Source organism: Diceros bicornis, chromosome 11 (genome assembly GCF_020826845.1).
Source record: "Diceros bicornis minor isolate mBicDic1 chromosome 11, mDicBic1.mat.cur, whole genome shotgun sequence".
Classification (NCBI taxonomy): domain Eukaryota; kingdom Metazoa; phylum Chordata; class Mammalia; order Perissodactyla; family Rhinocerotidae; genus Diceros; species Diceros bicornis.
The window spans coordinates 28,799,753-28,943,931 of record NC_080750.1 but is presented as its reverse complement, the minus strand read 5'-3'; the positions used below and the strand labels follow the sequence as shown (position 1 = coordinate 28,943,931).

General features: G+C 35.9%; 1 protein-coding gene across 1 annotated transcript; it reads left to right on the top strand.

Moving 5' to 3' along the window:
- Positions 1-64,501: 64,501 nt before the first annotated feature.
- SLC7A11 (solute carrier family 7 member 11) lies at positions 64,502-143,298 on the top strand. Its single transcript, XM_058550070.1, has 12 exons — positions 64,502-65,097; positions 68,670-68,796; positions 72,351-72,466; positions 79,748-79,873; positions 83,798-83,897; positions 90,638-90,682; positions 117,677-117,800; positions 119,671-119,774; positions 120,589-120,685; positions 122,193-122,342; positions 123,585-123,762; positions 135,169-143,298. The coding sequence occupies exons 1-12, from the start codon at positions 64,821-64,823 to the stop codon at positions 135,234-135,236; spliced, it is 1,512 nt and encodes a 503-aa protein (XP_058406053.1). The 5' UTR covers positions 64,502-64,820; the 3' UTR covers positions 135,237-143,298.
- Positions 143,299-144,179: the final 881 nt, after the last annotated feature.

The window sequence follows — 144,179 nt, the reverse complement described above, 5'->3', positions numbered from 1 at the left end:
TTGCTGAGGGATGAGATTTTGTTTAACGCTGCTACCAAGATTTGATTCAAGAGTTTTAAGCTTTACGAAGGCTTTATAAGGGCTTTTTTTTCCCTATAGAACATGTAGCAAATATGTATTCTATTTATGTTGTATTGTTGGCCATAAACCTTCTTCTCCCAATGTGGTGCACAGATTACCTTGCCATAACCAGATTAACTGAGACCACGTCACTTTTTAATATGAGAAACGATTATATGAATCCTTTTCAGCTCCCAAGAAATATATTCTTCAATATTTATGAAAATTATAAAAATAGACTGTGATATTCGTGACCCATTTTGTTCCATATTTGGACTAAATTCAATGATTTAAAATGTTTGGGTTTTAAAAAATCGTAAAAATTTTTTCTCAAAGAAGTCACATACGAAAAGCTTAAGAATCTTAGATAAAGTCAGATATTTTGTGCTTTATCCTCAATTCAGGGTTCACAGAGGCCTGTGTTTTCATTGGAGGAGGCAATCAGATTTCAACAGTGAGGAAATATTATTTTGCACCTTTTGGTATCTACAGGGAGACATGTTTAGATGGGTTAAGACTGCTGGGAGCTCTACTGTCTTCTCTGCAGATTTCAGATGCCAAAGGGGTGTCTTCTTTGCGGATGGTAATCACTGTGTTTGGATTGGAACAGTATGGCTCATGTCAGTGTCTGTGTGTGTGTGTGTGTGTACTCTAATTTTTATTTACGTCAATAGTTATTATTTGGTTTGGGGTAGGAAGACTTCACATGTCTTTGGAAATATTGGTTAGCAAATATTTTCAAATGACATTGGGTTGATGAAGCTAGGCAAGAACTAGGTCAACTTCTTTTTTGATCTAAAATATCGCTTTTAAAGATAATTCATTCTGTCCCATCAATAGAGTTTCATGTGTTTTCCAGATAATTTCTATAAATGGAAACATCAAAATTTAGTAAATTTTGAAAAGGAGAAACAGGTGTCCTAAAGCAAATCTTTTTCAATAAAACATATTTTTTTAACCTCTTTCTAAAATGCAAACATTCTACTATAACGTGTTTTTGCATGTGCTGTGCAGGTAAATTGGCTCTTTGGGGAACCAGGGGCCCTGACCTCTAGCATTTGCTGATTTCGTGTTGTAGATACTCCCACTGTGGCCAATTTCAAGCTACCAACAATTTAACAACTGGCTTGCAAAATTCCTGAATAGTTAGCAATCAGCTTTAGGGAGTCCATAAGAGTAGGTTCCAGCACACCTACAAAATACTTTTTCTCTTTCTGTGGAAAAATGTGAATATGGAACCTGTTTGAATTTTGTTCTTTCAACTTGTTTTTATTACTTTCCTGATCTTGGTCAGATTTTGTTAACCTAGCAGGGCATTACCCTTCTGACTGTATAGGAACTGAACGAAGTAAAGGAACAGTTGTGACCTTTGGATTGTCCAATAACTTGTTAAATGAGTTGCACTCAGTCTTAAGTGTGTAGTCGTTATCATCCTGATCTTTCCCACAGTTCTTCTCTTGGCTTCCAAACAATTTCCTCTTTCTCTAGAACTAAGCTCATAGCATCAGTGCAGCACAATTTCAACTGAACAGAAAAACCAAACATTAGGTTTGGGACTCGAATGCAGTGTTTTCTCAATTCTAATATGCCATAAGTTGCGAAATATACCTTTGACTTATTAGTGGTTCTCATGGAAAATAAACAGCATTAAATATACTCATTAATTGTAAAAAGCATCCTTTTTCAGATAGGGGTGTGTGTGTGTGTGTGTGTGTGAAAATTAAGAGTGTACATCTTGGAATTAAGGAGACATAGGTGATAATGTTGTATGGATAATTTTGAATGCTTTGGTGTGGTGTGAGTAGGCCTATCCCAGGATGGTGCTTTTTCAATGGGGAAAATAGACTTTTTTCTCCTTCCATAGTTTCAAATCATTGGAACACTTATATCGCAACATTTGTGTGTACTGTGTGGACTCCAAACTTTACTATCTCCTATCAGAAAATGAACTTTGCAATAATTTTTCTTAGCTTCCCTTAAAAATGTCTTGTACTCTCTCAATTTATATTTGTTAAAAAATCTGATGCCCCAACTTAGAATCTCACGAACAGATGACGAATGAAAGTACTGAAGCCACTTTCATTATATCAGCATCTAGGCCAAAACTACATAATTATACGCCAGAAATCGGCATTATTACCTTTAAAGTAAAACAACAAATAAGGAATGTACACTGAAAAATTGTATTTCCCTTTGTTTTTTGTGATTGGATTTTTTGTGTGACGTGTTTTAAATTCCAAGATTCCTTACTATCTCTTTCTCTATCTCTGTTTCTATCTTTTTATCTCTATCTCTCTATCTCTGTCTATCGATTGAGCAATTGATTGATTGATCTATAGTAGTTAATCTATAGTATTTAAGGTAAATGCAAGAACACAATTACAGATTGAAAGTCCAAAGCAGGAAAACAAAATTTTTTCTGTTCTATATGCTGCTGTTACTAATATCATCTTGTCCGTTAATGACGTAATAAAAAGTTACTTCTTCAGTACCCTTTTTTTTTTTTTTGCTGCTCATTTTTTCCTTAGCAGAGAGTCTTATTTTACCTATTCCCTAAGTTTTCTGCGTATTGGGTCAGATGAGGAGTGTATTAGGTACATATAACACTGGCATTGTGGGGATTCATTTAAAGGAAAACAAGGTGAAAATTAGATTAGATTAAACTATTTTTATTGACAAATTTTGAATTTATGAAGGCAAGGGACAGATATTACGTGGTGAACACATTATTAATTAATTTGGTAAGCATGCGAGACCCGGGGTTAAAAAGATCAATAGGAGTGGAAACTTTCCTCTAGGATCTTAATGTGTTGTGGGAAATGTAATAAAAATATAGATCTCAGAGTTCTTCTCAGACCAAGAATATCAGGATCTCCAGAGGTTGAACCTGAACATATATTTTCAATAAAACCACAAATCTGTTTTTAGTGATTTTATTGTACAGTCATGTTTAGAAATCTCTGGTCCGTATCATATATGATCCACAGAATAAGTCAAATTAGCATTAGGGATACCTATTTTCTTTTTATCCAAAAGGCAAATATATTCCCTCCTTTAAAATTGTTTTTCTCCCAGCTACAGGAAAATTCTCCCCATTTTCAACTCCGTTCACAACTATTCTGAACATCCACTCCCTGTCACCCTTCTTACCCCTCCCCAGTCCTAACTGGAGAAGCTGTTTTCAGTTGGGGAAACTCAACTAGACAATAGTAATTTATTTAACCCCCAGCCAATTTCTATATTGTTTCTTACATTGAAGCAAAGACCATCATTTTTCTACAGTCTTCCTGCTGTTTCTGAAATCCTTTTTCTCCTTAATTTAATGCGCCCTTGCTCTACAATACCCTACTAAGCTTGGTACAGGAGAAATATAAAGATAAATATAACATGTGCTTACATTCCACTGGGGCAGGTCAATGTGACTTAAATAAGTACAACGTGAGGCAAAAATCAAATTCATATAATAAGCTGAAAGTTTCCAAGTCCCCAAGGCTTCTTGGATGCTTTTTCTTTTATATCCAAATAAAACAACTTAAGACCCCATCCCACACACTGTGAGTAGTTCAGCGTCATTTCAGGTGTTTCTGAGGATTCCTGCTTGCTGGCACTCACAATCTCCTAGCGGATGCCTGCCTGCATCTTCAACTCCAAACTCTATTCTGCATCATTTCTCATCATCTCCCTCCTGTTTCTTCCTGGTTCTCAGGGCTTTACCCTAGGAATGGATGTTTGTTCTTCATTTCCCAAAAGAATCACTAACATAAGTCTGTTGTGTTGGGTAACCGAAAATCTAGAAACAATGGAAGTTCATCATAGTACAGAATAAGAGACCAACTAACCTTGAATATCAGATGTTATTCTGAGATTCCTCACTTTGGTTAGATGTTGCTGGTGTATGGAAATCACTCAATCATTATGTACTTCCTTGGGTCCCAGGCTTCCCACATATTGCTGGGGTTCACCCTCATAGTAACCGAAATCCACTTTCCATTTCTATTTCCCAGATGTCAGGTAAAAGTTTCCAAGTCACTACATGGAATAAAAAGTTGATGATACTTAGTTATGCAGAATAAATTTACCCCTTTTAAATTCAACCTCTCTCCTCCACACATCCTGAAAGCCAGCCTAGGTACAACAAATGGACCCAGACAAATGTTTTACAAACCAAGCAGTCTTCCTTCCACATCAGTTCTAACAGTAGCAACTTTTCTTTGTTTGTTCATTCTATTATAGAGATGTAAACTAAATGCCATAAGGATGTGTAGCTTGTGGAGTAAGACCTAAAACACATGAGAGAGAAAAGTGAGCCTTCTGAGGTCAGGGACCACCTTTCTTCACTATATTCCTAAATGCTAACATAGTTGGTGACACAAAATTATCATTTGGTATATGCTTGTAGAATGAATAGATAATTGAATGATAAAAAAAGGTATCTGGCTATTCTGGCCATTAAGTATGAATGCCAAATCATTACTGAAGTCTAGGAGACATGGAACACCTGTGTGGGCTGAGAAAGGATATGTGGGGGGTGTGGTCATTTATTTAAGCAGGCAATTAATTTTTCAACATAATTAGTTATTTAATTGACCATTCACGTAATATTAATACATTTGAATTCCTAATTAATCTCCATTTTATTTAAAACATTTTATATCTATACCCCCAATTCTAATTTAACAGTAAGTGGCCTTGACTTTGAAGTGCGTTGACCACTAAGCACATACACATACATTCACACAAAGGACTGGGAAAAGTAGAGAAGTCAAGTCAGCCACTAGACTTGACTTTTAGTCAAGTCTAAAAAGCCAAGTGGCTTTTTAGAAGACAATCATAAAAATTAGATGGATCTCATTTCACAGAATTTAATAAAAAACATGGATGATTCAAATTTTTAACTTCTTTTGCCAGATGAAGGGTCACCAAGCTTTGTCTATAAAGGGCCAGATAGTAACTATTTGAGACTCTGTAGGACACACTGTCTCTGCCCCAACTGCTTGATCCATAAATGAATGGACATCGCTGTGTTCCCCTAAAGCTGGGTTTACAAAAATAGGCAGTGGCATGAATTTTCCCCTTCGGCCACGGTTTGCCAACCCCAGCTCTAGACCTTTTTATGTGATTTAGATTCATCTGTTGCCAAATCATGAGGGCCCTTGCTTTTAACTTTGTCTCCCTCTAGGTAAGAATTCTTCTCTTGTTTTGTATCTTTAAATATATGTAGTCTTTTGATCTTGAAAAAAGTGTTTTGGTGAAAAAAATGCTCTTCTAACTAAGGTATCTTCTTGTCTCCCTCCTTTCGTAGCTGCAACCTTCCTCTTCTTCCACCATCTGATATTCCCTAATAGTTTCAAGTATTAACTGCCTAGAATCCTCTGAAGCCAGCAACCCTGGTTTTATATTCTGCTTGTACCCAGCACAATGAAAATTCCCATAGTTCTTTTTTTTTTTTGGTACATTTTTTTTTTGTTTTTTTTTGTTTTTTTTTGTGAGGAGATCAGCCCTGAGCTAACATCCGCCAATCCTCCTCCTTTTTTTTGCTGAGGAAGACGGCCCTGGGCTAACATCGGTGCCCATCTTCCTCCACTTTATATGGGACGCCGCCACAGCATGGCTTACCAAGCAGTGCGTCGGTGCGCGCCCGGGATCCGAACCAGCGAACCCCGGGCCACCGCAGCGGAGCGCGCGCACTTAACCGCTTGCGCCACCGGGCCAGCCCCCTTTTGGTACATTTTTAAAGTAAACTTTTAAAATTGAAGTATACATGCAGAAATATGCACAAATCATCGGTATATAACTTGCAGAATTTTCACAGAATGTTTTTTGTTTTTAAATCTCCATTACCCAAATACTTGAGAAATGGTGATATTGGTTAAGAGCACAGAGTTAGAAGCCTGATTGCTGGGTTCAAAACCCAGATCTACCACTCACTGAGTCAACGACCCTGGGCAAATTATGTAATCTCTCTGTGCCTTGGTTTTCTCACTTGTAATATGGGAATGGCAACACTATTTCCTAGGGTTTATTCCCCAGCTTTATTGAGATATAATAGACATATAACATTGTGTAAGTTCAAGGTTACAAATCAACAACTTGTTGATTTGATATGCTTATATTTTGGCAAATGATTACCAAAGTAGCGTTAACTAACACATCTATCACACCATATAATTATCATTTCTTTTTTGTGAGGAAACCATTCAAGATCTACTCTCTTAACAACTGTCAAGTATACAATACAGTATTGCTAATTATAATCACCATGCTGTACGTTAGATCCCCAGAACTTATACATCTTATAACTGTAAGTTTGTACCCTTTGACCAATATCTCTCCATTTCCCCCATCCCTTAGCCCCTTGCAACTACCATTCTACTTTCTGTTTCTATGAGTTTGGCTTTTTTAGATTACACATATAAGTGAGATCGTACAGTATTTGTCTTTCTCTATCTAGCTTGTTTCATTTAACGTAATGCCTTCCAGGTTCATCCACGTTGTCACAAATGGCAGAATTTCATTCTTTCTCATGGCTGAATAATATTTCATTATATATATCATTATTATTGTTATATATTATCCATTTTATGTATATGGGTACATTTTATATATATGGATACATATATATATATTTATGTGTGTGTGTATCTATCTATCTATCTATCTATCTATCTATCTATCTATTTCACATCTTCTTTATCTATTCATGGTAAACGGATACTTAGATTGTTTCCACATCTTGGCTATTGTGAATGATGCTGCAATGAACATGGGAGTGCAGATATCTCTTCGAGATTCTGATTTCATTTCCTTTGGATATATACTCAGAAGTGAGACTGTGGAATTACATAGTAGTTCTATTTTTAATTTTCTGAGGAAACTCCATACTGTTTTTCATAGTAGCTGTACTAATTTACATTCCCACCAACAGTGCACAAGGCTACCCTTTTCTTCATATCCTCATCAACACATTATTTGTTGTCTTTTTGATGATAGCCATTCTAACAGGTGTGAGGTGATATCTCATTGTGGTTTTCACTTTCATTCCCTTGATGATTAGTAAAGTTGAGCATCTTTTCATGTACCTGGTGGCCATTTGTATGTCTTCTTTGGAAAAATGTCTATTCAGTTCCTCTGCCCTTTTCTTTTTTTCTTTTTTTGGTGAGGAAGATCGGCCCTGAGCTAACATCTGCCAATCCTCCTCTTTTTGCTGAGGAAGACTGGCCCTGGGCTAACATCCATGCCCATCTTCCTCCGCTTCGTATGGGATGCCGCCACAGTACGGCTTGACAAGCAGTGCGTCAGTGCGCACCCTGGATACGAACCGGCTAACCCCGGGCCGCTGCAGCAGAGCGTGTGCACTTAACCGCTTGTGCCACGGGACCGGTCCCTCCTCTGCCCATTTTTTAATTGGATTTTTTTTTTTGCTATTGAGTTGTATGAGTTCCTAATATATTTTTTTATTAACCACTTATCAGACATGTGATTTGCAAATATTTTCTACCACTCTGTAGATTGCCTTTCCAGTTTGTTGATTGTTTCTTTTGCTGTGCAAAAGCAAAATATTTTTTTTAGTTTGATGTATTCTCATATATTATTTTTGTTTTGTTGCTTGTGCTTTTCTTGTCATATCCAAAAAATCATTTCCAAGGCCAATGTCAGGAGCTTTCCCTTGTGTTTTCTTCTAGAAGTTTTTACTGTTTCAAGTCTTATGTTTAAGCTTTGAATTAATTTCAAATTAATTTTTGTGAGTGGTGTGAGATAGGAGTACAGTTTCATTCTTCTGCATGTGATTATCCAGTTTTCCCAACACCATTTATTGAAGAGATTATTTTTTCCTCAGTGAGTGTTCTTAGCTCCCTTGTCAAATATTAGTTGACTGTATATGTGTAGGTTTATTTCTGGGCTTTCAATTCTGTTCAGTTGGTCTATGTGTCTATTTTTATGCTAGCACCACACTATTTTGATTACTATACCTTTAAAATATAGTTTGAAATCAAGAAGTATGATGACTCCAGCTTTGTTCTTTCTTAAGATTGCTTTGGCTATTTGAGGTCTTTTTGGATTCCATACAAATTCTAGGATTGTTTGTTCTATTTTTGTGAAAAATGCCATTGGAATTTTGATAGAGATTGCATTGAATCTATAGATGGCATTGGGTAGTATGCATTTTAACAATATTAATTCTTTTGATCTGTCAATACAGGGTATCTTTTCATTAATATGCATCTTCTTCATTTTCTTTCATTAAAATCTTACAGTTTTCAGTGTATGACTCTTTTACCTCCTTGGTTAAATTTATTCCTAAGTGTTTTATTGTTTTTGATGCTATTATAAATGAGACTTTTTTCTTTATTTCTCTTTCAGATATTTCATTGTTAGTGTATGGAGAAATATAACTGTTTTCTGTAGGTTGATTTTGTTTCTTGCAACTTTACTGAATTTGTTGATTAGTTCTAACAGTTTTTGGTGGAGTCTGTAGGGTTTTCTAAATATAGATCATATTTGCAATCAAAAACAATTTTACTTCTTTCTTTCTGATTTGGATGTTTTTTGTTTATTTTTCTTGCCTAATTGCTCTGACTAGGACTTCCAGTACCATGTTGACTAGGAGTGGTGAGAATAGGCACTCCTGTCTTGTTCCTGATCTTAGAGGAAAAGCTTTCAACCTCTCACCATTGTGTATGATGTAAGCTGTGGGATTGTCATGTATGGCTTTGATTATGTTGAGGTATGTTCTTCTATACCCACTTTGTTTAAAGTTTCCATCATAAGAGGATGTTGTATTTTGTCAAATGCTTTTTCTGAATCTTTTAAGATGAGAATATGATTTTTATTTTTCATTCTATTAGTGTGGTGTGTCACATTTATTGATTTCCCTATGTTGAACCAGCCTTGCATCCCAGCGATAAATCTCACTTGATCATGGTGTGCTATCCTTTTCATGGGCTGTTGAATTCTGTTTACTAATATTTTGTTGAGAATATTTATCAACACTTAAAGCTGAAGTGAGTCTCTTATAGGTAGCTTATAGTTGGGTCTTGTCTTTTATCCATCCTGCCACTCTATACCTTTTGATTGGAGAATTTAATCCATTTACATCTAGAGTAATTATCGATAGGTAAGAACTTACTAATGCCATCATATTAATTGTTTTCTGGCTGTTTTGTAGTTCCCTTGTTCCTTTCTTCCTTTTGCTGCCTTCCTTTTGAATCAATGATTTTCTATTTGATTCCCTTCTCTTTATTTTTTGTGGATCTACTATAGGATTTTGCTTTATGGTTATGATTAGGTTAATTTTATAGCTATAACAGTCTATTTCATGCTAATATCAACTTAACTTCAATCACATGCAAAGACTCCACTCTTTTACTCTCCCCTATATTTTATATTTTTGATGTCACAATTTACCACTTTGTATATTGTGTATCAATTAAAAAATTATTGTAGCTATTTTTCTTTTTAATACTCTTGTCCTTTTACTCTTATACTAGAGTTAAGGGGTTAACATACCTCTATATTCCAGTATTGGAGTACTCTGAATTTGACTATATACTTACCTTTACCAGTATGTTTCATATTTTAATACATAATTTGTCCATTTGCTTTCTCCTTTTGAAGGAGCTCATTACCAGAATGGCCATTCTAACATGACCATAGTAAGCTACAAGGGAAATGTAGTCCTTTTATTGCATGGCAAGCACACAGCTAAAAATTAGAGTTCTGTTAGTAAAGAAGAAGGAGACAGTGGATTTTGAGAGGCAAATAGCAGTCTCTGCCACAGGCATTATTTACCTGTTCTTCACTTTAAATAACAAAATGGGGAACTAGAGTTAAGGTGTCCTGTTATAATTTAATTTAGGGGTATTTTAGGAATCAGACTACTTTTTAAGGCTCAGTTTAGTTCAACAAGTGTTTATTGAGCATGATATTGTGTAAGATTCTGAGGATATAAACAAGATATTGTTCCTGCCCCTGGGGTGCTTACAGTACAATGGTGGAATAACTAAATAAACAGTTTTAGGATGACGTGATAAATGTAATGATAGAGATACAAATGGATCTCTATGTACCTGCTGATACATGCATTTATTTATGTGAAAAAATTTTACAGTGATGTACATTAAATTTTGTTATTCTTTTGCAAGTTGCCCTCTTTAAAACGATAAAACTACATGAAAAGAAGTTTTAAAAAGGATGCAGAGATTTATAGATCAGTTCTCATAACATTTTTCTTGACATTTCAACATTCATTTATTATTGAAGTTGATAGTTACTGCTTCTCTTACACTTCGTTGAAGAAATGTCTTTTCAGATCTCTCTTGGCAAGTCTCAGTCATCTTTTAGATTATCAACAGTTACTTACAGTTTCTATTATAAATGATTAGATTTCCTGTTCCTAGGAATTTGTTAAACCATGAAATGACCCCTCAATTTTAGCATTCGTACATAAAAATGAGAAGATAATTTCACACATTTGCTTTATGTTTGGCATGCTGATGTTTTCTTGTTAAAATCACTAAATAGTTTCAACTATTTATGATTATATATACTTTCTCCAAGTCTCATTAAAATATGATTTAAGGCCACAGATCTCATCACAAAGATATTTGTACAACAATGATTCGGTGTCAAGCAAGCAATCAGATTTGCTCAGTCAACTTAATCAGATAATTTAACATGGACACCTCCTGTTACTTGCTGCCTTACATCCAAATAAGAATAAATATTGTGGCTAGCAAGTTCCTTCTGCATATCTTACTTAGTATATAGAAGAAAAGCATGATTCTGAAAAAGTAAAGGCATTCACATGCAGCTTTCAGTACTGATATATTCTATCTGACCATTTTGGAAATCAGAAAAATAGAAAATAGAGGAAAATTTATATAAGTACCATCACAAAGTTTCTTTTGCTAAAGTAAGGTGTATTAAACCTCTTTTTTCCGTCATGGGAGTCTTAAATTACAGAAATTATGAAAAAGACAGAAAATTGGAATGATTTGTAGTCTAATAGTTGTATATTTAAAATGTAAATCTTAAAATGTAATTCTTAATTTAAAAGCCATATTCAAGTAATAAATTTCTTTTTGTTTTTGGAATTAATATTTTTCTCTACCATAAGCATATTATAATGATTATTTTTGCTTTATTTTTAAACTTTTATATGAAGTGTAACAGATATACACAAAGTAAGCAAAACATATATGAATTGTTATAAAGTGAATATTCCTGAGTAACCAGCATCAAGGTCAAGAAATAGAACACTGTCAACACTCAGAAACCTGCCCTGTGACTGTCCAATCAATAGTCTCTCCTTCTATCCAAAAGATAACTACTATTCTGACTTCTGACATTATAATATAATTTCACCTGTTTTTGAACTTTATATTATATATACAAATCATATGGTAGGTATTCTTTTGTGTTTGGCTTCCTCACCTCAATATTATTAATCCATATGGTTTTGGTTTGACTGGAACTCATTCATTTTCATTGCTTTACAATGTCCTAATATATGAATATAATGGTTGGAGACTGTAGAAATGTATGACTGTAACAATTCTCAGCTATTTTCTCTTCAAATATTACTTCTGTCCTATTACTGCTCTCCTCTCCAATCACACATGTAACAGACAATTACACTTTTTTGCTGTATTCCTTATGTCTTCTATATGCTCTTCTGTCTATTTAATTCATCTTTCCATGCTTTAGGTTGCTTATTTTCTTTTCACTTGTCTTGTAGTTTACTAATTCTTTCTTCATTTATATCTAATTTGCTGTTAAATCTGTTTACTGTGTTTTCCATTTTAGTTATTGTACTCTTCAGTTAGAGTTTCTAATGGTTATCTTTTTAGCATCTAGCTTTCTGCCAAAATTCTGAGTCATTTCTCTTAGTTTCTTGAACTTAAGCAGCACATTTATTTTAAAGTCTCTTTTGCATGTCTGGATCTCTGAAGATCTGTTTCTACTGATTATTGTTTATCTTATTTTTGATCAAGTTAACCCTTTTCTTCCTGTGCTTCTTTATTTGTGATTGAGTGTTGGATATTAGTGTGAAAATTTGTAGGAACAATTTGAGTCTTAAGGTATAATTATGTTTACTCAGGGAAGCTTTGTTTTGGCTTTTGTCATGTGGATAAGAATTCTCTCAATCCTAGAAGATCTTAACACATTTATTTCATTTGAAGGTAAGCTTCAGCCCCTGTGAGAGCTGGTATATTTCCTATTTACTCTTACTTCTAAGCTGTAGACTTTAGGTTCCCAACCTAAAAACATGAGAGATTTACCAGGACCTTCAACTCGAAAACTTTTCCCCTTTGTCTCACAAGGAGGTCAGCTCTATTCAGCTTCTAGGCCTGATAGATGCGAATTCTGAAATCAGTAGATTCCCCTAGGAGAAAACATAGTGTAAATGCCAGATTCACCTTTCACATCCAGCTCAACTGAATAGGATACAATTGTGTAATGATTTAGTGGTTTTTCAGAACAATGCTAATTCCAAATCTCTCATGTAATGGTGTCAGACTTATAAATAACTTTCTTAGCCAGCCTAAGTTTTCATTTTTTCTCCAGATATTAGCCCTGAAATTCATGACTGCTTTGTTAAGATCTTTGAGCTCTTGAAACAGGTTAAAAGAATAAATGTTTATTCTAAATTTTCTAGTTGTTCTTAGTGGAAGAGTTGACCCCAATTACCTGATCTGCTTTTACTGGAATCAGAACCTGTAAAAACATTTTTGTAACAAAAATATCTTTAAACAAAGCAGAATCCTTTTATTATAAACTTAGATATCCCATTGATGTTTTAATACCAAGAAAAATATTCTAGTCAATTGATATTACAAGCTATTAAATTAAGCATTGACTATATTTTGGAAAAGGGTAATGTTCTTACTTTAATTGTATACTTACACAAGACACTGTAGTATAATGGTGAAGAATATAGGCTCTAGATCCGTATTTCCTTGATTTAAATCCCACATCTGCAACTTACTAGTGTTGTGACCTTAGTATGTAATTTAACCTATTTAGGCCTCAGTTTCTTCATCAGTGGAATGAGGATAACAAATGTTCTTACTTCAAGGTTTGTTGTGAAGGATAAATTAAAAATTCATTTAAAGCACTGAAAACGGTTCCTGCTCTATTATGTACAAAAAGTGTTGGCTATAATTATTTTGACAATTAAGGGATAATTTTATAATCCATTCCTTTTTTTTCTGTTTTTTAAACCTCTGTTTTGTTTTTTTTTTTTTGCTGAGAAAGATTTGCCATGAGCTAACATTTGTTGTCACTCTTCCTCTTTCTCTCTCTGTTTTTTTTTCCTCCCCAAAGCCCCAGTACGTAGTCATATATTCTGGTTGTATGTCCTTCTAGTTTTTCTATGGGAGCCACCACCACAACATGGCTACTAACAGACAAGTGGTGTGGTTCCGTGCCTAGGAAACAAACCTGGGCTGCCGAAGTGGAGCATGCCAAACTTTAAGCTCTAGGCCATCAGGGTTGGCTCTCCATTGCTTTCTTATCAACTCTTTTGTATGATTATTATTCATTAAGGAACAGATAGTGGTTATTGAATAGAAAAAAATCTGATCACTCAATGGTAATATTCAATTGAATGAGGTAGAATGATGTAATAGTTTTTGGAATTATGGCATTTTTATATCTCACATATAATGTCATTCAAATTTTCAAATAACTCTCTTAGCCACTTGATTTAGTCAGGGTGGTTGGCACCTGGATGGTTTCTATACCTCCCACATGCCAGAATTAATGTGATAATCCTGAGGACCTTCCCATCAATTTGCTTGTAAATTTTTCTCCTTGCTAACAATGAGGGTCTTCTTGTGGGATTTATGTTTTACACTTATTTTGGATTTTCATGGAAAAAAATGTTCACTTTAGTTATTATTGACTTTATACCACCATAAAAGGGCAAGATAGGTTTAGGAAGATACAGATAACACAGAATATGACAAAATTTTACACTAAACTGAATTTTTCTCCAACATTAAGTTTCAGATGGTATTATCCCTGCCTCACAATTTACCTGGCTTCCAAACAAGTAATCTATGTCTACATTTATTTATTCATTTACAGGCAAACACACAGACACATACATTTATTTATTTTCTCTTACTTTTTAGGTTCAACATTTCTTATTGATAATGACAGAATATTTTTAATGTTCTAGGGAGCAATTTAGCCAGTGATACCACTATTACATCTGCAAATATCAATGATCAACAATCAAATAAAAATCTACTCTCTAATTTCAAATTCTACAGAAGCATGCAATTTTTAAAATTATTTAGGAATTTTTAGACGTAACTACTATGTTCTGAAAATAATGTTCAGTGAACTATAATGCTAGAGTATTTGGTACTTAGCAAATTTCAGGTTATTTTTAATATTGAATTTAGTGAAGTAAGAAATGAATGAAAAAACAGCAGAACCAATGCAGTGTGCTTGATCGGTATTTTCCTCTCAAGAAAAAATGATAATCGTACCTCAGAGGTAGAAAATGACAAATTTGAGTATATAAAAATTAAAATTTTCTATGTGGCAAAAGGCACCATAAAACATCAAAATATAAAAAATTTGTGTGAGGGGCCCGCCTGAGGCGCAGCGGTAAAGTGCACGTGCTTCGCTTCAGCGGCCCAGGGTTTGCAGGTTTGGATCGCGGGCGCGCACCAACGCACCGCTTGTCAAGCCATGCTGTGGAAGCGTCCCATATAAAGTAGAGGAGGATGGGCACGGATGTTAGCCCAGGGCCAATCTTCCTCAGCAAAAAAGAGGAGGAGGATTTGCTGGATGTTAGCTCAGGGCTAGTCCTCCTCACACACACAAAAGAAATTGTGTGAGAAAATATTTGCAACACATATGGTAGAATAAGTGTAAATAACCCTAAATATAAAGAAGCTCCTACCAGCTAAGAAGGAACTGAAAGGAAAAACTACCCTGTACAAAACCCGAACAAAAGACAGAAGCAGGCCATCCACAGAAATAGAAGTACAAATGGAAAATAAATGTAAGAAAAGATTCTTAATCTGAGAGAAATTCAAACAAAAGATTATTGATATTCCATTTTCACCCATAGGTTGCTTTAGAAGATTGAAACATCTAGTTATTTAGAGGATAGGAAAATGGATGTTTTCATGCATTGCTCTTGTAAGTTAAATTGCCACAACTTTTGGAATGTAATCTGACAGCATCTACTAGAATTGAGAGTACACATTTCATTGAACATAGCAGTACACTTTTGGGAATCTATCTTAAGGATATAAACCAGAAATATGTAAGAATATATATAAAAATATGAATCAGCATTGTGTCCTGTAATAAAAATGGAAACAATCTAAAAGTCATTAATAGAGAAATGTTGAAGAAATCACAGTTTAGTTACTATCCAAACCATAGAATATTATGCAGCTAGTGACAATACTGATACCCATGAGATGTTAGTAAGAGGAAAATAAAGGCAAGAAAAAGACTAATTTGTACAGAAAAGACCACACTTGTAAAAACAACAAAAACAACACATTCTAATACGTAGGAATATATTATTGTTTGTATTAACACAGAGAAAAGTTAGGAAGAACATATGCCAAGCTATTAATATTGGTATCTTAATGGGGAGAATGATAGAAGGCAAGATCTATCATTTTTTTCTTTATCATATTTATTGTTATTCTCTATGTTAAAATGAACATATGTTGCTTTTGTAGTTTGAAAGTAAATTCTAATAAAGCATACCAGGAATAAATACAGCATAAGTGAAGGTGAAAATTCTCAGATAATCAGAGATTTTGTAATATGTAATGAGTATGGTAGTTTTCTCTTATAAGAGTAAGGCTATTCAAATTGTGAGCCATATTTCTTTATTAATAATGATTGACATTCATTATGTATAATACAGATATAGATAAGACTATTTTTCTAAAAAATAAGCACTCATATTTGTATCACATGCTTAAAAGAGTTATTGTATTTCTAGTTTTTGAAAGCTTGCAAATATTCAGACTAATCTTAATCTTATTGCTTAAAGTCTTGAATAAAAACATCATTTTATTAACGTTTCTATGAATATTTATTAGAATCTTCTCAAATCACTTCATCTGATTTATTCATACAATTCTTACTTTTATTGTACCACTCTTTTTATGTTAAAAAACAACAATTAGTCTCAACATGGACTGTAAGTTCTATGAGGACACCTGGGCAGAGAGAACTCAACAAATTCTGAGTGATTGATTAGAATACTTAAATAACTACAATGGTACAGCTTAATTTTATTTTTAAATTTGTAATAAGCAATGCAGAAGTTTGAAAGAAATAATTGTTCCAAAGAATAGAGAATGTGGCTAGGGTAAAATAACATTAGACCATGTTATGTTCCGTGCATACATTACTGCTTCTTTCATGCTTTTTTAGAAGCTGAATTTGTTTGTTGATTTCCTTTTGGAAAGTGTGGCATGAAATTGTTGCGAAGTTAATTTCCAAATTCAATTATTTTTCTTAACTACAACTTATTTAATGTTGTTTGCAAACCTGGGTGTTTTCATATTCCTTTGTCATGTATATTAGTTTTCTATGACTGCTGTAACAAATTATCATACCTGGTAGCTTAAAACAATACAAATTTATTACCTCACAGTCTAATAATTTGGACTTCTGGAGGTCAAAAGTCCAAAATGGGTCTCACTGGACTAAAATCAAGATGAGGGCAGGGCTGCATTCCTTTCTGGAGGCTCTAGGAGAGAATGTGTTTTCTTGCCTTTTCCAGCTTCTAAAGGTTGCCCACATTACTTGGCTCCAGCCCCTTTCCGTCTTTAAAGCCAGCAATGGCCATTCAAGTCTTTCTCACATTGTATAATTCTGACACTGACTACTCTGCCTGCCTCTTCCACATTTAAGTATGCTTGTGATTAATTGGGCCTATCTGGATAATCCAGGATAATCTCCTTATTTTATGGTCAGCTGACTCACAACCTTAATTCCATTTTCACAGTGAATTCCCCTTTACCATGTAAATTAACACGTTCACTGTTTCTGAGGATTAGGACGTAGACATCTCTTGGGGGGCCATTATTCTGCCTACCACATCATTTTTTAGCATAAGGAAATATAGATTGAAATGGATTAGGAAGAATTAGAGATGATAAATTTTTTAAGAAGATCACACTCTAAATCAGCAGTGCGTATATTATTTTTTTAAATTTCGCCTTCAATGGAGAAAAGTGTGTTCCTGATTGTGGAATAAAAATAAGAACTTATTATTTACAAAGATATTAAAAATACTTTGAGATATAGGATTTATAAAATTTGGTTTGAAATTTTGACATCCAAAAATTTATATAGTTCCAAACTCTAGAATTATTCATTTTAGTAATTATTCCTGAATTATTCCTAAATTTTTGCCCCTTTTTTAACAATTTGTATTATAAAGATACATCTTTTCTTTTACTATTTATACTTAAGAAGTGAATATGTTTGTCATTGATATAAAAGGATCATTTAATTCAAAATTAATAATTACTTTTTCTGAAGTGCATTTTGCTGGCAAAGAATTGTTACAGACCTAAGTCTGAGTCCAGAGTCTTACTTATCTTCTTTGATCACTGGTTACTTCCACAGCAAGTTCTAGCCTGGTTCCTCAGGCAACATCACAAGTGTGATTTAGAAGTCGATACATCTACAAATTAACTATGTACTCTCAAAGAAGATGTTAAGCCTCCCAAATTTCTCTCTTGCAAGAAATAAATAGATGAAAACTTCCATTCCATTCATTTAATTCATGAATGGGAAGGCTGCACTTGGACATGATTTACACTCTTCAGAGGTCTTAGGAGTCTTGTTTATACTAAACTTGGGGGTGAAAGGAAGAACAAGGGAGAATGTGCACTAAACTAGTAGTTGTTGAACCTGTTATAGCTGTCCTTAAATCACTTACTTTGTCTCTCCTAATTTGCAAAATAGAGAGATTGATGACATGTGCTTCAAGTTATCTTCCAGCTCCAAAATTTTATGATTTAAAGAGCTCTTTTCTTGAAGACTAAATTCTACTTAGTCTCAAGGAATTGACAGCTACGGTCATAGTTACCTAAATAATTCTTCTCACTATTGACTCTATCATATTTACTAATGGTCAGTGGGAATGACTACCATCTTCTCAAAAACCAGTCATCTAGGAGGTGGTCTTTGCCAAGTAAGAAAATCCTAAGCACCCAGGTTATCCCTTACTACCTGTTTTGAGTGAAGGTCTTGTAGTTTCATGGCAAGAAACGAAAGAGCTTTTCTTTGCACTGGTGCTTTCCCAATGTGGGGGTCATGGAGGGGAGGGTGGGAAATCTCTGTTTCATCAGCTTTCTTGGAAATTCTTACCATGAAGCCCCATATCTATCTCTCACATGTTGTCTTTCCTCAAGACTTTAAATTCTTTCTGTGGGTTCTAGGAATTCATTTTGCTTTTCTTTCCTGTGTAAAACAGCCACTACTCACTTTGTACTCAGAGGATCCTTTCTTCACAAATCTAGCTGATAAGTGGAATGCAAACATCTTTCATAGTAATCACACATTTACTCACTCATTTATTCATTTTCTTTTCAACTTATAACTCACCTCCCTAACTCCCTTGAGCCATGTTCTCTCTCACTCTGCTCCAGCTAAATGGATTTCTATTCAGTACCTCAAACATGCCAAGCTCCTTTCACCTTGAAGCCTTACCACACTGTTCTATCAGTCTGAGCTGCTCTTCGCTTTTGCTGTTTGCAAGGCTGACTCGTTATCTTAAAGGCTGCACTCTCAGAAAGGGCTTCTATGACAACCTTATGCAGGACAATTGATCTCTACAAGTTAGGCCTTCACTATTATTTTTCACTTTCAGGTAGAATCCTATCAGTTCATGAGAAGAAGATCTACCAAGTTGGCATCTGACTCCTGAGTACTCAATCAAGGAAGCAGAGTCTGCCTGTCTGATTTACTGAGTCTCAAGCCTTTGAAGTCATCACTGTACAATGTTCCAAGGAGTAGTCATCTGTTCCACTTAAAGCCCTGCTAGGGATCTTTGTGACTGTAAACAATTTTTGTCTTCTCCTTTCTATCTTCAGGGACTTTGACCTTCCTCTCCAGGGACTTTGACCTTCCTCTCCTCCTTTTCCCAAATTAGCTGCATTAACTTCAGGAGAACAGTAAGCTCGCATCTCAACAACCTATTCTAACTGGGGTTCCAAAGTTTCTTCCCCTGGGACAGGCCCAGAATTACTTGTGTTTTTACGTCTTCCTGGTTACCACAAGAGGCTGGATATCACACTCCTCTGTCCGTTCTGTAAGATGAGCCTGTTTCTCTGATGGCATGCCCCAACACTTTAGGGAGGGGTGTCAGGTCGTAAGACTTGGGCCGTTCTTACACAGTTTTTTCCTCCTTTCATTAGGAAGAGGTTCAGGCTTTTGAAAAAAAATTGAGTGCCTGAGGTAGTGTTTACGTATCAATTTCTACACATTCCTTTTTCACAGGAGTTCCCTGGAGACTGCAGAAAAATCAGCATCCTCAGCAAGCTCTATCAAGGCTGTGTTCATGCTATTCCACTTGAACCTCCAGCCAAGCCCTTTATGTCTGCACAGTGGCTTTAACTAAGAGGCTGGAGAGTCCTCATTTTCATCACTGTCTCAGCTCTCTGGTATTTCCCAAGCTTGCACTGATCTCTGAGAACCTATATCAAAGCTCTTGCACGTGTCCTCAAAGAATGTCATGGTCATTATTCCAAAACCTCAGCGCATCTATCTCTGGGGATGGTAGTAGCTAGTCTGTGTGTAGACAGAAATGCTTCACATTAGAATTAATGACAATCTAGGGTTGTATTTGGACATTTTATCAAGCTCAGGATATTTAATTCTCTTATTGAACAAATCTGAAATTGGTGGGGCACAAAAACATGAACCTGTTTTACTTTTTCTCCTTGTCACCCTTAAAGAGATTTATGACAGATTGTAGGACATTCCTGTCCCTTTTTCATGAAAAAAAGTCCAGTCTGATGTAGAATAGTTTAGAATTTCAATTTCACTTCTGGTCTAAAATTCTCTCTTCTCCTTTCCCTTCACTGATCAGCCTAAAACTGTGTGTGTGGGTAGGGGTGGCGGAAGCTCTAATCCTGAGACATTATCTCTTTCTTAGATTAGGTTGTCAGATTTAGCAACAACAACAAAAAAAGACAAAACCAAAAAGTAAGATGCCCAGTTAAATTTGAATTTCAGATAAACAAATTATTTTTAGTGTAAGTATATTCTAAATCTTGCATAGTACATACTTAGACTAATTTCTTGTTGTTGTTGCTGCTGATCTGAAATTCAAATTTAACTGAGCATCCTGTATTTTATCTGGTAACCCTACTCTTATAGCCTCTGGATCCTCCAGGGTGTTGGAGCTTGGAAAAAGGGAAAAGAAAGAGAAAAATATCTTTTGTTTAACTGAGCACATGATAATAAGCAATTCCCTCTTGATTGATTCTCAGGGTTCTGCTTTGCTGCTCTGGGTGGCAGGAGCTCAAATGGGGGTTCTTTCATGGGGATACATGTGTACTTTTAGGAGGCTCTGCAGGTGACCTCCCAGTGCTCAACTCCCTGACCCAAGGAATGTGTTCCTGTGTGACCTCTTCTGAGTCCCTTCAGCTCCTACCTCTGGCAGGAGGCCCCACTGCAATGAGGGAAGATCAGCAAGTGCACTGAATAAGCAGAATTCCAAACTTATTTGGAGAAGTCCAGACTTATTTGAAAGTCTGTTTCCCCTTTTGGATCACACCTAATCTCTATGAGCGTTTTTTTTTTAAGACACTCCACACACCACCACCACCCACATGATTCTAGTAGACGAATTAGTTTAAGTGACAATGAGAAATAGATATCACATTTGAAATGGGTCAAACGAGGAGAGAGTTAAAATATTTTAAAAACGGGACTATTTACTTCCAATTTAAGACTGAATGCTATTCCGATGTATGTATTTACTACATTTTGTTTATCCATTCATCTGTTTGATGGATATGGGTTGCTTCTATGTTTTAGCTATTGTGAACAATGCTATTATGAACATGGGTATACAAATATCTCTTCAAGACCCTGCTTTCAATTCTCTTGGGTATATACTTAGAAGTGGAATTGGTAAATCATATGGTAATTGTATTTTTATTTTTTCAGGAATTGCCATACTGTTTTCCACAGTGGCTACAACATTTTACAACAGTGCAAAAGGGTTCCAGTTTCTTCACATTGTCACCTGTACTTGTTACTATTGTTTTCTTTAATAGTAGCCATCCTTATAGGCTGTGAGGTGGTATCTCATTGTGACTTTGATTTGCATTTCCCTAATGATGAGTGATGTTGAACATCTTTTCACGTGCTTGTTGGTCATTTGTATATCTTCTTTGGAGAAATGTCTATTCAAGCCTTTTGCTGTTTTTTTTATTTGGATTGTCTGTGCTTTTTGTGAGTGAGTTTTTGTAGTTCTCATATATTCTGGATATTAATCCCTGAAAAGATATATGATTTATAAAGATTTTCTCCCATTCTGTGGGTTGTCTTTTTAGAGACAGAAAGTAGAATGGTGGTTGCCAGGGACTGGGGGGAGGGGGAATGAGGAATTATTGTATAATGAGTGTAGAGTTTCAATTTTGCAAGATCCAAAGAGTTCTGGAGATGGATGGTGGTGATGGTTGTACAATGTGAATGTACTTATACCACTGAAATGTACACTTAAAAGTAGTTAAGATTGTCAATGTTGTGCATTTTCCCCCACACACACAAAAATTGGAAAAAAAAAAACTCACCTGGGAAAGCCTATGGGTGAGAAAGTGAAAATCTAACTTGTTTAAAGTGATCAAAGTAAAACAATAAATTTTATTTACTCATTGAAAAAATTCTATTCAAAAAAGTGTGGGAAAGATATAGGAAAAGCAAAGAGGAGAATTCAATACCCTTGAACTCTTGCAGTCACTACCTCTAAGACTGGAGAACGAGGGAGAAAGTGGTTACTGGAGCTGGAAACAGAGCTGAGTGTACAAGGTCATCCAACAGGAGTTGTGTCCTTCACCTTATGGATACAGCCAGCTCTTGGTAACACTGTAGCTCTCCTTCCTCTCTCCCATCTTCTGTCCGTATTCCCAGGATATCTCCAAGGACAGCCAGAGAACATGAGCACACATTGATGCAGCCCATTACAGGTCAGCCTCTTGGGGCAGAGAAGGGTAGAGAAGAGTTGGAGGGTGGACCTGCAGGGGAGAAGAGCGTATAACATTCTCTCCTTAGGCTAATGACTTGATTCTTACACATTCTCTCTGAATTTTTTAGCCTGCTTTTATATAAGGCTGGAAGGGTGTGTGATGGTTGGGATAGCAGACAGAACATGGAAATGTGTCTGTTGACATTCTCTAGAGTGTGTTTGATATTTAGTACTGATCTTCCTCAACTTTGGGGCTTTAGTAGCAATCTCAAACTATTGGAAGAGTCTTATTCAGCATCCTGATTCAGGTATAAATGAGAGAAAATTATTATTAACACACTACTTAGGGGAAGATATGGGTTTTGTGAAGCCTAAAGCTTATACAATTTTGTAGAAACTCTTTAAGAAAAGAATACGAAAGTATGAATACAAATTTAGGTGTGAAAGAAACTATTGATATAGAGTTAGAAAACCACAACATATTTTAAAAAGTTAACTAATGCTGAGGACATCACAAAATCCCCACAACACTAGGATACTTTTTCCCTCTACTTTTGGGCTGAATACTATTTGAACACTTCATATAAGAAAGATTTTATAATATTTTCTTTAAGTATAGAAAGATAATTTAGTCCTTCCTCTGGGATGGTTGATTAAAATTTGTTTTTACGCGTATTTCACCACTTACTGTTGATACCATTATGTCAATTTTTAGGATTGTAAAATTTAAAAAAATTGCTGTAGTGCATTTATAACTGGGTACACTTATTTATCAAGCATATTCTTGACAGGAGTCTGTTCTTTTTGACTAGATGTCAATGTGAATCAAATTCTCCCCTTGAAATTTTAACTTATCTAATGACTGGAAACATTTTCCACAGTCTAGCTTCTGGCTCAGTACATTTCACATCTCGCTCCTTCTCTTCCCACATGCTCTGGTTCCAGGTGCTGTAGAATTGGCTCACATTGGGATCTGACCTCTGGACCTGTATGTTTGTGTCGTGAAGCTGGGTGTGTCTAAGCAGTAGGTGTTCCTGGAAGCCTCTCCCAGCTGGCAATGAGCTAACGACACATATAAATGACTGAGAACCACAGAAATATTCCTCATTAAACTCAATATGAATGTGTCCCTGACTCAGCTTCTACTTTACTACAGAGGTGATGAAGATCCCAAACATGCCTGCAACCACTCCAATTCCAGAGCAGAGACTGGGATGGAAAGAGTTGTTAGTCTTTAGTGGTCGGGGTTAAAATATTTTATGTTTGCTAAATTTCCAAAAATTCATAACCACACAAACACTTTGTTAGGCCCTCTTAGCACATTGAGGGTCCTTGAAACGTGGTAAACCCATCTCTGCTTCTCGACCCTTTTATCCTGGAGCGCACAAAGTGCTTCCTGTATGGCTGGATGTGGACGGGTTCTCCTGTGATGCTCAGGTCCTCTTATGGAATTCACCATCCTGTGCTATCTCCTTCAGCCTTTATAAAATATACTCTCCCAGGGTATTAGCATCCGTAAATATTGGATCCTTTTGCTCATCCTCTCCCAGTTCCAGAGGTTTTAGCAGATATTTAGAAAGACAAAGTTGTAAGTTTCATTTTTCCTCCAGATGGCATCTCAGCCCTCAGGTAAACCAATAGGTAACGCTTGATACTTGGGGGTGAGATCACTTATATAATACAAATATTTGAGTCCCCGTCTTTTGTTGGCCAGGAAACACAGGCACATGATTAACGTAAGAAATCTCTGGATAACTGGGACCAGGATGCCTTGGAGAGTCTCCTTGCTCACTTGACTACCATCAGTAATGCCTTTAGAATGATATTGGCCAATATTGTTTGTATATTGCACATCTTTATATTCATTTCATTTTTAGTCATCTAGATAAAGACAAATCTTGAAGTCACTTTTGGACTGCTGGCAATTTTATTCAGCACTTACTGAAATGATAATGCTTGTAATTTTCTTTTTTCTTTTTCTTTTCTAATTTTTGTGAGGAAGATCAGCCCTGAGCTAACATCTGATACCAATCCTCCTTTTTTTTTTGCTGAAGAAGACTGGCCCTGAGCTAACATCCGCGCCCATCTTCCTCCACTTTATATGGGACGATGCCACAGCATGGCTCCACAAGTGGTGCATTGGGTGCGCTCCTGGATCCTAACCCTCGAACCCCGGGCCGCAGCAGCGGAGCACACGCACTTAACCGCTTATGCCACCGGGCCGGCCCCAATGCTTGTAATTTTAAATGAGGCCAGCACCTGAGGAACCTCAGATGAAAATTCTCGTTTCTTCATTCTGCCACGTTATGGGTAGAATACCAAAGTCAAAAAGGCATCTCTCCAAGTCTGGGGATAAAATGTTCTTCATCACGCTGAATTCTGCTACTGCTTATTTTGCACTTTTGAATTTGTAATTTAAATAATGATGTCATATATACATATTTGCAGATGTGTGCTGCATATATGATGTGCATATAAAGTGTGTCTATTTTTTTCAGGCATTTTAACAAAAATAATATCATGTCCCTACCAACAGTGAATGGTCTTTCCTTGCAACTGGACAAACTAGAGTTCAGATATTTAAAATAGGGATCAAGGTTAGATTGCTAATACTTCAACTACGATTTGGGACACAGATGCTTGAATTCTTTATGACTCCCCTACCAGGTTAAGTTCGGGCTTTTTTCTTTTATTTTAATAGGAAGAGAACAAAAGGCAATGCTGGATGAAAGCAGGGAGATAAATTAGAGTACAGGGGATGCTTAAGGTGTATAATAATAACTAACTTACCTATGATATAGGGTTGTTGTGACAACTGAGTAAGGTAGAGTGCATTAAAACATTTTGGAAAATGTAAAATGCTATAGCCAAGCATAATTGTGTTTGTGTTTTATGATTATATTTCTCTCTATTTAAATATAAATATTGACCCAATAATCTGTGCATAGCATAAGTTCTTATTTTAAAAATTCACAATTATTTAAATGGATTTTCTAAAAATTTCTGGGAAGCTTCCTGGTTCTAATTATTCCCATTAAGTTGAATGTGGTTTTCTAAAAATCGTTTGCTTTGGAGCAATGCAGATTTTAGCAAATAATATGTTTGAAGACAGTTTTTACTGGGAGAAAAAATTAAGAAGGCCAATAAAGACATATTCCTGGATAGCCTTGAATAAATCCAGTGGAATAAAATGCAAGATAAAGATTTATTTCAACACCGTATTAGCTTATGTCATACTTTCTTTTCCCTACTCTTACCTGCCTGTTTGTTATAATACTGACAATGGTATTTTCCCATAATTTCTATTAAAACTTTTTTCCATCCAATAGAGACAGTGATCACAGACGCTGGTAGTTCTTGGTTCCCTTTTCTCTCCAAACTTTACTTTGATATTCTAAATGAATTCCACAGAATTAACATCAGAAAAAAAGGAGAAAAAAACTTCTCCATTTCTGATGACTGTATATGCCTGTGTGTGGTTTGTAAGCCAACAAATTGTCAAACTTTGTGTTTAGTTTACAAACTTTGAATAAAAATAATTACACGCAATGTATTAATTTTTAGTTGTATGACATAATTAATATATATTCAAATGTGGGTGGATATATATAAATAAAATATATGTACATGTATATATTTTTTAAACATTGGATCATAAAAGACTAGACTTCTGTTTTGGTATTTTATGATGTAATATCCCAGTGTAACAATAAAGTATAGTTTATAAACAAAATAATTTATTTATTAGATTATTTAAATTGTGAGGAAATAATCTCTTCACTTAAAATAATTGAAGTCTCACACCTGTAAATACTTTTTAAACCACAAAAAACATAACACCCAAAGTTGCTTTGACAGCTGAAGATCAAAGGTACATATCAAACTGAAAAACAGACATAACATCTGATTTTTAATTCTAACAAGACACAGCCCATATTTCAGTTTATGTCTTTTCTAATGGATTCGGCAGGCCTCACACTGAACAGCACATAATATCACCAGTTTGATGAGGTGTGACCTATCCTAAGGTCAGTGGGTAACTGTAAAAAAAAAACTCGCACATGTGTTCCCAAGTCTAGGGTTTCAAAGTTGGGCAGTGTTACTCGCAAATATATTCAGAAATGAGGTTTCCAATTGCTATGCACTTTTAAGGTTTACTTTGCTGAAAAGAATGTTCTTTGGAATAAACAGCAATATTAGAGAGAGGATCAGGAGCATTCGTGGTAGAAAATATTGAATTATTGTAGTGCAGCAATGATATTTGCATTTCATTAATGAAACAAAAATTCCTTCATGTTAAAATGAGAAAGTTAGTTAGATAATTCTGTCATTTTCTTTCTAGCTCTAAAAGTCTACAAGTAAACAATAAAGATCAATACCCTGAAAAGAAAAACAGTAGAGCCAAATGGAGGTTTTCTTTTGATACTCCGTAAGTCGGATCTCTGCTCCGGCTTTCCCTTTTAAATCGTGTTTTCCTTCAATATAATAAGTATCCTAAATAGGAATCATCAAACTTACATCAAGCAAAAACTTAGTGATGAGATAAACCAGGACAAATCCAGAAAGGTAGCTGATGTATTTATAGTTATGCCATCCATGTTCATTTTACTTTGAAAATGGAGTTATTTGTGTGTTGCTGGCAAATTCCTTAACAAAACAACTTCTGAATCTGTTTTAAAGTGGTTAGAAGGGAAAAGCAAAAAAATAATGTGATTTCCACTGTCCTTGATATTTTCCCTTTCATTACCAAAATCCATTTGGAAAAAACAACATTTAAAAGCTCTTGTTTCTGACAGCCACTGCAGAGGCAGATATCATGTCGGCATTCTCGCACAGCTGGAGGACATCAGAACCCAGGAGCATCTGGTTGAATAAATCTCTGGTATTATCTGAAATGAGTTATTTATAATAAATTATTACTCCCCCCCTGGCATCCTGGACTTCAGTTTGAATGTCTCTCCTGTCTGAATGTGTTTTCTGAAACGATCGATAAGCAGAGTTGATCTGAGCAGAGACCATATTAAAGAAACATCTAACGTCCATGCTTAGAAAATGGGTGTGATTTACTATGATATATTTGTGTTTGCTTTCTGATATGTCTCCTAGTTCACACAGCATTTCTAAGTTGAGAGTAGAAAATAGAAACCCAGAGCAAAAGAGAGAGAGAGAATTTGGCAGGAAAATTTGCTTCCTAATAATGAAACAAAACACTCATGCCTCTGAAATATATTAAATTTTTGTAATTACTTTAAAGAAATAGTTAATTTTTAAAAAGCACACACTTGAAGAGTTATGTGCATCATTTATACATTATCAGTTTTCTCCCTAAAGTTTTCTTAATATAGACATTATTTTTCTATAAAGATCAAGGAATATTTATTATACATAGAAACATTCTGAGTAGGATAAATTACAAAACTGCTTAGAGCAGCATAGCTTATGATATAATTTTATCAGGAATGTAGCACTGTTACATAAATTTTCAATCATGAAGTATGAACACCATAGATATTGAATAGACAATATGGTAACTAAAGTAAATTATTCTTATAAATAATATTTTACCAATCTTTTGAAAATTAAATGTAATATTTAGGGATTTTTGATGGAATTTAGAAACAAGTCAGGATTGTGTCAACCCACCCATTTTGTAGATGAGAAAATTGAGATGGAGACAAGATAAATTATTTGCCTAATGTCACATTAGTATGGTGTAGAATCGGCAGTGAAGGCTATTCTTAATCTATCACACTCACTTTCTAGTGTAAGAATCCTTCTAGGATGTGAGGCTGCCACAGAAACATGTATCAAATGTAAATCTAGTATCAGGAAAATTTTACATAGCTGCATATTGAAAATCTGTGTAATATTTCACAGTCATTCTGATGTAACATAAGTAAAATATCTTATGATTCTAATAACGGTTTTGATTCATGGCACAATATTTTCTAAATACCCAAGGTGATTTATTATTTGAACACTGTGCACTCCTTGTGTAGTTGTACACTCTATTTCAGTTATTAGACACACAGCATACAATTTCTAAGCGGATAGAGGGTATGCGTTTGCTTTTGAACTTCAGACCTGTGAATTGGAGGAAAAAGAAGTGTTTGAATCTTGAGACTATGCTTCACAATTGTGCAATATTTAGTATATTTAGGAATTTGAATATTGTAATCAAACTTTTAAAATAAGTTTGTTGATAAGAGTATCATTCTTTGGAGCATGTTGGCCAAAGATGCAGCTTCTTGATACAGGCATCCTTAGAAACTTACAATTTATAATAAGTTGGGGCTTTGTAGAGAATAACAATGAGACTTCGGATAAAGTTGCTACTTCCTAAGAATCCAATAAAGAGAATAAAAGATGTGTTTCTAAGCATACTTCTCAACACAAGGAAAAAAATGAAGAATATTAAGAGGTCAGGGATTATATAGGTAAGTTAGAGATTGAAAAGAGATGGAGGGTAAACCCTAGAAAGCCTCAGAAAATAGGTAGACCTTGAAACAAACAATTGGACATAAGATGCAATATACTTTCTTGGAAGTTGTTTCAGAAGTAAGAAACAGCTTGCACAGGAGCTCAAAGGTCACTCTGAAGCAAGGAAACGTTCTATCAGAGAGAGAATGAAATGGAGGCTGGTAAGGCATGAGAACAGAGACTAGAATTGGATGGGATGAGAATCAGACATTAAAGACATGTGTGTCCTCTCATGCACGTGATTTCTAATTTCACACTAAACACAGAATCTCGGACTAAAGCATGGATACTGGCAGCTCTATACTTTAAGGGCTCTCTCTAACTGTAAAACGTAGATGATAATTCTACTTACCAAATGCTTGGCATTTTTTGAATTCTTATCATTAGCTGGGAACTAAACATATATCAACTCATTAGACCTCATGATAACCCCTTGACCTAAGTTCTAATGCTCTTGTTATGAGGATTAAATGGACAAATAAATGCCAAGCATTTAAGTGAACACAGCAAAAAGTTAGTCTCTGAAAAGTTAATCTCCAAAAAGCTAGCAATTAGGATCATCTTAATGAGATGGTCTTCAAATTAAAATGGACGTAAGTTTAATCAAGATGAAGTCATTGTTGGTGGTGATATCACCAATGTCAAGAGAGTAAATGAACAGTTACAGCTGGAATTATTTGTGAATCCAAGCCTCACTGTAGTATCTGAAGATCAGAATAGATCATCCTGTCAATGTTGTGATGCTTCACATTCGTTGGTCAACTATTTTCATTTGTTCGTTGTCTTTAGGAGGTGCCTATTTTTACGACACAAAGATATGCCTCGAGACTGGGTTTCTAATGAACACATTTTTGGTTTTGGCCACCTGGTTCTCGTCAAAATAAATGTAATAATAAAATAAAATCCATGGCTGGTAGTAAAATTTCAGATTCTAGTTGAATTTAGTTGATCCTTTAAGAATTTCCACCCCTTATCCACAGCGGCTTGAATGTCTTTTCTCACTGTGCCAAGGGCTACCAAAAATCTCCTCCTCCATAACAGAGCTTTTCAGAAATAGTTGGGTCAAGGTTCTCCAACATGTTGAAACAGGCACCAATTCTAAGGGAATGGAAGATAATGACATTAGCTGAAGCTGAAACTTGCTTCAACATCTCCCTGGGCTACGACATGGAGCAATTAGAGTGAAGTAAGATTGGTATATTGATTCTACTATAGCATGCAGCCACTGGTGCCTGTATCAATTGCAGGTGAAGCGGGGCAAAAGGTCAACGCTTCTGAATATTCACCTTAGATAATGAGGAAATAGATTGTCTTTCATATTAGATTTTGTGACTTTTGATTAAAGTCTAATTGTTACCTTAGTTTTCAAATATTATATTTGTATATTGCAATTTAGTCAATTAAAACAGTTATCATGCACCAAGTGCAATATGAAGTACACAATAAAGTGATTTGTCAGTGTAGGGGGGCAGAATTTGCCACACCAAAATATGTCTTTTTGGATTGAAGATTATTTTGGGCTCCTTATTTTTAGGAACAAAAACCTCAAGGAGCCGGCCTGGTGGCACAGTGGTTAAGTTTGGCTTGCTCTGCTTCAGTAGCCCAGGTTTACAAGTTTGGATCCTGGGTGCAGACCTACACCACTCATCAGCCATGCTGTGGTTGCGACCCACATACAAAATAGAGGAAGATGGGCACAGATGTTAGCTCAGGGAAAATCTTCCTCTGCAGAAAAAAATTAAAAAAAAAAAAAGACTCGGGAAGAAGCTTTGACCTTCCTACTAACTGCCTAAAAGAATTTAAGATAGAAGGCCTGTTCCAGGAAGGAGCTATTGCCATAGATAATTATAGTATAATATGAAGGAAGTATGGTAGACAAGGAGGAATCTAGCAAGGCTTGTTTGATCAAAGTCCTCTCACGTCCCATTGTCTGTAGATGGCCCAACAAACCTTTGTTTACCAAACATTAGCTCTTTTCATCTTCCTGTCAATTCCCTCCTTTCCTTTTGAAGGCCAAGACACCTGCCCCCTTTTGTTTAGTCCGGAATAACGTATATACCTCATTTTGCCTGACTATCTTTGGAATTCTTCACGCGTCTGTGAATTCCCTTTGTGCATTTATTAAACTTTGTTCGATCTTCTTCTGGTAAACTGCCTTATGTTATTTTAATTATTCCACCTGCCATAAGAACCAAGGGGGAAGGGGGAAATTTTACCCTCCCCCACACTAGTTAGGCATATGATTACTATCCTCAAGAAAACTATAATTGGGAAAATATTAGGGATATATTTTAGGCATAATTTTTTTTTTTTTAAATAGGAGAATGACATGAGTCTCTAGGAACAAAATATCCTCAGAGATTGTTGGAAATTATTTATGCAACGCATTCAACTCAACATGATGGTATTTTTCTGTTATGATTACTTTGCAACTTTTTAGATGTAATTGTTAAAAATAATTTGCTAAACTGAAGAGCATATTGTAAAAGTGGAGAAGTTGAGCTCTGATACTTTTCAGAAAACTGAAAAAGAAAGTAGTGGGAATAAATTTTGGAAAATATTTCTGAGGCTAAAATACTGATCTCAATAAAAATGCAAGAATAAAGCATAGGCTGTGCTCCTGTAAACTGATAACCTCGTTGGCCGGGCTCCAAGTGATCCTCTTTCAGATTGAGCATTTTTTCTTTAGGAAAATGCAATACGCACGTTGATTTGTCAGGAAAATGAGCCCCTCTAGAATCCATTGACGGCAATTTGACTCTAACTCTGAGAGCATTATATATGATCTGATATTACTCATCCAGAACACTTTTTTTTCTCACATGGGATTTTTTTTCTCCATTTTTATTTAAATTTCTTTCTTAGTACAGAGAATCTGTGTTGACTCAAGTGGTTGCTTTTTCCTGCTTCTTTTGTTTTCTATTTTGTCTGTATTATTTCGAAAGTGTCTCACTGCCAGTTGACTCTATTACTTAGTCAATTTTATAAATCAGTTTCTGCTTCAATCCAACTTAAATCTTAAATGGATATCCTGATTATTCTTATGCAATCCCTTTATCAGCAGAAGTGATGACTGCTTTCTACAATGATACAGAGGATGTTTTGCTGCAAAGCTATATTTGGAGTTTGCACATATTATAAAAAACATGAAAAGAAAGCACTTGTCTTTATTGGCAATTGTACAGAGTAGAAATACTTTCACGTATACTTCAAATACTAATTTGTCTCTAAGGATTCGAGAAAAGAATGTGGTTTTAGACTTTAAGACTCTCTGAAAATGATGTCAGATCTTCTAGTTGAAGAGGCAATATAGCAGAGTGCCGAAAATATAGGCTTTGGAGAGAGCCCTCTCTAAGCTCAAATCATTCCTCATGGGACTTACCAACTATGTGTCAGATTCCTTAAACTCTCTGAGACTCTTTCCTTATCTGTAAAACAGGGATTGTAGTATATATGCAACAGAGCTATTTTGAGCATTAAGTGGCATAATGTGTGATTAGCAGAGTAAAACATCAATAGCAAGAGATGACTATTACAAGGGTGCAAAAAATTTTATCAAATTACAGTAAGCAATTTGGAGCTTTTCCCATTAGAGAAGACATTCCAGTCCTTTTTGGTCTTGCTCTGTGAGAATTGAGAGATAAAGTATGTAAGGTAGGTATATGTAAAAATTGTTGGAAGGGAAGCCCCACAAACTACCTGTTTCTGATAGTGGTGAATGATAGAGGGGAGCATGCCATTCAGATGGTGGTAGAAAAAGTTTGCAGTGAATCAGTGGGCCTGGTCTAGTTCTCTCTCAATAGAAAAGAAGTGAAGGCATCAATTTAAATAAGTGTACCAGAATATCTTATATCTCTGCGGCATTGTTCTAGACAAAGGAGGTGGAACAGCGAACAAAATTTCCTGATTTCTCAGAGTTTACGTATGGATGGGAAAGACAAATAAGAGATAAGATAAACAGGTAATTTATAACATATATTAGGAAGTAAGTGCTTTGGAGAAAAATCAAGCAGAAAGTGATTGGGAATGCTGTATGGGATAAAGAGCTGTTTATCCAGGGTGATCAGGGAAGGCCTCCTTGCTCAAGATTTGAAAGAGGGAGGGAGCTAGCAAATTCCTGGGGTTAAAATATTCCAGACAGAGAAAAGAGCAAGGATAAATGCCCCAAGCAAGGCAGGAAGACATGGGCATTCCCAGGGAACAGCAGGAAAGGCGACCTGGGAATGGACTGGATGGGAGGAGGTGTAAATGTTGTCAGAGAAGGACTGCTGAAACTTCTAGGCCATGGTAGGGACTTCTGCTTTCACTTAGCATGAGTTAAAAACCAGAGGAGAGACCTCAGAGGACTTAACATTTTACAAAAATAATCATTCTGGCTTCTGTGTTTCAAGTACTCAGTGATCTGTGAAGGAAATAGGGAAGATAATTTATTTAAAATCTTAAAATGTGAAAAGAGTAAATGATGAGTAGTAGCACGTATTTATTGTAAGCTTTACCCTATGGCTAAGCCCTGCATAAATTTAACATTCTGTAATCTCATTTAATCCTCACAACTAATGTAAGAGGTGGGACATATCTTATCCCCATTTTATAGACAGGAAAATCAGTTTACAGAGTTGAAGCAACTTGTCCAAGATCACCCGGCTAGTGAGTCACATTGTGAAGATCTGATTCTAGATTCTAGACTATATTCAGACTTTAATGTATCCTCCTTCCTAGGACATTAGATGAGATTTTAAAATTTTGTTTGTGTGTGTATTTTAAATTTTATCTTTAAATTCTGTTTTCTTTCTACTATGAAGCCTAATTATTAGTTTTTAATAAAATACATTGCCTTTCATATTAGTGACCATGAGTGAATGAAAATATCTTCACATTTCCACTTCCTGTATTTTGTAGCAGGGACTAAAGGTCAACAAACATTTTTCTGTAAATATATCAGATATTGCTTAAATTAACACATGAATGCTCAGCAGTGGGAGGCTATTTAAAACATTGTTCCATAAATGTATGCTTTTCATGTCTTGACAGTCTTTAGCTAGTGCAGGTGAAAAGTAAATACACTGTTTTTCAATGTACAGTATATTTCTTTTTTTCATTTTGATGAATGATTTGGCATCCTAATTAAGTCTCTCTGGGAAAATAACAGATTTTGAAACAGATTTAAGTGAATAGTATTTGCCTTAACTCTAAACCCTCTTTCTCATCTTTGAAACACCTTCTGTTCTGGTTCCAATAACATAGTTGTTTTCAAAACAATCCAGAGCCCTGAGGAACCTGTATTTTAAGTCCTAGTGGAAATATGAACACAATGACCAATCCCACCTTTATGCAAGTAGAAGGCATATCTTAGTTTGCATTTCATACAGAAAGGCCAGTCTTAGCTTGCTCCCTGTGGTAGGCTGAATAATATCCTCCAAAGGTATCTGTACCTTAATCTCCAAAACTTGTGAATATGTTGTCTTATATTGCAAAAAGAACTTTGAAGGTGTGGTTAAGGATCTTAAAATGGGAAGATCATCCTGGATTACCTAGATGGGCCCAGTGTAATCAAATGGGTCCTTCTAAGAGGGAGGCAGGAGATTAGAGAGAAGAGTAGGAGATCTGACGACAGAAGCAAGAAGAATTGGGAGTGATGCGAGAGGAGCCACGAGTCAAGGAAAGCAGGCGGCCTTTAGAAGCTGAATAGGGGAAGGAAATGGATTGTCCCCTGGAGCCTCCTGAAGGAACCAGCCCTGCTGACACCTTGACTTTAGCCCGGCAAGGCTGATCTTGAACTTCTGACCTCGAGCAGTGTAAGATAATAAATTTGTGTTGCTTGAAGCCATCAAGTCTGTGGTATTTGCTACAGCAGCAACAGGAAACTAACACACTTGCCCATTTCCCTGAGTTTTCTGCTTCAGTGCCATCTTACAGGTGGGGCTTTCCCTGAACTCCCTATATAAAGCAGCGGTGCTCTTTCTACCAACCTGCCCCCTCTGAGGTGCCTTGCCTCTTCATTTTACATCCTGCTCTCAAAGAGTCCCTCTTTTGTGCAGGGCTTCACTGTGGAAGGCAGCTTCATTTGGTTAGTTGCAGGACTCCGTAGGGTCCGGATCACTCCAGCAGTCACCCCTTACCGTGGTCCCTTTGCACTCACCCATGAATTAGAGCCTGCAAAGCCCACTTGCAGTTTTGATGGCTGCTTACGGTTGGCCCTACTAATCTTTTCAATGAGTATCTCTTGGCAATATCTGGCTTCTTCAGCTCCGAGGGCCCTCAGAAGTCCCCTTCTGCTTTCTCCTTAACAGCTGCTGATGCTCTGTAGTTCTTTCCACTTTGGGTGGCTTGTGCCCACTGACTCGTATTTTGCGATTTATAAGGATACTCTGTCACTTCATTTTATTGTAAATATTGTCTGTGGATTTTGGGTCTTTGCTTGCTGTTTAAATGGGGGATTCAGGGAGATCCCAAAACTATGCCTCTACTGTCATTGCTTCCCAGAATCTTTTAATATCATTTTAAATATTCACGAATCTGGCAATGGAGATTTTGTTTGTTTTTGTTTTATTAAAAATAGGTTTTGGAGGAACACAGAAAAGACAAAAATACATTATTTACGGATTTGAAACCCAAATTGTTAATCAACACTAAATAAACTATTGGCCCAGTACAAATTTATATGTAATATTTTCCTATGACAGACTTCTCTTATTTAGAATGGCAGTCAAAGCCATTTTACATACTACATGTTGGACACAGTCATAGCCTTATGAAGATATGTTAGCTCCATGTGGCAGATAAAGAGACTTGGGCTAAGTGAATGTGTTTGGTTTGCTTGAGGTGGTGGATGGGATGTTTACAGAACTCTGGCTCCTGAGAGTGATGAGAAGTCAAGGGCCCACAACAGACATGCAGTCAGGGTAGGGATCTAGTTACAGCAGAAGAAACTATGTGGAGAAACTGAGGCAGAAAATGATTCACATGGGCTAGGCTAGCATGTTGCGGGTTTGGAACAGTAGTAACAGGTTGGATACGTAGGTGCCTAGGAGCTGTCTCATACCTGACCATGGGGGAAATGGTGACGAGACTTCTCCTCACTCCTGAGTAAGTGAGGCTAAATCTTCACTACTTGTCCTCAGGAGCTCCTGGGCTGAATAACAGGGGGAACAGGGCTATGGAATCAAAAGACGCCTTTATGCTAAATTGTCAGTTTGTAGCAAGGGTCAGCGACCTAACAGAAGAACCTATTGAATTATTGTGTAATTATTCTACTAACACACGAAATAAAAGACTACTTTATCAGTGTAAGCAAGAGATGCTTTGAATTCTTCCATGCCAAAACAAACAAAACCCCAAAACAAACAAACAAAACTTTCTACCCATAACATCAACTGATTTTAATTAGAAAATACCCCTTTGGGGTTTGGGCTTATAGCACACTTAATATAAATTTCTCCAATAAAATTTCTTTTTTAATTGTTCTATGTAAAAGAAAGTGCATTTTCGTCAAAAAAAGGATTATTTTATGTTATGAGGCACTTTATTGAAAAGGGATTAGGATTTAGGATTCAGTTGGGGGATTTCAATAGATCAAAAACATAACAAAAATTTTCAGCTGAAAGGAGGGAAAAGGATGAATGAAGGATGTGAGGATCATATTTCCTAATTTACCATTTTCCGAAGTGTGCCACTGAAAATGTTCTCTTTGGAAGACTTTACATGCCATAGATTGCCCGTAATTCATCTTTTAAAACAGCAAAATATTTTGATTCTGTCAAAACCATAAAAATGGTTGACTCCAATTTCTTTCTCTCTTATATTTAAAACGTGTCAGAGAAACATGAGTTATTGTAATTGGATGCTTTTCTCAGATGGCATTCTCAATTAAAATGACCATATAACACCCAGCTGTGTACATTTTTTTGTGTGTGTGTGAGATCAGCCCTGTGGTAACATCTGCCAATCCTCCTCTTTTTTTGCTGAGGAAGACTGGCCCTGGGCTAACGTTGTGCCCATCTTCCTCCACTTTATATGGGACGCCGCCACAGCATGGCTTGACAAGCGGTGCGTTGGTGCGCACCTCGGATCCAAACTGGCAAACCCCAGGACGCCGCAGTGGAGCGCGCGCACTTAACCCACTTAACCGCTGCGCCACCGGGCCGCCCCACCATGTACATATTTTTAAAGAATGACTTCCTTTTTTCCTCTCTCCCTCCCTCCTTCCCTCCTTCTTTCCTTGCTTCCTGCCTTCCTCACTCCCTCCCTTCTTTTCTTCCTCCCTCCCTTCCTTCCTTCTTTCCTTCCTCCCTCCCTCCCTCCCTTCTATCTTTCTTCCCTCCCTCCCTCCTTCTCTCCCTCTCTTTCTTCCTTCCTTTCTTCTTTCCCTTTCTTAAAATGCAAACCAATGTTGACTCAGTTTGCTAGGAAATGATACGTGACAAATAGGTACAGTTTGAACCTTTATTTCACTGGCATGTTGAATACCAAGACTTCAACGCTATAATTGGTCCAATTTCCTACCATCCTTATCAAGAAATCTAAGTCACAAAAATGTCGTCAAATAACTAGTTATGACAAATGCACTGAATGTTGCAGCTGAGTATTTAACTGAAATGGCTGCATTCTCACTCGACGTTAGTGGAAGGAAAAGGCCTCTTTACCAAATTAAACACTCACTTCCAACTTAGAGCTTTGCAGATTTAAGTTATTGTCAGTCAAGTTGTATTTGAGTATGTAATCCCAAAGCATAGCATAACTACCTGCATTATTTCCATATTTTAAACATGCTCTCTCTGCGTCAGCTTTACTTATCATCTTCCCCTTCCTTTCAGTCTTCTTATGAGCACCTGCCAAGTCTCAATACATTTTTCCTTTAATTTTTTTTCAAAAAAATTTTTGTTCCAGATTCGTTGACACTTTTCCAGGACGTGATGTACGTTTTTGGTTAGCTCCAGCCTGGCTTTCCTTTTTGGTTCTTTCACAAGATATTGTGCATTTGATCATTGTAGGGTTGGATGGGATAGACTGCTAGGTTGCAGTTTGCTCATTAACTTGGCAGATTGATCAATTCAGAGATTCAACGGGAGGCGGAACAAATGTACCACCTTGATGTGTTTTGTATGGTTGTCACCTGAGTGGCTGCTTTAGTAGTTCTCATGTTTACTATCCCTGCCTTTCAACCAACACCTCTCTGCCACACACACACACACACACACAGACTTGCACAATCTATTTCACTTTCAGGGATCATAACTATGCCTGTGTTTCTGAGGTTTCTGCTACTGCTTGCCTGTTAGCCAAAGTCTTAACGTTTCTTCTTTATTCTCACGTTGTGTTATGCCATATATTAGACTTTTTATTACTATTTTGGAGACTGATGGATACACACTTACACACACACACACACACACATATATATATACAAGCTAAACGAAACTTGTATTTGTTGGAGAGAATTCCATTATAAATGTTTCAATAAAAGCATTGTTGCTATAAGGCACTAGCCAGGACTTTTAAACATATTTGTTACAGTGTATTTTACTTTTCAGTATTATTCCTTTGAGATAGATTTGTTATGTTTGCTTTTGCTTTATTTTTTATTTTTATTTACAATTATGCTTTCAAAATTGTAATGAGGAGGGAAAAAGAACCTGTTAGTTTAAGAACTAGGAAAGAATTCCTCTTCGGTGAACCAAATGCACTTCTTGAGATAAGTATTGTGACGGGCCATTTGGTTTGTGGAATGATGTCTCTCACTGTAGGAACAGGCTGGGCTAGGAGTGAGGCGAAGGCAAACCAATTGCTCTGAATGGCAAAATAAGAGGTTTGAGTTTCTCTAGGCATCCTGAGAAAGAGAGAGAAGATGAGAGTAGGTGAGGGAAGACAGACGACTAGCAACTTTCCAATGGTTGGCATTCTGTATGGAAGGAGGGCAGCCAGGCAAAAATCTCCAGTGTCATGAATGGCTAAGAGACTTTAAAAACATATATCTAGGGGGCTGGCCCTGTGGCATAGCGGTTAAGTGTGCGCACTCTGCTGCTGGCGGCCCGGGGTTCGGATCCCAGGTGCACACTGCCGCACCGCTTGTCAGGCCATGCTGTGGCGGCGTCCCACATAAAGTGGAGGAAGATGGGCATGGATGTTAGCTCAGGGCCAGTTTTCCTCAGCAAAATGAGGAGCACTGGCATGGATGTTAGCTCAGGGCAGATCTTCCTCAAAAAAAAAAAAAACAACCAGATATATCTAATTTTTAATTTCCAATTGTTTACCGTGTTGCTCTGATATGTAAACTCCCCCTCTCCAACTCCCATTGCACGAGATTTTTGCACTAGTCTGCTGGATACACGTAAACATACAACTGTGAGTGGTTGCTATTTGGGTGTGTGTGAAAGGGTTGGGGCAGTGTCCATTAGAGTAAAGAGGTGAGGAAAATCAAAAGAAGAAGCAAGAAGCTGAGGCAAAGCAGTGATATAAAATCCAGCAGAAGTAAAAACTCGCTGCCAACAGTGGCTGGTAGAAATATAAGTGATGCCCTCTTCTCCCTCCAAATCTGCGGCACACATGAAATGAGAGGTTTGCTCAGCTTTACTTAAGGGACAAGGTGACCTCAATACTGCAAAGCACTTATTGCATCCAGGGGTTGACTTTTGCATTACAGTGTAATCTGCATGAAAGAAGGTTTCTGATTAGATTAATATCACGATATAAGTTTTAACTTGTGCATTTATGTGTATGGATAGCTAAAGGAGAGAAAAAGGAACACAAGGAGAAAGGTAAAAGAATGAAGTGGAAGACAAAAAAAAGGGAGGGAGGAAAAAGCATGTCAAAGTTCTCCTACACTTTCAAAATTGATCATGAACTTTCTGCCAGTGCCCTTCTCTCCTCCTTTCCTTATCTTCCTTTTTTTTTTCTCTTGTTTTTCCCCTTCTTTCATTCTCTCCTCCTTCCTGCCCTCCAGCTTTCATTTTCTTCCTTGCAATGAAAGAGAGCAGATTGAGAGGTGGCAGTGACATGGAAGAATTTGGGGAAAAGGTAGCTATCAATTAGCAATTCCAGCATTCTCTTTGGTTTTACTTGTATGATGCAGGGAAATGACCGTGCATGAGTGCTCATGTGAGTCTTTACATATTCAGTGGGATGGAGTACATTTGCCTAAATATGGAGCTAGAAGCAAGTACGAGCTCATTACTGCAGAGCAGGTCAGGACATGGGAGAGAAAGGGGTAGGAGAGAGGAAAAGGCTGAGTAAGGTCCCTACGGGTACAGTACTGGCTTTCAGAGAAAAGCAATATTGGGCAACTGAGACGGGATAAGGAGGGGTGATTCCTGTGCTTTCTCAGGGACATCATCCCTGATTTTCGGACCATCTCCCTGTCATTTAGACCCTTATAGGTTTCCTTCTTAGCATTTGTCATAACTAATCAATTTATTAGTTGTTTCTTCCCTACAAGATTGTAAACTTCGTGAGGGTAGGAATTATAAAGTGCTATATAATGCCAGGCACATAACACACATTATTATTATTATTACTATTAACTACTAAATATTCCCACCTAGTATAATACCTGGCACATGGTAAATATTCATTAAATGTTTGCCAAAGGAAGGAATAAAAGGACAGGTACACAGCAGAAGAGCATACATTGAAGACGTCAGTTGATGGATTGGTTCTTCCAAAGTGGACGCTCACATCTAGGGCTCTACACAGTTAGGTGTATGACTTTGTGTATCATTTATATGCCTTCAAAGGACATTCAAGTGGAAAGAGAATTTGCTTAGCAAAATTAAATTAAAATATTTACTAACATAAACAAATTTGAAAAATAATCCAATTTTAGCAAAATAATTTTACTTTTTTTGATTTTACAATTTAGTTATAATTCTTTGTGACACTGGCTATACTGAGTTAGCTATTTTATAGAAGTTGTTTTGGTGAATTCTGGCCTTGAATTTCACATTGAGATTTTCATATAACTCTGGACTATATTTGACTAGGTTTGAATTCACAGTTTATTACTTGTTTTATTTAGTAGATAAAATGTGTGGATTTGTTTATGTTACAGGCAAGGATTCAACCCTCCCCTCCTTTCAATAATGCTTTTATTTTATTTGTAACTATCTTCTGGGAAATTTCTTTAATAAACTCTTTCCCAGTACAAAGTATGAAGTACAGGGCCTCTAATAAATTATTCTAGTGAATGTTGACATAAATCATATTGTAGATGTGCTGTTAGTAGTGGTGATGGGTGTATCCTTTTCAGAGATTATAAGATTCCCTGCTTCTTAAAAGAATAAGGAGTGGAAATCCAAGTTGAAACTTGCCTTTTGTTATATTGTGATGACTCAATATCATGATTGAAATCAAGGCACATGATTCTTTTATAGCTTGAATTTTTGAAATGGAAATACCATAAGAATCATGGTATTTCAGCTGTACATATGCCTCATATTCATAATTCCCCTTCATTCCTTCTTCATATTTCCTTTGAAGTTCGCACATTTTCAAAAAAGTCACAGTACAAGAAATTAAAGATTTTAATGACTCTAGGTGTTTTGAAATTGCTCATTTATGAATGATTTTAGTTTGTTTAGGTTTAATGTAACCTCAACCATCTGCTACAAAAGAATACTTTCAGGCATTCTCTGATGATTAATAAAAATTTATATTACAGCAAGCTAAGTACTCTTCTCCAAATCTCTCTTCTCACAATTTAGGCTTAGTTGAGTTAAATAATTACAGGCAAGACTGGACACGTCTTGTGATTCCAAGGATTTCAATGATTCCTTTACTGATGTGTGCTATGAATCCTTACTGGAAGTGATGGTACACACTGGGACTTGAGGTAGAGTTTTAGATGTCAGATTATTTTGTCATACAATTCAATTAAATTTTATTGATGAAATAATTCAAACCTACAGAAAAATATTATAAAATAATATAAAAAACACAAGGTGCACAATTCAGACTTAGGTATTATTTTGCCATGTTTCCTTGAGCTCACAACTTGCTTTTATTTGAAAGAAATAAAACATTAAAGATCTCAGCAAAGCCTCATCTCTGGAACCCTTTCCTCTCCTGCCTCCTCAAAGGTAACCACTCTTCTGGAGTTGGTTATATAATATGGGTTATATCCCCATATGTGTTTTTGTTCTTCTGCTACATATGGAATGGATTCATAAACAATATGCAGAATTGTGCTACGTACTTTTAAACTTTACATAAATGGTATCATGCTGTGTGCATCCTACTGCAACTTGCTTTTTCTCACTTAAGCTTATGTTTTTGAGATGTTAATACACGTAAATTTAGTTCATACATTTTATCGGTTGTATCACATTTTATAGGAGTAAACCACAGTTTATCCATTCCCCTATGATGAATAGTTAGGTGCTTACACACTGTTGCTGTTATGAACATTACTTCAATGAAAGATCCTTATACTTGTCTCCTTTGAGCACTTGTATGCAAATTTCTTTAAGATAGATTTCTGGAAGTGAAATTCATAACTCATAGGGCAAGCCAAATTTAACTTTTCTAAATATTTCTAAATTGCTCTCTAAAGTTGTTGTATAAATTTATACTCAGATCAATAGTTGTTTCTTTTCCTCATATTCTCACCCACATGTGGATGTTATCCATCTTAAATATTTGTCACTCTGAGAAGGGTGAAACGTTAATTTTTCCTTCATCTCTGTGCAAAACAGCTGGTTAAAATTTGTTAATGAGACCAGAAGATACAATTACTTCTTTTTATTTCCTTTAGGATCTCAGGCATAAGAAATCACATTCATTATGTTCCTAGGTTCATGATACAAAATCATTATTAGTCCATTCATGGTCATATTTTTATTTACCTGAATGTTTATAGATAATGTCATGAACACCCATGAACTCTCAAACCCTCTCCCTTTGTGTCCTATAACCCTGAATTGTAAAGTATTTATCATTTCCTTGCCTCTTGGGAACTTAGTGTGTTTGTGTGTTCGCTTTTGCTTGTTTTTGAACTTCATGAAGAGAGTACCATATTGAATAGCTTTTGGGACTTTATTTTTCTTAACATCGGATAGGATTCATCTATATTGTTGCATGCAGCTGTAGTTTCTTAATTTTCACACTCTATTTTCTGAATAAAACATAATTTATTTAACATTCTCCAGTGGACGGGAATTGGGGCTGTGTGTAATTTTTTAGTTTCTGATTGTTCTTGTGGACATCTCCCAGTGCACACGTGTAAGCCTTTCTCTTGGTAAATTGCTGTGAGTAAAACTGGTGGGTTGTAGGGTATGCAAATTTCCAACTGTAGTCATCTTTGAAAATTTTTGTAAGATTCACCTGTAAAACCATTTGGATCTGTGTTACTCTGTTAAGATTTTAAAACTCTTCAATTTCCTTAACTGTTACAATGCCTTTCAGGAGTTCTGTGTCTTCACAGGTTAGTTTTGTTAGGTTAACTTTCTATAAGAATTTGTCCATTTCACCTAGGTTTTCAATTAAATTTGAATAAAGTTGATAATATTCACTTTTCTTAATTTCGGTTGCATCATTAGTATTACGTTTCCTTTATTGTTCATAATTTGTGCATTCTTTGTGTCTTTTTATTTGTCAGTATTACCAGAGGTTTGCTTTTATTTTGTTATCCCTCAAAGATCTGACTTAGAGTTTATTAAACTTCTCTATGTCATCTTCATCTTCTATGTCATTATTTTAATTATTTCCTTTACTTTCTTTGGGTTTTATTGTTTGTTTCTAATTTCTTACATTGGACATTAACTCTTTAATTTTCAGTCTTTCTTCTTTCCTAACATGAGTAGTTAAGGCTGTATATTCCCGTCTCAGCAAGGCCTTAACTACTGTCCATAAATTTAGATATAGTATTTCCATTTTTATTCATCTCTAAGAATTTTTAAATTTCTTACCATTTATTTTTTGACCAATGAGTTTTTAATGAGGATTTTAATTTTCCCATTTCCAACTTCTAACTTCATTGTGTTATGATCAGAGAACTTGATTGTGTGATATCTTTTCTCTGAAAAGTTGGTTTGTTTTATGGCCTAGTATGTGGTCATCTGTAGTAACTGTTCCATTTAAGAAAGTATTTTTTCTTCTGATTTGTCTTGGATGAGACTATATTAGCCTGGGGAGGCTGAGGAGGCTGGATGAGAAGATTGGTTCACATCTAGGCATAACATGGGGTAACTGGTCGTCAAATTGTGAATTGTACACTGCTGAGATTGATGAGATAAACCTGGCTCAGATGAGGGGGTCGTGGCACTTACCCAGATTAGCTTACATGCAGACTTGCTCCAGGATTATTTATGTCAAGCTAGATCTGGATAGCAGATGTCATGCTAACAGAAAGCCAGAGGGACCTCATTCATCTCATTCATATGTTACGGTCTGTGACCGGTGAACTTGAACTTCCATCTGTGCTGAAGAATGTAGCTGAGATCTCTGAGGTATATTTTGAGTGCACTTGCTTCCTTCTCTGTGCTTTAGGTAGGTAAACCCCATTTGATCTTCCCAAGTGGTACTAGTCTGTCAGTCAAATTTATTATTGCAATTTGTCAATAAAGTGGTTGTGTACCTAATGAGGTACACATTTTCATGGGTTTTCTTTTCTGTAAATAGTCTGATTAAATCTTTTTTGCCCTGAATTATTTTTCGTTTCTTATAGGTTTTCATATATAACTTTACATATTCTGAACTTTAAGTCTTTCTCTTATGAGAAATGTAAATATCATCTATTAGATATGGCCTGTTTCTATGTTTATGGTGATTTTTAATGTACAGAAAAATTTCAACTTAATGTGGTAAGTTTATAAATACTTTCTTAAATTTTTTTGGTATTTTTGATAATTCTACAAATGTTATTTAGAAGATACCATGTGCTAGGTACTAGGTCTTGGGGATAGAGAAGTGAACACAATAGACAAACTCCCTACTCCCATCTCAGCAGTGGTAATAATTGCTATGATGAAAAAATGAACAGGGTAATAATGTGGAGACCACCAAGCTTTAGGTATGGGGACTAGTATTTTCTATCTGGTAGTCAAAGAGGGCCTTATGATTAGGTGACATTACAGCAGAGAACTTATTAGGTGAGGAAGCAGGCTGTGTAGATAACTGTTTTGTTTAAGAAATCTCTTATTATTCTGATGATATAAAATTTACTCATACATTCTTGTAAAATATTATTTTAATTTGCTTTTCATTATTTAGGCCTTTAATCTGTCTGAATATTTTTGTGTGTGTGTATGGTGAGAAGCGGGGGTATAATGTCAACTTTTTCTGTCTGGATAGCTATTCCTACACCATGTATGAAACAGGCCACTCTGTTTCTACTGTTTTGTATTGCTACCTGTCATATACCAATAGCTCCACATATAAATGAGTCTTCTTTATAAGCTCTCTATTCTATTCCATTGGTCTATTTATTTGTTTCTGCACCAATATCACACTAATTTAATTACCATGTTTGTGTAATAAGTCATGATTTCCAGCTGGCTGAGTCCTCTTCTTACTAATTTTTTTCTAATTTGTCCTGGATATTCTTGGCTTTTTACCATAACATAAATTTGATGATGAGCTTGCCCAGTTTTAGAAAATGTTAAGTTTTGATTTTAGTTTGCTATATCAATTCATTTAGTGAGAATTGCTATCTTTATATTGAGTTTTGCCATCTAAGAAAGGAGTATGTATCTGTATTATAAATCTTATAATAAGTTCTTCAGTAAAGATTACAATATTCTCTAAACTTTTAATTTATTTTTGGGTACTCTGCAATATTTTTTTTCAATTAATAATGATAACTTTTTTTAGAAGATATAACATGGCATTTCACTTTTACTGATTATTTACTAGGTGTCAAACAATATTCTATATATTTCCAAATATCAGCTTATTTAATCCTCTTTCACAGACCCATCATTTAGCAAATTTCAACTAATGATATTTTTTCATGATACTTTTTAAGATTCTATTTTATAATTGTTGTATGTGTTTAGAAAAATAATTTTTTGTATAATGATCTTATATCTAGCAACCTTATTGAACATTCTTATTATTTTTCATATAGTTATTGATAGGTTTTCTTGGACTTCCTATTTGAATAATAATGTCATCCGTGAATAACAGATTTTTTTTCTAATTAATCTTAGAATTTTATTTTCTTGTCTTTTTGTGTTGGTTAGGAATTATAATAAAATGTTGAATAGAAAATATATGTGTACATTTTTCTATGTATGCATATATAAAAACAGTGTTTATAAATCATAAGAAATTTGTAATTTTTAGCATCTATCAATTAAACAATTAAAAGATTATAATGATTTTTCTATGGTTTAACTTTATATTATTGAGATAGAATGATTTTACCATTATGAATTATTAAATACATTGTTGAATGTAGTTTGCTAATATTTTTAGGATTTATGTTAATAGTTTAGCATACATTTATGTTTCAAGTAAAACTGCACTCTCAGTTTTCTTGTTCTTGCTATCTTTTTCTTTTTTTTCATATCAAGATTACACTAGCTTAATAAAAAGAATTGGGAGTTTTTTCCCTTTTACTACTTTGGGTAACAGTTTGTGTAAGACAAGAATTATGTATTCTTTGAATGTTTGTAGATCTTTTCTGTAAAACTACCTGTATGGTTTTTCTTCATTTGTCATGGATGATTTTTTTTAAACTGCTGATTAATTTCTAACTATTGAAGAATTCAAAATTTCTATTTGTCCTTGAGTCATTTTGATAATACAGATTTTTCCATGAAATTATCCATTTAATCTGATTTTTCAAATAAATTGGCTTGAATTAGTACCACTTAATAATAGTTCTTTTTTTGTCATTTTTATTAAATTTTTATTAATCTGTTCATTTATCACTAAAGACTGTATTATTTATTTATTTATTTATTTTTTTTTTAATTTTTTGTTTATTGCAGTAACATTGGTTTATGACATTGTAGAAATTTCAGGTGTACATCATTGTACTTCTATTTCTGCATAGATTACATCATGTTCACCACCAAAATACTAATTACAACCCATTACCACACACATGTACCGAATTATCCCTTTCACCCTCCTCCCTCCCCCCTTCCCATCTGGTAACCACCCATCCAATCTCTGTCCCTATGTGTTTGTTTATTGTTGTTATTATCTACTACTTAATGAAGGAAATCATACGGTATTTGACCTTCTCCCTCTGACTTATTTCACTTTGCATAATACCCTCAATGTCCATCCATGTTGTCACAAATGGCTGGATTTCATCGTTTCTTATGGCTGACTAGTATTCTATTGTGTATATATACCACAGCTTCTTTATCCATTCGTCCCTTGATGGGCACTTAGGTTGCTTCCAAGTCTTGGCTATTGTGAATAACGCTGCAATGAACACAGGGGTGCATGTACCTTTACAAATTAGTGTTTTCAAGTTCTTTGGATAAATACCCAGCAGTGGAATAGAAGGATCATATGGTAGTTCTATCCTTGATTTTTTGAGGAATCTCCATACTGTTTTCCATAGTGGCTGCACCAGTTTGCACTCCCACCAGCAGTGTATGAGAGTTCCCTTCTCTCCACATCCTCTCCAACACATGTTGTTTCCTGTCTTGTTAATTATAGCCATGCTGATGGGCGTGAGGTGATATCTCATTGCAGTTTTGATTTGCATTTCCCTGATAGTTAGTGATTTTGAACATCTTTTCATGTGTCTGTTGGCCATCTGTATATCTTCTTTGGAGAAATGTCTGTTCAGGTCTTTTGCCCATTTGTTAATTGGGTTGGTAGTTTTTTTGTTGTTGAGATGTATGAGTTTTTTATATATTTTGGAGTTTAAGCCCTTATCAGAAGTATGGTTTGCAAATATCTTCTCCCATTTGTTGTCTTTTCGTTTTGTTGATGGTTTCCTTTGCTGTGCAGAAGCTTTTTAGTTTGATGTAGTCCCATTTGTTTACTTTTTCTATTGTTTCTCTTGCCCGGTCAGACGTGGTGTTTGAAAAGATGTTGCTAAGACAACATCGAAGAGCGTACTGCCTATGATTTCTTCTAGAAGTTTCACAGTTTCAGGTCTTACATTCAAGTCTTTAATCCATCTGGAGTTAATTTTTGTGTATGGTGTAAGGTAAGGGTCTACTTTCATTTTTTTGCATATGGCTATCCAGTTTTCCCAACACCATTTGTTGAAGAGACTTTCTTTTCCCCATTGTATGTTCTTGGCTCCTTTGTCAAAGATTAGCTGTCCATAGATGTTTGGGTTTATTTCTGGGCTTTTGTTTCTATTCCATTGATCTGTGTGTCTGTTTTTGTGCCAGTACCATGCTGTTTTGGTTACTATAGCTTTGTAGTATATTTTGAAATCAGGAAGTGTGATACCTCCAGCTTTGTTCTTTTTTCTCAGGATTCCTTTAGCTATTCGGGGTCTTTTGTTGTTCCATATAAATTTTAGGATTCTTTGTTCTATTTCTGTGAAAAATGCTGTTGGAACTTTGATAGGGTTTGCATTGAATCTATAGATGGCTTTAGGAATTGTGGACATCTTAACTATGTTACTTCTTCCAATGCAAGAGCACGGAATATCTTTCCATTTCTTTGTGTCTTCTTCAATTTCTTTCAGAAATGTTTTATAGTTTTCAGTGTACAGATCTTTCACCTCTTTGGTTAAGTTTATTCCTAGGTATTTTATTCTTTTTGTTGCAATTGTAAATGGGATGCTATTCTTAATTTCTCTTTCTGCTACTTCGTTGTTAGTGTACAGAAATGCAACTGACTTTTGTATGTTGATTTTGTATCCTGCAACTTTACCATATTCGTTTATTACTTCTAAAAGTTTTCTGATGGATTCTTTAGGGTTTTCTATATATAAAATCATGTCATCTGCAAATAGTGACAGTTTCACTTCTTCCTTTCCAATTTGGATCCCTTTTATTTCTTTCTCTTGCCTGATTGCTCTGGCTAGGACTTCCAGTACTATGTTAAATAGGAGTGGTGACAGTGGGCATCCTTGTCTGGTTCCTGTTCTTAGAGGGATGGCTTTCAGTTTTTCACCATTGAGGATGATATTAGCTGTGGGTTTCTCATATATGGTCTTTATTATGTTGAGATACTTTCCTTCGATACCCATTTTATTCAGAGTTTTTATCATAAATGGATGCTGTATCTTGTCAAATGCTTTCTCTGCATCTATTGAGATGATCATGTGATTTTTATTCTTCATTTTATTAATGTGATGTATTACGTTGATTGATTTGCGAATGTTAAACCATCCCTGCATACCTGGAATAAATCCTACTTGATCATGGTGTATAATCTTTTTAACATATTGTTGTATGTGATTTGCTAGTATTTTGTTGGGGATTTTTGCATCCATGTTCATCAGTGATATTGGCCTGTAATTTTCTTTTTTTTGTGTTGTCCTTGCCTGGTTTTGGTATCAGGGTAATGTCGGCTTCGTAGAATGAGTTAGGGAGCTTCCCCCCGACCTCAATTTTTTGGAAGAGTTTGAGAAGGATATGTATTAAGTCTTCTTTGAATGTTTGGTAGAATTCACCAGGGAAGTGGTCTGGTCCTGGACTTTTATTTTTGGGGAGGTTTTTGATTACTGTTTCGATCTCCTTACTGGTGATTGGTCTATTCAAATTCTCTACTTCTTCTTGATCCAGTTTTGGAAGATTGTATGATTCTAAGAATTTATCCATTTCTTCCAGATTGTCGAATTGGTTGGCATATAGCTTTTCATAGTATTCTCTTATAATCTTTTGTATTTCTGAGGTGTCTGTTGTAACCTCTCCTCTTTCATTTCTCATTTTACTTATTTGTGCCCTCTCCCTTTTTCCTTGGTGAGTCTAGCTAAAGATTGTCAATTTTGTTGACCTTTTCAAAGAACCAGCTCTTGGTTTTATTCATTTTTTCTATTGTTTTTTTGGTCTCTATTTCATTTATTTCTGCTCTGATTTTTATTATTTCCCTTCTTCTACTGATTTTGGGCTTGGTTTGTTCTTCTCTTTCCAGTTCCTTTAGGTGCATTGTTAGATTGTTTATTTGAGATTTTTCTTGTTTGTTGAGATAGGCCTGTATCGCTATAAACTTCCCTCTTAGAACCGCTTTTGCTGTATCCCATAAATTCTGGCATGTCGTATTTTCATTTTCATTTGTCTCCAGGTATTTTTTGATTTCTTCTTTGATTTCTTCGTTAACCCAGTCGTTGTTCAGTAGCATTTTGTTTAATCTCCACGTATTTGTGGCTTTTCTGATTTTCTTCCTATAGTTGATTTCTAGTTTCATACATCTGTGGTCAGAAAAGATGCTTGGTATTATTTCAATCTTCTTAAATTTATGGAGACTTGTTTTGTGGCCTAATATGTGATCAATCCTGGAGAATGTTCCATGTGCATTTGAAAAGAACGTGTATTCTTCGGTTTTTGGATGGAATGCTCTGTATATATCTACTAGGTCCATCTGTTCTAGTGTGTCGTTTAAGGCCAATGTTTCCTTATTGATCTTCTGTTTGGATGATCTATCCGTTGGTGTAAGTGGAGTGTTAAACTCCCCTACTGTTATTGTGTTACTGTCTATTTCTGTTTTTATGTCTGATAATAATTGCTTTATATATTTAGGTGCACCTACATTGGGTGTGTAGATATTTACAAGTGTTATAGCCTCTTGTTGGATTGTTCCCTTGATCATTGTGTAATGCCCTTGTCTCTTTTTACAGTTTTTGTTTTAAAGTCTATTTTGTCTGATATGAGTACTGCTACCCCAGCTTTCTTTTCATTGCCATTTGCGTGGAGTATCTTTTTCCATCCCTTCACTTTCAGTTTGTGAGTGCCTTTAGGTCTGAAGTGTGTCTCTTGTATGCAGCATATATATGGGCCTTGTTTTTTTATCCAGTCAGCCACCCTATGCCTTTTAATTGGAGCATTTAGTCCATTGACGTTAAAAGTAGCTATTGATAAGTATGTACTTACTGCCATTTTTTTAACTTTTTTTTTTCCTCAGTGTTTTAGTAGTCCTTCTCTGTTCCTTTCTTCTTCTATACAGAATTGATGGTCACTTTAGTTTGACCTCTGTCTGAAAGCTGTACTCTTAACTCCCCTCCTCCCTCCTTTTATGTTTTTGATATCATATCTAACCTCTTTTTTGTGTATTTGTATCCATTACGTTCTAATCATGGAAATAGATAATTTTTCCTATTTGTGGTCTTCTCTTTTCCCCTTAAATCAGTCCCTTTAACATTTCTTGTAGCACTGGTTTCTTGGTGACAAACTCCTTTAATTTTTGCTTATCTGGGAAAATTTTGATCTCTTCTTCCATTTTGAATGATAACCTTGCTGGGTAGAGTATTCTTGGATGTAAGTTTTTTCCTTTTAGCACTTTAAATATATCATGCCATTCTTTTCGAGCCTGTAAGGTTTCTGCTGAGAAGTCAGCTGATAGCCTTATGCGGTTTCCTTTGTACGTAACTTGACATTCTCTTGCGGCTTTTAGGATTCTCTCTTTATCTTTAATTCTGGACATTTTGATTATGATGTCTTGGTGTGGGCCTCTTTGGCTTTATCTTGTTTGGGGCTCTCTGTGCTTCCTGTACCTGGATGTCTGTTTCCTTCCTTAGGTTAGGGAAGTTTTCATCTATTATTTCTTGAAATAGATTCTCTGCCCCCTTGTCTCACTCTTCTCCTTCCGAGACACCTATAACATGGATGTTAGTGCGCTTGATGTTGTCCCAGAGGTCCCTTAGACTGTCCTCACTCTTTTTAATTCTTTTCTCTTTTACCTGTTCACCTTGGGTAATTTTTTCTAGTCTTTCGTCCAGCTCACAGATCCATTCTTCTGTATCCTCTACTCTGCTTTTGAGTCCCTCTAATGAATTTTTCATTTCCAGTATTGTATTCTTCATTTCTGATTGGTTCTTTTTTATATCTTCCATTTCTTTGTTGACATTCTCACTGAGTTCGTCTATTCTTCTTCCCAGATCAGTAAGCATCCTTAACACTCTTAGTTTGAACTCTCTGTCGGGTAGGTTGCTCATTTCTGTTTCACTTAGTTTCTTTTCTGGGGTTTTGTCCTGTTCCCTTACTTGGAATGTATTCTTTTGCCTCCTCATTTTGCCTCTTTCCCTGTGCTTGTGTCTACGTATTAGGTAGGTCAGCTACGTCTCCTGCTCTTGGATAGGTGACCTTATGTAAGAGATGCCTTAGGAGGCTTCCAGTGTGCTTCCCTCAGTTCTCAATGTTCCAGGGGTGACCCCTATGTGGGCTACGTGTATCCTTCTGTTGTGGCCTGCTTGCTCTCCCTGTAGGCGCCCAGGGAGGCTGAGTTATGCTCCTGGCCAGCTGTTGTAATGCTCAGCTGCTTGTAGTTGTTGTGGGCCCTTCAGTCTCTTTATGAGGTGGGGGGAGCCCCAGCACAGTTGGCTGCAAGTTCTAATACCACATTTGTGTTGCAGTATTTCTTTTAAGTGAGTAGGCCCCCAGCGTGGCAGGTTGTTAGGCTCAGGGCCTTACAATTGCTGTAAGCCTCTAGCCTATTAAGTCTCTTGTCAGCTCTCTGAGGATTGCAGCTGGGTGGGGCTGGCCTCAGGCACAGGAGCACCCAATCGTTTCAGGCTTTGGAAGGTGGGGCAAACCTCCTATGTGGGTCTTTGAGAAGCACAAGTCTTCTGCAGCTGACAAACCCTGCCGCCCACAGGTCCACACCCAGTCAACACAGTCCTGCCCCGTGTGAGTGCCCTGACCTCCCCAAGTGGACCCAGTCTCTCCACGGCGGGAGGCCCACACACTCCGCCACCGCCCCACACTCTCCACCCGCTCCTTGTGCACACCCTGCCCCGCTCAAGTCAGCTCAGTTGCCAGGCTGCAGAGAATCCAGTCACGAATCTATGCAGGCCCACAAGTTGCCTGAGGGCTTGTTGTTGGGTGGGGCCAGTCTCTAGGGTGGGCTGCCTGCCCTGGCTGAGCTGGATTAAATCGGTGCTCTAGCGGGTGGGGCAGACCTGGGCTAACAGGCCTCAGGGAGAACTCCAATAGCGTCTGTGTCAGCACGCCCACACCAGGCCACAACAATGACCAACGTCCCAGTCCCTGGAGAGGTCTCACCCCTCACCGAGATGCACTCAGGGCCTATTAGGTGAGTCTCTTGTCACCACAGCACTGTGCACCTTTCTTTCTGGTGATTTTAGGATGCTTTCTGAAACGGGTGAGTTTGCGCGGGACCTTTAAGAGCCAGTTTTAGTTTCTTTGTGAACCGCGTTTTCTGGGGGTATTCCCCAATGTTTTAGTAGCAGGCCAAGTCAGATATTATGCCGCTGGTCTCGATTGTGCTGGGTCCACAAAATGCCCACAGCGGGGGCGCTCCCCGGCTCAGGGCCCCGCGCCTCCAGGGAGGCTGCGTACCTGTGAGCTGCTCCCGGCGGCAGTGAAGCTGGCGGCTTGTGAAGGCGGCGTTTCTCCTCTCCAGAAGGGAGTCTCTGCCTCTTCCACCTCAGTTAGGATTGTCCGTTGTTGCAGGAGTTCCTCTCATCCAGTTTTCAGTTCTGTCTCAGGGGTAATTTTTCCACGAGTAGTTGTAAATTGGCTGTGTCCACGGGAGGAGGTGAGTTCCGAGTCTGCCTACGCCGCCATCTTGACTCCGCCTCCCAATAATAGTTTTTAAACCTGTATTTTGTTGGTAGTTATGACCTCTATTTTTCTTTTACAAAGACTTACTTCTGCCTTGGCTCTGCTAACTTTGATCCATCCTGCCCAAAGTACCCTTAATTTGTTAGCTTTTCATAGAATCATATGTTGCTTTTGTTATTTCTTAATATCATATTGATATCAATTTCTGTTGTTACCTTATCTTTTCTCTACATTCTTTAGGGCTTTCCCCATTGTTCCTTGTTTCAGTCTTTGTAGCTGTTGTTAAAATAGGTATTCATTTACGATGGTTAAATGTCAAATAGCGTTAAAACAAAGTATGTAGTGAAAAGTTCTCTTCTCCTCTGACCCCATCTGCTAAATTTCCATGCAGTGATTTTATGCAGTCATATTTATACACACACCCACACAATTATTGTCCTTCTGTTACTTAATATCATATACATTATATTATAGTTCAGAAATATATCTATATCAACATTAAGACACTTGAAGTTTCTTTTTAAATAGCTGGTTAGTATTCTATTGTATATTTCGTTAATTATTTAATCATTTCAGTTTTGATGGGCATTGACGTTTCGAAACTTTGCTACTATAGAATACAATGTAATGTTAATATTTTACTGCATTTGACTTATCTCTCTTTCAACGTTTTTGCTGAACCACTTAGAAATAAATTGCATACATCATGACATATATATTTTACACACATCTCTGAAGAATAATGATATTCTCCTATACGATCACAATTTTTTTATCACATCTAAGAAAATTAACAAAAATTCCATACATCATCCAAAATACAATTCTTAATCAAATTTCCTCAGTTGTTCAAAATGTATCATTTATATCCTTCATTAAAAATATGAGGTCCAATCAAGGTTCACAAATAGCATTAGGTTGTAATGCCTCTTTAGTTTCTTTCAATAGAGAACAGGCCGATCCTCTCTTGTTTTTTTATTACACTGAGTGTTTTGCAAATCTTAGCCTAGGTTGTTGAATAGATTTTCTTTTATTATGGATTTTTCTGATTGTTTCCTCATCACTGGATTCAGGTTAAACATTTTTGGTAAGAATTCTACATAGGTGATATTGAGTTATCAATATTGGTTATCTCAACAAGCACTATTGATGATATTTACTTTGATAAGATGATGGTCAGATCTTCATATTATAAAGATATGTTTTCTTCTTTGAAATTTGTGAATAATCTCTGGAGAGATAATTCAAGATTATGTGAATATTCTCTTTTTCAACAAGATTTCACCCAGTGGTTTCGACACTCATTAATGATCCTTGTCTGAATCAATTATTGCTCTGATTTGCAAAATCATTGATTTTCTAATTCTTTCACTCCTTTTACATATATTACCTGTGATTCTTTAAAGAACTTTCCTTTTATTCTCTCTTCCTCTCTTTCCTAAGTAAACTATAATTATAATTTTAAAAAATGTTGTAATTCATTGCAATCATATTTTCTGATGCTCAAATTATCCCAAGTGTGGACAATAGCAACTTCTTCAAGAAAGCTTCTCTTTTTGACCAGCTTTATTTATTATTGAGCACATCCTTGATTTATGAAATTGCATTTCTCTCAATATGAGGAAAGTTGAGCATCTTTTCATATGCATGGAAGCCATTTGTAGTTCCTTTTCTGTGAAGAATTTATTGGTATCCTTTTCTCATTTTCTGTTGGGTTTTTCGTCTTTTTTTATTGATTTGTATCAAATTGTTAAACTTAAAGAGAGTAGATCTTTGGCTGTGATATTAAATATATCATTCCCATTTTATTTTTTGACTTTATGAAATTTTTGTCACATGGATTTTAAAATGTGTATCCTCTTGATATTTTCTTTTTTTTCCCATGGTTTCTGAAGTTTGTGTCAGTTAGATAAACCCTCTGCACTCTGAGATTCTAAAGGAATTCTACCATGTTTCATTATAGGACTTTTATGATTTCATTTTTACATTTATACCTTTGATTTATTAGGATTTTATTCCTATTGTGTGGTGTGTAGAATTGATTCAACTTTATGTTTTTCTAAATGATTATCCAGCTCTCCTCACATCATTACTGAGTAGTCCGTATTTTCCTCTCTAGTTTGACATGACACTTTTATCACTTGATAAAATCCTGAATGTATCTGGGTCAATTTCTAGGCTTTGTATTCTGTTCTATTACTCTGTTTTTAATGTACTGATGCCACAAAATTTTAACTACTGAAGAAATGTAGTATATTTTGATAACCTAATAGTCCCTAGATGCTGTTATTTTTCAGAAATAAGAAAACAATATTCTCATACAACTTCAGAATTACTTAAAAAAATAAAAACAAACTCTTGGCATTTTCATCTGAATCATCTTCTATTTATTAATCAATTTAAGAAATTAACAGCTTTATGATATTAGTCTTCCTATCCAAGAACATGACATACCTTTCCATTTGGTCAAGCTGATTTCTAATATATAAGTTTCACAAATTTCCTGTGAATTTTATTCCTTGGTTTTAAATTTATTATTGTTATTATAAATGGCATAACTGCTTTCATTATTTCATTTAACTTGTTGTTTATATAAAATCTACAGATTTTCTGTATTTATTTCTTTTTATTCATTACCTTACAAATACTTTGATTGTAGTAGGGATTTTTTACTGTTGTTGTTGTTGTTTTTCTCAGATAATTAATCATAAAATAGTGAAAATTTTTATCTCCTCTTTTGCATTTTTTTAAATGCTTAAGTTCTTTTTGTTGTCTAATTGCAGTGGCTTGTATCTCACAGATAATGTTAAATGATAATAGTGAGAATGGATTTCTTTGTCTTATTCTTGACATTAATAAGAATGCTTCTAGTGTTCCCAAATACCAAAGAGCTTGTGCAAGACAGTGCATCCCTTTCCAACTGTGTTTTATTCCAGTTCACCTCAGGTTAAAGTCTTAGTAATTGCAATACAACAGACTGACAGGGGCTATTGACACTCTATTGGGTTCCTTACTGCCGTTTGACAGAGTAGACTGCAGATCCCTTTCTTAGAGTTTGCATTCTAGACTACTTTTATATTAACTGTCTTAGTTAAGATTCTCCAGAAAAAGACTGTGAGATGAGGAATCATATGTAAGTGATTTGCTAAAGAAATACTTTCATGAATACTGGAAAGGGAATGCAGAAAGCAGGGCAGGGAGAGGAAAGAAGACAACCAAAGATACTATTTCAGGTAAAGTCTAAGCCTGATGCCGCAGGGAGAACCCTTGAGGGTAAATTATACCTTAGAGTTTCTCTCAACTCAAGGCAGGGATGTTGGACTTTCATATTATCAGATTAGTGGGTCATTGGCTAACATCCCTTAAATATTGCAAAGTCCCAGGCACTTCTCATTCTATGAATCCATAGTTAATGTGGCTCCAGTAGTCCAAGGGCAGTCCTCTGAGGAGAGTCACAGGTATGTCTTTATGAAGCCAAATCACAAGCCAGGAAATGGGTGCACAGAAACAAGAAAAGTGATATGAGGAAATATGCATAGAACATCAATAATTGGCTACAATTGATAATACTTTTTCTTATTGATTCAACAAATAGTGAAATGAGAATGTTGATATCCCCAACAACAATTGTGTATCAAATTTTCCTTGTAATTGCATTATATTTGCTTCACCTATTTTGTGGCTATACTTTTAGATGCCTAAAGATGTTTTATCTGTGCAATGATTCTCTTCATCCATAATAATTTTTTGTCTTACAGTTATTTTAACTTCATGTGCTCTTTGTAAATAGAACCTAACTGAATGGTGATTTTTTTATAATCCAATCTAAATCTTTGTCTTTTAATGGGTGCTTTTAATATGTTTAAACTTATTTATATTATTGATATATTTGGATATGTTTTTATAACCTAATTTTATGCATTTTTGCTTAGCTTGCCCTTACTTTCCCTTTTTTTTTCTCTTTCCTGATTACAATTTGGAATGAATGAGGTGTTTCTATTTTCTTTTTCCTTTCTTCTGGTTTGGGAGTCATACATTATTTCTTTTTCTTTTCTCTTTCTTTTCCTTCCTTCCCTCCTTCTTTCCTTCTTCCCTTCCTTTTTTATGATTATGCTTAAATTATTCACATGAATACATGACTTTACATAATCCAAATTGTTAATGTCTCTACACTCCTATCCCCAAATAAAATGACCTTAGAAATCTCACTTTAATCACTTCCTATTTTTTGTGTTATTTTATCTAAATTTAGCTCTACTTTGTTTAATTTTAATTTTTTGTTTTATTTTTATCAAAGAACAAGAGCATAGTTTGAAAATTCAAGTAATTTCACAAGACTAATAACATAAACAGGTGTCCTAGTTTTTTAATATCTCTTTCCATTCTTCCCCTACACCGTTTTCTTACTCCCCAGAAGGAACACATTTCCCCTAAATCTGATTTTTCTCCTATTCTTTGCCTCCATCTCTCCAAATAATATGCCTACCCTGTCATTTTATAGTTATAGTTTTGTATGTTACATATCAACTTTCTACTATGAAAGATGACGATTGGCTCTTTTGCTATCTCTCTCTCCCCCTAATCCACCCCTTTCACTATCCCAATAGAGCTATATAATAATATTGTTTATGTTTCTAGGAGTTAATGATTATCAAATATATATCCAGTATTTACTACTCTGTAATAGATAATGGACTAGGCATTTTGATATGTAGAAATAAAAATTCAGTCCAAAATCAGGGAGCTCACAATCTAATGAGGGACAGAGAAAAGTAATACAAACTAACTCTGCAATATAATGATTATTGTAATAGAAGTTAGTACAGGAGGCGAGAGAATGAAACATGTAGATATTAAGGGAATAGAATTTCAGGCAGAGGGAATAGCAATTTCAAATGTCCTAAGGCTGGAGCATGTCCATCTTGTAGGAATAGCAAGCTCTGAATGTGCAAGAAGAGTTACTAGTAAGAGAGAAAATCAAAGAAATGGGTTGTCAGTTCCCGTACATTCTCTTAAGCCAGGGTCAGTAAACTTTTTCTGAAAAACGCCAGATGGTAAACATTTTCCACTTTGTGGGCCATTCAGTCTCTGTTGCAACTACTTACCTCTGCTCTTGTAATGTGAAAGCAGCCAAAGACAATATAAATGAGTGGGCATGGCTGTCTTTTAACAAAACTTTATTTACCAAGACCCTGTCGTAAGCCATTGCAATGACTTTGTATTACCTTATTCTATTTTCAATCAAGATATTACTAGATCAAGAGTTGGCAAACTATACAGGAGCTAAGAATAATTTTTACATTTTTAAAGAGTTGTAAAACACACACACACACACACACAAACATGAAGAACATTGGCCAGACACCACGTGTGGCCATAATGCCGAAAATATTTACTACCTGACCTTTGCCAGCTCCTGCACTGGACTCACAAAAATGAGTTGGATGGTTTTTCTTCTTTTTTCATTCTCTTAAATAACTTCTTTAAGAAAGAGATTATTTGTTTTATGAAAATTTGGTAGGCCTTACCTATAAAACAAGTGAGGCCTAGTTCTATTTTGTTTTTCTGAGTTAAGGATATCCTTGACTACTACCTTAAATGGTTATTCAATTTTTCAGTTTGTTCAATTTTTCTGTTTATTCTAATGCCATTTCAGAATCTATTTGTTTTTTAGAAATACATTCATTTACTCTAGGTTTTCAGGTTATTGGCACAAAGTTGTTCATTGTATTCCTTTATTATTTAAAAACTCTCTCTAGCTCTCTAAAATATTTTCTCCTTTTAATTTTACATTTAATTTCCTAATTTTTTCTTGTTAACTTTTGTCAGACTTTTATCTATATTATTAGTCTTTACAAATAATTAGAATTTGCTGTTGGGTAATTTTCTATGGTCTTTTTGTTCTTACTTTCCTCACTCTTGGAATTATCTTTTTTTCTTCTTTGAATACAGTCTTTTTCTCCCAAATTTTGTGTTGAATATTTAGGATATTTGCTCTGGATCTTTCTAATTTTCTGGTTAATGTAACTGATAGCTTAAAATTTACTTTCATTAATTTTTTACTGAGTCTCACAAACTTGAACATAGAATTTTCATTATTATTCAATTTTAATTCTCACATTTCTTCTTTAATCTAACGATAAGTTGATAGTATGTTTTTTAATTTCCAAACATACAAGATTAATTTTTTAATTTTTTAATCATATTAATTTCTAATTTTATTGCATCATGGTAAGAGTGTATAGTTTACATGTTAATTCTTTGGAACTTATTGGGGTTTCCCTGGTGTCTTAGACATGGCATGTTTGTTACTGCTTTATAATAACATGTATTTTCTATTTGGTGGATAGGAAGTTCTCTATAGAACTCCTGTTCTGAGTTTATTCATCATATTCTTCAAAATTTCTATAGTTTTCATATTTGTCTGCTTAATCTATCTGTTTTTGAGAAGATAGCATAAATTTTCAACTAAAATGCTAATTTTTAAAAAATTGAATTTTAACACAAATACAGTAAAGTACAAAAATATAAGTGTACAGCCCAGTGAACTATCACAAAGTTAAAATACGCAGGTAATTACTACCCAGGTTATAAAATAGTACATTATCAGGATCCTAGAACTGCCTTCGTGCCCACCTCAATCACTAGAATCTACTTATCCCCAAAGATAACTATCAGAGTTTTCATACCATGGAGTTGTTTTGCTGGTTTTTTAAACTTTACGTAAGTCAGATCATATAGTATGTATTTTTTTTGCATCTGTCTTCTAACATTATGTGAGAGTCATTTATTGTTGCACATAGCTATTGTTTAGTGTCTTGTAGTATTTCACTGAATAAATAAAATGACGTATCTATCTAGCCTACTGTTTCTGGACATTTGCATTATTTTCAGTATTGGCTATTGTAAATAAAGCTACTATGAATATTCTCATCCATGTCTTTTGGTACGTGGAAGCCCTGCATTTCTATTGGGCATATTCCTAGAAGTGGGATTTATTAGCGAAAGTGCATGTCTATGTTTAACTTTGCTAGATGCCACCAAACAACTTGGCATAATGGATGCAGCAATTTATACTCCTAGCAGCGGAATATAAGAGTTGTAGTTGCTGCACATTCTTATCACTCTTGATATTGTCAGTCTTTCTCAAGTGAGCCACTATGATGGTGGGAATTAATATACTGTTGTGGTTTTAGTTTTAATTGCCTTAATGGCTAATACTATTGAGTAGTATTGGCCATTTTATCAAGTGTCTGTTCAAATGTCTTGCCCATTTTCTATCCAGTTGTCTGTCTTTTTCCTATTGATTTTTAGAAATTTATTATTTATTCTGGATATAGATCTTTGCCAGTTGCAAATACCTTCTCCTATTTTAAGGTTCACTTTTGCAATCTCTTGATCATGTCTTTTGATTAACTGCAATTCTTAATTTTAATATTTTTCAATGTATTTTTCCTTTATGGTTAGTACTTTGTGTGTTCCTCTTAAGAAATCCCTGCTTACATCAAGCTGAGGAATATAGTCTATGTTTTCTTCTAGATCAGCGCTATCCATTAGAAATGTAATGTGAGCCACAAACTTGAACTACAAATATAATTTTAATTTTAATTTTTAAGTAGCACCATTAAAAATTAGAATGAAATTAAAATGAATAATAAAATTGTTCAGAAGATTTTATTTTAAAATAAGCTTTCTAATTCCGGTGGATGTTTTATATTTACAGCACATCCCAATTTGGACTAGCCACATTTCACGTGCTGATAACCACATGTGTCTAATGGCTATCAAATACAACATCAATGCAGTTTAGAAGCTTTAATGACATGCCATTTACATTGAACTCTATCATCCATATGCAATTGTTTTTTTAATTTTGTTTTTTTTTGCTGAGGAAGATTCGCCATGAGCTACATCTGTGGCCAATCTTCCTCTTTTTTTTTTTTTTTTTTGCCTGAGGAAGATTAGCCCTGAGCTAACATCTGTGCCAATCTTCCTCTATTTTGTATGTGGGTCACTGCCACAGCATGGGTGATGAGTGATGTAGGTCTATGCCTAGGATCTGAACCCACGAACCCGGGACACTGAAGCAGAGCATGACAAATTTAACCACTAGGCCACGGTGCTAGCCCCCCATGTGCAATTGTTTTTTGCATGTGGCATGAAGTAGCACACCTAGCAAGGAAACTAGTAGTTTATAGAATTAAAGGAAGATCTTCAGGATCCAGGGCCAATTTGGGTAGCCTAGGAACTAAAACAGAGCTTGATGATGCTGGAACTTTCTAAGTATCTCTCATCTCTGCATATTCTCTTTTATTTCATGAAAATTTTCTCAAAATTGCAGGGGACATGGGCATTAATTGTTCTGGGGTCACGTCTTTACAACTTCCAACAGATGAGAAAAGATAAATCTAATTCTGTTTAGAAATATCCCAGCTCAGGTCAAATTCCTATACCCTGCAGCCAGGGAAATGATCATTTTTGGTCAGGTCATTATATGCCCATATATATAATCATGGAACAGAAATTATTACCAGAAAAGGGAAGGTACTATGGTGTGTGTATCCTGTCTATTTCTTCCATAAGATGCTTTTACGGACCTGGGGCTATTCCTTGTGCATAGTAAGCACTAAATAAATATTTATAAATAGCATTAGCATAGTCTCCTAATTTGACAGGAATACTTAAAATAAGGCCTAAAGCAGGAGGAAGAATATAAATTCATTTGCTTGGAACTCATTTTTATGAGACACATGTATCTGAAGACCATCCAAATGCTTAGCTTATAAGTTTAGGACTATTGATTATAAGGGTTTGTTAACGTAGAAAGTAACTCAACATTTTCTTTGTAATCTGCATTTTTTGCAAATTTCTGGGTGATCGGAAGAGGTATGCTGGTGTCTTTGGTAACTACGTGCAGCTTTGCAGAAGTTTTCATTGTAACTCTCTTTTAGATGATGGTATAATCCTTTCAGCCATTAGTGTAACTTCATAAATATTTTTTTTAAATATTGCAAAGGAGGAGAATGTTATTTGATATTTAAAGAACATTTTTTCCTTCTTTAGAATTTATCTAACTTTTTTTTTAAGTGCAGTCTATTTCCTGTCTGAGCACAGTCTTAGTCTCAGTTTATGAGTTCAGTCATTTAGCACAAAATTTGAAATTGAAGTGAGCCCTGAGTTAGTTAGAGGTGGGAAATTGTGCCCTGAGATTTCTAGTGTTCTACTTTTAACTCATATTTCTTCAGAGCTAATCAGTTCCCCTTTTGGGGAAACAAAGTCCTTTCCTCTCTCCATTATGTGCATTAATCAGGAGAATTGTGTGAGCAGAAGGACACACAGATGGAGGAGGAGAAATAGGAGAAGAATCTTCCTTTTGCTTCCTCTTTTGGAATTTCAACAAGATTGAATGAGGAAAACTACCCATTTTTATTTTTTGAAAGCATACAGCTGGGATGAAGTGTTCATTTTGGCTTTACGAAAACCCTGAGCTGGTATACCCAAAGCACATTATGTAGGGATAGGGTAGATAATATAAAAAGGAAATGATGTAGCCTCAATTATTTGGATAATAGAGCATTGATGTGGTATAATTTTCTCAGGTGCCAATATAACAGAAAATGGCTCTGACTTTCTTCAGGCTACTTTCCTTGTGGCTATTTCTTTCTTGTATCATCCTGACTGCCACCCCATTCCTACCTCTCACACACAAGCATTTTGTCTGTTGTTTTTGCTCAGACATTCAGAAACACATTTAATGATGTTTGTAAATGTAGCTTCAGGGTAATGAAAACATTCAGTTCTTCTCACTGAATCCAAAACCACCTATAACCACAGCCAAAAGTGATATGTAGGCTTTCTTTTCTTTTGGTATTTGTTTTATGGACACTTGATTAAGAAAGGTAGTACGATTTAAAAATGCTTTGCTTTTTTTTTTTTTTTTTTTTGGTGAGGAAGATTAGCTCTGAGCTAACATCTGTTGCCAATCCTCCTCTTTTTGCCGAGGAAGATTGGCCCTGGGCTAACATCTGTGCCCATCTTCCTCTACTTTATATATAGGACGCCTGCCACAGCATGGCTTAATAAGTGGTATGTAGGTCTGCGCCCAGGATCCGAACCTGCGAACCCCTGGCTGCCAAAGTGGAGCAGGCAAACTTAACCACTATGCCACCAGCCCGGCCCTTGCTTTGCCATTTTTACTGTTTCAAAGTAAACATTTTAATTTTAGCTTATAATTCTAATTCATTTTAAATTTATAATCATAATATAACAATAGTTCTTACACTTTAGAAAAAAATCATATGTAATAGCATCACCTTCCACAATTATTATTCTGTCTATTCATTTTCAAGCTTTTGCTATATGCATGTTTTTATGTCATTGTAATTATTGCTTAATTTTTAAATTAGATTTTTTTTTTGAAATTTAAAGGAACAATATGCTGATGAAGACTATGTACTTTTTACTTAGTTTGGGAGATCAGCTACTGCTAATGAGAAAATCACTATTTTCTAGAGTCACTGTGACTTTTAAATTTGTCATAGTCAGATGGTGATTTTAAAGACTGATTTATTATAATTATCATATTATTATTATAATTTTTATCTGTTAAAGTTGAGTGAGGCTCACAATTGTTATGTGCATGACAGCAGCTATACAGAATCATTCTAGCTTTGTAAATATTAGATTTGACTGTGTCGCTAGGAAACCCAAAATAAAAAAAAATTAAATTAAGCAGCAAACATATTATGAAATCTAAATTGTGTTGTAAAAAACAATGCAGCTCTGGGTTACGTTCTATTATCAAAACTGTTGTGTAAGATGTTTTACACGGAAGTTAAAGAAAAAAGACACTCTTTACAATGCAGTGATCATTTCCTGCTTCATTTTTCATTTTCTTTTCATGTGAAGAGCTTTTGCCCCTCACTAGGAGTTGCTTTAAATCTCTGGGAAGTTCTGTTCCAAATTTACTACTTCTGGTGGGTTAAGATCCCTTTTAAGTCTGTGCTTTGTTCTCTGAAAAGCTTGGGTCAGTTGAGCAACACGCTGCTAATGTGAAAAAAAAAAAAAGAGCTGAGTAATGCTGGCGCCTTCTCATGTGGCTGATGCAAACCTGGAGAATTTGCATCATCATTTAGCCGGAGTAAGTTGGTGTGACAGGCAGGAGCTTAAATACCAGCCCATGAGGAAGCTCGGCTGGTCCGTAATGATAGGGAGGCAGCAGCGGCCGCAGCAGAGGTAGTCCGAGGAGGTGAAGGAGCGGAGAGCACCATGAGCACACACGTGTTTCTGAAGAGTTATTAGACAGCTGTGAAGGAGAAAATACACCTTTAAGTTTTTACCTGTGAACACAATAAGCCTGAGAGAGAGAGTCTGAAAGCAAAGAGGAAGAGATTGGTCAGTCACACCAAGAGACACCAAGGTTGAAAGTTTCGGGGTTTTTTTTCCTCTGTTTCATTTTTCCCCCGTGTGGCACTACAATGGTCAGAAAGCCTGTTGTGTCCACCATCTCCAATGGAGGTTACCTGCAAGGGAACGTTAACGGGAGGCTGCCTTCCCTGGGCAGCAAGGAGCCACCTGGGCGGGAGAAAGTGATGCTGAAGAAGAAAATCACTTTGCTGAGGGGCATCTCCATCATCATTGGCACCATCATTGGAGCAGGAATCTTCATCTCTCCTAAGGGCGTGCTCCAGAACACGGGCAGCGTGGGCATGTCTCTGATTATCTGGACAGCCTGTGGGGTCCTGTCACTGTTTGGTGAGTGCAGCTTCTTCTCTGGGGGTGTGTCTGTGGAGCTGGGCAGTTTGCTTTCTGGGAAAGCAAAGGGTAATTTTTAAGGAGTGAATGAATGGCAAAGGCTACACCAAATTTTCCAATTTCTGTTTAGGTATGTGAACTACCCAAACACAGTGTCCATTGTTGGCAGGGTCCTGAATTCCCTCAAATTGCTTTCTGCAGGCTCTACTCTCTTTTCCTGTAAGACATACTATTTTCTGACTTTCCCCTGTGGTGATGAGAGCAAAAGCTAACTTTGATGACCCAGTAAAATACATTAAAGCTTTCTGTGTGGGGCAGTTGTGCTTAGTAGCATACATTTGGCATACTGGCATACTGGCAGTATACATACTGGCAGCTGACACGCTGAATGAAACACCTGTGAAGTGAAACCCAGTGTGACCTATTTAGACACAGAACTGAGTGTTTACAGAAGTTTTACTGACTTTTTATTGGCAAAACAAACGGGTGGCAGGTCTTTTCCTTTTAATTTTTTTTTAACTTCTTGTGCTTGCCAGTTCCTAATATTCTTTCCAAGGTCCTTGACATGGAAAGACGTGTGACGGCACATAACTGAATCCCGTTGTAAGTGGGAATATTGCTAGGGTCTGAGCATATTTCAAATTGTTTCACCCTTTCATCTCTCCCCAATACCTATAAATTTTTGCAATATAAATTGTAAAACTGGAATTGGGTATTATTTTGCTGTCCTTGCCCAGATCTGTTTTCTTCATTTATAGTTCACTTGGTCTCCAGGGGCACAGATAATTTGTCCACCTGTTCACTGAGTTAATCTGAACAGAACTGGTAGAAGATGTGTGATTATTAATTTTTCTTCAAAATCTAGATCTCTTTCATTGATTTGATAATTAATAGTAAAACAGTAATAAATGCCCTCTCATGAGGTGGGCAAATTGCTAGAAAGCTACCAGAGTTAGTTGTAAAGGTAACAAAAACTGGTGAATGGTTAAAAAAATTATATTTTATTTATACTATGGGGTAAACGTCTAAGATATACTTGCTTCTCTCTGGCAAATAGTGTGTTTTGATTCCAAAAGACACTACTCTTTAAAAGTACTAACTCTTTGTCCTAACTCTAGGACCAAGTCCTCGCTCTTGGTCCTACACCTACCAGTACATTCCTTCTTAAGAGGCCTCGTGATGTTTTAATGCATTGGTTTGGTCATTCAGTTAGAGAACTCAAATTTCCATGATTAGAAAGAACGTTTTTTAAATGGAACTTGTTAAAACAAAGCCTTAGTTTAGAAATATCTATAGAGGGATTATTTTAGGTTTTTAATGAGAGCTGGTGGTATTCTATATGGTTCTGGCATGTACATTTATAAACAAAGAGGAACCTAATTGTTGCTCTTCTTAAATAACTTTGTGCACCCTCAGTCTTTAATCTTCTATAACACTTGGTATATTCAGAATAAATCAAAGTCTAATAGGATAAACCATAACCAGTTTCCTGGACTCTGCATACCTGTGTGCATGCAGCTTCCACTATGTGATTCGATTTTTGTACACAATAAAAAGTTATTCAGATATAACAAAATGATCGCTCTGAGCATTGAACTAACTAAAGTGATGTGACTTGACTATGAAAACACACTTCTGCGTAAGTATATCATCACAAGCAGAAGCTCAAGAAAAATAAGTTAAAGGGACTAGCTAAGGCTACACTTGAGCTGGTACTCTTTGATTACTAATTGCAATGAGGGTGCTCCTGTATTAATCTACTTATCTACAGTTATATTGCATTTGTCACTTAAGTTACTAGGAGCTTTTTGAGTGCCTCCCTAACAGGAAGAAAAGCATCATAAGGAAAAACAATCCTTTCTCTTAAAATTCTAGAACTCTGGGACTGAGAAGAAAGGATCTATATATGTGGTTTACAATTTTTTAAAGCCAGGGTTAATGCATGGATTTTTACATCCTGTTTTGAACTTTTTTCATCTGGGTAAAATGATTATGGAGCTTGCGACGTTTCAATGAAAATCTCATTCCTCCAGAACTCAATTTAAACCTAGGGCAACCATTCTGGAGTTTCAGCAAAGCATCACAAGTTCGGGTATTGATTCCCTGGCAATAAATTCTGAAGTACTTAAAACTCTTTCTAGTAACATTTTATATTGGATGCTTTTCTGTACAGCCCACCAACATGGCGACTGGTTTCCAACAAAGAGTGAATTGCAACTTCGGTTAGTTATAAATAGGCAAACTCTCAGTGATCCCCCAATATCAATCTGCAGACTAGTTACTTTAGAATCATGTGTGCGAATTTGAAAATAATCGATTTTCTTGGGTCCCTCTATTGGAGAGTCTGGACTCTCTTAGTTAGAGAGTAGTTCTGGGATATGGCCTTAGAGTCTGTTTTCTGTTTGTTTTTAAATAAAAAATTCTTCCCAGTGACTCTGATACAGTGCTAGGTTCAAGAATACGTTAAGTGATACTAAGATTTCACTGAATATCCAGATTATATTCATGTTGGACAGTCTACCTGAAGCTTTACTGTTTAGTAATAATTTCCCACACTTAGTCTCTGAAGTAGCCCAGGCAAAAATTGTGTGTTACATTTGAGTACTTAGCATTATGGATAGAACTTTTCATATAATATCAAGATTATATTTTTCATTTTCTTGATAATCAATTGCTCAAATTAATAGGTATAACTATATTTCATGAAGTGCTTTCCATGTGTCAGGTCCAATTCTGTCCTTGGTATTCATTATCACATTTATATGCACAATCCCCTTATTGGGTGAGACTTGAGATCTGCATTTTACAGAGGATGAGACTGAGGTTTTGAGAGGTTACAAACTTGCTCAAGTCCATGTGAATTGTATTGCTAGATATTAAAATTTGGTTTATAATTAATTTTACCTAATGTATTTAGATATAAATTATAGCAGCTCTTTTTTAAAAGTATGCTTACATCAACCACCCAGAAGTATACAGTTCAACAACATCCAAGAAAATCTTTTCTAGAAATAGAATATCTGAGTTGAAATTCATTTTGTTGACAAACAAAACGTACCTTACAAATTAAATGAAGTCTTGCAAGGCTTAGAGTCCACAGTTTTTGAAGTACAGCTAAATCTTGTTTATTTTGATGTACCACAGAAATAAATTTATTAAAAGGATTCTTGTTATAATGAGGTCAATTTGGATTAATTCCTTGTCTTGGTGTGAAGTTATATTCTTCTAAAAAATAGGTTAATTATTGACATCTATCTTCTCTTTTTCTCTTGTTCTCAGGTTTGAGATTCAAAATTCTTAACAGTATGTTATTGTGTTAGAAGTTTGTCTTTACCATTTCAAGTAAAATTACATTGTTTGAATAGAATGAACTAGATCTCAAGTATGAGAAAGTTACAAGAGGAATTTGTGCTCTTATCAGATGACCGTTATCTGTCTTGAAATAAGGATGTTATTCAGACCAAATAGTGTAGTAACATCTCACGCAACATAAACATTGTTATACAAATTCTACTGCGGGATGACTTGGTAATATTTTAATTTTGTGCCTTTTTATTATAAATATTTCATAGGAGCCTTGTCCTATGCTGAACTGGGAACAACTATCAAGAAATCTGGTGGTCATTATACATATATTCTGGAAGTCTTTGGCCCTTTACCAGCTTTTGTACGAGTCTGGGTGGAACTGCTTATAATACGGTAAGAGCATAGATAGAAAAATTAGGGAAAAATAAACCTATTCATTATGCCCTTCTTTGAATCACTTTGATTATTTTTAACTAATTAGAAATACACATGTCATGTGACTATGTTGTAAATATGTCTACATAAAATCTGTGATGAAATACCTCAATTAATGTTTTTAATGTAGTTTTGCCTCTGGCTGTAGTTCGCCAACCATGCCAAACTTGTAAAGTATTTGCCTTTCTTTAATATTCGGTTATTCTCTATGACTTTATAGGAAAGATATTGACCTAAAAGGATATGAAGCATCAAAATCCACCTTGATAAATCATAACTTTTGACTGGCCAGAAAAAATTAAATATTATGCTAGGAACTGGAGTTTTCCTTTCTGTAGATTATACCATTAAGTCATTTAACCTCACTTAATTTTCATGATTAGGAAACGTCTGTGGCTAACAACTTAGTGTGTCACCAAGTCTTATGCTTTACAACAAATAAAACTTTGACATGAATGACTCACATCCTCACGTTAAACAAATCAATGAACTACAGTTGCAAAGATCCTTTTTGATTTTATTGTTGTGAGAATATCTTCCTCTTCCTGATTATCTTGGTATAAAATCAAACCAAATAATGCTAAGTCATTCTGAATAGCAAATTTCCTTCAACTTTGAGGGAAACTTGTGATGTCATATGAGAAGCTTCGCGTATCAGAGTTCCATAAGGCTAAATGCTTTCATAAAACATGACTTGCACATTCTGATTAGAGTTTAACATATGTAACTAGGGAAACTTGCTCTTGCTGTAAACTGGTCAGACATACATAGCTGAAAACTCACGTGAACTTTTATCCTTTCATTTGTGGTTAAGTGGCAAATGCGGAGCTAATAAGTATTGACTTAACACTAATCATGATTTTTATAGTCCTAGGAGTCTCTTTCTTAAAAAGCTTCAGAGTAGTATTTATGACTTTGTTAAGTCTGTTCTCATTTTAAACAATTCTGCATTATTTAAAACTTGTTATAATGAAATAATGATAAAGAAGTATTTTGTTCCTTTTCTAAAATCTCAGATTTGCCTGGGATGTGCCTTCCACTCTTTTCTGATGATCTGAATCTTACTCTTCAAAAGTCAGCTTAAATCTTATCTTTTCCACAGTTAATTTCCTGTTCATCCTGGGTTATAGTATTTCTTTCCTCTCTTAATTCTTCTGAAAAATGCAGTCTCCACTTCTCATTTGACATTGAACATGATAACTTATATTCCTGCTCAACATTTTAGGTGTCTGTGTTCTGTTTCCCTGTTAGAACTGCAAGCATTTCCAGCACTTACGACCAGGTCTCACACTTTTTGTAACCCTGATACTACTTACTTCAGTGCCCTGAGTGTCACAGATATTAAGTTCTTTTTGAATAAGTGACTGAAAGTTTAAGGTTATAATATTTTGAATACAACATACTCAGTATTCAAATGAGTACACTACTGATTTAGAGTGCTGACCTAGGATTTAGGATGGTGGGCTTTGGAGGCTGATCTAGCTGGACTTGAATCCCTCTTTAGCCATGTATTGGTTGTATGGCTTTGGCTAATTGCTTGGCATTATGAGCATGATCATTCCATTTGCAGTAGCATGGATACAGTGCTCATTCATTCATTTATTCATTCCATGAACTGCTACTGAATGGCGAATGGCAAGTTAAAGCAATCTAAAGTGGATTGAACCCCAATTCCTGCTCCCAAGTAGCCCTTAATCAAATGTTACCTTTATTGCAAGAAAGCTGCTTCATGGTATGTGTGTGTGTGTTTTGACAGAGGAAATTACCTAGATGTATTCTAGAAGCTTTTTTAATAGGCTCTTACATTTCTTTGTAATAATGGACTCACATTGCTTGGTTGGTCTTTCAAACAGGCAGAGTAATGAATGACTTGAGGGATGACAAGTACCTAGGTACTATAACATTTCTCTTCCGTTGATAACACTCATGGTACCTAAATGCTTACTATTAAAACTATACTTCAGATTAAGTCACTCTTGAAAGAACTAATCTGTAAAACAGATTTCAAGGAAAGAAATATCACACATCAGTATATAGCAGGGGTCATTAGATTGAGTCACACATTCACCATATATTCAATATTTATTGGGTTTCTTCTATATGATAGACACCATACTGAACATGGGGATAAAATGGTGATTAAGATGGACACAGTCTTGTACTCATGGAGCTCAGGGTCAAATGAGGGAAATAGTTATCAATCAAGAAATCACATGAGTGAATATAAAGTTGCTACTGTGATAACGACTGGGGAAAGGAAGCCATGAGGTTCAGTAAGAGAGTATTCTCTGGAGATCTAACCCAAGCAGAGTGTTGGAGAAGCTTCCTTGGGCAAAGGAAGATTGAGCTAAGATCTGAGGTATAAAAAACTGTCAGTGAGTTGCAGGGCCTCCAGGTAAAGGCTATTCAGATCTTTTTAGTGAGAAGAAGCAAAGCGAAGAGGACGGGAAGGCTTAGACCAGATGGAACCTTAACTGAAGGATTTTTGCATATCCTGAACATGTTTTGAAAGCACTAACATGACATGATCCGATTTCAATTTATACATCAAAAGTTTACAAATGATGGAGAACGGGAAAAATAGTCTTATTTGGGAAGAGGAGGAAAGGGTCTCTAGGAAAAGAAGAAAATCAAGAAATTTATGGTGCTGTCTAATATAAGCAGGCCAAGGTTGGAACATAATGGTGGTTGGTTTTCTGACGGTCTAGGGATCCAGCATGGGTGTTGGGTAACTAAGAGAAGGAAGAGAAGCTAAAAAGGAAGACTGGCATGAGAAATTAGGTAATTCCATGGACTTGTCCGTGTATCTAAAGAATATGCATTCATATGTACATATATAAACTGAAAAGGCATATGTAATTTTTTTATAGAACTATGTGAATAATAAAAGTAGAATAGTTTGTTACCTATCTTGCTATAAACCTGAACTTATTTCATTTTCTTGTCTCCTGCATGTTTTCTCAATTGTGTAAAATTACAAGAGTACTGTTATTTTTCAGCTTACACTTTGCATCTAAGTATTTCTGTGGAATTGAGAATGATCACTTGGCTCTTCAAGTTTTTGTCTGTACTGGAAAAATAAGAATAATACACATCCCTGACCATGCCCTGACCCGTGAGATCTGCACTGTTAACATATTCATGCTGTGGCAAGAGTTTAATTATTGATTTATTGAGAAGAAGACTGCTTCTTGTGAGGCCCAGCGCTGTCAGGATCTCAAGTAATAAACTAGATTTTTAAGGAAAAAAAGAGTCAAATATGGGAGAGAAAAATTGATAGCACCCAGTCGTGCTCCCAGGGATATGTGAAGTTTAAAAACTAGCCACCAAAGTTATGGGGAATATTTCATTTGGAATGTCTAAGACAACCTAATAAAATATGGAGTCCTGAAAATTACAGACTTGCATATTTAACATGTTCCATATGCTGAATAACAATACTTCATGGTAGAAAAGTTTAGTGAAGATGCTTTTTTTTTTTCCTGTAGTGAACCTAAATATTTTCTTTCTAGCCCTGCAGCCACTGCTGTGATATCTCTGGCATTTGGACGCTACATTCTGGAACCATTTTTTGTTCACTGTGAAATTCCTGATCTTGCAATAAAGCTCATTACAGCTGTGGGCATAAGTGAGTATCATGGGTATAAATATGAAAGAAAAAAAACCCACAAAAGTGATTGGCTGTAAAGTTTCTTCAGACTTTTTGTATGGTGGGACTGCTCCCCACATCATGTTTTTTTGCTTACAGTTCCTTGGCAGATTTGTGTTGGAATATAAAAAAAAAGGAGGAGGATTTGGAGTGATCCCTGATATTATTCTACATGCTAGTTTTGCATTGGGTCAATAGGTATGATGGTTAACCTTTTAAAATAGGCAAACAAAAACCACCTTGTTAGTAAAACTGTAACTGAATTGTACATAAAGATAGAATTCTACAGATGAAAATTCAATTATTTTATGGATTTTTTGAATGAGAAATTATCCTTCCTCAGCGATAACATGTTGAATTATAATTCATCCTCATGGAGTGATGTTTGTGTGTTGGGCGTGTCTGTAGTGTTCACACATTTTATAGTGTTAGCAGCTGTTACTTGCAGTGTTATAGTTCTAGCTGTCCTTTGATGATCATGATAAGAGTCTTCCTTCAATATTTTGATCATTAGTAACATTTCTCAAATTAGGAAGTTGTTCATTTTTTATCAATGGGCACAGATATTAGGAATTTTTTTTAAAAAGGAAATAAAAAAGAGGAACATGAACAACATTGCATAAGTGATATGAAGCCAAAACATGACTCTAACTTCCTATAGGAGTCAAGATTCCAAACTCTTGAATATTATGGCAAACAACTTATAAATAACAAATAACAACAATATTTGTTGACTAACTGATTTTTATGAGAAGGGGTCTAAGAATTTTTCTCCAGCAGAGAAGTCTATGGAATGTCTACTTGTTAAACTTGGAGGATTATACGTCTTCAGTTTTCTCAGGCAGCAGGAAAATAGTGGTAAATGAAATACAGTTTGCTCAATATGATGTTCAGATCTAATACCATGAGCTTTTGTGGGATGAACCATCTTAGCTTAGTGGTTATAGTTTAGGCTCTGGAGACAGACAACCTAGAATTGAAACTTAGTGTCACAATTTCTTCGTTATGTGATTTAAAGTTAAATATTAAAGCTTTTTAAGTGTCAGTTTTATTTATGGGTAAAATACCTGTGAAGAGATAATCTGTCTTGAATGGCTGCAGAAAGATGAAATTATGTCAGATTTTTAAGGCCTTTAGCAGAATGCCTTGCCCATAGGAAGTTCTTGATAAATCTGGTGTCCCGCTAAGAGATTGGCCATTGTTGTACCCATTACATTCCTATCCCTCAAATGGCTAAGGTAGAATTATACCACAATTATTATATTCGAAAAGACAAGGATAGGGTAGCATTTTTGAGAGCTCTATAAATTGACAATTGTAGTTAGTAATTAAAATCTATTACCAACAAACTTTCAGTAGATTTTTTGTAAACATTTACAAATCTACAAATATTGCCTGCTTGGACTTGAAATGAGATGGGTAATGATAACATATTACTCTTTTGATAAGTCTAGGTGACCCTCTTCTTATTTATCCCAATTCTACTAAACTTTTTAAAGGGAAAATTTGTATTTTAGAGGAGTAAGTGGAAACCGTTCAACCTAAAATTTTAAAGCAATTATAGGTAAGGATAACTAAGTATGGGCCGTTTATAAAACTCCTGTAGTAGAGATTGGTGATAGAATAGTTAACAAAGAGCCTGAGTATCTCTTGGATTAACCTGGACACTTCCTTCTATTTTTTCCATTAGTTATAACATTAGTTTACAAATTTTGATGTTCCTTTTGCAAGCTTGAGATTCTGAGGAAATGTGTTCCTATAATCAGAAGCACTGAAAGAGAAAACTGGATATTCTTATGAATCAGCGTTTGGTAATGGGTAATGTCAATCAGTGGCCTAATTGGGAAAGTCAAACTGTCTTTGAGAAAACTTTAGCTTTAATGGAGCAACGGTGGGGGGCGGAGATGGAGACAGAGAGGGAGAAATGTACCTGGGGGCAAATCTCTCGCATTCTGCATTGTTCAAAGTGAGTGTAGGTGATTTTCTGCCTGCTACAGGTGGAAGGTTAGTGAGATGTAGAAAGCAGAGTCTAATTGCATGAGTTGCTTCTCTGTATTCCCTGGGGAAGGAAACAGTTTGTGGGAGTTTGAAATCTCTAGTTCAAGTGTAGAAGAAGGGCAAACCTGAAGGATCTTGTTATAATCAAATCACAGAAAAAAAGATTTTCAAGTTTTGTGAAACGTTAACCAACCATTTGAGAAATGATAGTGCGGTGGGGGTCGGGGGGTGGGAAGTTACTAAATGCTAATCCCCCTCCCACTTTTTTTTAAAGTACTCTACTTGATTTCTATCAAATTAACAAAGATGAAAAGCTTTTGCTTTTCCAAAATCCTGTCCATTCTGGTAAACATGTCAGGCACATGGAAGTTTAACTGGGAAATCATATATATTCACATCTGGCGCTCTCTCTAGCCCAATACTGATGTTACTCCCTTTACCTTCTACAGAACTCCATGAATCTTCACTATCCCTGTAGCCTCAATAAGCACTGACGTACATTCAACTTGAAAATGATATTTGGTCTTTTGTTCTGGTCTGCTGAAACCAGACCTTTTATAAGTATACACTTGAATGGCAGAATATTATAATAAAAATACTTTCCTCAAAATGTGAGATCTAGTCCTAGATCCATCCCTGAAAACCTCTCTGAGTCTCAATGTCCTCACTAGTTTAGTTTATATAGGTGAGTAAGGAGCCTGCCATGCTTCTCATACTCTGTGGAAATAATTAAGGGAAGCAGACAAAATAACACATGCTATTGCATTGTGAAAAAAATTAGCCAGTTTTACAAATGCATTACTGTATTTTCTTTTTCAAAACTATGTTTTCCTGGCATCATTAAATTACACGAAAGAAAATCTAGGACCAGTTCTGTGCTAGCATTTCAAGTATAGCATCTGGAGTGGTTCTGTTTAAATCTTCTGAAGTCTGGCTATACCTCCTCTTTTCCTACCATAACTAAGGTACCAAGACAACCAATTCTTAGGTAGATACACATAGTATTGACATAAAGAAGTACTGTGGAACAACAACCAAATACAAGAGGATGACAAATAAAATGTGGAATCAAAGTGTCCAGAAATTCCAGCCAAGATAAACATGAACCTTAGCAGAGAGGAAGAGCCCTCAGGTGTTTGAAAGAATGAGGTAGGCTGGTGAGATCATCTATGTCTTTGGCGCTACTTCCTCATTGTTACCTGTGAACTAGCAGTAAAAGTGCAGACTCTGGGCTCAGCTTACCTAGGCTCCACTCCTATCTTCACACTTACCTATGTGAACAGAGGCAAGTTAAATAATATGCTGAGTCTCAGCTGTTCATCTGAAAAATAAGGCAAATGATGAACCATGTCATAGAGATATGAGGATTAAATAACATGATCCATGTAAAGTCTTTGTACAATGTCTGCCATATAATAACAGTTTGCATTTATTTAATGCTTACCATTTTTATAACCACTTGTGAGATCCTAGATACAGACTGTCCTCTGCTTTGTAAAGGTTTTTATTTGCTATACATCCTCTCTGAAATTAATGCATCCAGGAAATAAATGCTAACAAAGAGATAAAGGCAACTCAGCAGCTGTTACAAAAAACAGTGGAAGGATCCACTTTAACTCACCATGTAGTGTCCATACAGCATCCATATATTTTATCAGTTTAGCATGAAGCAATCAGAAGTCAGAAGCCAGGAAGAACCTGAACCTGGGAGAAAATCCAATATATACAGGCTCAGTGATCTTGCTCCGCAAAACCAAAGACAGACTTGAATTACAGAAGTGCGGGAAGAAATACTTGCCAGTCATTAAATCACAGTGTTAGTCCTTAACGTGCCCCTAAACATTCTCTTCAAATACTGCTCCCTTCAAATATGTATTTCTCATCTCTGGGATTTATACATATAGCTTTCATGGCTGCGTTTCAGTTCTTAGGAAACTGCAAAAACTGTATGTCCTTGTATTTTCATTTTGGCAACATTTAAGGTAAGCAAAAAAAAAATGAAGCTCAGATTGATATGAGTATTTCCTAATGTGTGAAATTAGCAATTATTATTCAATGGAAGTAAAACTAGGACCAGAGAGCTTGCTCAGACTTTTTTTGATTATTACAACGTGGGTAGATATTGTATACAAAAACGTAGATACTATTTGTTTCAGAAACTCAGAAAGCTCTTGCATTTAGTAAATCCCAAATCCCTTTTCAATATCGTTAGATAAGCAACATAACGTAGACTTCAATTTCTCTGTAAAGACACATGATGAAACAGCAGTTCTGGCCACTTGAGGACCTTCCCAGTGCCTCTGTACTGTTACCGTGTTACTTGTTAAGCTGTATCCTTCCAGTCATAGAGGTACCTCTCAGCTGGAATTTGGTGTACCAAATAATGAATATGATGTCTGGATGCTCAGATAAAGCAGGATTTTGGAAACTTTTGAGAGAAGTCAATCTTAACCAGAATTTTTATTTCAGTTGACTGAGAGGAAAGCAAGGTGAAATTATCGATTCATAGTATTTGATTTTGTCTTCCATTTTTTCTGAGAAAACTTTACAAAATATAAAAGAAAATCTCAAATACTCACTTTTGTCTATTTCAGTAGGTATTAAGTACTTATATTCTTTGTGAAAGTAACAAACCATCTCTTCTCTTTTCAAATATATAGATAGAGGTTCCAAAAATAAGAATGTTTCTTTCTCTTTTCCCTCTCGTTTCCTCACTCCTACCCTTCCTTCCCTCCCTCCTCCTTCCTTCCATCCACCCTTCCTTCTTCCCTTCCTTCCCACTTTCCTGTCCTTCCCTCCCTCTCGCTCTCTTTTCATCTATCCTTTTTTCCCTTCCTTCTTCCTTCTCTGCCTCCCTCCTTCCTTCTTTTCTTTTTTCTCTTTCTCTTTCGCCTTTTTCTCCCTTCCTTTCTGTATACAATAGCTCTTTTCTTTTGTGGAGTACTTTCAGAAATAGAGATTGTTTTGCATTTTAGGAGCTCTGTTTAAAAGAAAACAGTGCTCTTTTGTTGTTGGTGGGAACATGAGTCCAATTTTTTTCAGGCCAATGCTGAATCCCCTTAACTAAAAAAATAATCCTTTTCATATGATGACTCATTTATTACAGAGTCATTTGCATACAAAAAGGAAAAGAATCGCTGGATGATGAAGATGAGGGCAGGGTTGCATTGAATTATTTTCAATATATAAGTGCTTTATACAGGGGAGAAAAATTATTTTTACTTTTTATCCTTCCTCTGATAAAATAATGCACTTTGCCATTAATGATGGATCTGTTTATTTCTTCATAGTTTCAAACATAGATGAAATATTTCCCTTAGCCTCCTCTGTAGTTTATTCACGGCTCCAGCCTTTCTGATCATTCTCATCATTACTCCTTTGAAACATTTCTTCATTAGTAACCCTTTGAACAGTACTCCTTTGACACATTTCTTCATTAGTAACTATTTAGCTTTGTATGGGATCTACTGGTCCCTTATTTTTCCCAACTTCAAATTGTTTTCAAAAATAAAAATTGCTTTATTGATTTTTTTACTTAAAAATGCTGTATGTTCATTATAAAAATTATTAAAATAATGCAGAAAAATAAATTAAAAAATTGAAAAATTTTCAGTATTCTATCATTTATAGATCCTTTCTGTTGAAGTTTGGTAAACACTCAGATTTTTTCCTTCCCTTTCTCTCTTTGTGTTTTTATCTATCTATCTATCTACCTACCTACCTATCTACCTACCTACCTACCTACCTATCATCTTTCTATCCATCTATCTGTCATCTATCCATCTCTCTGTAACTTGCTGTATTGGTCAGTAATATATCATGAACATCCTTTCATGTAATAAATATTTAACTGCATCATGGTTTTAAATGGCTGCATAGTAAACCATTAAAAAATATGTACCTTAATTAGCCTTCCTTTAGGAGTCTAGGTTATTTTAAAATTTTTGCCATTATGTGTTCTGTTTTGGTAACATTTGCACTGATTCTTAAATTCTGAAATGAGCTAGTGATTATAGCAGGCATTGGAAACTCTGAAGATAACTCATTACTGAACATATGGAAAACTTCCCATTGTAACTTGAATTATAAAAATTCTGTGTTTTATTTTATACTTGAGAAGTACCTTCATACAGTTTTGTTATTTGTTTAGGGGGAATACACCTTTTAAAAAATAAAGCTTATAGACAATAATTGCAGATGCCAGGTAGAAGTAGCTTTTTTGAGGGGGGGGGTAACTAAGCATAAGGTTTTGGAAAGAGCATAAAGTTGAATTCCACAGTCTAGTATAACCTCAGTCTTTCCAACAGAGTGTGGGAGGGAGGGTCTTAGAGTATCACCATTCATTTCATGCCTCCTTGGCTGAAAGTAGTTTTTTTAAATTGAGGATCCAGCTCATTTATTTATTGAACAAAACTGGGCCAGATATGGAGCTGGATACTAGCAATACAGAAATGAATAATGCTTGTTCTGTTCTCAAGGTTCTCATGGTCCACAAGGTGGGGAGAGTGGATAGTTGAATGCTACTCAGGAAACTGTAGACAGCATCATTAAGAAAGGGAAATTCTGCTGGCTTCAGACCCAATATGTCTTCTAGTCTGGGAACTCTTCGGATTCATCATTATAACATTTTATCAAGTGCCCAAAACATATCTTGGAAGCCTTGACTTTTAGGGTAGGTTGAAAGTCTCTCCTTTGTGTGCTAATTGGAAAGAGGAGAGGGAATCCAAAAATTGCTGGCTAAGGCTAGTCCTGAGGGTGAAGAATGAGGTCCCAGCCAACTTCTCACCGTATTATCCCTTCTTGAGTATGTTTCCACTCTGGCAGGTGAATGTGCATGCAATCATTGAAGGAGAAAAGAGTTGCCTGCCGCATCAAGCTAAAGAGTCACATTTAGCAATCTGATTGCAAGCTGTGATGACCAAGATTTCCTTAGAAGATATTTTTGTATGATTTTCAGAGCACCACAGTATTTGTCCACTCTTATTGACGTGTACAAATAACAAGAGATGACTTCTTACTCTCTGGAGATTTTATCAAAGCTTCTCAAACATTAATGTGCATAAAAGTCACCTAGAGATCTTTTTGAAATGCAGATTTGTATTCATTAGGTCTGGGACTGTGCCTGAGATTCTGCATTTCTAAAATGCTTCCAGGTAATGCCAACACTGCTGGCTCATGGATGGCGCTTTTAGTAGCCACAATCTAAGACATCTTCATGCCAATGAGGATTCATCTTTTGTAACTTCATCTATTTGTTTGCAGCTGTAGTGATGGTCCTCAACAGCATGAGTGTCAGCTGGAGCGCCCGGATCCAGATTTTCCTAACCTTTTGCAAGCTCACAGCAATTGTGATAATTATAGTCCCTGGAGTTATGCAGCTAATTAAAGGTATGAACTGAAAAGTAAATGCTTTTTAAAATGCGAATCTGCTTTTGGTCTGTTCTAACACTAACTTTTGCTTATACTAGCAGAATCCCTTAATTAGTCTCTGCTTGTGGAACTTAGTCTCTATACTGTCATCTAATTGATTTGAAAGGCTGCTACATTGGGGATGAGTTGGTATTTACAGCTGAATGGCAACAAGAGGATTAAGACTGCGCTGAGCAACAAAATAAGGCATCGGTGAATTCTCTCCATATAAACTGCTGGGAGTGAAAACTCCAAGTGGAAAAAAAAAATCTGCCTTTAGTTTTAACTACAAAAAAATAAGTCCTCTTATTTTTACTTTAAAGTAGTTCAATGGTAGTAATAAAGATTAAAGAGAAAAAGATATCTGGAAAATAATGAAAGATGATTAGTAATTCTTTTCCTCTATGGTGATTATTCTTTTTACCTTGAGAATGGAATCTTGACCGAAGGGGAGTGAGACATGGGTATAGCAGTCCTAAAAACCAAATATTATCTGACAATAAAAATAGTTGTAGAAACTTAATTTTTATTGTTACATTATTTTTAATGTAAAATCTGCATTTCTGTAGAAATGTAACACCATTTTCTGGGGGTGTTTGCCTTATAGAGTTGACTATTTAATAAGAAAAGATGAGATGATTGAGGTGGTGATGTCATTTAGAGTTTCAGTTGTTTTAGGGAGGAAGGCACATACAATTGCTTGGCTTTAGTGGAAATTGTTGGAAGAGAAGGTGGTTGAGGTGAATTATGTAATTTGCAATGGACATGATAACAGGAAATAGGAAAGTGAGATGAAATTGTCAAGAAGTGACATATAACTTGGGCATGTGAAGTATTTAATGTTTACATTGATACTGTCTGTTCCAAGAAAGGGAATTGATAGAGAAATTTAATGAAGTTGCAGGAGAAGAGTTACACAAGGCAAAAAGAAATGCCAAAATTCAGCAAAATCATCGCTGATGCTAGAGGCATTAGACAATAACAAATATCAAGAGATCAGTCACTCTGTAGCTGGGGAGAGGGAGTTGCTGCTGTCCATTTAATAAGCCTAGTGGGAGATCTTAGAGGTCTCCTGGCTAAACGTTTGCATCAAATCCAGCAACCTCAGCCAACTCAGACTAAACACAATAAAGATTTTTAACAGTATAGCTTACATTGAAGAGAAGACGGTACACTCGCTCTTCTGATTCACATTGGCCTCCACGGAGCTGGCCTGCTCATGTTTTATCTGATCCATTAGAAATCTTGGGCAGATGTTAGCACAGGGCTGATCTCCTCATCAAAAAAATATAAAAAAACAAAAAACAAGGGGCCGGCCCCGTGGCTTAGCGGTTAAGTGTGCGCGCTCCACTACTGGCGGCCCAGGTTGGGATCCCGGGCTGGCACCGACGCACTGCTTGTCTGGCCATGCTGAGGCTGTGTCCCACAGACAGCAGCTAGCAGGATGTGCAACTACAACTATCTACTGGGGCTTTGGGGAGAAAGAAGGAAAAAAAGGAGGAAGATTGGCATTAGATGTTAGCTGAGGGCTGGTCTTCCTCAGCAAAAAGAGGAGGATTGGCATGGATGTTAGCTCAGGGGTGATCTTCCTCACACAAAAAAAAGAGATGTTGGGAAAATCTGTTTTGCTAGTGCTTTTTTTTTTTTCTTATGGGCTAACTCTTTAGTCTTCTATAAGGAGTTTCTTCCATTTTTGGAAAGTCTAGAAACTCTGGGTCGTTGACCTACTTTATTCTAGTTTAGGTTCCAAAAGATGATATACTATCCTTAAAACTAAGGTTTTTATCTTTCTTTTTCTTTTTGGTGTAATGTAAGACTGTAGTCAATTTTTACCACATATTTATGTATGTGTGTGAAGTGAGGTGAGGTGAAGCAGCCAAACGTTACTGTGTTGCAAATTCCATGAGAGCCGAGTTGTAATGTACATTTTAGATCTTCTTTTGGCATTTACAATAGAATGATCCTTTAATTAATTCTTATAATATCAATGCTTAATGTGAGTAGGCTTTCTCGTATATCTCACCTAATAGAGAAATGCCCTGAGAGTATTACCACATTTTAAAGTAAATTTTTATATTTTGGAGAGCATCGTTAGCAGGTATATTTACTCTGTTACTATAAAATGGTGATTTTCTTTATCTCTAACTTAATCACATATTTTTCATATTAATTTGAAACTCCAGGAAGAGCAAACCTTACTAATACAGATTGTACATTTATTTCTACTCTAATCAGATCCTGAAAATAGTTGTATGTTCTATATTCACTTATGAAGATTTGTTAAACTTTCCTTTGAATATTGTGACTTTCATCTTCCTGTGACCTCTGTTATGCAGCCAAAATATTCCTGCAGTTTAGAAACACCTCTTTTTTGTAATACTCTCAAAATGGCCCTTTTTAGGATCTGTGCTTGGGATCTAGTCTTTACAAAGTGTGGTTTCTCTTATTGATTATTCAGTGCTACACTCTTAAGAATAGTGGCCCTTGAGGCCAAGGAGACCACAGATCATGATAAAAGAATATTCAACAAATGTTTTTATCTGAGATCCAGTCTTTATATTGCCTGTCTATGAGGACACAGAAATGTTTTAGTAAAACAGGCATTTCTGAATTCACTATCATTTTAAAAAATGAGCAATATTTGGGTATTAGATGCTTTGTGGGAAAAATCACTTAGTGTATAACAACATTCTCCATTTTTGGTTTCAAAACTCACACATATTATATTGATATATATGTTGTTGTCTGGCAACCCAGGCAAAAACTGAGATTTGAGTGAAGAGAGGGGGTCTCACATACATCATCTACCTCCCATCCCGCTTTCATTTACTTGTGTGAAGACTAATTTTGAAAAAAGTCGCATTTCCCATTTGGATAATCTCATTTGGTATTTTCCTTGGGAAGTAGACACTTTTTTATGCTTAACTTTGAGTATTGGCTGACTGAAGTAAATCTGAATTTCTAGTTTTTTAAATTATCCAAATGATCTACAAGAAAAAGCCCTTTATGATTCACAGAGTAGAGAAAAATGTGACGAATACAAGTGTTCAATCCACATATTGAGGCAAAGTTTGTTAAAATCTATTTACTTTAGAGTTCAGTATAATTTCCTTTAGTGTTTCTAGAAGGAAACCATGCCATTCTCTAGGACAGGGTAGCAAACTTTCTCTGTAAAGGGCCAGATAGTAAATATTTTCCACTTTGCCTGCCATATGGTTTCTGTTACAACTACCTAACTGTGCTGTTGGAGGGTGAAATTAGCCATAGAATGAAAATATAAGTCATAATATATAAAGTGGGCCAGGCTGTACTCCAATAAAACTTTGTTTAGAAAAGAAGTTTGAGGGTGGGGACAGATTTGGTCCTCAGGGTTTTCCAACCCCTGTTGGTATCTAGTGAACTACAAGGGAAAAGCAGAAAGCAGAAAGTTAAATGATGTGAGAAGGTAGTTTTGGGGTTTCTTGCCACCTCCTCATTGAGAGTAGACCCTTAGCTCTTTCTTCGAAAGCATTATATTATCTTAAAAAAATTCTATCACACTCCTAAAAGCTATAGTTTACAGAAGATCCTTTAGTCTTCTTTCACGGTCAAACTCTGTTAAGAGTAGTGGCATGCTTAAACAAGGGATTGCTTTTTAAATGCCATTTTCCTCTTTGCTATGATTTTATTTAAAGAGAAATGTGAAGTAGTATTAGTGATGATCAATATGGTTTTAGGACTCCTTCTCTAGAATGAGTACAATATTAATAGGTTAAGTTGGCAATGAGCAGAGAGAAAGAAATCTAGACCTGAAACTGTATAATTCATCCCTAACTCCCCTTTCCCCCACTCATGTTTTTGGTTAAAGAATAAATAATAACCAAATCTTTGAAAAGTCCTAAAATCTTTCTATGCTCATTGCAGGGCAAACACAACACTTTACAGATGCCTTTTCTGGAAGAGATGCAAGTATTATGGGATTGCCACTGGCTTTTTATTATGGAATGTATGCATATGCGGGCTGGTAAGTTGATATCTCTAGATGTAGTGGTTTGTATGGTTCATTAATTCCTTCAAGTGTTTTGATTAAATGCGAAGCAAGGTGCTAAGCAAATGTGAAGAGCCATAATCCAGTGCGATATGCTTTATCTGAAGTGAGAAAGATAGCATGGCCCCCCAGGCCAATTACTGTGCATGTGACTTAACACAAACATAACTGAGATTTCCAGTGAAGGCAACTACTAGATTTAGCTTGATATTATAAAAAACAAACAAATACTGAGTCTTAAGAACCAGTACAAATCACTTTTAAGTATGTATCAGTAAGGACATAATAGTGCCATGAGAAATTAAAGATTAGTACTTTGCTTGTCAAAAGGCCTTTCAGCTGAAGCTCCCAGGGTGTTTACACACAGTGATTAATCGACTTTTCTCCACTTTGCCATGAGAAAGAAGTAATTCAGATATAGAAATAAGTAAGGTGTTCCCAGGAGGTGAAATGGTACTCTAAAGGCAGGAAAGGGGAAACCAAGATAATGAAATCAGGTGTACGAGATAATCTGTTACATTTTAAAGGGCCTTACAAAATCCTTAAAATTTCCTCAACGTTTGAAAACAAAATATGCGGTAAAGATGATTAAAATCACTATGCCATGGGTACACTTCCTTTGATGCGTGTCCAACTGTGATACTGTTCTGGTTGAAGCATTAGAACTTTGTATTTATGCCTCACTTTGTTCAGGAACTTGAATAACAATAATCATGGATAAGAGTGGAACTTTTTCCTAATTAAATTTTATTGATCTAGTAAGATTTAGTTGAAGTGACTATTTCAAGAAAGCCCGATAGATAGAAAAGTATTATTTAAACATCAAAATCACTGTAGTAAAATTAAATTTCACTGTTTTGAAGTAATGAGTAGCAATATTTCTTTTTTATTATTTATAGAGCTAATCGTGGTATAACTTTAGCTGCGAGAATGTTCTATGGGCCTAAGAATAGTATCAGAAAACTACAGTAGCTCAAAAATTGTGTAAATGCATTTCACACACAAATATAATTTCGTTTTGTTTCTTTAGTTTTTACGATCTTACCTTCCAGCTAATGCATGGAATATAAAGATATATTTCAAAATACATGAAGTGTTTACCCTATTAATCTCATTGAACTATGAAAATATAGTGTTAGAGGAGAATGAGGAGAGTACAGGAACTTAAAATTTTAACATGGCTTTTGAAGCAAAATATCTTTGAAGGTCATTAGAAATTGGTAGGTCTAAGGAGTCTAGTGTAAAATATTTATATATTCCCGGAGTATTTTTATAGCCATTGTGTGTAAGCATTAGTCTTGAATCACTCAGTAGTTTTGAAGTCTTTTTTGTTTTTGTCCGAAGTGCAGTGTGATGTGAGGAAAGGGCAGAGTTGTGATCACAGGGTTAGCAGCAGAATAAACTATTCTGTGGCTGTTCAGCTTGGATCAGAGCTCTGGAGCCCTGGGGCAGCAGCCAAGCTACTGGGAGAGTCACCAGGAGACGCCAGAGAGAAGTGGGGAGGTGGCAGAAGCTTTCAGCTGGAGCCAAGTGTTGGCAGCACAGCAATATTCAATCAGGAATTTGGAATGTGCAGAGTCACGAGGGAGATTTGATTAATTCTGTTGAATGAAGTCTCTTTTGCCTGCGAGTACCATGCATCTGTTCCCACGGACTCTTAAAATATTCTTCTGCCCAACTCACTCCCCCACGACCAGCACTGATATTCAGGTCACCTGCTTTATGGAGAGCAAATCTTCTCCACTTCTGTAGGCTTTGGAGGGCTGATAGATTTCCCCAGGTACAAAGACTCTTTTCATTTTGAATTATCTTATTATCTTAACATTTAATTTTATTGATGCTGAATCCAAAATGTTACTCTTCTTAAAATGATTACAGATGACAATTTAGGTGAGACAAACTTTAATGAATACTTCATGAAGCAAGGAGTCTGCCCCCTCAAGAGTCCAGAGAACTGCAGAATAGGGCAGAAGACAGGAAGCTTTTATAGGATGAAGAATAAAGAACAAGGAAGAGAAAAATAGAAAATGAATAAGGAACAAGGAAATAAGTATAGAGCCCAGAGTTGGCTTGGCATTTGCAGATTGAGTGGCTCCATCTTGGGTCTAGAAATTTATTTCAACACTCTGTTTACAGAGTAAATGAGGTTTACATGAACATTCATTTATACTTCTACCCATATAATCCTCATGTCTACTCCCTGTTTTAAAGAACAGGAAACTATTGATTTTCTTCTATTCTTGAGGGGTCAATCATGGTATCAGAACTTAAGGCCAGGATTTTAAAGGGAATGTTATCTGATACAAGTGGCTTATGTAGGGTACAGATAAGTAACTATGTTTCCATAACAGGTTGTTATGCTACTTGGATGCTGCTTTGTGGATAGGTAGAAATAATCTGGTTGTTAATCAGTGGCCATCAGTTTAAGATAAAGGAAGCTGTGTTTAGAAGAAATAGGTTCTTGGCTTTGAGTTCCAGAGGAAAAGTTAATATCTGGATGTAAATGGAGCAAGATGGAGACTAAAAGAGTTCCCACAGAGAAGGGGTATTTATTCTCTTTCCAAATGTGATCCTGCCTCTCTGACCTCTCTCTGTCCTTCATAATATAATTACAAGACTGGGTTGTGGAATTCTAAATGGGGCACTGTAAATGAGCCTCCACTCCCTGTGCTGCTGCTGTGACAATGTTTGATGCAAGAAAAAGTGAGGGGGACATAGCAAATAAGTAAGACAGAGCAGCTATTGTCGTCAGAACCTAACCACCTGGAGTGTGAGTAAAAGCAGTAAGACCTAGTTGTCCTGGAGGCCTTGCTCTGTTGGCAGTTCAGCTCTTTCATGTTGAATAGGGAAAAGACACTGCCAAACCTTGGATCTGAATAGGGTAGGCTTTTGGCTATAAGGAGTGCAGAACCTTTTTAGAATGATGAAAACTCCTTCACGCAAACATAATTAGAAGGAAAGAAGTCATTAACCCAGCCAGGTCACAGAGTTGGGTCAGAACAACTTTAATATTATTGCCAAAGTCTGCATTCAGAGAAATATGTCTGCCAGTCTCCTGTGTGGACCCGGGGGAACTCAACCAATTTCAGTCCCATATCCTGATCCAAACTTAAATATTGCTTGGTGGGATTTTTTTTTTTTTTTAACTGTGTGATTAAAAAATAGCTTTTCAGTGTCTTTTCTCTCCCTTTTAAATCCTGTCCTCAGTGGTTTTAGTCTTTCTAAAGCACCTGCTGGGATTATTTTGTACCGTTGTATCAAATCTAATCTGAAGAATAAACTTCCTTTTAAAATAGTTCACATAGTTGGGTACTGGAATGTATTGCCAGCTTTGCCGTGCCTTTTGTACACCATCATGGAAAAGCTGGAACGAAAGATCTTGTGAACATTCTCTAGAGGCCTTGAGAAGATGTAAAGCAATGAGGATGCTCTGGACTCATTGCTGGAGACTAGGAGAGCATAAAGATGCATTTCCCACAGGATGTGAATGCTTGGACCAAAATAAGAAGCTTTCTCCTTCTCACCCCTGACTCTGCCCCAAGCCCTTTCCTTTTCTCTAGAGCTACGGCAAATATTTGAAATTGTGTTCTTTTTTCATAAATATTTCCTTTCTTGCTTTAACATTGTTGGAAAACACCAGTTTCTAAAACAACTGTTAAGAAGGAACTGACTATTTTTGACACGAGAAGCCTGGAAATATTTCTTACTGTGTGTGGTTTATTTTTTGGCAGGGGATTGGGGGGATGGGGGAGGTTGGTTTTTTTTTTTTTTCACATTTTCTTCCTGTACTTCTCTTTGCCTCGGGCTTCTAACAAACACATCAAATCCCTAAGAGTGAATATTCTAGATAGAAGTATTGATCATTGCCTGCCTTCCTAGTATAACTACAACCTCTATTTTTAGAGCTTACATTCCAGTCATTAAAAAATAATCCTTGATTGCTAACATTTTAGATCACCTTTATTGTTCCTGTTCTCTCAGCTATTCAAATGGTTCCACTTAAAGCATGGTCTTTAAAATAGTAGACACCTTAACCTTGTTAAAAGATAAACTGAGGCATATCGAAAATTTCAAGTGTGTTTTTAAGCAAAACAGATTTGAATCAGGCATCATCCAGTTTAGAAAGGAGCTCTGAGCAGCTGTACAAAAGGAAAGACTGTCAAAGGCAGAAGGGAGCAGGAACAAGGAAGTTACACTGGACAAAAAAGCAGGTTGGTTATTGCAAGTTTGCTTTCCTTTAGCGGATGGCAGGGGTCTATTAGGCAGATGACCTAATTAGTGCTGATCAGGCGATTCCTGATTGACTGGTTTAAGATTCCATTTCTGGGAGAGCTGGTTTAAGATTCCATTTCTGGGAGAGCCAAAACTGTAATTAAGTTAAGATTCAGTTTGGTGGGTGGGCCTTAGCATAAGCAACTCCATTTTGGGCCAGTTGTCTTGTTTTTAACAGCCATAAACATCAACTGCCTACTTATGAATTTAGATGGGGTTTTTATGAAGATGGAATAAGACAGGTTTTCTCATCTTTGTTTTAAGTTATGAGATACCTAAAGTGTATTAAAGGCTGATGGGCTAATATTCCAGCGATTTGGTTTGGATTATAGAGAATTTGTGCTTATAGACCTGTGCTTCTGTAGGAGTAAAGTAGCCTACATAATGGCTATTTTACTTTCTAAGGAATAATAAGAGAACAGGAGAGTATATTGAAAATATGACTTTTTTTTATTTTGTGGAAATTTCCTAAGCCTATAAAATGAAGAGGTAGAAAGGTCTTTGTCTTTGTATGTTTAGCTCTCCCCATTACAATCTCTGAGTTTTCGCATCTGCACGATCCAGTTATCTGTCTGTGCTTATTTGAGGATGGAGTCTGTCTCAATCTTACATCTGGGAAGCTTGAGAGAGAACTATAAGGGCTTTAAAGGGTCTCCAGCAGTCCCTTCAGATTGGAAAAAGAAGTCAAGATTGCAAGGCATTAAACATTCCTGGGTGGGATAAGCAGAGTCACAAAGTGAAGGAAAGGAATCTGAATTTCTCTAGGGCCATGACTTTAGGGTAATATTTGCAATCCTATGGAAAGTGAAAGTGAAATATTGTGTGCCTAGAATGCTTCTTGTCATGTAAGCAACCCCGAAAAGTGTTCAGGATTTGAGAAATATTCAAAATGTTCTGCTCTTTAGGTATTGACTCATAGTGTAATGACTACAATGTGCCTAAAGTTAGCTGCCTTACTATACAAAAAAGAATAATAGCAACTTCATAGTCTTGTGACTTGAGGTTATTTGGATGGAATACATACTGGAAAACAGTGAATTGAGAGGAAGAAATGTGAATTGAGAATTTATTAACTTTTATCTCATTTTCAGTTCCTACTTCCCCTCTGTGTTTATATCAGTTCCCTAAAACTGATCAATGCTATTGTCATACTTCTGTTGCCCTATAAGTTTTGAGTGACCTGTCACCACTAATAAAATCTGGACTCCCAGAAGCCAATGGCTGTCTTGTACTTAAATTCTCTTCTCACTCCCCCTGCCACATCTTTATCCGTAGAATGCTAAACTGTTGCTCATACCCCTGTGCATAACCACTCCACCACACCCCCATGCTCATGGGCTATACTTAGTTTGGAATGTCCTGGCACCACTTCACCAGGGCTAAATATTAAGCATTTTTGAAGACTCAACTTGGGCAATACCTTCTCTAGAAAACCTTCCCTGACCTGCCAACCTGGGTTAGACCTCACCCCTGGCTTCCAGGGTGCCCTGTGCCTGCTCCAGAATTGCTTCCCATGCTGCATCACACTATTCTATAGACCATTCTATAGACTATGAGCTCCTAGAGGAGAGACTATGGATTTTCCACTTTCCTTCCCCCCGTGACTGACACATCATAATTTCACATGTTGCTAATGGGAACACAAAAATGGTGGAAAATAGTTTGGCAGTAAACATACATTTACCCTATGACCCGGTGATCATATTCTAAGTATATGCCCAAGAGAAATGATTGGATGGTTCCCAAATAGACATGTATAAGCATATTTATGGTACCTATATTCACAAGAGCTATAAATTGGAAGTAATCCAAATGTCCATCAACAGTAGAATGTATAGTGTTACATTCATACAATGAAAAGAAACGAGGAAAAATAATGAATTGCTGCTACATACAATACCTGGATAATAATCTCAAACATAAAGTCCAGCAAAAAAGCCAGACACCAAAGAATAAATATTATGTAATAGTTATACAAGAAAATATTAGTCTGTTGTGATGAAACAAGCAAAACATGTCTATGGTGATAAAAGTCAGAATAGTGGTCACCTTTACAGGAAGGTGGAGGAGATGGTATTGACTGGAAAGGGCCGTGAGGGAACCTTCTAGGGTGCTAGAAATGCTTTATTTCTTGATCTTGTTGTTGGTTACATAAGTATACAAATATGTAAAAATTCTTCAAGCTGTACATTAAGATTTGTGCACTTGACTGTTCATATCTTACACTTCTAAAAAGTTAAGAAATAGAAAAGAACTCCATAAATACGGTTTAATAGAAAAATGATTTGTGGGAGCTTATGGTTGTTAGAGATTTTCATCTTACTATAAGTATTGTTTTACAAAGTTTTCATAATTTTTGGTTTGATTTTAAATTTAAAATTTGAAACTGTGTACTATAATTATAAAATGTGTTAATAGTTTGTAATTTATTTATATCTTTTTAGGTTTTATCTCAACTTTGTTACCGAAGAAGTGGAAAATCCTGAAAAGTAAGTAACCACATTTACTCTGAAATATTTATAAGAAATAAAATGTAAATTTAGTCAGCCTTGGTGATCTAGTGGTTAAGATTCAGCGCTCTCACTGCTGTGGCCTGGGTTTGTTTCCCAGTCAGGGAACCACACCACCCATCAGTCGGTTGTTATACTGTGGCAGCTGTGTGTTGCTGTGATGCTGAAAGCTATGCCACCCGTATTTCACATACCAGCAGGGTCACCCATGGTGGACAGGTTTCATTGAAGCTTCCAGACCAGGAAGAAGGACCTGGCCACCCACTTCCGAAAAAAATTGACCATGAAAACCCTATGAATAGCAGCAGAGCATTGTCTGCTGCAGTGCTAGAAGGTGAGAGGATGGCACAAAAAGACTGAGCAGGGTTCCGCTCTGCTGTACACAGGGTTGCTAGGAGTCAGAATTGATTTGATGGCACTAACAATCAAAAAATATATAAAGTTATATAGTTGAAAAAGTAGACCTAAAGAAGGAATTCAGCATGAGCTAATCAATTTTATCATCATCATTCTCTTAGGCAGACAAAATTTGATTTCTCATGAATTACATATAAATAACTTTATTGTATATTCTACATTTAATACTAAATTATCTGATAATCTGAAAGCAGAAAAGAGTAAAGTTATATTTTTGGTAATCTATCTCATAAAAACAACTTAACATGGACTCTTAGCTACCCACAAGCGTCCATAAGACATGAACTCCAAAAGTTGATTATTTCTGATAATTCATGTGAGTTTTTTCTTAGCTGTCTAATTAAAGAGAGTAATGTAATTAATGAACAATGAGTCACGAATACCTAGAAATAACTTTAGAATATTATAGAAACTTGTAAATTTTGGGAGGTAGGTGATTGCTTTTACTTTTTGTTTTAAGGTAACTCTTTTGATGATTAGATGATTTGATGATAATTTATATATATGTTTCTAAAATGGGCTAGCTTAGAAAAATGAATTATTTTTATGGTTTGTGTATAAACATTTGACTTTGTACAGGAAAACGACATACTCTATAGGCAGAAGAGGGAAATTTTAAGTATAGTGTAAAATATAGACAGAATTATAAAGTTATTTAATTCCCCTAACTTTTATCGAGCATCTACTATGTTTCAACCATTGTGCTAGGAACTTTTTTTGTGATAAATAATACTTGTGTTCAAGATTCTGTTATCTATTCAGTGAGTCAAATGTGTAAACAAATAAATATAACATGGTGTGGTTGATACCATAATAGATTATTTACTCAATTTGACAGAGAGGAAAGGAGGAAATTCTTAATTCTATCTAGGGAGGTGTTTTTTATACAAAGTCTCAAATGAGAGTAGGTAAATATCACAGAGAGAGAGCTGGAGATAGAGAGGGCAATACAGACAGAGAGAAAGAAAGGAAGAAAGACTTCCAAGCAAGGGAACAACAAGTACAAAGGGAACAACAAGTATAAACAACAAGTACAACGGTATAAAATGACCGGGACATTGGAGAACATGCCTAAGGATTGACAATTCGAATTAAAGTAGCCTAAGAAATTCTGGCACCACGTATATTGGGAGATAATCAGTTGATTGGATCTGGCCAAGAACTAGGGCTGCCAGAGTTTTGAACACACAAACCAGTAATTGAGGTTAAAATGATTATCTGGTTCAACGGTTATGCAAATCAGTATGTAATTTAAACATGTGAAAAGGTATTTTATTGAGAACTATGACAAATTTATAACAGTATTGTCTTATTTATAACTGAATTGTGGTAGAGTTTATACATTTACTCGGAACTAGTTCTTTCTAGCATTACTTTGAAATTATAAGCTACCTTATGACTCTAAATCCATTGATGACAGAGCTAAATAGCTTGGCCTGTCTTTTTCGTTTTAGGGAATAATTAGTGTGTCAGTAGCAACATAGAGAAAAGGTGGCTCTTACTAGATTTTATACAAAATATTTATTGAATTTCCATTGTGTAAAAGAAATTACTATGGTTTATGACCATCTCTTTTAAGTCTAAAAACATTTTAAAGAGAACATTACTAAAATCTAATATCAGAGAATATTTCTTATAAAAAAATGGCAAACTGTAGGTTTGTAGCTATGACCCATAACATAACATTTATTGTAGGGTACATTAGTGGCGTAGATATAGTTTACATTTTCTTTTAATGTTATTTGGCAGTTTAAGCAACGTTTTTGTTTGCCGCATATACAGTAATACGATTGTGTATCTTAAGCATATTTTTCAACTATTTCTGCCATTATTATCCTGACCTGAATTTCTGATGTATTCTACCAGAGTGGTATGGCAGTCAAGAATTCTCTCTTTCCCTCTCTCTCTTTCTTAATTTAAAGGCCTTAGTTTCACTTGTTAATAATATCCATGATTCAGTTTATACAAACACTAAAGAACAGTGATGTATTAAATCAGTGCTTTTTTTCTTACGAAGAAATTTCCTCATCTCAAAAAATGAGAATAGGGCCGGTCCTGTGGCTTAGCGGTTAAGTGTGCGCGCTCCGCTACTGGCAGCCCGGGTTCGGATCCCGGGTGTGCACCGACGCACCGCTTGTCTGGCCATGCTGAGGCCGCGTCCCACATACAGCAACTAGAAGGATGTGCAGCTATGACATACAGCTAACTGCTGGGGCTTTGGGGAAAAAAAAAAAGGAGGAGGATTGGCAATAGATGTTAAGTCAGAGCCGGTCTTCCTCAGCAAAAAGAGGGGGATTAGCACTGATGTTAGCTCAGGGCTGATCTTCCTCACAAAAAAAAAAAAAATGAGAATAATAATAGCCCTTACCTCATTGGTTGCGGTAATTAGTTACTGTGTGTAAAGTACTTAGAGTAGTGACTGTCACTTTTTAATCTACACAATTCTTTGGTTTTGTTACTGTTATCACGTCCTTATTTTAGGAACAAGGTAAAATGTTATTCACGTAAGTGTTTCCTGGTTTCAATAACCAGGAATTGTCTTTCTTCAGTGTTTTTGAAATAAATATGAAGAATTATTTCATACCATGTTGAAGCTTATTCTCGAAGTTTTCTCAGTACTGAAATTGAATATGCATTTTATGATCTCTCCATTCTTGTGTATCGATTTTATTGAATTTTTATATTTAGAGAGAATAAACTTGTATTTTAAAGGAAAAGCATACAATATAAGAGTTTTATAATAATTTAAAAGTAAACTAGCAAAAGTGATTTAGACTAAGATTATTATCACTGGTTACATTGGATGAAATATTTTCATTTTCTGGAAATTGTGATTCTGCAAACTTTATTAAGTATTCCTAGAATACTTATAATTTGATATTATATTTTAAGGTCTTAAACTAAGGGACTTCTCAGGAGAGATTAAATAAGAATCTCTGCACTTTTGAGATCAAGATAATGAGTAACTGCTAAGATAAATTGTAGGAAAAAACCTCTGATACCATTTTGTTCTTTCATGTTAGATTCGCACATATTCAATTTTTGCACAGAGGACTCTGTGTAAAACTTAGCCAACACATTTATTTTCTCAAAATCTGAATATGAGAAATCCACAAAATCCCCTTAATGGAAAGCAAAGGTTAAATTTGTATTATGTATTTATCAACCAAAGAAATTTAGAGTTTTGAGCAATTTTTTCAATGTTTTAATTTTGAAATAACATAACAGTCCAGGTCTTTTAAAACTAAATCTTATTTTTCAAACACAGAGAATGCTTTGGGAAATATTTATGGTTGAATGTAGAGAACAGATGGTAAAATTATGTGGACCTAGTCCAGATGTGTAATTTGTATTATTTTGTAGGTAGACACAGCTCCAAAATACCTTTAGTTACAAGGGAGAACAATTATAATTCCATCTCCTTTGTGACGTGCCAAGATAAATGTGTTTCCCAATCAGTCACGGGTGCATGTGTCCAGGTGGGCTGCACAGTGCAACTTTCTGGCAGCTGGTGAAATGAATCATCAGCTGAAGATACAACACCTTTTACTATCCTCCTCCACCTAGACAATACAATTTACCTAAAATTGTGACCTCACAGAAAAAGTGATCACTAATTTAGATCAGTGAAAATAGCAGTGTGATTTAAAATATACAGAATGTAGAACAAAATTTCATCATCACAATTGACTACTCTACATATAATTTAATTTCAGTGGAAATCTTTCCTAACATTACTCTATGAAATAATTTCTGAACTGCTATCATGAGCGTGACTTGCAGAACAGTTCCTTAAGTGTTAAGAGATAAATTGGGAGATTAATAGAATCAGAATAACTAGCTCATGATTTCTTTCTTCTATTAAATCTCACCTACCCTTTAAAGCTTGTAAAGCACTAATACTAAAATTTTGGGCAAAATTGCTGTAATATGATTATATTTATAACGTTAAAAAATGTTCCCATGGTCTTTCTTATAATGTCTTCTTCTCTAAGAGTAGCTTTAGATCTATGGAACTATCAATCCTTTAAAAGGCATTTAACATTTTTATGTGAAAATACAATAATTATCATTGAAATTTTGTAATAATATGAAAATGCTTTATTTAATAATTATCTATAGCAAGCTGGCTGGCTCCAGAAATGAATAACATTAGAGTGAGAACAGTATTTTGCGGAGCATGGAATGTCCAAAGTTTGGACCATGAAGGTGACAGAATCCCAAGGAATATCTGAATTTTAAAATGTTATTTTCTTCCCAAATGAAATGTGTAATAGTAATGATTGCTAATGTGTACACTGATTATTAAAAATAGAAGTGCTTTTATTTGCAAATATAATGAGTATTGCCTTATGACGTTACTTTTGTGGCTACTGTGCAATCTATCATTGTTCAAAAAGTTACACAGTGCAAAGAACATATCATTGAGAGGTATAATATTTGTAATCCTGCTCTTAGATTGATAGATCATGTCTTGTGTTGATGAAAGCCAAGAAATGAATTGCTTTACTTTGACCTTGGGTGTCTGAGATTCGTCGGTTTGTCTATTAGACTTGTTCCAGTGTTCTTCCCACTTCATTTATTCCTTCTGTTCTGAAGAGTTGGAAATAGTAGACTTAGAGGAAGTCAGCAAAGCTTGATATCATCAGTCATTTTTGAAGAGCAGGCTATCAACGTGCTCTGAATAATCAACTTTAATAGAAGGTTTAAATAATCAGAATGTCATATTTAATTAATACTTTGCCTGCTTCCAATTTATATTAATTGATGCCTGAAAGTCATCACACCTTGTACCAATGATAACTTAGAAGAACAGAAACTTGGTTTAGAAAAAATACCCAAAGACATTTAAGGCAATCTGGTCCACAAATGGTGGACTGGTAGATGGGATCAGATTGGTCCACAAAGAATCATGGTATTTGCATTCAGTTCTGATGTTGCCATCCTAAATTCTTAGTATATGTGTTTTCATTCCGTATTGACTTGTATTAAGCCAGAGTAAAGGCATTTATTAATAATATTATACTATTCGTATGAGGCCTATTGTTTATAGGACATATAAAACCACTAATCTCATTAAAAACACAGCAAAGCAAAACAAATTGAAAACCTTGCCCAATGATGCTGTAGCAAAGTTATACCACAAAACATTGAAAATTGATTTGAAGTCTTTTATCTTGCCTTTTGGCATTTTAAGGATGCAGTTTTCTATGAGAGCAAATCTTCCTCTTCATATGGTTTATAACTTTATAACTTAACAGTTGCTGGAAAATAGTATATACTGTCTTGACTATATATGTGTGGATTACAGCAATATTATATTTTGTGATTTTTTATTACAAAATAATATTATCTACATTTTTAGAATATTCCCCAAGTTTCTTTTATAAATGCTCAAGTGATATATGTTCTTAAGGTATATAAACTAGTTTTCACAGAAAATTACCTCACTATAAATAAATGTATATAGAAAAATCTGGATTAGTAAGCAGAATTAATTTGTAAAAATTTTGCCAAAGGAATCTTTTAAAAATGATGTCTCCTAATCAAGTTAATTTGTAAAATTGAATTTATACTCAAGTTTACAAAGATCTCTGGCAAAATAAGGCATCTCTTTGTTAATGGCAACACAACATTGTTAGAATTATCTTAATATGTGACAGTGTTTCTGTTTAATTGTTGAAATAATTGATACCTAAATTAAAATCATTCTATTTTGTGCATTTCTTCTGGAAATATATATAGAAAGTTTGGCAAATCCATTTTAAAATATGTTTCACAATAGGAGTTAATTATACTGGTTGAACTACTGAGGCAGACAAGATCAGTATTTGGCCAGATGTCACAGAGAATAGATGATTCTATGTTAAGTGAATAAGGTCACCAAGTTACTTTTGCTGGCCTTTGCTTAGTCTAAAATTTTCTCTCTAATGGAACATGTGGTTGATGTACTCTGGGATCAAAATTCTTGCATTTCTCGGCTTCACATATGCATAAAAAATACATTTAGCTCAAACACAATTTGTTCATATAAGGCTGAAGTGTCAAATAAGTAGTGTAGAAATTATAGGATTATATTATAATATTTTATCAGGCAGTAATCAAAGAAGACAGATATTAATCCTTCAGGTGCTTTATGGAAGCCATTTAGATTTTTTTTTTTTAATTTTAAGGATTCTAACACTATTATGAGGCAAAAATTTGAAGGTCAGTGCTTTTGACTGCTTTATGTCCTTTCATATTAGTTGTTTCTAAATTCTACTTTTAATTTTATTGAAGTTTATGTTTTGAGTCTAGAATCATAAACTTGCGTTTTAGGAGCTGTGGTGATGGCTGATTTAATTTTACCCTATGTTTCTGTACTTTTTAATTATCCATAAAATAAGAGACCTCAAGAGTATGATGAGTGGAATCAAAGAATTTCAGAATTAGAGGGTACCTTGGACACTATCTAATCTAGCTTTTCACCAGATGCACGAATCTCCTCTATATCCTTAAACAGGTATGATTTGTATAAAATAAAATGAGAAACTGACTATAACTTCCTTGAATGGGCTACCAACATTTTTCACTTGCAGATGTTGATTAGCAACCTGCTAGTTGCTATGACCATTTCAAGTTTTTGTGTGTGTGTATGCTAAAATTTCCATTTATTGGTTTACAGCTATTCATTTACAATAAGAAAAGTATTATTTATTCATTCACTGAAGAGATTTTTTTAATTTTATTTTTTATTGAGATAACACTGTATAAACTTCAGGTGTACAGATTGGTGGTTACCAGAGAGGAAGGAGGGGTGGGAGGAGGGCGAAAGGGGTAAAGGGGCACATGTGTACGGTGACGGATGGCAGCTAGACACTTGCTGGGGAACACGATGTAGTCAAGTTTTGATAGATTGTTGGTTGGGTGGCATAAGTAGAGCGGGTCAAATATCTTGGCTGTACAACCCAAATGAGGAACTAAACTACATACACCAGAGCTTACAGAGTTAGGATCCTCTCATCTGAAAGGAAATGCCTGCTACAATCATAAGTCAGTCAGTCATTAGATTGTCTCCTGCTTTAGAGTTCACACTTTAGTAGCTCCTTTCATCTAAATTCTCATTTATGTAAATCAGCTACCTTTCTCTATGCCTGGTATTGAAAGTTAATGATTGTATCCAAAAGGTGGCTCATAAAGATATTTTACATTCTGTGTTATACTTGGTGAAAAACTTCTTAGACTACTAATATCTAGTCTGTGGCCTGCTGCTTAGTATTCATTCAGATTCAACGTTGTTTAAGATTCTCACAAAAATAGAACAATATCCCATGTTGTTCATTATGGGCAGAGACAAGATGCATCGAGGCCATTGTATTTACACTTGCCATGCACTGAAATAATTTTGATAATTTTATTCTAGTTGTGTTCAAACATTGACTCAGCTTATCGATCTACTCAGGAAAATGAGCAACTTTTGAATTTGTGTAGACGCGAGCTAAAACTGTATTCCCAATGTAAACATCTAAAATGAACCAAATGAAGTTGAGACTTTTTAGTAAAGAAAGACTTCCTTCACTTTTATGAACTGTAAAAATATTTACTTACTGAGTCTTTGAAAATAGCACTGGTTCAGGAAATCAAAATTCCAATCCTGTCTCCTCTTAACTAGCCGTTTGACCTTGGGCAGATCTCTAAATTGCTTCTGAATCTTTCTTTACTACTTTTAAATAGAGGGTAATAATCCCTATATTATAGTTCTCATGGGGTTGTGAGGATAAAATGTGTGAAATTCAAAAATGTTAATGAGCTCAACAAGTAATATACAAACACCATCTGCAACCAAAACCTATATTCTTCAAAGATTAGAATATTTCAAAATCTTTGAAAAAAATTAGAGGATTAGCATAATTGTTTTATGAACGGGGGTGCCTTTTCTACACACATGACCTAGTAATCAGCTTGAAAAGTTGTTCTGCATCATCAGCAAAGTACCCAATTATTAGTAGTTAAAAGGTTCAGAAGATGAGAACTGCTTTTTATTTAATAGTCTCTAACCTCTCTCAGGTGGCAATACGCTAACACATCGTAATCAGAATGAATTTCTTAGCAGATTTTTTTTTTCCTTCTGAACCAAATATTTGTATGCCCACACCCATGCTGTCATCATCACACTGTTGGCTGGTGGTGCTGATATAATGGATTGACTATTTGCACTTCCACTGCAGTCACCTATTTTTAGGTTCACTATCTTACCGAAAAACTCCTTGATGAAATCTGACAAACAAGATCTTGATCTGAGTGGCTGGCATCACATATTTAAATTTTTATTTTTATTTCCAGGAAACAAGCTGAGTAGGTACAAAATGGGAGAACACAAGCATTAGTTTACCCTCAGATGGTATTTTTGAATTTTTGCCTAATTTAAAAATGTATAGTCTTTATTAAAAGTATAAATAGTATTTGTGATCTGAGTAATAGATGGATTATAGAGTAGCACTTCAGATTATTTTGAATAATATTATGTGTGTTATCTCCATTCTTCTATTGTGAAAGTTAAAACTCATAGACGTGAAGTAACTTCTCATGGCCATGTAATTAGTACGTGAGAAAACTAGGACTATAATCCATGTTTGATATGATGTATGGACTATTTGTCCGGCTTCAGAGATCATGCTCTTCCAACATGCCACTTGGTCTCTTTGGGAGGCAAAATGGAAGTGATCCATGGATATACAAGATGGTGTAACAGCTGACTAAAGAAGTAACTTTACTGTGGAAGAGGAAGTTGCAAAAAGAGTAGGGCCTAGAAAGGTAGGCTAGAGAAGTCAAGGCATCTCCGACAGGGAATGGGCATACACGAAGCCGTGGAATCATTTAATGATTTCAGAGAATAATGTGTAGACTGCTCTGGCTAAAGCAAAGGCTTGTGAAGAGGAGTAGAAAACAATCTGGTAGGAAGATGTGGATGGTCGGATGTGGTGAGCCTTAGCTTCCATTACAAGAATTTTGGACCTGATCCAGTAGCCAAAGAGATGGAGTGTGTGGGGTATGTTACAAATTTTTGGTGTATATGAAACAGTGATTGGGGAAGATGAACCTGATGGCAGATTCAGTGGATTTTCTTTTTGAGACATATACACAGTTTAAATAGAGCTGTAGTTCAAGGAGTCACATTTCAATCTTCTTTTATATGTTTTTTTTTAATAAAAACAAGTATCTTTGAAAAGCCCATTGCTTCCTGGACTTGAACCATTGCTAGAGCCAGAAATGTTAGCAAATCATGTGGCAGAAAATTCTGGCAAATAACATCATAATCTCCACACTGTCCCAGCTCAAAGATATAGACTAAATTGCTTAGAGAGAAAGAATGAGTCAATATACTGTTCACGTACTCTCTTCACGAGTATAGAGTTGACTTTTGTTTAATGAAAAAGATGCTATCATTTATTCTCCATGCCAGTGGGAGAGCAAATGAGATTAAATTAAATGAGAAGAGAGTTCATTTCAAAATAAAATTTATATTACAAAAGTGTTCAAACAAGAGAATTTGGTTAGGCATTGGAATTCTCAAAATAGAGGTAAAAGGGATTGTCATTTAGCCACAATTCTTCAGACATTCAGGTTGAAAAAAATGCGGCAGACCACTGCCTAAGTTTGCCTCTAGTTCTATAATATTATGGTTCTATTTTTAGGTTAGTGAATATATAGGATCCAATGTGGGGAAGCATATATTAGACCTCAGGTCTATGTTATTAGGGAGGGATGTCACATACGAGTAAGATAAAGGAAACTTTTAGTAAGATTTTAAGGTAAAATAGAAATCCTAGGTCAGAGTTTGGAAATATTTCAAATAAGATGTGCTAAAGATCTGATTTTCAAACATTTGCTCGTCTAGCGGAAGGAGGGGTTAAGGAGGAGAGGGAAATATGCCAGTACAGGACAAGAGTTGGGCTGGGAGGCAGCTGGCACTGCCAGGCACAATGAGATATTCACACTGGTGTTGTGGAAAGAGCTCTGAACTTGGAGTCAAGTGACTAAGGTTCTGGTTCTGGAAACATTTAATTTTTTGACCTTAGCTACATTCTTTATCCTCTCTGAGCCTCTGATTTCTCAGCTGCAGAAAAAGAATGGTAGAGTATCAAATTCTGAGTTTCTTTTCAGCCCTAGTATGTTCCATGATTGTTGTAGATCACACACAAGTACCTAGTTTGGTAAGTAAAAGATATCATTTTGGGACAATGGCTAAGGGGTAGAAACTTGGACAGGAGATCTCTCTCAGGAAGAAAAAAATGTCAAGAACACAGACATAGAGAAAGGGATTCTGTGGCCAGTTTCTAGATCTCATGATGATTGGGAGATTAGATAGAACTAGTTTTTGAGTTATTTCAGAAAACGATAAGAAGTTTGAATGGACAAATGGGGGGAATGAAGCCAGGTTGGCACCCCACCACATAGGAACTGAATTGTTAGATCTGAAGATCTAGGGTTAAATCCAAGGTATGAAATCTAATTCTGTGTTTTCTAAGGAGATCCCTTAAGTACAGGGTCTTGTGATATGTGGAGCATACCAGGAAGAATAGAGATGTTAATTCACTTGTTAGGGTGGTCAGTAATGTGTGTGATCATAAATGCTTGATTCTATTTACTATTTTTATCATATATGCCTATAGAAGCTGTTAAATGGTCTATAAACCTCTGTGGTACAGAATATTCATACTAGCCTTTTACTATATTTATTTTTTTCAAGAGTCTAGACATATATTATGAGAGAATTGCCTAAGTAGAGAGGTATCTTCTCTGATAGGTCTACTACTTTAAGCATTAGATGTTTCCAATAATCCAGTTAGGATTGCATTTATTTATTTATAATTTTATGCTGCCTACCTAAGGAAAGACAGAGAGAGAGTTTTGTAATAATTTTCAAAAATGTATATTCATTCTTTTACCTAGCTGCTACGTGGATATTCTAAAGCTTACCTTGCAGAGTTTTTGTGAAAATCAGAAGTAATATACCGATGTGTCTCACAATATCTTGCTCATAAGGACACTTATTTAATGGTAGACCATTTACTCTTTATTGCTGTTATCAAATATCATGTCAAATACCTGTAATCCAATAGGGACTATCAGATCAGGATTTGTGAATGTGGGCAAGCTGTTTCTTTTATTCTGTACTGGTTAAGTGTTGGGTTTGAAATCCATTATGACAAGGTAAAAGACACCCTTGTTCGGAACACTTTGCTATGGGAAGCAGAAATTATCTCAGTCTCAGAGTTAGGAATTTCTAATCTCTGACATTGGAGGTTGTTTTTCAAAAACATATAGTACTTTGTTGGTTTTCTAAGGAGACAAGCTCATAGCTTTTAAAAATAAGATGCTTTTCCCAGCTAATTGTTTACTACTGTGTCATAGTCTCATTTTTCCCTTTTCTCATATCTCTCCTTTGCTCTTAAAATTATGGATGTGGAACAGTTAGAGAGAGCTATCTATAACAAAAGCTTAACTATAATCAATACTGATGCATATTAGTTGAGAATGCAGTGATGAAATACCAAGGCCACTGTTTTATATAGTAAGATATACAATATTATATGGAAAATAGTCTACGAAATTAAGCCTATGGCATAACACTCAAATATTTCATGATAGTTGAAAGACTAAAGCTTATAATACATAGTCATTTAACTCAAAATGAGAAAGAGACTAAATACATGACTTTACAAGCAGAGTCCCTTCTAGGGTCTGGAAGACTGCCCATTACACAGTGCTTTTTCTAGGCATCTCATGTCCCTCCTCCTCCAAAGTGTCTTCCTGTTGTCCTTTCATGATGCCGTTTCTCCTTCCTCCCTGATGTTTTACTGTCATGGTCATTCTCTCAGGGATAGATAGCAAAGGGTGTGATAATGCCTCTAAATTTCTAGATTGTTTCAATTTCCATGTTATCTATGTGTACTAATAGTTCTCCACCCATTCCCCTTCTTCCATTCACACATTGGCATGAGGGGCCTAGTTTATTAGACTAACTCACTGTCATAATTAAAAACACAATGAACTTGACCTAGAAAAAATAAATCACAAAGGCCTGGGATGTTAGACTTGGAGGGGAAGTGGCCATCAACTTTTCCAACCCTTTCATTGTAAAGATAAAGAAATTGAGGCCATAGAGATGGATTAATTTGTCTATATTTACAAATTAAAATCCTGATTCCTTTCTGGTTCTCTTTCCAAACACTTACTTTGTTGAATACAAATCTAAGAGAGATGGATATGGCAAGATTTTAGCCTTGAAATTAGCTGAGGAAGAAGGTAATCATTAGGAGTGACCTGTATGTCATTTGAGTATAGAGCAAAACTGCTTTTAAAAATGTGTAAAAGCATTAACATTTGCCTGCATTCAACTTTCTAAAGCTGTTATTCAAACACATAACGAAAGAGGTCCTAGGCTAGCTGAATTAAGTAATCTATTCCAGGTCGTTTATTGAAGGTCATTTGGCTACAAGATTAAAACAGAAACTTTATGATTAGGAAATGCTGAAATATTAGAATATTATAAGGAAATAGCTGCTTTTTATTTTCTCTAACTTCTTTACACAAATAGTGGTTCTTAAAATAGTTCTGATATCTCTTTGGGGGGCAATATTTAATTTTTCTGGATTGATATTTTCAAACATCAAAATCTCACTTCCAATATTCTGGCCTGAGGCAAGCAAAAGAGAAATTGCTATAGAAGACACAATTAACTTTGTTTTGAGCCAGAAAATGACAAAAGAAGTGAGTGAGATAGATAGCAAGAGGAGGTCATGATTCTAAAATACTGTTGTGTAGCTGCTCAGGGTCTGGTGGAAGAAAGGTTAAATGTGTTTTAAATGTACGTAAGTGTGCAGCTATTTGATCCTCATAATGGCATGTACTCTTGCCAAGGAGAGGTGATCAAGTGACAAATGTAGGGAGAAAGCAGCTACAAATTGAACTCAGTGATATTTCTCTCTGGGTCATGGAGCTGTTTGTCTTCATGCCAAGCCACAGCCTGAACTCTGAACTGCAGGGTGGGCGAAAGCTTCAGTTTGGATATGTAGGTGCTTTTCAAGCTGTGGAGTTTATGACGCAAGTCTGTGATGAGGCAGAGCAGGAGTTTCCTGTTCTCCCAAAGATAGCATTCATACTGCTCCTGTTGTGGCCATTTCCATAGCAACTCCTGGGCGGAATTCCCTCACCTCTCAACCCAGCCTCCTGCTCCACACTTCTGATCCAGGTGCACCTAGAAGCACCAGATATCCTCATTATCTTGTTCTTGATTTCTCCTGACAGACACACCTTGTTTAGTCCATTTTTAAATGACTGTGACACAAATCTCCACTTAGTAGTTGTGGTCAAATGATCCATTTAGTCAAGTGATAGAAAGGAAAATTTCTACATCTTCTGTAACCTACTAGCAAAAGTCAAAGTAATAGTTTATGATTTTCATAGTATTTTCAATGATAATATGAAGACTTTCCTCCCTTTATTTTAATAATAATAGTTGGTCAAATTTTAAAATGCCAAAAAATATGTAGAAGAAAATTAAAATTACCTATAATCTCTTAATCACATCAAATAGAAGTACTTAGTGTTATTTTGACATTTCATTTCTCCCCCCTCTGTGTATGTGTGTGTGTGTGTCGGGGGGGGGGGTTTGCACACATGCGTGTATGTATTGAGTGAAAGTACTTGAGATACATTTATGTATGCATTTTTCTTCATAACGTTGGCATTATATTATGTATTTGCTTGTTGTTTATTGTCTGGGGCCAGGGCCTCGTTTGTGTCATTCATTGCTGTACCTTCAGCTGCTTGAAGGCAGCATGGAGTCTGCCCTGCCGACTAGATTTGCTGTATCGCAAGCTCAGTTCTAGCTCTTTCTATTCATCTAGATCTATCCTGCTTTTTTCATTTGATGTTGTCTCATTAGATTTTGCTAGATCTTTAAAATCTTAGTAAACATCATTTTTAATGGTAGTATAATATTTCATTGGATAGATGTACCAATATTTACTCATTTTCCTGTTAGGCATTGAAAATGTTTCCAATTTTTCTTAGTATAATAATGTTATGTTATACGTAAATCTTTGTATATATTCAATTATTTTCTTAGGAAGATTGCTAGAAGAGAATTACTATGTCAAAAGCAATGAACTTTTAAAAAATCTCTTTTTGTATTACCAGGTTGCTTTCCAAAGTAGGTATATCAATTTCCTCTCCCAATAGCAATAGTGAAAAATACTTAATCAGCATTGAGTGTCATTTACACAAATCATTATTAATTGAAAAGCAAAAATTACACCTCATTGTTTTAAATTGCATTTTTTTGGTCACACCTAAGGCCTAATATTTCTCCCATGTTTAGTAGCTGTATGTGGTTGCCATTTTGGGGCACGGATATTTGTAATTCAACAGGATTCTTTGCATATTATGGGTACTAATTCTTTATTATATTGTTTGCAAAAGTTTTGTCACAGTTTTTCACGTAACTAAGTTTTCTTTATGATTCAGCTTATAGAACTTTGAATTTAAATATAGTAATTTAATAAGTTAAATATTTAAATTTAACTACATTTAAATACAACTATTTTAAAATTTCTCTATATTGCTTTATATCATAAATCTTTTTGCATCCCTACATCATTTAAATCTCTCTTATATTTTCTATTTGATGGTTTTTGCCTGATTTCTTTTTACATTGAACTTTTTAACTTATCTGAAATAGATTTCTTGTAGCGTGATATAATGTAGGGTCTTGATTTTCCCTCAAAATTCCTAATGTTTCAGCATTTATTGAACAGTCATACTCCCGCTTAGTTTATGATATTTACTTAGTTTATAATACTCACATTATAAATTATGACACTTGTCATCATATTATATACTAAGTTTTTGTATTATATATTAAGTTGTATTTCAGGGTAATCTATTCTGCTCTACTTATCTTTCTATTGACATATCAGCCAATTATTAAAAGTTTTAATACTCTTTTTCTTATCTGGAGAGAAAAGTGTCTTTAATTATTACTCGTTTTCTCTGAATAAATCAACGTTGAGTATAACTTATGCTTGTATGGAGGCAGTTTCTACTATTAGCGTTTCATGCATAGGAAGAGAATCTGTACAGCTCATAGTTTTTGGATTTAAAGCTCCTGGTTTTTCAGATTATCTTGGCAGTATTATCTCATAATACAATCTGCACTATATAAAGATATTTTCGACATGTATGGCTAAATCCTTTATAGTCCAGAAATTTATTTTTCTGCATACTATGGTTAATTGTTAACTTGGTTTTTTCTTTTTCTTCTTTCAGATTTTAAAAATAATAACTAATTAAAGTAACCCGCAAGGTACTTGCCAAAGATATTAGTCTTTTTTCCCCTTTTGGCCTTTTTTTAAGTCTCTGAACTCTGCTAATAGAGCATCTTTTATAATAATTTTCTTTTTTCCATAACATTTTTAAACAAAATACCAAATGCCAAAATATTAATGAAAATATCAATGGAAACATGCAAAAAATTATTTCTTTATGATCTTTATAATTGCTGAAACTGCCCTTTAAGGGATTAAACATGAATAAATTTATTATGTATGTATGCAACTAGTTGAATTTATATTTCTAAGAAATAATTCTTTACCGCATAGATTATAAACATGATAATAAACATGGTCCCTAAGCAACATACATTAGAAGGAATAAGATACTTTTTTTTCCTTGTCATCCTTCTTATCTTTGAACCAAATATCTGTTGGAAAATATTAAAATCATATTTTTATGTATCTCTCAGATGTTTGCTACTTTTCTTACAAAACGCGAATGGTAATGTTAGGTTATTTCATCACTAGCCTTTGTTTTCTCATGGTGGTTCCAATTCACTTGATATATTCTAAATTTATGCATAAAAATGAACACGAAACACAATTGTGTTGCTCTCTCACACCAATAGTCAATCAGGAAGCTCAGTATTTTGACCAAGAGTGTGAGCCAACTGCTGTAGAAATTTAGAAATGAGTCTTCCTTTCTCCCCTTTCCCTTCCTTGGTGACATCATTTCAGTCTGGGGTCTGTTTCCATTGGCTACTTCCTCTAGATTGTGAGGCCTGATCCCTTCTATGGTTCTGGCACCCTGTTTGTTTGTACTGCCGACTCCCTGCCGTCAGCTGCCAGCTGATTGTGCTCATGCTGTGTTCATGTTTTATGGGAAAATGTTCAGGTGTGGCTGCTGTGTTTGATATTAAATCTGAGATGAACTTCGGGAGGTTTCCTGCTTTTTATTAAAAATGATTTTGGCTAGGGGCTGTGTTACCCTGTTCATAAATCAGGTGTTCTCAGAGATTTAATAATTTAGAATTCACATGAGGATTTGGTGGAATAAACATTCTTTTCTCTGTTTAAAGTTGCCTCTTAACTTTTTTTCTTTTTCCTCTTCACTGCAACCATTTATTTATTTTTTTTTAAAGATCTCTTTTGGGAGGTTTGTACAGATTTCTCTCATTGCTGTGAAAATAATGTAAAAGGAGGAGTAAAAATGGTAGCTTAGTTTGGTTGAAGTGATTTAAATTTGGTAAGTTTTGTGAGTCTTCCCATCACGATTGTAATCGTGACTGTAACTTCTATTTTAATTTTTTTTTTTTTTTAATCCAAGTTATATCTTGCAAAGTAGTTATCTTCTCTCCCTGTTTTTAGAAACTATTTCTTTTAGGACATGTCCTAGAAATAAAAGGTTGATAAAAGCGAGAAAATAACAGAGGCCAAAGAGACCAGGAATTCTCTCCATATGCGGTTACAAGCTGCATGAAAAGCAGAGTTGTCCTTGAGGGTGACAAACACTCCCGATAACTCCTCTCGGAAACGTTTGCACTAGAGATTTGGAAGAAATAGTTTGAGGGCACACATAATGCTCAGTGAACAGCTTTGATTTCTTTGTGGAATTTGGTGAGTATGAATACGTAAAGATATTTGAAAAGGCTATGAGGAGACAAAAGATATGTTGTTTTGTTTTTCCTCATATTAAAAATAGTTGGGAATGGGGAGGGGGTGAGGGTGGGGGGCATACGTAGAAAAAGGAAGATTTCTCTGAGGGGGAGACTTTTGATCCGAGCCTAACAAACAAGAATGAGGCAACCGCATGAAGAACCGGTCGGGGTGGGGGGCAGGACTCCATGTCTTTTCCTGTTTGAATTTTAGATTCCATGAGACAATGAATGTTTTGCTGTGGTCGATGTTTTTTTCCTTTTACTTATAACCGTGTCTAGCATAAACAAGATATTTGGTAAACATTGGTTAAATGAATGAACTCTTTACAAAGGACTTTGATAGATGCAAATGACAATATCCTTCATAATATTACTACAAATGTCCTCCTAAAATTCAGGTGATTTTTAATAAATATTTGCAATAAAGTTTTGATAAAAGCTGAATGCGTAAAATATAGTGAGTTATGAAGACATTCCATGTGTATCTGTGATAATGGAGTCCATGTAATGTGGCCTTGGGAGGTCTGATCTGATCCACAGACACTGTTTTAAAATCTGAAGAGTGGACAGACCACTTATCCTTTAAATGATCTTCTGTAACGATCCATGTTTTCAGCCAGGCTGACATTTTGAAATTGTAATAATGGAAGATGCTTTGATGTGCTGGTATTCCTGGTTGAGGATAGAATCATAATCTTCAGAACATGAAGAAGAGATTGTAAAGTCCCCATCCTATTCTCTCCTCTGAATGACAGAACAAGGCAAAGGCAGACATTTCCTTAGGATGCTCTGGTGCATGAGCAAGTGGTCAACTGAGTTTTCAGTGTTCTGGTAAACAATCTTGATGCATTAGCTTTATTTGCTAAAATGATTGAATAACGAACTTTCAAGTGAAATGGACCTTAGACTTTATTAATTCAACACCCTCTTTAACTGATGAGGAAGTTTAAGCCTAGAGGTATCCAGTGATCTCCTGTGGCCCTGCTAGTAACTGGGACATGACTAGACCCAGCCTTCAGATTGGAGTCCAGAGAATGCTTCATAATTCTATGAAATCAAGTTAAAGCAAATATCAAAGGCAAAACTCCAGAGAAAAGATGTTGCGAAGAGACTGTTTACACTTTGGATGGTATACATAATTTTTTTCTTGGTTATAGGAATTTGGGGAATGGAGCTGAGGCAAAGTATGAAAGAAAAACATGGAAAAGAGGGGAAGTTAAGGGATGTGTGAATGTAAGGACCACTTCTGTTGCCCTGGGGCGGATGGTCCCTCAGCCATTGCACAGTATGCTTGTTTGAGAAAATTATCCCTAGAGAGAGATTTGCCTATGAATTTTTATAGTCCAAGCAAAGGCATTGGTAAATATAAAATAAAAGCACAAACGCTTATTTTTCAAAAGGTTTAACTTTTGAGCTGAAAGATAAGAGATCACAAAATTTCCATTTCTGCTGGGAATATGAATCTTTGTAAATGGACTGAAGAGAGGAGAGGGAGGGCTTGCAGGAGGCTCTGCCATTCTCTGGGCCTTTGTGACCTTTTCAGGGAGCTGTCACTGTTCCTATCAGGAGTCTTCACCATCACTTTTTTGACAATGACATATCATCTCTCTAAACCAGCAGGGTATTTAGTCCATCACCTCTGTTGTTTCTCGTCTTCACCTTTCTCTACTGCTCCATTTTCTGTGGCCCTGCCATGTGGATTTACCACTTCAACTAAAGCCAGGTCATAGCTATTAGCTTCCCTTTGAACATACCTTTCCTACTAAGGATTTTTCCCTCAATTGCCCTAAGAGTATGAATAGAGATTTGTTGCAATGAAAAATTATTTTCAACTGTAGAAGGTCAAATATATTCATACATACCTGTATAATCATTCATAATAGGCACTTTATGAAACCAATTTGTATATTTTTAATACTCCTTTAGGAAGCCAGCATTGGGTCCAAAAATTGACCTAAAGACATAATTTGACTTGTGGAATTCAGAGCAATGATTTTAAAACTATTTGAAAGCACTGGATCACTTCAGTTGTCTGCAGAATCTCAATACATAAAAGAGGATTGATCTGGTTGGAGTGAGTGAGAACAGGGTAGTCTGTAATCCTATCAATTGTCCACCTTCAATTCCAATTCCCAGAGCACCCGATTGGAAAGCCAGTTATCTACTTGACCACCAGAAATCAAAGTAAAATGATGACTAATAATTAGTCTTGTCATTGTTGGTCAGAAATGTTGCAGGCAGTTTTGGGGTAGAAGCAGTAGTCCATTTGTCCTGGTTGAATGTCTCCATGTTTAACTGTTCCATTCCTTATCGTGTGGCTGCTCAGAATGTGACTGGTCCTGATTTATGTGTGCATAGTAGGAGAAGTATTATCAGTTCCTTCTAAGACACGTGTTTATGGCCAGAGGGAATTTCCACTCTAATTCCCATTTACTATGCCAAAGAGGGTATATTTATTTTAAAGTTGCCTTGTTCTTAGTATAAGTGTATATTTATTTAACATTGTCTATTATGTACCCTTGGGCAAAACAAGGGGCAGCTGTCCTTTGATCTTTATTAAATTGGTGGCAATTGTCAGAATGCAGGAGATTTTATATTTCAAAATAGTGAACAATGGGGTCTATCTTTGCTCTGTTTCTGGGAAGTTTGAATAATAATCATTTTTTGTTACCCTAACTTTTTCAGATGTATATGTTTTCATTTGACTTTATATGTCATAATAATGTCATTTGGGACGTTATTGTAAGAATCTGTGACCCAGATTCTTTTCAATGGTTTTGTCACTCTATATGTCCTCTAACTCTCTGTCAGTTAGGGAAAGGGGGTGACAAGGCAATCCACTTCTTAATCACCTTGGCCTTCAACTGACACACAAGAATGAGTCACATTCCCACCTAGATACAAGAGAGTTTGGGAAATGTCTATCTGGGTAGCTGCTTCTCAGGAATAACTTATATTTTGCAAAGAGGAACACAAAATTGTGGTGGGTAGTTAATTTCCTCAGCCATACATCTGAATCTCAGGAAGTCTATTATAAAAAATGGTTCACTGAGATGTTGCATTACCTTAGTGTACTTTAGACAAATTCTGAGGAAAATAATAGAATTTTAAAGAATTGTAATAGATTTACAATTACAATTGTAAATAGAATTGTAAAAACAATATAACAAAAAATAAGAATGGGGCATTACTATGAAATTTAATTTATTGCTATTAAAGTATTTTGTCTTCTTAGTTATTTAATTGCTAACATTTTATTTGAAACCAATTTTGTTTTGTACATTGGAAGTTGCCTATTAACACCTTTGTGTTTATCCATGATAAATATGGATAACTGTACTATATCTGGAAGACACAGTGTAAATCTTTAGAAAATGAGAAAAAATGAGATGCAGAAATGCAAATTTTTTGACTTTGTATGAAATGCAAGCAAATGAATATTTACTCGCAAGCTACATTTTGCTGAATAATTTTATTGTGGCATGAATTTATTCTAATAGTAGGATAAAAAATAAAATATTATGAGGGATAAAAATACTTATACTAATGCTTCTGCTTGCTTATTACCCTGTGTTTCTGAATTGTAAGATTCCATCTTACTTCATTTTTCTATGTGGTTTTGCTGTACTTTTCTCTCTCCTTTATGTGTCTGTGTACATTTTTCCACGAGCCTCCTTCAGCCCTGCAGTCTTTTAATCTGTGTCTGTTCATTTCTTACATCTCCCTACAGGTCTCTCTGTCTTCTCTTTTTGTTTACGGAGTTCTTCATCTGTGGACAATGGAGAACGGTGAGATTTAGATTAGACATCAGAGGTATTGAAATTTAAAATGTCTCTGAAAACACTCACAGACTTGCCGTGCTACTGTAAGAAGCAGAGGGCAGGTGTTTAATGCTTGAAACCAGTGGGATCACTGTGTACCTTTGTGTGACAGTCTGCTTGTCACATCACTGTGTTCAGCCTTGGCCCAGAAATTGTCATTAAGTTAGAACATGAACCATGGACTTTTAAGACTGTTGATAAATAGGTTTATTGAATGTATTCTTCCTCTTACTACATTTTTGCTTTCGGTGACAACCCGTGCCTTCCCCCCAACAACTTGCTATGTTTTCTCAAGCTTGTTTCCTTTATAATGTTTTTTAACAGCCCAAACCCCACTCTTAGGGGATAACTAGAGATAGAGTAATAGCACTAAATGACAATGAAGCAAAATCACCGAAAACACACAAAAGAATTCATCCAGTCATCTGTAATCTAATTGTTTTAAGTTTGGAAAACTATCAAGAACACTTATTATTCAATCCCTGCTAGACATGTCAGAAATCACATAGCGAGATAGGACAGTTCCACATCTAGGGGTCTCTGGAGAGTTTGGTGTGAGCAAGAGTCAGGGAAAGCGTGTAAAAATGTATGGAAGAAAAATCATGTGAATGACAAATATAGATAGATTTTCTTTGAGATATACTCTTATTTGTCTTTTTGTCAGTAACGTAGGACAAGTTTGAGAAGTGGGATAAAATTAACAGCAGTGGTAATAAAAAAAGAGTAATTCTGCAAAAAAAATTGGTGCATCTAAAAGAGAAGAGATGCTTGAGTCATTTCTGGGTCAGATCTACAGAAAAACTTTTGAGGTCTCTACAAGGTCATTATAAAGAAAATGTGAAATAAGTATGATTCTAAAATAAATACTTAGGATCAAAAGATTTACTATAATTTTAAATGCTTTATGTTGAGATGAATCACAGTTATATTTCAATTATATATAAACAAATAGTCTCTAGTTTACTAATAGGATAAAAAATAATTGAAAAGCCATTTTTCTTTTATTTTTTGCATCTCTCATGTTAATGTTTGCCATTTTCTCGTCCTTCATAATCTCCTTTTTTCCCTCCTTCATTTTTCCTGAATGCCAAATGCATGTGTTAAAATATTAATGATTTTTAAATAGAAAATGTGAAGCATCAACCACTTCTCTTAGAAGATTCCAGAATAGACAAGAGTAAGTTGTAACAAAACTGACTGTTATCACACCCAACCCCATGGCTCAAAGACAATTTTAGATGTCCCAGGATTGATGAGTTCTATGGTCTCCATTGTGCATCCGATACAGAGAACTTTATGAAACATTTTGGTTCACACAAATCTCAGAAGGTTTTGTTCAAGTTATAAAACAATTTTGGGAATATCCTAAATGCAAGTGATTACAGAATTACTCATATGGTCTGAATATCAGAAATCCCTGTAACCTTCAGCTGTCCTCAACTCTCTGGAGAATCAAGCTAGGCTTACTCATTCAGTTTTCATAGCAAGAGTCTTTTTAGCCAATATGAAGCACTGGAACTATGGTCATTTCTGAAGCTCTGCTATACAGTTGCAAAGAATATTAAAAAATGCATCCCGTGCTGCATTATTTGAAGTTTGTTTGTGATGACTATTAGGTAGTCATAGAAAAATATACTTGGCTTCAAATGTGTCACATTGTAACAGCCTTCTGATATTTACATCATTTATATAAAATATAATAACTGTCAGCATATAAAAATCCTAGGGACGTAGTACCTAGAATTAAAGTAAGCACAAAGCAGCCATGATATAAATTATGACAAAATATATCATGAATGTGAAACTTAGAGCTGAAACATCCAGGTTCAAGTTCCAGCCCTCCCAACTACTACTTTTATGACCTTGGCCACAGCACAACCTCTCTGAGTCTTGGTTCCTTTGTTTGAAAATGGGGGTGTTACCTTCTATTTCAATGGGTTGTTGTGAATTTTGTTTGTTATTTGTTCATACTCTTATCTCATTCCACAAAGGATTTGAAATGACATGTGTATATTTGAAGATATAAAAATATATAAAGACAAATAAAAAAATAAAATATATTTCCTGGTGCTATGTAGATTATATGAATATAAGCTATTAGCCATTACTCTTGAGACCATTTGGATTCCTGGGGAGATCTGTCCCTTAGAATGAAAGTGCTTCTAAGCAGATGTTCCAGAGACTTCCATTTAACAATTTCAAATAAAATAAATATTTACCCATGTGTGACATAGAATGGTTATAGGTGCCAATTTAAAATAAACCTACAAGCAAAGAAGACTATCCAAGACCTTTTGATTGAAGACCATTTGTAACTAATAAGAATATCAGATTCTCACATCCTTAATGCCTTTTTTTTTTTGAAAGACTATGTGTAATGACAAAAAGCTCTTAAGGATTAAGTAATTCTTTTCAAAATACATTTTTATTTTGTTAATCATAACAAACATGCACAAACATTTGAGGAAGAGTAGAGTCTGAGGTGTGAGTCATTTTTATTCAGTTTAAAGACAAGGCTTTTTGTCGCGCTTGGAATTGGTGGACACCTCGCAACAACACAGAGGCTGTGAAATATCAGTGGCCTACCAGATCATTTAATTCCTTTTATTATCTTGTGCCATTTGTCTTAATCTTGGGTTACTAACCATGCTTATCTGCCCTCTGCATCTAAAGCCTCCAGAAAGATTGCTCTGGCATGGCCTAATAGCTTTTATCAGCTCACCTAGTGGGACTTAAGCTTCGATGCTTGAAACCCAGGAGTTAACTACATGGTGCCAAGCCCTTCTCAACAAGTCAATAGCTTTCCTCTGTAAGTGATTGCTGTTTATGCCACGGCGGCCATGCACCCCTCTCCTTCCCTTTGTCCAAGTGAAATGGAACCCAAGGACAGAAGCTAGTGGCTATTTTGCCAAAACCCCTCCAATCCCCATGGTTTAATTTTATCTAGAAAGGAATTACTGGGTGTGTTGTGATTTGCGGCAAGGTTAGACCTTCTCTCTCTTTTGTCCTACATTTGATGTTCCTTTGAATTTTTCCATTAGTGTCTACATAGTATATTTGGCTGATAGTAAAATTGTTCATAATCTATTTCAGTTTATCTGACAAGCGTGCCTACTTTTCCTCCTTTTCTACAAAAGTTATCTACGGAAATTTATTAAGTGAGTCTCTGTTGTCTTTTACATTAAAACAACTATTTCCTAAACTTTGCAACTATTTGAAAAATTCTCTTGACATTACGTTCATGTTACACAGAAAAGTTATGAAAATCATCGAATAAGTTTTTTTTCTCCTTTATAGTAGATGAAACTGCATTGCAGTGAATCCATGAGAAATATAATCTTGATAAGAGCCTTCCAATAAACATTATTTCAACAATTATAATTTCTCTGAAAATTGAGTTTGAGAACCCACATGCATGAGAAGGAGAGAACACTTCAGTGGTTAAAATGCTTTGCCTTCAAGGTAGGATAGGTCTGCGGCTCAGTTCTGGGTTTCCAGTCGCCAGCTGTGCATCCTTGAACAGTTACTTAAACTCTCCAAGACTTCATTTCCCCATATATAAAATGGTGACGATGCTCCCAACTCACAGGATTTTCCAAGGATAAAATGAGGCAAATATTTAATGTCCCTAATACAATGTTGGGCACATAGCAGCCACCATGTCAATGGCATCAGCTGCTCCTATTGTTTTTGTTATTGACAAGCTGAGAAAAAAAAAAGGGAAACTAACCTGGTAGGTTATCTTTTTTAAGATCCCTCCTGCTAAGATCAGTTTAGAAAACATCCCTCAGAAAGACCATAATAATCTCCAGGCAGGAAACACACAGGGCGACTACCTTGGAAGAGCCTAGCTGGGAGGCTAGATTCTATGCTGGGAGGGCCACAGCCCAAATTTCAGACTTACCTCTCTCTGCTATTTTGCAGCATCATATGATGTGACAGGGCTACGTGTCCTGGACAGGTTAGGTTACTTCACTGCACTTAACAATGAGTCGCCTCACTTTTTATTAACAGAACCTTGACATTTCTTAATCCTGTTCTTGCAAGGAAAAGAGAGTCTCTTTCTCCTTCTCTCCCTCTCTCCCTGCATCTCTCCTCCATAGAAAGAACTTAACTCTCCATTTGGGATGTTATAAAAGCTGAAAAGGATTCGAGTGTAAAATAATACAGTAAGTGGTCGAAAAGCTGCATATACACTTTCATGTTCTCCTTCTTACCCCTTTGCATTTACATATAGCCTTTCTTTCAAAGAAACAGAATTTGTCTTTATTAGCCTGATGCACCCCTTTGTACTTAATTGGCCCAGTGATTTCCTTTGCTTAAATTGAGCATTTATCAATCAAAACTAGCAATGCATGTTATGATGTTAACAGAAAATTCCACAGGACCCTCTTCACACTGAAGAAGGGGAACATCTGCTACTTTCATATTAGGATGGCAGGATTTAGAGGTCAGTGTGTTTCCCCATCAAGGCTTAAGACTTTGGGGATCAGGGGAAGTGTCAGGCTCCGAGCAGCATAATGAATGGCAGTTGCTGACTGGCTCGGTTTTCCTGTTCAATAGGGGGTAGTGCTGCTCAGCATAATGAGCTGGGACTTAGTGTGCTAAACACACTCAGCTTAGAGAGTGAGGCAGGCTGTGTCCCCCTTTTTTTTTTCCTGGTTTTAAACTGTATTTTCATCTTGGAAGAAATTATATTGAGGTTTTCATTAGTGGCACCCAGCAAGGTTAAGGCTCCATAAGGGCTGATAAGCTCTATGGCTAAAAAAACTGTCAGCCTTTGTGCAGAGAGCTGAAGGTTTAAGTTGCTTGAACTGGAAAGAGTCTGAAGAGGTGATTATGTTAAGCAAGTAGTGTGTATCACTAACATGGAATCAAATTACTAGGGTCAGTAACTTCCTGGCTTTCCCAGTGCATTAAATGAAGACGTAACATTGCATTTGTGTCAGGTACTTCTTGGTGCCACACAGTGTCAGCACTGTCCGATCATATGTACTTCACAGCGTGTCACCTCTAATTTCGTGGGATTATCTATGCTGTTGCTTTAATAGACACTCATGATCTTGAGCTTCCTTTGAACTCACAGCAGGGCAGTGCAAAGTCATTATTGTGAGCCCTTCTGTGATTTTTGTGTTATATACAAAGTTCTTATCATCATTTAGAAAGGTAGATATATCCTGCTCTCATACTTGCAAAAGTGTGCACTTATTTGCTAGTAAGAGAAACTACTGAGGGGGAAAACACTGAAATTGAAAGATGTTTTTGAGGACTAGTATTAGAAAGGTGTCCAGGTGGACAATTAGTGTTTGGAAAGTATATAGGATAGTGGTTCTCAAAATGGTCCCTTGGCCAGCAGTGTCAGAATCACCCAGTAATTTGTTAGACATGCAAATCCTACTGAATCAGGAAGTCTGAGATGGGGCTCAGCAATCTATGTTTTAACAAGCCTTCTAGGTGACGCATGCTCAAGTTTGAGCAACTCTGCTATTGCATTTATGGAGTACATAATGGGATGGACTCATATGTTCTGGGGGTAGAGAAATAGACAAGACAGATGAAGTATCTGCCCCATGGACCTTATTAAATTATAAAGGAGTATGTGGTACTTCACCCCGATGAAATGTTTATGTATATTCAACAGAGCCTATTATTATTGTATGTACCATTTTATTTTTCATTGGAATTAGCCTGTCATCTTCTTTGGTTTCAGAGAATGACTAACAAAAGATGACTAATAAGTGATTCCTTTGTGCATTTCAGAACCATCCCCCTTGCAATATGTATATCCATGGCCATTGTCACCATTGGCTATGTGCTAACAAATGTGGCCTACTTTACAACCATTAGTGCCGAGGAGCTGTTGCTTTCAAATGCAGTGGCAGTGGTAAGTCCATGTTGGGAAAATGCCAATTTGAATTTAGGTTAATGAGTTGATACAATTTTACAGTAGCTCTCTCCAGCAGAAAGTGTTTTGAAATTCAGTAATCTTTTCTTGATGTGAATGATCATGAGTATTTAAAATTTTAGAACACACCGTAGCGTATTCCGTTTAACTGATACAGCTAAAATCCCATATGATTTCTCTGTACTGCTAATTTCCTGTAAAAACATTTCCACATATGCATGCTTGAAAATCTGTCTAGGCCTGTTGAAGAGAAGGCATTATTCTTCCAACATGTCTTTAAAGACATGTCGGCAGTTACTGAATTTAAATGAATGCATTTTTTGGTATGCAAATTGCAATATATTCTACACCCTTTTCTGTTTGTAAACTTTTCAAAGGCCAACTTAAAATTATTTTCCCACAGTACCACTTAAGAATTTCCCAATGGGCCGTATATACTTGTTTTTCTAGTATATCCTTTTGAATACTAGTCCTGGAATGTGATTAATTTTGGGAAATACTGAGTTATTCAAAGTTGAAAGATGTTGTTGCTATAGTACTTCTTAGAATATTAAAGATGCTAATGTGCATTTTAACTCCTTTATGCTAATGCATAAGTGGATACTCATCATTTTACAGCACTTTCCAAAATGCATTTGACAGCAGGGCCCTCTTTGCTCTCAAAGGTCATGGTACAGGACTGTTATTCTGTGACACATACTTTTATTTTCTATAAAAACTTAGCTAGTAAGAGAGCATTCATTCATGACCTCATAACAATGAAGGATGAAAAAATAACTTTCCATCGCTAGATGTCAATTCCTTTTAAAATAGTCACTATTACCTCATATCAGCAACATCCAAGGGAACAAATTATCTCATTTCATCTGAACTTATGTACGAGTTCACTGTATTAAAAACAGACTTTGCCCACTGCTATAAGTCCTACCAGACAACAAAATGTACAAAGCTCACCCATGTCGGGTCAGCCATCTCATCTTACTAGACAAAGGGCAGCACTTATTCTTTGAACGTAATGTGGTCCATTAATTATACAACACCAGCTGCATCAAAGACAATTAAAGAATCCCACATATTTTTTTGGAAAATACATTCTTTGTGGAAATTTGCAATGTTGCACGTACCATGGCATAAAAGGAAATTTCAGAAGTTTTATCTTTTATATTTTCTGTGGCTTGGTTTCTTCGGACTTGTATTTGTATTCCAGTCTTTTTATAGGAAACCACAGAAGGAATCGGCAGATACCTGAGAGGGAGGGAGTGACTCAATAAATAGAAATTCAACTAATGTGATTATTATTCTGTGCCAAAGATTTTTCGGAACTGCTCATATATATAATATATATATAATGTAATTGATTGTCATCAATTATTTTTTGCCACACTTTTATGTCATAACAGTGGGATTGGGATATGAAACAAGTATCTGTAATATGTCTCAGTGTACATTTGTACTTCACTGTAAAAGTGTGGCTTTCCAGGCTCAAGAGAAGATATTACACAGAAGGATTTCTGTCTCCAAAAGGAGAACTTCTGAACTGAGATTTTTCCACTTACCAGAGTCAGAGACGATAGACATAGATTCAATAAATAGATCATTGCTTTTTGAAAGCAGAGAGAAGTTACCTGTTTAGACCTTTGCCCATAGTTTTGCAACAAGCAATGCCATCGTACCTGCTTTAGATTACTGTCTAAGAAGTTAGTCTGACCCTAACCAAAAAAGAAAGATTATACAACATACACGTATCACCAGGCTAATAGAGAGTCATAGAGCGAGTGTGGTCTAAATTGTTTCGTTTTATTCCACTTTCTGGCAAAGCATTAATTTGCTTCGTTCCGTCTTTCACTAGACCTTTTCTGAGCGGCTACTGGGAAATTTCTCATTAGCAGTTCCGATCTTTGTTGCCCTCTCCTGCTTTGGCTCCATGAATGGTGGTGTATTTGCTGTCTCCAGGTGAGTGAGTTCAAGCATTTCTAGTAATGCATTTCTGTTTTTGAGATTGGATGTGATAAGGATAAGTTTAAAAAGAAAAGGAATAGTGCCTCCAAACCTGTTGTTTTTAAAGGGACATCACGATTGAAGTCTTTGTCCAAGCGTCAACAGCATGTCTTATTCTGCCCATTAGAGGGCACTGCTTATCTACTCATAGCCTGCTCTGAAGACGGCTTGTAGCATTTTTTTACAGGATGTCTATAGAGTCTAACAACAGCATTTTATTTCTGGTGATAAAATCTTTTGTTTCTCTAAAGGTGGCAATAAAAAAAGTAAAGTAAGAGACACCAAAAATCACCACCCCACCATCTGTATCCCTTTTGTTTTGGTTGATGCAAAAGTTCCTTTTGTTTTAATATAAGATTAAAACCCAATCAGATAAATATAAATGTTGTGTGTGTGTGTGTGTGTGTGTACGTGTGCATGTGTGTGTGTATTGTGTTGGATTGGGTTGACAACACACATACAATGCTAGGAATCTAGAACTAAATTCACCATCAGCTATTTATATATACGGAGAGCTATGCTGAGTCAGATGTTGCTATTGTTTCTCCTCAAAGAATAATATAATATGTTGGCAGATTTTATAAAATTCTAAGTCAGATTTCTCATGATATTTTCTACCTTATCTGAAAAGTAAAACCAAAGTAATCACCTAAGAAATTCCAAACCATTTGGTATGAAAAAGAGGCAAGTTTTTCCTTAGATTTCTGGATTTTTCCCTTTGAAATGATCAATTACACAGTCAACTCCACCCACATTTTTCTCCCATCAGGTTATTCTTTGTTGCGTCTCGAGAGGGTCACCTTCCAGAAATCCTCTCCATGATTCATGTCCGCAAGCACACTCCTCTGCCAGCTGTTATTGTTTTGGTAATGCATATTAACAAGTATATCTAGATATAACCTCGAATAACAGGTTAGCAAAGAAGATTTCAGACCAGACTTTAGACTGTGCTTTGCTTTCTCATTCATTGCTAGATAGGCTCTGTGTATATCTTGGTGGTGTTTGGGAGGTAGGGTATTTTCCATCTCTTCCCTTTATTCGGTATCCGATGCGTGTTTGATGCTATGGGGCAGTAATCACATCATTTCTTTTTCCCCCGTGTAGAAATTGGTGTGGTCTAAGGGAAATGATTAGCTTGGCTCCTGTCATTGACATAGAGACTCACAGAAAATGATGTAGAGTAATATGTCCCAATTCTACTTACTGAAATTGGACCTTAAGGCTACAGCCCTAAAACACCGAGATGTCTCATCATAGGCCCCTTATAAGGACATGCACACAAAATTATACAAAAAAATTGATGAATTCTAGACAGTGCAGTGATTCTATGATTAAAAGTGAGACATTTGAGAGCAAACCTAACGGGAAGAAATAAAAGCACCCAAACTTAAATTTGAGTTGTAGAATTCTTTCTGCAGAGAAAAGTATTGGTGAGGTGTGGGATACAAAAGACTGTGGAAGGTGTAAAAGTCATCAAATACCCATTGGCAATGTTATATTCATTTTTAACTATGGTTTTGCAACATTTTTCTCAAATGGAATCTGCTGTCAGGAGCTCCATAGCATGCATTGAACATTTTTTTTTTATACGTTTAATTTGTTTCAAAATGTTTCCTTGAAATTTCTTTGTAAAGTACACATACTCTCTGTGCTGAAAGTTAACGTCACTTGTGGGAACAGAATGTATTATTCGGTGAAGAGGGCTTTCATTTTAAGCCTCTGCTATCAGTCATGCTGTCCTTGGCATGTGCAGCTGCAGAGACTTGCTATGCTGATCTGTGCACTTCATTCTTCTCTGCAGTCTTGAGGGTCACACATGGCAAGCACACGGAGAGAGGCAGGGTGGAGGAAGAAAAGGTCAATGTTTTGCATTCAGGAGATGACTGAGTCACCTAGAAGTGGCTGTGTTTCGTGTGTGCAGAGCCAACAGCTCATCAGAAACCATTTGCAGAGCTTTCTGCGAATTTTCCAATTGGACGCAGTTTTGATTTTTATTATTAGTTATTTACTAATCATCTCAGCTTCTGGGTCTTTAAATTTTGAGTCATTGAGTATCCCGGGTTTTACTCTTTGAAAACACCTTCTTTTCTCTCAAATGTACAAGCAACTAAAACCCAAACTTCCATATAAAATTCTGTCTCAGTAAGTGGCAATGACGATGGCCCTCTCATAATGGTACTGGTGTGTAAAGGGATTATAAAAGCAAAATGTAGAAAAGACGTTAGTCGAATATAGGCTTTAATCACGATGGTAGTTTCTCAATATAAATAATCATTTGAAAAAGATAATAATTTATAGTGATGTTCTTGTTTGATATCACCTGTGTTGTCTTTTAACTCACCGAGCATGGTTTTTCTCCTCCTTCCCCCCCAGCATCCTTTGACGATGATAATGCTCTTCTCTGGGGACCTCTACAGTCTTTTGAATTTCCTCAGTTTTGCCAGGTGGCTTTTTATTGGGCTGGCAGTTGCTGGGCTGATTTATCTTCGATACAAACGCCCAGATATGCATCGTCCTTTCAAGGTAACCTCAGCAATCTTGATGGGTTTACATAAATCTTTCTCCTAATACCTAGTCCTCCCTTTGCCATGACTTGATGATGAGGAGCTTGGGCAGGGGACAGCATCCTCTGGAATGAAGTGTTTAACTCTTGCAGGTAGTGCCTTCACAGTGGATTTATTTTTAGCTTGGAAAAATAGTTCGCTCAATTTTTTGTGTTGCACTGAACTTTGTATGTCATATTTTTGAAAAGAGGTGGTATTAATATAGGATATTTGTTATGCTGATTTTTCATGGATGTGTCCAACGACCTGATGTGTTCAAAGTCTGGGATACTTCTACCTATCTTTATACTGAATAGTTGTGGACAGCCATGCTGAGAACGAGTGAGGCAGATACGTATGGAATTGTCACTAATTAAAACTTTAAAAAGGATGCTGCTTTACAAAGTAGGCATTTTAAGTATTCTTAAATGTTATGACTTATTACATTGCTGTTTTTCTACATTATACCCTCTAGAAGCAATAAAAACATAAAATATACAGGGAAAGCGAAGATGGATGAATGTACCACTTAATAGAAAGCCCATTTACCATAACTAAGCATTTCCTTTTGGGAGGGCTAGAGAATATGCTTTTCATCTCCTCTAGCCTTGAACATTCATGGATTGATTTGACGTCACTATTTATTTGCTCTTAAGAAATAACACAGATAATGTTGTCAGTCATGTTGTCAGAATTTGTTTCTAATTTTATTCGTTGCCTAATGCTGGCAAGATCTTTATTAGTGGTTGAGTAGGAGTTGGCCTGTTTTATTCCTGTCAGTTCTTATTGTGAATCTCCAACAGAAAATCAATACGCACTGAAAGACTTTAACGTGTAACAAGCAGCCTGTGCTCTTGGCTCCACATTAAAGTGGATTCTAATCATAATTATCAAAGAGCCAATCTTTTAAAATAAAAAACGTAAATCGTAGTGGTACTTAACTAGAAAAATAATTCAAACAGAACATCTCTAAGGAAACACACATTTATCCTTAGGTTTTATTCTATCCAAAGATTAAAAAAAAAATTTAAGGGAGTATGTTGAATACAGTCTCTGTGCCCCGTTAAAGAGATTTTGCTATTAAGGTAATGTAGGATGGTGCTTGTCACCTGGTTACATGACTAAAGTGTTTCACCTGATCAAGTGACTGACGTGCTCATCTTGAACCCACCTTGTCTCTTGAACTATGTTTGAAGTGATTTTTTTCTGTTCTGTGTTCCAGGTGCCGCTGTTCATCCCAGCTTTATTCTCCTTCACGTGCCTCTTCATGGTTGCTCTTTCCCTTTATTCAGACCCATTTAGTACTGGGATTGGCTTCGTCATCACTCTGACTGGGGTCCCTGCATACTATCTCTTCATTATATGGGACAAGAAACCCAGGTGGTTTAGAAGAATGTCAGGTAAGACTTTGAAACAGGTTTTCAGGACCTTTTGAGAGACTAGGTTGTAGAAAACCCCTCCATGTGTACATATATAACATGCACATCTTAAAGTTTAAAAATATAAGTGCGAAAATTGCTAGTTTGAGTATGTGATTGCATTTTATTCAGAACTGAGAGAAGAAAAAGGAGGAAGGATGTTTAAGGTACAGTCACTGAATCCTTTCAGGATATTTCATTTGGGCTTCTCTAATCACTTCTTAGGAGAACAGCTCTTTTAGATAGAATTTTATCAGCAGTTCTGTAAACGACCCAATAGCTTCTCTGAATCTGTTGCTAACCTAATTATTTTTATTCTGGGTTGAACGCAGTTTATTGATTCTATATCATAACATACCACTTCATAAGTGGTATGAGATTTGGTGGGGCTTTAGGCAGAGACTTGCAAAGGTGCAAAGGTCTTAAATATCCTGATTATAACACTACCCTATTTAATAGTGATGGCAAATCACAGGGGGGTCATAAAAACAGCAAGAATGATGAAGAGAAGAATAGCAGCTCACATTTATTGTGTGATTTCTATGTGTTAGCCCATATATGACCTTATTTAATCTTTATAATAACCTTTTAAGGTAGGAAAAATTGTTATCCCCATTATATAGATTTTGAATTATGGGAGAATTCATGTAACTTGTTCCCAGTCATACAGCTATTAAGTAGAAGATCTAGAACTCAAATTCAGGCAGTTTTGTATTTTAGAAAAATCTTCCTGGGCAGTAAGGATGGATTAGAGAGGGTTGAGGCTGAGGACAGAGAATCAAGTTTGGATTACTGCAGTAATCCTGATGAGAATTGAGGAGGGTCTGAACACAAGCAGTGTCAGCAAGGTCCGAGAGAAAGTGAAAGGTATTAAAGAGAAAAAAACCAACAGCGCTTGGTGACCAGGTAAGTTGGGGGAGGAGGAAACATACTAGATCAGTAGGGAGGAAGAGTGCTTAGGAACAGCCTCTGTTGAAAGCTCAACACTCCGTCAGGTGCTCTGCCAAGCAAGCCCTTTCCCTTACATTAGCATCATCTCGTTCTGTCCCCTACAAGATCCAGGTGTGAGGTGATATTATTCCTCTACCCCGATGCGGAAACCAGGACTCAGGGAGATGAAGAATTTATTTTTGAGTGTGCAGATTTTAAACCATTGAACTAGAATTTGAACCCATATCTACTAGATCTCAAAGTCTATGATCTTTCTAGATTGGGTGTCTAGTGGAAGAGAGAGAGAGATAAAAAAATACAGCCAGAGGAGCAGATATGTTCTTGCTGGTGAGTTTGGGAGTTTAGAAAACAGCCTTTGTTCTTCTCATTTACTTAATTTACCATAATTAATTTTTAAAAGCCTAGTAAAAAGTTCAGGGAAATTTCAGCTAAAATTGTTAATAAGTAATGTCAGTGTCACTAAAAATAAAAAACAAAAAAAGCAAAACAAATTGGTGTACATATTGAATCTCTAGTACTCTACACAAACTCGTTTAGAAGTCATTCATTCAAAATAGTTTCACTACTAATATTTATTGGCTTGTAATTGGTACTTGGTATCTTTAGACCTTAAACTACTATTTATACCTGAGTTTTGTTTTCTAGCTGGCAACACTATTCCCCAAACAAGTGTTACTTTAAAAGTTAGGTTCTTTAAGACTAACATAGGCACATTGATTGCCAAGCAAGGTATTTAATCTCTGTTTCTTGTGAGATCACACTAGTTTTCTGTAGAATATTTTTAGCTATGTTTTCTCTGTTGCAGGCAATAAATAGAGCCTTTTCTGAAAAAGAAAAGTCTTGTTAAACAATATTGCCATTAAGATTGCTTTCCTCATTATCAGCATTCAGGACAGATTAGTGCTTATCACTGTGAGATCTGTGTCTCTCTCAGATCCTGGCTAGAGACAGTTAAAACCCCTGACCACCAGGGAAAACCAAGAGAATTTAGGAAGAAAGAATTGGTAGCCCTAGAGTTGGACTACAATGAGAAGGGATCAGGATAAAAGAGCAAATTCCTTATTCTCTCTTACTTAGTAGGCATTTTGTTCCTTCTGTTTGTAGTCAGCCAACTCTAAAAATTCTTTCATTTTGCTAACGTACAGATTTTGTACCATTTCTTTGTCAGTGCCTATGAACTACATGCTTGATCCTTCTTCGATGTTTTTCCATGCTCATGTAATTTTGAAGTTTTTTGTTATTTTTCTGTCTCTAATGATGTTTTGCACATCTCCAAGGACTCCACATTTAGTGTTAGCCATTTGTGAAAGTAGCAGCAATGCAGTGGTCCCATAATGGTTATTTGGTTCTCAAAAATGCCCTTAAATCTTACCAGGGAACATGGCAATTCTGCCTTTAAACTGCGATCATTGTAACCCTTTATCTTTATAGCTGCCTTGAAAGGGAGTAGCAAAAAGCAACAATCCTCCATAATTTTGCTTGATTTTCCTCTTAGGCAGCTTCTTGTAGTAAAATAAAGAAAATTCATAATATTTATGGCTGCAATAGCAAGTATTTTCCTAGCCTTTGGCCAAAACAAAACACTCATACATAGACACACAGAACAACAGAGTCCTGATTCTCCACCTCGCCTCTCCTCCCAACTGCCTCCTTGTTGTTAGAGAGAAACTCAGGGTGAATTTGGAGGCCAGAGAGCCTCTGCTTGGAGCAGTGTGTTCAGCGACTTAACATCAAATTTTTTTGTTGGGTAACATTCTTTAGCTTTTATATTATTATTTATTTTCACCCTAATATACGTGAACAGATTAGCCCTGTGAAAAGATAGTCTATCAAAATACATCTTACCTAGGGCGTGTCCATAAAAAACGCGAGGTAACCAGACAGCATGCAGAAAATGGTGAACAGCTGCTCAGTACAGATAGCCAGGGAACGCTCAGAACCTGAGGATCTGAGATTTTCAGAGATCTGACGAATTTCCCCGGCCACAGGATGCCAGTATTGAACCACGTTTTGTCTGATAGCATTTCTAGGATGGAAAGAAAATGTGCTCTCAAGGGAATCGTCAGATACGCAGAAAGCTTTTTTCTGCCATCTGTGACAGACTGGTTAATTCTTCTGGTTATTTATTTGTTTATTTATTTATTCTCTTATACAAACATGAGCTTCTCACCGGAGGAAAATGGGGCAGATACCCCACTGACGTACATGGAGATAGCTAGACCTGGCCAGGGCTTGCAGGAGCAATTTCACTTGGCTGCCTCTATTTATCAGCCAAACCCATCACAGCTGAGAGTGAGTGGGGTGACTGGAAGTTGGTTCCTCTTGCTCAGGGTGAGATATGGAGGAGAGCTGTATTTAAACAAAATCTTTGATTATAAACCATCATACTGGGCAACACCAGCAGAATGATTATAGCCCATCTTTGTGGATAGTGACTTTGCAATTCCCGAGTCCTAAAAGCATATGCTGCTTACCATGTGTCAGGATAACTTCATTTATGATACCTCACTGAAACCTGCTTAATGAGTTTGACAGACTCTGCACCAAGACTGCAGTGCAACATTTTAAATTAGTTAAGCTTGCCTACAATTCTTAGCGGCCCAGACCATCTTCATTGTAAGGATAAAATGAGATCATGCATGTGAAAAGCTTTAGAAGCCTTTTAAAAAAGCATACATACTCTCTTATTATGACTTCCAGGGAAGAGTGGGTTTGTGCTAATACTTCACAGTCTTATTCAGTTTTGGCTGTAGTTCCTGTGCTTGTACTGGGTGTGGTTGGGTAAATCAGATTTTGCAAGGTCAGTTGTTTCAACTGATTTCAAGAACAGCTACTGAACATGAAAGGTAAAGCTAAAAATACTACAATTGCTGTTTGGTCTTGTAGCTCGTGTTACTGAAAACACCAAACGCAGACTCATTGGGTCAACTTTATTTAACGAAATGGTATCGAGGAGTTGATTATCTCCAAAGCCAAAAGCCTTATATGAGTGTGGATGTAGCTAAATGCCAAATGCTCTGAAACTTTCCTGGGCAAGCAGGAAGCTCCCACAGGAAGCTTCCAAGCTTTACTTGGGTCTGTGGAGCACATCTGTCTGATCCCACTGATGTAGATAACCTAGAAGGAAAAGTTGGTGTGGCTCAGAGCCCAAATCAGTTAATCTGCCAAAACTTTATGATGAAAATTACTCAAATCTTGAGATCCCAAGAGAGAGCATAGAAGGCCACAGGAGAGACTATCAACAGGGCTGATTGAACTGGAGGAAGAGAGAGGATTGGGTGTGCAGGACCAGAAGAGAGGATTTTTGGCCACATACGTGCTGTTGAATAGAAGATCCAAACTGAGACTTCAGGAAGGAGAATGTCACACTAGAAAAGCAGCAGGATCTCAAAGTTGCTCTCCTGTTGTCTTGGTGAACATGGCTAAGCAAAATGAGGGGTCCCAGAATACAGAAACACACTTTTCGAGGAGGATTTTGTTTGGGGGCATGGAGGAACAGACGCTGCATAAGAAAGACAGTCATTAAAAAAAAAGAAAAATCTCAGTGTGAATATCATACACACACACGGACATACACACACTCACACACACCCCAAAGGCAGTCGTAAAGATTAGTTCTGTTAGCTACAGCAGGACTTCTCCAGGGAGGAGGGGCTGCAGAGGATGTAGCTTTAACCCCACTGCTTTGCATTTGACTATTGCAGATGCCTAAGACCTTCTGTTTCAACTTCCTGTCAGATAGCCCTAGCTCCTTCTCTGCCTACAAAAACCATCTCCCTTACTAGTGATTGATATTTACTTTTCCACAAGTCTATCTTTCTAGGTTCATTTTACCGTTTCCGTTTTCTGTAAACATGGGCTTTAATTGCTCCAAAGTGCTCCCTTGTGCTCCACGTACGTCTCAATGTAAACAGCAGGCTGTGGCAAAGTATCCTTTACTCAAGAAACATTTACGTGGAGTTTAACTAATTTGCCAGAACTGTGCTCGCCTTTTATAATTAACGTATATCATAAAAATTAGTGTGCTGAGGAGAACAACTTTAGGGAACATTGTTATAAAGCAAAGGATGAAAAAATATACCTTTTATAGTGGCATTAAATATTGTTCAGAAGGGACCATTACAGGTGACAAGTCGTAAAAGAGGAGAAAGACTATATGTTGGGAGGAGAGAGGATTTCGGCCTGAAACTATCAAGAAGATAGGCTCTAGAGGCTTCAGGACCAGTAGCAATTTGAGGAGGTTCTGTAGGGACTGATTCCAAAGATAAGAGGTGAACAAGAACTAGTGTTCCGGGAAACCAGAGTCACCGAGTTCTAGGACTGCCGAGATAGAACAACCTTAGAAATTATCTAGCCCAGGGGTTCCTACATTTTAGTGTCTATCAGAATCACAGATTTCTGGGCCCTGCCTTCAGTTTCTGATTAGTAGGCCTAGGATAGGGCTTGAAAAGATGCATTTCTAATATCTCAGGTGATGCTGATGTTGCCAGTCCCAGGATTACACTTCGTAATCCCTCATTCTTCTTCTTTTTTTTAAACTAATTTTTTTTGAGATATAATTTCTGTATAGCATTTCGTAAGTTTAAGGTGTACAATGTGTTGTTTTGGTACATTTATATTTTGCAATATGATTACTATAATAGTATTAGCTAATACGGTCGTCGTGTCACATATTTATCGTTTCTTCTTTGTGTTGAGAACAGTTAGGATTTAGTCTCCTAACAACTTTTATAATACAGCGTTGTTGACTACAATCACTATGTTGTGCATTAGATCCCCAGAACTTTTCTGTTTACTAGTTGTAATTTTGTACCCCTAAACAACATCTCCCAAATTTCCTCATCCTCCAGCCCTTGGTAATCACCGTGCTCCTCTCTATTTTTACAAGTTCAGTTTTTTAGATTCCACATATACATATCATACAGGGTTTGTCTTTCTCTGTCTGACTTATCTCACTTAGTATTACGTCTTCAAGATCCACTCATGTTGTTGCAAATGGCAGAATTTGTTTCTTTCTCATGGCTGAATAATATTCCATTGTATATATATACTACATCTTCTTTATCCATTCATCTGTTGATGAACACTTAGGTTGTTTCCATATCTTGGCTATTGTGAATAATGCTGTAATTAACACGAGCATGCAGATATCCCTTCAAGATACTGATTTCGGTTCCTTCGGATACATACCCAGGAGTAGGATTGCTGGATCACGTGGTAGTTCCATTTTTAATTTTTTGAGGAACCTCCATCCTATTTTCCATAGTGACTGCACCAATTTACATTCCCACCAACAGTGCCAAAAAGTTCTCTTTTCTCCACATCGTTGCCGACACTTGTTATTTCTTGTCTTTTTATAATAGCCATTCTAACAGGTATGAGGTGATATTTCATTGTCGTTTTGCTTTGCATTTCCCTGGTGTTAGTGATGTTGAGCATCTTCTCATGTACGTGTTGGCCATGTCTGTTTGTTTTCTTTGGAAAAATGTCTATTCAGATCTTCTGTCCATTTTTAAATCAGATTGTATTTTTTTCTACTGAGTTGTATGAGTTCTTTATACATTTTGGATATTAACCCCTAATCATATATATGATTTGCAAATATTTTCTCCTATTAAGTAGGTTGTTTTTTCATTTTGTTGATGGTTTCCTCTGTTGTGCAGAAGATTTTTAGTTTGATGTAGTCCCACTTGTTTATTTTTCCCTTTGCTTTTGGTGTCAAATCCAAAAAATCATTGCCAAGACCAATGTTAAGGAGCTTATTGCCTATGTTTTCTCTTAGGAGTTTTATGGTTTCAGGTCTTATATTCAAGTCTTTAATTAATTTTGAGTTAATTATTGTGTACGGTGTAAGATAGTGATCCAGATTCATTCTTTCGCATGGGGCTGTCCAGTTTTTCCAACACCATTTTTGAAGAGATTATTCTTTTCCCATGGTATATTCTTGGCTCCTTTCTTATAAACCCACACATATGTGGTCAATTAATTCATTTCTGGGCTCTCTATTCATTTCCACTGATCTGTGTGCTTGTTTTTACGCCAATACCATACTGTTTTGATGAGTATAGTTTTGTAATGTAGTTTGAAATCAGTGAGCATGATGCCTCCAGCTTTGTTCTTCTTTCTCAAGATTGCTTTGGCTATTCAGGTTCTTTTGTGATTCCATACAAATTTTAGGATTGTTTGTTCTAGTTCTGTAAAAAATGCCATTGGAATTTTGATAGGTATTGCATTGAATCTGTAGATGGCTTTGGGTAGTATGAACATTTTCACAATATTAATTCTTCTACTCTAGGAACATGGGATATCTTTCCGTTTCTTTGTGTCATCTTCAATCTCTTTCATTAACATCTCAGTTTTCACTGTACAGGTCTTTCACCTCTTTGGTTGATTTATTCATAAATATTTTATTGTTTTCAATGCTGTTGTAAATGAGATTATTTTCTTTTAGGCGGTGTACAGATGAGTCTTTTTTTTTTTAATCCACTTAGCCACTCTGTGTCTTTTAATTGGAGAATTTAAGCCATTTACAGTCATGCGCCGCATAATGATGTTTCCGTCAGCAATGGACTACATATACGACAGTGGTCCCATAAGATTAGTACCATATAGCCTAGGTGTATAGTAGGCTACATGATCTAGGTTTGTGTAAGTACACTCTATGATGTTTGTACAATGAGAAAATCATGTAACGACACATTTCTCAGAATGTATCCCTGTCATTAAGCAATGCATGACTGTACATTTAAAGTAATTATTGATTAAGACTTACTATTGCCATTTTGTTAATTGCTTTCTGATTGTTTTGTAGTTTCTTAGTTTCTTTCTTCCTCTCTTGCTGTCTTTCTTTGTGAGTTGATTTTTTTTGTAGTGGTTTCCTTTGATTCTTTTCTCTTTACATTTGCGTGTCTATTATAAGTTTTTGTTCTGTAGTTACTGTGAGGCTTTCATAATACGTCTTATAGTTATAACCACCTATTTTAAGCTGATAACAACTTAACTTCAGTTGCACAATGAAGTTTTACCCATTTACTTGCCCCCTCCTGCAATTTATATTGATGTCCCAATTGTCCTCTTTTTATATTGTGTGTCCATTGTAGCTATAGCTATTTTTGCAGTTTTGTCTCTTTACCTATATGGTAGATTTCAAAGTGATTTACAAACCACATTGCAATATGAGAGCATTTTGAATTTGACTATATATTCAGCTTTACCAGTGAATTTTATAGTTTCATATGTTTTCATGTTGCTAATTAGCATCTTTTTGTTTCAGCTTGAAGAACTGACTTTAGCATTTCTTGTACAGCAGGTCTTTTTGTTATAAATTCCCTCAGCTTTTGTTTGTCAGGGAAAGTCTTCATTTCTGAATGACAATGTTTCTGGGTAAAGTATTATTGGCTGATGGCAGTTTTTTTTTCTTTGAGCACTATCATCCCATTCTCTCCTGGCCTGCCAGGTATAAATCTGCTGATAGCCTTATCAGGATTCCTTTGTATGTGATGATTCTTTTTTCTCTTGCTGCTTTCAACATTTTCTCTTTGTCTTTGATTTTTGAGAGCTTGATTATAATGTGTCTCAGTGAAGTTCTCTTTAGGTTGTATCTGTTTGAGGATCTTTGAGCTTCTTGTACCTACATGGCCATATTTCTCTCCAGTTTTGAGATGTTTTCAGCCATTATTTTTTAAAATAAGGTTTCTGTTTCTTTCTCTCTCTCTTCTACTTCCGGGACTCCCATAATGTGGAAATTGTTTCTTTTGATTGTGTCCCACAATTCATGAAGGCTTTCTTCACTTTTTTATTCTAATTTCTTTATTCTCCTCTGACTGGATAATATCTAGAGATCTATCTTCAAGCTCACTGATTTTTTCTTCTGCCTGATTGAGCCTATTGCATTTTTCATTTCATTCATTGTACTTTTCATCTCCAGAATTTCTGTTTAGTTCTTTTTTATGATTTCTATTTCTTTGTTGAATTTCCCATTTTGTTCATGTATTGTTTCTTGAGTTTATTGATTTGTCTATCTGTGTTCTCTTAAATCTTGCTGAGCTTCCTTAAAATCATTGTTTTGAATTTTTTTTTAGATAACTCACAGATCTCCATTTCTTTGGGGTCATTTACTAGAGCATTATTGTGTTCCTTTCATGGTGTCATGTTTCTTTGCTTTTTAGTGTTTCTCATGGGTTTGTGTTGATGTCTGTGCATTTGAAGGTGCAGTCACCTCTTCCAGTCTTTTTGGACTGGCTGCAGTAGGGAAAGACTTTCACCTGGAGGTGGCTGTAAGAGCACCAACTGGGTAGTATGCAGTGTCTTTGGTTCCTGTGAAGGCATGGTGGTGTAGTCTCTGTGCCTCTTTGTTGGCTGAGGTTGGTATTGGCCAGACTGTGGGGGTCTTCTATGGCTAAGGCTACAGAAGACCTGCAGGTGGCAGTGATAGGTAGGGCTATTGGGATCTTTGGAGGCTAATGACGCTGAGGTCTTTCTGTTCTCTGTTCTCCCCCTACCTTGTTTGTTTTTTGCCCACGGGAGGAAGTTCTAGCTAAGGAGACTTTCTTGGTACTTGGTCTAGCATGCTGACCCTCAGAGCCCTCAGAGTAGCATGGGAGCCAGGGTCCTAGATCAGGTGCACATGGAACAACCACAGTGCCTGGGTCTTGGGTACAGGTGAGCTTGCTGTATCTGTAGCACTGGTGTCTAGTGTATGGGCATGTGAAGATATCCCATGGAATGGGTACCTGCATCTCAAGGGCTCACCAGTGTGATTCCTGCTGGTGGGAAGGAATGCACCAGCGGCAAGGGCACTGGGATGACAAGCTGCAGTGATGGCTTGGGCCCAGGAGGTGGAGTGCAGTAGCAGCACAGCCTGGGATGGTGGGTCAAAGTCTCAGCTCTGGCCCCAGGAGGCACTCACAGGATAGCAATAGCACAATTCTGGTGGTAGTCTGTTAAAGCCACGTGCTGGGGCCCAGGGATGTGGGCACAGAGCTGTGGCAGCATGACCCTGGCAATGACAGTTCAGAGCTGCAACCCAGGAGCCAGGGGGCGGGGAGGTTCAGAACAGTGGTAGCTTCATCCTAGCAATGACAGATCTGAGCCTTGACCTGCCACAGGGGTGGGACTCAGGGTAGTGGCAGCCCCCTGGGCAAAGATGGATCAGAGCTGTGACCCAGAACCCAGTGGGTGGGGCTCAGGGCAGTAAGAGCCTATCTCAGCAATGACAGTTCACTCTTGACCTGGTATGGAGAGTAGGGCTCAGGGCAGCAGCAGCACAACCCCAATAATGGCAGCCAAAGTGTGGGTTGGGACTCTGAGGGCAGGGCTCAGGGCAGGAGAAGCTGCCTTGATCATGGTGGGACAAAGCCTAGACCTGGGGCCAGTTGGGCAAAGAGCAGTGGTAGCTCTGGTCTCCTATGTGATGAGGTGCTGCGGCACCCAATCCTTGAGAGTGGGGGGAGGGGGACACAGCAACAACCAGGGCCCCTGAGGGCAAGTCTCACTTCAGCAACAGCTCCAGCCTCTGGGAGTAGATGCGGAGTGGGGTCACTCTAGGCTGCTCCATCAGCTGGGATCAGCATCATTGATGACTGTGGGAGACCTCTGTAGCAAAAGCTGCAAAGGGCCACAATGGTGAGGCTTGCTGGGGTGCTCCTGCTCTCCTCCTCCCCATGTGGTGAACTTCCTCCAAGGGGATTCCTCCCAATGCCCAGCAGCTCCTGGCTGGAGGATGGGGTGATGCTGGTAAAATGCTTCCTTTAGTTTTCTATGCAGCCAACCTTGATTTTTGAGCTCCACCGGGCTTTTGCGGCTGCTTCTTTGTTGTCTAGAGCTTTCCATGAGCTGTATTTTTCAGTTTGTAGCTGTTTATTGTTCTTGTTGTTTTCTTGTGGGGAAAATAAGCGTTGGGACCTCCTAGCCCTCCATCTTGCTGTCGTCACTCCCAAGTCCCTCATTCCACAGAGGAGGCAAATGAGGCCTGAGAGATAAGATGTTTTGCTCAATAAAACACTACAAGTTTGCGACTGGAAATTATATTCTGATTCTTTTCCTGATTTTGCTAAGGAATTGGTTGTAGTCTCCTAAGTGCAAAAACAACAAACCAGTTTTAAAACTGAATATGAAATGTATTTTTAAACATTTATTTATAATCTTGGACCTATTGCCTCAGAATATTTTCAGCCTCCTGGTTCATGAATGAGTCTTTTTCTGAATACAAAATATTAATGTATTCTTGCTGAGAAGCCATCATGGGAAGTTACAGAAGTGACAAATAAATTAGTTGAGCATGATAGGATTCTAATGAAGTAAATAATTCTTGAAAGTGCTCTATGAAATAGGCAGTTGTGTGTTTTCAGTATTCAACTCAAAATAATTCACATTTTGCTGTTTTTATGCATCCCTGATTTCTGCACATTTTTAATTTCTCTTCTTTATTCTTTGTAGACAGAATAACCAGAACATTACAAATAATACTGGAAGTTGTACCAGAAGAAGATTGTCATGAATTATGAACTAATGCTTTGAAATCTTGGTGATCTGTCCCTGGTCTTGTTTCTGCTCAAAGGGCTGAAACAAAATATGGATCTTCACTTCATTTTATGAAAATCCAGAGGATTGCAACTTTGGTGATGGACTAAAGGAGTCAGTTATTTCTATTCATATCTTTTCATGTATTCAAACTGTTTCTGAGAACTTTAGTTGTAACTTCGTGTAGATATAGAAGGCTGATATGCAGTTATACACGAGTTCACGTGATTCTTTAGTCCTTTATACCTACCTGTTGAGGTTGGGGAAAAAGGCTACAGAATGAACAATTACTTTAGTGGTCTTTTTTTATAACCTATCTTATAATGACTAAGAACCTTCAAATTGATGACTGAGATGTTTTCTGTATATATGGGTTTTATAAAAACAATTTTTACATACTGTAGATGACCATACTGTGAAAAGTGTTTTCTACTCTTCTGGAAAAAAAAAAAAAAATCATAGGTCATCGTTATGGACAGAGGAAAGAAATTTATTTTACATTGACATTGCATTGCTTCCCTTTAGATACCAACTTAAATATCACTCATCTTTTTATACCCAGAGCATTTTGAACAAAGGACAGAGGGGCTATGCCTAATTTTAATGGATATATTAAAACAGAGATTCTAGGGGCTATTGTTTATGAGACAAATCCAGGAATTATGTTTAAGTAAAAGTCCTTGAGAATTTATTATGTTAGAATTTTTTTACTCACTATTAGGAAGCTCCATGGCTATGTGCCATTTTGCTTTCATGGCAGCCCATTTGATCAGGAAAGGGTATAACACCTTTTCTTAGAGCAAAGCGATAGTCAGTTTGGTATTAAATCCTCTTAAGCACAATCACTTGTTTCACTAATAGTTTAACCCTTGAAAAATGTATCTAAATATGTGCATTTTTAAATCTTCAAATTACAGTGTCAACATAAGGCAGAAATCACCAAGAAAAAAATGCCCAAAATATTATGCCCAACCCTATAAGCGTAACTATATGCAATGTTAGTAATTCTGAACAATTTTTTTTATTTCATAGCTGTTTTTACATGGTGATGAATTTTGACAGTTTGTACATTTTCTTTATACATTTTATATTCTGTTAAAATATCTCTTCAGATAAAACTGTCCAGATCAATTAGGAAAAGGCATATATTTTACATAAAAATTGAGGAAGAAATGTCACTGCTAAATAAGATTTACAGCTGATGTTTCTAAAAATTTTCCACTTCTATATCTAGGCTTTATCAGTAATTTTTTCACCTTAGTTATCATTCAACTTGCAAAAGAGATAACTGATAACAAATTCACTGAAAGGAGGAGAAACTGTGCATGAGTGTGTGTACTCAGACAGGTATTATGCTAGGTTTAGAAAATATTGTGAAATTTTCAAATGAGAATAACATAGTGACGAAATTTGTTAACTATTATTTACATACATCTAAGATTAAATAGTTAGTCATGGCCAGAGTATGTTTCATCCTTTAATTTTTGTCCATTTGAAAATAAGATTTTTTGAAAGAATTACACTGATTAAAATCATTAAGAGCAGATGTAAAGTTCATGGATAATTGACAAAAGTAGAAATGATGATTTATAATTTGAGGCAACTCCAATTCACTCATTTCAATTTTTGCTTTCGGTAACATTTAATATATATCCAAGATTGACATTTTTTCAGCCAAACCTAGTGTTTGGGTCTCTAAGTGATTTCATAAAAATTCCTTCCTTTTTGTCTTACCATAGAGTTTGCAGATTTGGTCTGTAGTCTCTACTGCCTATATCCATTTGTCTACGTCTTTCCTTACTATATTGTTACTAGAGGTAAAAATAGATTTCCTTTATTTTCCTATTTTTTACAATCTAGGCCCACATAATCTAAACCAACAAACTCTTCTTGAGTTTTTTCTTGTCTAATGAAAAAAAAAGACAAAGTCTCATAGAGGGGTTGGTGTAGTTCTTGATTATTCCTGAGGTTAATGTACTCATATCAACAGTGGCAGGTAGGTTTCTTCATTGTGTTTGTTTATTTTGGTTCTAATTTCTCTTTAAATATATTATTGTGCAAGATAACTAGAATACATTTTCATTATTCTTTCTATAATTTTCAAAAATGATTTTTGCATTGTTAAATTTCTAATGCCATTGTAATACCCTTTTAACCAGAGAGAAAGTCAGTTGGTAATTTTTAAAAAAGTGATGAAGATTAAGTTGTATTTCAACTTATTTTTAGGGTACATCATGACAAGACACAGGGTCTCTGTAATCAGGGAATCAACATTTATAAATTTTATTCAGAATGGTATCATGTCAAGCAGATTCTAGTTCGAAAACTCTCCCGCACAGTTTTATATATATATATATTTTATACTAAGTAAAATTTTTTCTTATATATTTAGAATTTTATATATATGTACAAACTATTACATGTGATATACATGTAATAGTGTGCATATTCAAATGTTTATATACATATTAAGAGTTTATTATAACACAAAAAGTAAAAATGGCCAAAGCAGTGTAAGACAACTAGTATACTATTTTCAAATGTTCTGCTTTTTGGGTACATAGAGTCTCAAGTATTTAATTATGAATTAAACAGTTCTAGTTAAAACTTCCAAAGCTAAAACAATTTGATTTAAAAAATGGAATGATTCTCCTTACACAATTATGAATGTTTTAGTAAATGTTTTTGATCCATTTTTTAAAATATTAGATTATCTCCCTGAGATTTTTCTTTGATCAAATGAAGAAAACTGGACTATTATAAATAGTGATTTGGTCAGCTGCAAGTAGACCCTGTTCTTGTCTTTCTTTGGGAGATTAAAGATTTGTCCTAGAAAAAATGGCTGACCCGAGTACCACACATAAAGTTTGGGTGTATGCACTCACAGATATGCATATGTGCTTGTACTGTATCTCCCTCACTCCCACTGGCACAAAATTAGTACAGATTATTAGGTTACATTAGCAATGCATGGCAGATTCTCTAATGCTAAAATATGTACGTTGAAACAAATTTCCAGATTGTCTTATGTGTCTGGTAAAAGTTTCCCCAATTGCTGTTTGATATATCAACAGATGGTTAACATGAGTATAATTACATAACTCAACAGAATTCTTCATGAAATGTAATCAGTCTTCAGGAAACTCATTATTTTGTCTCTATTTGCAGATGAATGTAATGCTAACTAAGAAAGGGAGCATCTTTGACCTGTAGTTGATTTCTTATAATTGAAGTATAGATTATGAAAAGATAGAAAACTGAAGGTCAGGGTAGCAAGAAATGAAAGGTAGTATGTGATTGGAGGTAATAATATTTTGGTGTAATTTATTATGCAATATAGTCAGAGAAATATTAAAAATTCATTGTCTGCTGTGCATAGGTGGATATCTGGAGAAGCTAATGAAATGTAAGCATCAGTGCCCCTCGCTTAGACGTGACCCTTTCAAAGTCCTGTACCTAATTTTGCATTAGGTATTTTGTAACAATTTTCTTGAAGAAGATCAGCAAAATTGTATATACTTCTGGCCCTAAAAAATATGCATCTGTCCCTGTGTTTAGTAAGGTAAAATAACTTCCATTACTTTTTCTGTTAGAAATAAGCATGGGGTATTTGTAGGATATATTTTTAAGTAATAAAATTGTGAGGTAATTGAAATATCTATATATAACTATAATTGGCTTTCTCATAAACATTATGTGATATATAAGGAGAAAATTTCACCTTTGATATATTTTTTGTGTCAGTTCTGAATGATAGAAAAACAATGAATGGGATTTTAATTGTAGCTCTTTTTCTTAGTTTGGAAAGAAAAAGAAAGGTTTGGGATTTGAATGCAGATGAGTCAAGAAATTTGATTTTATTTAAATATAATCTTGCTTCATTTTATCCTACATGATACACTATATGTTGGTGCTGATAATGTTTACAGAGTTACATATTACCTTCCTAACCATTCAAAGTCAGGAATTAAAGCGTTGCATTGTATAACTGGCAAGAAGCTCATGGAGGATATAAATTAGAGTAGATAGTGAGTCATCTTGACAGCTTCTGTTTACATTATTTATATATGGGTAAAAGAATTATTACCTATAAATGTGTTTTAGGTTAATTTGCCCATAAACAATATTTTTAATCTATCTCAATATATGTATTACCTAAAAACGTAACCTCTAGGTAGTATTAGTACTGTACTTCAAAAGATATTTTAACAGCCAATTTTTGGAGATAATCCTTTTTTCTTTTTGTTGCATTTTCAAATTAGTTGGTGTCTAAAATTAAATGCTTGGTCTATTTTTAGATCTGATACAAATTCACAAAGGTGTAAATCATGGTCTCACGGAAAGTTCACCAGTTTTCCATATGTTGTGAGATATTGTCCTTCTAATAAGGATATTGATTTGATCTTTTTGAACCGTTTCTCTGTTTTCTTTGAAAGAATCAATGATTCCCTTTGTTTTATTTTTTTATTTTTTGACACTCCTCAAGATAAGAGCGAGTCTTAATTTGAATTTATATGATTACTAGTGTATTCTCAGTGCGCAACTACCACTTAGGTTTACTTCCTTGGGAGTCCCTGCCCTGCTTTTCTTTGTTACCATTGGCTTTAAAATATCGCTGGAGGGTGATTACAGTCTCCAGATATTTATCTGTTACATGTGTGTATTTCAGCTACTTGGATCAAGGGTACATTTATAGTATCAATAACTGCCTTAACAGTTTTATAGATAACAATTCTCTCAAGAAACTGGAGCATTAGGCATCTGAGAGCCGTACAGGTGGATGCGCTGGTTTGAAAGTAAGCATACTTTTTTCCCTCAACATATACACTACTGATTTTTTTTTTTTTTTTTACAAAGTATGACTTTCAAGTGAATTAATTTATTGGTTAGAAGACTTGCTTGCAGAGTCCTTATTACCTCATGTTGAAGCCTCTAACGGCCGTGCTGACATCTAGAGAAAAAAAAAAAAAGACTAATGCACAGTTATGTCTTTTGCAGCAGTGTCTGCATTTTGAGCACCTTGTGCAACAGGGTATTTTGCACGGCTTCTTGTGGGAAACATATTAGTCCTTTGGATGTTACAGCTGTATAATTGGTTGGGTTGTGAGTGGCCTGACTTAAATGAGGGTTGTGAAGTTAGACCTCACTTTTTCCTACTAATTAACATTCTTCAGCGCATGCTCCAAAGCACGTTCGTATCACACTGGGAGGCAATGCAATGTGATTCCCTGATTCTAGGTTTAAACTGTCTTGTTTCAAAGGATTTCTGAATTATTTTTTCCCTGGCATTTCTCCTTCATTCTAAATTTCCATTTACTGACTAATGTAATATAAAGAATATTATATTTAAGTAGAAAAATACTTTGGAGAAATAAAACACAGATTGTTTCAAATGAATGTATGTGTAGAATAGAAATGATCTATGTTAAACTACTGTGTATATAGCTGTCCCCTCTTATCCAGGGGGGATATGTTCCATGACTCCCAGTGGGTGCCTGAAACTGGGGATAGTATCAAACCCTATATAAACTATGTATTTTCCTATACATACATACCTATGATCAAGTTAATTTATAAATTAGGCACAGTAAGAGATTAACAACAGTAACTAATAATAAAAAGAACAATTATAACAATATACTGTAATAACATTTACCGTAGATCTTAGCAACCTCAGCATACGATTGTTTTTCTTTCCTCATTAAATCAAGAACTACCACCTTTTCACTTAAAGCAAGCACGGTATGGCTTCTCTTTGGCATGTTCGAATTGCCAGCATCAATACTCTTGTGCCTTCAGGCCATTATTAAGTAAAATAAGGGTTACTTGAACACAAGCACTGCGATACCATGACGGTCGGTCTGATGACTGAGAGGCCTACTAAGTGACTGACGGGTGGGTAGTGTGTATAGGGTTGATCTGCTAGACAAAGGGATGATTTGTGTCCCGGGCGGGATGAAGCAGGACTGCTTGGGGTTTCATCACGCTCCTCAGAATGTCACTGAAGTTAAAACTTATTGTTTATCTCTGGAATTTTCCATTTAATATTTTTGGAGGGCAGTTGACTGCGGGTAACTGAAACCGCAGAAAGGGAAACCTCGGATAAGGGGGCACTACTGTATTAATGATTTCACACGACCACGTAGTACTTTTTAATTGCTCTGGAGGCAAAAACCAACTTATATAGCTACGGTTATCCCACAAACCACAAGAATCCTCCAAAAGTATTAAGTAGTCTGGGATTATTTTGATCCTATCCTTGAAGAAATTTATTACCTAATAGTTTTCCCTCGGGAATGTTATTACTACTGCTATAAATCTGGAACTAAACGAGTGATACTTACACTTTGAAAACTGGGTTCTTCTTTTGACATTATCCATGTTCAGAGAGTGGCATATCACTTTACTCTTTTAGGATATTTGGGGCCAATGCCTGTGTTCAAAATAACCATTGGCCTTGGCCCCAAATGTTTATCTTGTTATAGATGAATTGCAGCACAATAGTAAAGAATTTTCGGTGGTACCTCTCAACATTTTGAGAACTTTGCGAACATAGCATCAGATGTGTTGAGTGCATCGCTTAGTACCATGAAATACAGTGTCTTCTCTCTATGCCAAACCGATGAACAAACATGTAGTTGTGTTTTACTAATGCTAAATGTTGGCTATCTGTGGTTTTATAATAAGCACAAGTCAGAAAAAGTAAGACAAATGGCCTCTTGTACTGAATGCTTGGCGAACTTAATTTGTCCTACTCCTCTGACACAGGTTTGTCTCTAGCTTTCATAGAGCTTGATTTTTACTTATCATATAGTTCGTTAGATGGTAGTGATGCGCTGGTAGAGTTGTTTTTAGTTATTGACTCAGAATTCATCTCATGATGACTCTTTCATGTCTTTTTCTTGTGTCTATATCTGTATTTACTTTATGAAAATGGGTTTAGTGAGCTTTGTGTTAAAATTTGACCTAGTAACAGTAACTTCTTTTTCAATTATCAAGGGGTAGAAAAATCCATATGTGTGTTGGTATGTTCATATTAACATATTATTAGGTACTATATATGAATATGAATGTATTTAAATGCCTTTTATATTCTATGGCAAGCATCAATAATTTGCACCCAATGGAATCAGTTTAGCCCAGTGGGAAAGTGGTAGTCAGATTACTCTGGAGGGTTGTGCTGGCAGCCATCTCTTTGACTTGTGCTTAAATTGTACTTTATAGGCCACCTGTATCCCTTACCTTGGGTCTGGAATGCATTTGTCAAGACCTTGTGCCATTCCCCTAACTGGCGGGTGGGGGGAATGGGGAGTTTGGCCTGGTGATCTAAAATATAAGAACCGAGAAATCCAGCTAAGGAAGAGTGAGCCTCAGTATCCTTACTGGTCCTCATCTATGGTGGAGTTTCTTCAGTCTGGCCTTGTGATAATGAAACTTGGTAAAGGGGATTGTGCATATTTTTTACAAATTTTATGTCATGTCTTATATTAACGAATTATTAAAGAGCAAAATTCCTTTTCTGCATCTACATTCCCACCGTATCAGGAGTACTATGATGACAAGCTGACTTGATGGCATGTAACAACAAGATATTTAACTATGAAAACATAAATGGTGAAAAGGGACTTTCATTTGTGGATTGTGTTGTGTTTCTTAGGGTTCTCTGGCACTGATGCCTAAACCAGCATGTGATATGTGAAATAAAATGGTTTTTTCTACAGCTTAATGATTTCTCTCTGGGGAAAGTTCCGGTGAAGCAAACACACTGTCAGATGGTGTTTATGGGTTATTTGTGTAAGTGGTAAGACACTATGAAATAAGTGTGCTTTCATTTGATGGAAACTATTGACACATGTGTTTTTGTATGGAATAAATTTTGGTGCAATATGATGTCACTCAACTTTGCATTGAATTTAATTTCAATTGCATTTATATATATGTGTACCTGTCATGCTTCTAGTTGCTTCAACCTTTGTATATAAATTTTTGTACATATTTTTACTTGAAAATATTTTAAATGGAAATTAAATAAACATTTGATAGTTTACATAATCAAAGTCATGTTTTGCTTTTTTTTTTTAATTGAAGGCTTTGGTTTTAATGATTGGACTTATCTATCACTGATTCTGTGAATTTGTTGGAGTATCCTAAATGGAATTTCAATTTCCTGTACTAAAAACTCAGAGTAGTCACAGATACAGAAAACACTGTAGACACTCCTCTTCCTCATGACCTATTTCCATCTGTTCTCTGGTTCGAAATATCTAGCCACTTCTCTTGTTTTCACCTGTCCTAGTTGTTTTCTTATTTCTTGCCTCAACAAAAATCTCATTTCTTTTCTATCTCTAATTAAGCCTTCACATGTTTCTCCAGAATGTTCTTTCTGAAACACAAATACAGTAAAAATCTTCAATGGTTTCACCTTTTTTTTTTCTGGATGGATAAAATCCAAACTTCTCTATATAACATACAGGGCTTTCCATAATCTGCTACCTTTCTTCCTCCAGCTACAAATGACCACTTCCCATTCTCCGCAGCCATGTTAAATGTCTTTACAGTAGTTTAACAAAGAAAAGATGCCAGTATTTCATTTGACACACTCCAGATTCTTACAGGAATTATATTTTCCTCCCCTATTCCTATCTCCTATTCCCCACGTAACTAACTTCTACCCAACATTCAAGGCTGAGTTCAAAAGTCACCTCTTCCAGAAGCCCTTCCCAAGCTGGTTCAGGACTGACTCCCACCTTCATCATCTTGGATGCACCTCTTTTGTAGGATTCATTGTACACCATTGTAATTGATTTACTTGACTCCTTTCTCTGCCTGGATTTGCGCATTTGTTTTTTTTGTCTTTCACTAAAGCATAGTAGGTACTCAGTTAATGTTTATTAAATTCGTAAATTCAATAAATGAATGAATGAAAA

What these genes read in the sequence shown, in the direction of transcription:
- SLC7A11 (XM_058550070.1), top strand. Translation starts at nt 64,821, where the DNA reads ATGGTCAGAAAGCCTGTTGTGTCCACCATCTCCAATGGAGGTTACCTG. An exon ending in CATTACAGCTGTGGGCATAA is followed by an intron (nt 72,467 to 79,747) that starts GTGAGTATCATG and finishes ATTTGTTTGCAG; the next exon opens with CTGTAGTGATGGTCCTCAAC. An exon ending in ATGTATGCATATGCGGGCTG is followed by an intron (nt 83,898 to 90,637) that starts GTAAGTTGATAT and finishes ATATCTTTTTAG; the next exon opens with GTTTTATCTCAACTTTGTTA.